The following is a 144179-nucleotide window of genomic DNA, read 5'->3' on the forward strand; positions in this document are numbered from 1 at the left end:
AAAAAAACGGCTCGAATTGCATACCTTTTATAAAAACGGCTCCAATTGGAGCCGTTTTAATTGAAAACGTTTACAATTGGAGCCGTTTTTTTAAAAGGTCTCCAAAAGAAACGGCTCAAAACAGCGTTTTTTTTTTTTTTTTTTTGTAGTGATAAAATAAGCGAATAACTAAATATAAAATAAATGCAAGAACTGTATCAAACAAACATAGATAATAGTTTGGATATTGAAATAGACATAATAGGGTTCATAAAAGTGATTGACTAATAGCAAATTGATCCTGAGTATAATACTAAGCTTTGAGGTTTATGTATATACCTTAAGCTCTAATAAATAAAAAGGCAAAGTGGATAAAAGAATGTATATTACAATATGTGATTATAAGTTAGTTTAATAAGAGTTATTAGATTAATATGTTTTATAAGATTAAGGTCCTATAGCTTAAATTACTTTGATGGTTAATAGTTAATAAAGATTAAGTACTAAGTATAATAGTTAAAATAAGAATGTTGAAAATAAAAAATTGTCCAAATAACCCTAAGACAACAAACACAAAATAATAATATTATAGAAATACATGAATAGGTTCCAAAATCAATTAGTAATGTAATTATATGATTAATGTGTTTATCTATATATAATAAAATACCTATGTGTGTTATGAGGCTATGTTTAGCTTAATAAGCATTGTATGTATATATGTATGTATATACATAAACATACATATGCATGTATATGAGTTAAGTATGTATGGTTAACTTAGTAAATAAGTAACAAGCCATTAAGTGTTAACAATGATAATAAGATATAATAATAATAAATAAACAAGATAAGATACAAACCTATAACCAATGATTAACTTAATAATAGTTTAGGATACTTAGTCTAAGAAGCAAGTGAAGCGACATGTGAGCACGCGGGTTGTTTATGTGTCGTAAAGGTATAAGTTCAATAGAGTAGTCTAACGTTACCAATGTTTGCAGGATCGTGTTTGGATTGGAGACTTTAATTGGTCCTCCAATGTGGAGTTTGAGTAACTAGAATTCAAAGGAATACTCACTGAGAAACTACTATTTTCGTATATTATAGAATTGCAAAATATATGTGTTTTATAAATCTGAACCGACTGTAAGTTGAAATACATGTTTTGGATGATTTGAATAGTTTCAATTATGTTAAAATATTGCAATGATGTTTATGAGAATTGTTGCATGAATGTAAAGTGTGATTTGAATTATGTTTTAAATGTTTAATGCCTGCTGCGGTTGGAGATTTAAGTTATGCAAATTGTTTAAGAAATGACATGTTGAACTGTTTATATTTTATAAAGAAAGCATGTGTTAAAAGCATGATTCATAAAATGAAATGTATTGATTTAAGGCATGAGGCATAAGCATATGAATGCTAAACGTACATCGAAGTGAGGTTCATAGCCCACGGAAAATTATACATGGGTTAGATTTCCATGAGTTGCCTACTTGGGTTAGATTCCCTTGAGGTACTCACTAGGTACTTACTTGGGTTAGATTCCCTTGAGGTACTAGTACTTACTTGGGTTAGATTCCCTTGAAGTACTATACTTGGGTTAAATTCCTAAGGCATAAACAATGAGCATAAGCATATATAGCACTATTTTTATGAGTAATGTTTTTATACTATGAGTAGTTTTACTAAACGTATTAGTATGCATAAGAGTCTCAATGGAAAATAACTTATGTATAGTTCTATCAGATGGTTGCATGATTTAAATGCCATTATTTTCGAAGTCTCACTGAATCAAAAGTAATATAGTAGGTGAGGATGTATGTAGTTGTTTCCAACAATGGAACTTCTACGTATAAACTCAGCTGCGTAGTATGCTTTAAATGTTTTCTATTAGTCAGTGTTTGCTATATAAGTTATGGGGGTTTTCAAACTAAAGTTTATAAAATTGGTGGCTGTTCTAGTGTACCCATGACTAAAAAGAAAAAGTGGGTTCTTTGCGAAAACTCAGTGAATAGTATACCCTATGGTCTTAGTATATTTATTTATGCTAAGATTGTGGGCTCATAATTCCATCTATACGGATGTAGCAAACCCCCACAACCGTACAGATGATGTTCCTTTGGCTGGAGGCACTCCGGTCGTAGTTGATGATGTTGTAGATGTGCACTTGGGATATTATGACTGAAGCTCGCCGTATGGTTGTAATTGCAGGATCAGGGGTGTCCACTGTTTTAAAGATTTTGTTTATGACTTGTGATGCTTATGTCACTTGTTATTGTATAAATCATTCATGTTGTATAATTATTATGTTGATAAGACCTAAAACAAATAAATGTTAAATGACTCTTTATTGTAAATCACTTGTGATAGATGTATAAGTTGTGATTTTCGCAATTCAGGATTATGTTTCCACTGCATAGTTAGATATATGTTATACTCTTATTTACCAAGTACATATTATGGGGAATGTACCACATGTTGGCTTTGCGATACATCGTTGTGCCACTGTGAGGACTCGTTTATGTTTGTATAAAAAAAAAAATTAAAAAAAAAAGGTCGTCACACTGACTGGCAAAACGGTTCACGTGTCGAGTTCGGGTCAATCTGTTTGACCTATCAACCCTGACACAACCCGTTTAACTAAAAGTCTTAGACCTTTTAACCCTAACCCAATCCACTTAAATAACGGGTTGACACGACACGACTCGTTTGACCATTTTATTTAATGGGTCGTGTTGGGTTGACCCAACCCGACCCATTTGACCCATTATATATTAAAGTCTATAAAAATAAAAATAAAAACACAAATATAAACTATATATATATATATATTGTTTGAATAATCATATTATTCCACAGTTAAAAGTATGAAATGTTGAGTTATTTTATTATTTACTTGTTTGGGTTCAACTTGAAGTTCGAAATCTTGAAAAAAAAAAAAAAAAACTCCGGCTAATTTTTTTTAGTCTTTACCTTTTTGGTTTAAGTTGTAACTCAATAAAAGAAAAAGACTTGATTTGTCTTTTGTGAGTTTTTTTTAGTTTAGTCTTTAAAGTGAGAGAAAGAGAGAGATAACATTAGTGAAGTGCAAACCACGTAATGCTTGGTTGAGTTTTCTATTGAAAAGAAATCAAGTCCGAACTTTCCATTAGCAGATTGAATGTAGTCCAAGGTGGTTAGTGATTGGCCTGGTCGGATAATGACAGTCATGGTAGCAACATTGGTGAAGTGCAAACCGAGGCAGAATAAAAACAGCAGGGAAGCAGTAAAAGGGGAAATTCTACGGCTCATATTTGTACCATTTTGCACACACAAGCATGGTGTTCTTGGATCCTGTTCGCACACTTTCACTTTTACTTTCTCTCTTTCTGCAAATTCTTCATAACCATTTTGAAGCAAAACAACAACGAATCACCCCCAAATTAATCCATCAACTTTCTTAATACTAAGATCTTAATCAATCTAAACAAGAATCATCCCCAAAATCAGCCAAAGCCAACTGAAAATGCCCAAAAAGATTTACAACAGAAATTACCCCCCAAAATCATTAACAAAATCACAACCGAAATTTCTCAACCCAAACAACCCTTTGCCATACATACCCAACCGAAAATTATACTTCCAAATAGGTCTTCCAAAACTGAAATCAATTAAATAGAATCACCCACAACCGAAAACCCAAAATAACCTCATCACTGATTCACATCAAAACCCACAAATTTCTTCTTAATCAGCCATCACAACCAAAATCACAAAGAAAAGTAACCCAACATAAATTCTGTAACGCCCCGCCTTTTACAAAAATGCGTAAGTGAAAATTTCAAGTTTCAACATGACATTACAACATCATCAAAGTTAGGATTTGGCAGCGGAATATAATATTTCCAACAAACTTGAAATTAAATAACACATCAGAGCTTCTAACTAAAATACCTCTAGACATCCATTAGAAAATACTTAGAACGAATACATGGAAACAGGTGTCAATAGTGGCATGAGAATACATGGAAATTATTAGCAATCTTGTCAACATAAAATGTTATAAACATAGAAAACTATAAACAAAATACAAACTATGCGTCATTAGCTTTAAAACCTCTTGAGCTCTAATCTTTGTCTATAAACCTGCACCAATATATATATATATTTATATATATAAAAACACAAAACAACCAAAGTGAGTCAGTTGTTTTCAATAATATAATGAATGCTGATTTATTTAATAAATGCACAATAATGCAATATGGCTTTATAATCACATGTATACGCAATATATGATCCATAGTAGCTAATCATAGTAATATATCGAATATAAACGTAACCATAAAGCAATAATATGATAGTTTTAAATGCAGAGTTTTAGGTATTTTCCTTTTTCCGCTCCTCTGTTGGCCTAGGCACGTTTAGTGTCTTATTTGAAGCCTGGGCTTCCTCCCTTTAACTTTTAATTATATTCTTTGAGAACATAGGCTCCTGGAAACTTGGGTCTTCCCTGGTGACCTACGTACACCAGTTTTTATATTTTATTATTCTCTTTTTCGGTACTTCTACATTCACTGCACCTAGGCAACCAGTGAATCGTCATGTACCACTGTGGACCTAGATCCACAACATGTTATTAAACAGTTTATTAAAATAACAAAATATGTAAAGTCACATGCGCAAACAAGTAAATAAAGCAGTAGTATGACGTCCCACATTGCCTGAGAATGGAGATGTGCTTATATGTATAAATGCACCATTTATGACACAACGCGTTTTAAAGCCGTGATGGCCATGAACTTATCAGAACTCCGCAGTTAAGCATGCTTCTGCGAGAGCAGTACCAGGATGGGTGACCTCCTGGGAAGTTTGGTTCGGGGGAGCCAAAAGCGGACAATATTATGTCATTGAGGGTGCGTCGTTACAAATGGTATCAAAGCCATTGCCTAGCCTAGGACGGTGGGAGCTTGCACAAGCCCATGAGGGTTGCTAGCAGGCACTCGCTGTGACGCTAAGAATAGGGTGATCCCATGAGGGTCGCTAGCGGGGACTCTGGGTCCCAAGAGGGGGTGATTGTGACGTCCCACATCGCCTAGGAATGGAGATGTGCTTATATGTATAAATGCACCATTTATGACACAACGCGTTTTAAAGTCGTGATAGCCATGAACCTATCAGAACTCCGCAGTTAAGCGTACTTTTGCGAGAGCAGTACCAAAATGGGTGACCTCCTAGGAAGTCTGGTTCTGGGGAGCTAAAAGCGGACAATATTGTGTCATTGAGGGTGGGTTGTTACAAGTAGATACAATATTATAGGAAAAATCCACCAGGAAGTATAGAGATACTTACAGCCCTTTGTGTAGTTCTCATAATAGTTCATTCTCTGCAATAAATATATATTTACATACAAAGTGTTAACATCATTATTTTTAGATATTAATTATATTCATTTAGGTACACTTATTTGGCAAGCCAATTATATCAATTATCATTATGAGTTTATGGAACTCAAAATGATAGTTATACACCAAACTTAGCATATAATTTCCATCATTGATTAATATCATAAAATTAGCCATTCACTAATTTTAAAATCTCAAGCTCAGCTGATTACCAATTTAGTTAGTAAAATATTAACAAAAGCCATTAATTAATATTTTACAATTTAACTAACAGAAGCATAAAAGTTCTCCCAGCTTACTTAGTTAAACAAACTAAAGCAACTACCCAACTTCAACTAAAAGATCAATCTTCAAAGCCATAAGAATTTGGCCAATCTCATCCGAACAGGGGACACAACAATCGGCTAAAACAGAGGGTACATGCAGCAAAATCAAGGGAAAGATACAATAGAAAATCCATTTCAAAATCAACATCAAATTATAATCCAAAACACCCATCCTAAATCAGTCCTTCCAGAAAATACCCAGCATCAAACTTATATAGAAATCTCCCAAACATGGGCACAGGGGATCACATGGCCGAACACACACACACAAAACACACCCACTGGCTGGAACAGGAACCACAACAAAATACCCATAATTAGTCAAAAACAGGGAATACACAAACAGCCAAGAATCATCAACAACCAACCATAATCATCACATCAAATAAATCAACAACAATCCAAATTAATTATTAGATTTACTTTAGAATTCTTTAGGAATTTACCTAGAAAATCCACCGAGAATGATGGTGAAATCGGTCAGAAATAGTTGCTGAAAATCACTTCTTAAGCCACCAGAAATCGCCAGCGTTGACCACCATTGATCGGGTCGTCTTCGGGTTTGATGGGTCGTTCGGGGTTTTGCACTCACATCGGAAATCGACTTGTCTCTCCGGAAATCGGCCTCTGCTTTGCTGGACGACGCCGTCAGCCCATCGTCGACCCACCAAAAATTGGGCTTCCAGTCAGCCATTGGTGCTGACCCACGGACGTGGGTCTGGGTCCCTCTGGTCTTACCCAGGTTCTCTCTCTCTCTCTCTCTCTCTCTCTCTCTCTCTCTCTCTCTTTCTTAGTGATTATTCCTTTCTGACGGTCTCTCCATCTCTGGCTCTCCACGATCTCTCTCTCCCTCAGTCGGCTTTTCTGTTCTCTTCTGGGAGAAGAACAGGAAGAGCAAGGAGGGGAAAGAAGAATCGTGGAAGAGGGAAAAGAAAGAGAGAAAGGAAAAGGAGAAGAAATAAAGAAGATTGGAAGAACAACTGGGGCTTGTTTGGTAAGTAATTGTGTTGTGAAATATTTGTGTGTTGTATAGTAAGAAGTGATTGATGTGATATAAAATTTAAGAATGTTTTGAAAAAGTTTTGTTTTGTAGTGAGTTTTTTTTATTTGAATAGTAATAAAAAATGATTGATGTGGTATAAAAAGTGTAAAAAAGTTAGAATGTTTTTTATTTGATTTTTTTTTAAAGAAGTGAAAAGAAATAGTGGGAGGGGGAAATTGTTTACCAAACTAACCCTGGGTTTCTCTCCCCTTTTTTACTCTTATTTGGACATAAGGAAAAAGAACAAAATAACAAAGATGAAAGAAAATTGAAGAATATAAGATGAGGTGCGAGAATTACAGAAAGGTTGCTGGTCAATTTATAGACTTGAGCAACTTGAGCTTTAAGTTTCGTTAACTGAAGTTAAATTTTTTAATCTTAGTACATATGACGACCCTTTTTTTCTTTTTTCTTTTTTTATACAAAACATGAAATGAGTCATCGCAGTGGCATGACTACGTGTCGCTCAGCCAACATAGACACATGCCTCATAACATGTACCTGATATACAGAGTTACATCTACAGCGGAATAAATCATAATACCATTGCACATAACGGAAAAGCATAACTATAAATAAACCTGTTATCTATTCAAATGTGAGCCATAAGACAAGTCTATCCGTTTAAAGTTTAACTACACATTACTATTACAAAAGAATGGCTTATACAAAAATATATATGACACACATGTCACAAGCCATATACAAAAGTACCCAAAATGAGGACACCACAGTCCTATCCCACTACGATTGCCGCTACGGGCTTCAATCGTAGTAACCCAAATAGTATGCTACCGGATCATCATCCGCCTCAGGAGTACCTGCAATCACAGGAATATCATCTACACGGTTGTCGTGGTATCCACATCCGCATAGATGAAATGATGAGTTCACTACCTTAGTATAAAACATACTAAGACCTCAATGGTATAGGACTAACTAAGTTTTCACAAAGAACCAACCTTTATTTTTGTTTTTAGTCATGCGAGCACTATATTAGCCACAATTTACCAATAGCTAATGCAGCAAACACTAACTATTCAGAAAACATTTAAAACATACTATATAGCTGTGAAAATATGTAGAAGTTCCAGTCATCCCTCCTTGGAAGTTTCTACATATAGTCCCCTCTATAGTAATACTTTTCGTTGGTCGCTCAAACATATTTGCACACGATCACTCCATCACAGATATCACGTATACACATAAGTCTTAAGCAAGGAACATGGCATCTTAATTTTCCATACTAGGATAACATCCTTCAACAAAACACTCGCAACACCATCTCTAATCGTATTTCATATTCGTACCTTGAACGTCAGTAGATCATGAGAGCACTAGAGTTAAACTCAATCATGCTAACACATCTTTCATGAAGAATAAGAACAGTCAACCTTCCTACTCATAGACATGCCATTACTCGCACCTGGGTAGTCATATATCCATGTACTTTCAAGTTCAATGTATGACATTTTAACACATGCGACTATCCGATAGAAATATACATAAGCTCTTTTCCATTAAAACTCTTATGCATACTAATACATCTAATAAAAGCTACTCATAACATAAAAACATCACTCGTAAAACAATGCTACACATGATATGCATGAATTGGGGCTAATAATGCTGCTAATACTGATATGCTGCTGATACTGATATGTTGCTGATATTGTTATACTGCTGATACTGTTATGCTGCTGATACTGATATACTGATACTGCTATTACTGCTGGTGTATGTATGCTCTATACTACATGCTCTATGCTATGTGCTTGACCAATATATGTTTCACTACTGTATCATGCTATAAAATCATGCAGTTGCAAAATCACGTCCTCTTAAAACTAAACAAATCCAACATTTCACCAAATTCTTTGAAATCATTTCATAACTTAGTTTCTCATAAAACATAAACAATTTCAACATAACATGTTCTCAAACTCAAAACTTAGCTTCATAAAACATAAACAGTTTCAACATAACATGTTCTTTAACAATTAGCATAATTCAAATCCCAACCGTAGATCATACTCAAACACTTTAAATCAATTCAACACATTTCACTCTTGCACCATTTCTTAAACATCATTGATATAGTTTAAACATAATCGAAACTAATCAAATTATCTCAAAGCATATAATTCATCATATGGTCGGTTCAGATTCATAAAACAATATACATTTTATAAATCCATAATACATAAAAATATAATTTTCCTCAGTGAGTAGAATACCCACCTCAAGTCGCTTGTACTTCCAAATATCCAAACGACTCTAAGCTCAACTGTAAAGTGCCGCTAAAATTCAACACATTGCATTAGTTAGCATTCTAACTAATAATCACATAAGGTAGCTTTTGAATCGCACAAAAGCCAGATTGCTAATTTACCCATAAAACTCTAAAATTCCTGAACATTTATCTAAAATTTCTATTCACTTTATTAAACCCAATATTGTTAACCCATAAGCATTGCTTAGGGTTAATCACTATAAAATAGCATTTTAACACATACCCAAAAACTAACGTCTATGCGAAACTTACCAAAAAATTCACCAAGAAAAGACCAAATGCTTGGGATGCTCCTGACAACTCCAACCCACACCAAACCTAGAGAAAACACCAAGTTAAGCTCATTTCTACAAGATTTATTAAAAACCTCCAAAAATTGCGAGTTTAACTAAATACCTCAAAACGTTCGATCAAAACATAGATTGGGCTTCGAGGATTACGTTATCGAAGTCGGATCTAAGATTGGACGGCTGGAGTTCAAGATATAACGGTTTGTAGGTGGAAAAACCGAGAGAAATTGCGAGGGAAACGGAGTTGTTGAGAAGAAAAAGGCGTTCTACCCTCTTTAATTCGAACCCCATCCGGACGGGCATCACAAACCGTCCGAACTCGTACCATTTAAGAAGACCATCTGGACGGGCACTAACCATCATCCGGACGCGCGCCGTTTAAGAAGACATGCGCCACATAGCAGGCCGTCCGGACAGGCACTGACTACCGTCCGGACGCACACCGTTTAAGTAGCCAAGCGCCACACGTTGCAAACCGTCCAGATGCACGTGAAATAAGGCGTCCGCCACGTGATGATAAGGTACCGTCCAGACGAGCCTGTTGAGCCGTCCGGACACGCCATTTCAATTTTATTTATTTAATTCATTTTTCGCATTTTATTCCATTTCTCACATATTTTCTCCTTGTATAATTTATTTATTTGACCCATATAATATTCTATGCGCGTCCTATTATATTTTCCAGTTGTCTAATTAATTTTAGTCATTTATCCCATTGCATTTTTATTCTTAACATAGCAAATAATATTAGGGACATCACAGTACATTTAACTAAAGTTAAGTTTTATCCTAGTTAGATTAACCTTAGTTAATCTATAAAAATATCTAGTTAACCCATAGTTAACTTTTATCTAGTTAAATTAACTAGAGTTACTTTTTAATAAAAACTAATTATTATTAATCATAAGTATTTTTATATCAGGTCTTTCTCATTTAATATCTCACTAGGGTATAATTTTAAATCCGTTTTTAGCCCAATTCGTTTCATAATTAATGTTAATTTTTAAATAACATTATTGCACTGATAATATTATTATATCAAATAATATTAGGCCAAAATAATATTATGTGCAATAAATGTTTCACAATAATATTATATATCAATAATATTATTCCTTAAAATATTCTCATATATTAATATTAGGAATATTATTATCTCATCTAATTTAACAAATATTTGTCTATTATCAAATAGGAACAGGTGACGCATAAATATGCAATTATCAGAATAATGTCGATCGAGCTATTATCAATCGACAGGTCGATCGAGCGATGGTAGAGCAATAAGTCGATCGATCAGCAAAAACGGTCGATTGAGCGATTAAAAGTGTGAATTAATCAATACGGGTCTTAAATTCTATTTAAGGCGCTCTGTCTTAAAATCTGGGGTATTACAAATTCTCAATAGAAAATACAATTAGTAGAACTGAAATCAAAACCCACACATTTTATCAATCACCCATAGCCACCAAACCCCAAAATCAAAGCCTCAATAAGTGGAAAATAGACGGAAAAAAAAAAAAAAAAAAAAAAAAAAAAAAAAAGGTTTGATCTCACTGTTAACCTCTTTGGTAATGATGTTATTTTTTGGGTTAAAAACCTAACACCAGTAAAGTCCAAAGAGTAGAGAAAGAAGATCATTTGTAATAGAATCATCAATACTATTAGCATGTAGATTACTTTTTAGGGTTAATTTAACAATTTTTTTTTTTCACCTACAGTTTCATTTTATATTATAATAATACTTCGTTTATGATTAAAAATTGATATGGAATTGCCTTAAGGCTTCTTAACAAGTTTAACAAAAAAAAATACATAGGCCTTTAGGCAATTCCATCCTATTAGTTTAATAATTTCAAGTTTAAAAATTAACTGGAATTTGTATTTCGCCTTAAAAAGCCTTTTAAGCAATTCCATCCTATTATCATTTATTTTTTCCCAGCTACGGGAAAATCATTTTGTATTTACTGCCTCTTAAGAAAATTTGAGATAGAATTGCCTAAATTAAGGCTTCTTTTCTCGTAGTATTCACCTTTTTTTTTTTTTTTACTGATTGCTAATTTTTAATCCTTTTCGTTAGGCATTCCATTTCTCATTTTAATCCTGTATTTTTGACTGTAAAGTTAAAACTTGAGAATAAAGATAAAACAATATTAGAATCTAAAACAATCAATTGCCATGGATACATGCACTCTAGAGAAGCAATGGAGCATCTTTCTAAGAGAACATTGTATTAGTATGTGTGGAGTCCCATCATAAATGTGTATTAGGTCAAATTGGACTATATAAGTGATTGCAATGAACCCTAATTGTGATTAGTCCTTTTGGATATGAAGTCGTTAGTTTGTCCAATATCACAACGCTTTTTCTACAAACTACTCACAAAAAGTTCTCGAATATCGTTGCAAATGAACTAGAATCACAATACATTTATCAAAACAGAGTTGTTACTCTTAACACAAAATTGACTTGTCACTAGGAACGGAATGAAGATTTGTCATCAAAAGGCCAAATCATAAATGAGGGGTAAAACCTTATTTTGATAGAGTAATACTAAGCTTCAGGCGCCTATTTATTACAACAATTTCATATCGGCTGACATGACGTGTTTTAAGTGACTTTACATGTTAGGCCAAGTTTTCTTGTAGCCCCCCCGTTTCGTCCATGCTTGTCAAGGCGTAAAAGATGTACAATAAACATTTTATGATACATATCAAAAATTATAATTCCAGATTATATGGCAAAAGATCTAAAGATTCAATACACAATTGAATAATGTTATAGACCATAGGCAAAAAGATTGAATGTTTTCTAACAATTTACTCGGGGAATAGGAACACTTATGGCTGGACTTGCAAATGTTACCGGCCTTCCATAATTGAAACTGTTGCACCACTCACAGAATATATTTCTATCATGCTGCTATTAATTGGGTTTGCCTTCAACATACTTCTCATATTTAAGAAAGTAGGTTCCTTGGGATAAGGTAGAACTCCACTTTCATTGTTAAGCATGGCGACAATGTAAGACATGGTAGGTCTATCCTCTGCACTTTCTTGAAGACATAGGAGAGCTATGTTAACATATCTCAATACCATCTGCATAGAAGATATATCATCAAGTAGTGGATCCACCAAGTATGATCCTCTATCACTTGTCCATCATTCCCATGCCTTAAAATCCCCCCCCCCAAAAAAAAGGAAAATTGGAGGATGTTAGAATGATGGATAATGATTAAATACATAACTTTCTATTAGTTTAAGCTTTTGAGACTAGTAGTCATTTTATACTCTACCTAGTGTACTAAAATTTCAAAAATAGAGGACTAATTTTGTTTTAATAACAATGAATACACAGTTGTTCAACTACTCATAGCTATGAATCAAAGTGTTTTCCATTTCTACAACAAAAGATGCAAAAAAGATACTCACATATCCAATAAGATGGAAACAGTCAGTTTGATAAAAACCAGTATTCTTCCTGCCACTCACAATCTCTAACAATAAGACGCCAAAACTAAAGACATCAGATTTGATTGAAAAGAGGCCTTCCAAAGCATATTCAGGAGACATATAACCACTGTGCACATCATCAAGTTTAAAATATTAGTAATTGCATGTTTTATGTTGATTTTTATAATTCAGAAGTTCCCTTCATATTACTTACTAAGTGCCAACAATCCTTTTTGTATTTGCTTGTGACTCATTTCCTCCAAATATTCTTGCCATTCCGAAATCTGATCTCTTGGGATTCATATCGATGTCCAACAAAATATTGCTAGGCTTCAAGTCCCTATGAATAATCTTTTACCTGGAATATTGATGAAGATAAAGAAGCCCTTGAGCAATTCCTTCAATGATTCCAACACGAGTCCTCCAATCTAATACACTGCGCTTCTCTTGATCTGCTTTACATATATGCGTAAAGTGACAATTAGTAAGCCATGCACATGCAAAGGACCATAAAAATCAAACACACATATATATCAAAATTTGAGATATTACAAACCAAAAAGGAAGAAATCCAAGCTTTTATTGGGCATATACTCATAAACTAGTATCTTTTTATCTCGTTCAATGCAGCAACCCAAAAGTCTAACAAGATTCTTGTGTTGGAGCTTCGCTATGAGCATTGCTTCATTTTTTAGCTCCTCCCAACCTTGCCTAGATCTTTTTGAAAGTCTTTTTAAAGCTACCTCGACCCCTTTGAGTAATATTCCCTGAAATTTGTTGTTGTGAAACATACAAGAAAAAAATAAAAAAGTAAGCTACATTAATAAGAAATCCATTACCAATGATAAAGGCTAATCCTTTTAACTCTAAAACAAGCAACCTATTTTAAGAAACAAGAATCAAATGAAAACATTTTTTTTGTTGTAGAACCTCTGGTCCTTAAGCCAAGAGTAGAGACCAACATTACGGATTTAGACATAGAAAAATCAATGCATTGACACTTTAGGAGTATTTAGTGAGATCATAATGTATCATATTGAGACATCACTCAACCTAAAAGCTTAATCATATCTATTTGGACACAACTATACTATATTAACCACTCAAACTTGTGATATCTTTTGAAAGCGGGTCTCAATCTTTTTATACTCACATGTATGTGTATACTCAATGTTAACTATTGACTGATTGACAAACTTATATTAAGTATCCAATTACATATAAGACTAACACATACCAAGCAAAATTTTATCACAGTAAAACTTTATCTGAATTGGTATACAGAGTAGCTTCACAGCATAAACATCAACAAAAGTGGGACATGCCCTTTTGTGCTTGTTAACTTGCATTCTATATCCAAAGCATTGCGTTTAGGGACAATGAACCATACCTTGTAAACAGGTCCAAAACCACCCTCTCCGAGCTTATTTGCATATGAGAAATTATCAGTTGCAGCAGAAACACTTGCAAAATTGAATAAGGGCATTTGGACTTCTCCATGCTCCGAATTATTAGCCTTTAGGGTCATGCCCAAATCTAACAGTAACAAATCCTCCCCTGAATGATGAACAACACATATTTAAGGATATAAGTTTAGATTGCTAAAATAACGTAGTAAACTATGCTTTACTCACCCTTCCTTCTCAGCTTTCTCCTCACATAATAAACACAAAGGCCCAATGTAGCAACCACTGCGATGGATGCAGTCGGAAAGACAATTTTCCATATATCCTTCAAATTCTTAAATCCTGCATCTGTTACAGTTGCATTTGTTGAGTTTGTGTCTGCAAAAGGAAATCAGATAAATAAATAATGTAGACATTGATATACAGATTGGCAATGCCTAGAGGTAACTCTTCAAAAATATTTCAGTCACAGAACTTGTTAATTAGAGGAAGAAAGCAGCAGAACAGCAATAATAATCATCAAAATAACTAATAAAAACCTTGGAGAATCAAGTCCGGACGAGCAAGTTTCAGATGGAAGTCTTGTTTTTATGTATTATCTTCTGAGAATTGTTTCATATTTAACAGAGGACCTTCCCATACCAGGCAGCGATGCTCTTGATCATAAGCATAACCGGTACAATTGCAGTTTTTCAAGCAAACTGATTCGCACTCTGAAGCATTGCCAACGTACGGCAACGGCTGGGGATTACTGGGCAAAAAAACTTTAGGAATGGGAAGAAACCCAGGTTTCTGAACAACATCGCTGCACGGAAAATCTGTTATTCTCTTACATCCTTGAGTAGTATTGGGTTTGAATGCTGGCAAACAGTCGCATGGCTCAGCGGCTGTCTCACTGCATATGCTGAATTCACCGCAAAAAGCATAAGCCCCACACGTTAATAATCTGGACAAATTTAAAGAAGATTGCAAACTGTTTGACGATATTGTCTGCAGTCGAAGCTCCCCGTTTACACTCAACGACACTCTTCTAAATTCAGAAGGATAATTATTACTAGTAGTGTAAGAAATGTTGTCCCCATAAATGTCGAACATATCAGCTAGCTGACCAATGAGTGGAGTAGTCCAGTATGGTTCAGACCCCTTCATTAAGATTAGTTCTTTCCGAGAACCCAGATGCAGAGTGAAAAGACCAGGAGAAGGGTCTTTATTGCTTTTCCAAGATGTTAATGACCATCCTGTCTTATAATCTTTAATCATCATTCCGGGCAAAAGAGTATCAGTAGGATAGTCAAAGCTTTGCCACAAAACACCTAAGGCTGTGTTGTTTAGTATAAGATTACCTGTATCTAATAGCCTGGCATAGGTATTGTTGCCACCTGAAGCGTTAGTCAGAAGGTGCAACAATGTGCCATCGGATATTGCAAGATTCCCATCCGCGTTGAAGGTAAGAACGGCAGAGGAGTTTGGGAATGGCTGCTCCCTGTTTGCAACCCAAACTACGTTGCGGTCAGAAGCATGAGAGAACCGTATTCCCACGTGATACTTTGTCAAGTTTTCTTGATAAAAGAAACAAAGTTTGTACATTCCGTTGGCAGATTGAATGTAGTCCGATGTGGTCAGTGATTGTCCTGGTCGGATAGTATCAGTGACGGTAGCATTGGTGAACTGCAAACCAAGGCAGAACAAAAACAGCAGGGAAATTCTACTGCTCATATTTGTATCAGGCAGCACAGACTACTCAATTTGCTTAAGTATGGTGTTCTTTTTGGGTGTATATATAGAGTTCGACCAGGCTGCAATTTGTCATGAGCTTTCCTATGAAAAATGTGTAGCCTTCCATTTCTCGTTTGATTTTCCACCCGTCAAAGGGAGAAAATTATTAACTTCCACTTTATATAAAGTTAGACCCGTGGTGTCTCCGCTCTCCAATCCAAACTGTTGGAGCGTTCCTAGTCAGCAGATTTACGCTTACATTTCATGCATCGATCTATCCTTGAATCATTGCTGTTAAACTTCTATTTTCCATGTTATCAGATTTACGACTTGAATAATCAAGTCTAATTCAAGTTGTTTTTTTTTTTTTTAGATAGTCTTATTCAAGTCTTGAGTCTTGATTGTTCTTAATAATTAATTCGAATTGGGTTTATGAAGTTGCACCAGAGTTTCACTCATTTTTCAACTTGGAACGGAACGAAGACTGCCGCTCGTTTTCTAGGTAGAGTGACTATTTTATTAAGAACGAATTGACTATTCTCGTTTTCTAGTTAGAATTACTATTTTATCAAGAACGAATTAACTATTCTTATTCTTTGATTTGGTCGTAACGTCAAAATAAAACACTAAATTAATATGTATTATTTTGTTTTGAAGCGGGCTTTGAGCCCTCCAAGGGCTGTGGGTCTACTTCGAGTCTTCAACAGTCGAAGGCGACGAAGACAGTCGAGTTGGGTGGCGGATTGTCTGCTCCAACCAGTGTTGGGTTGTCTGCTCCGACCAGATGAGTTTTCTTTTCTTCCCGAAGACACCGGTCCTTGTTTGATGGTCGTTGATCAACCTGGTTCAGAGGGACATGCAAATCTCTCAGGGCCAGTTTCTTCTGATCTAGCATTTGCCTCTGGGTCTCCAAGTTTGGCGTTGCTAGTGATCTCTTCCCTTTTGTTATGTGCGCCTAGGTTCCTAAGATGGAAAGACGTATCAGAGAGTTGGAAGTGAAGCCGTGTGTTTAACAAGACAAGAGACCTTCGTACCGAGTAATTCTATTAGTACATTAAATGTTCATCAAGTACCCATCAAAAAATAAGGTGACTTTTAAAATCATTATTTGATCAAAATTATCATTTAATCAATCACACGTTCAATGGTGATTTTAAAAACTACTTCACTTTTTTATAGACACATTATGGACAGAATTACTCCTTCATACCATGACTCAAGAAGACTCATGCAATGGAAACCACGTGGCTTCCATTCAATTTTCCAAAAAAGTTCAATCATTAAGGAAGTGTGCACCAGCTTTGAAGGGCTATTAGTAATATTGTTGCAGGTTGTGATTTAGATGTGGTTTATTTGTATTAGATAACAAAATTACTTTTTACTTCTTTTTTAAAAAAATATCTTACAATAAATTCCTTTAGTTTCTCCTCTATAGATTAAATACTCTTTTTTTATTCTTATTTTATTCTTTTTTTTGTTTCCTACTTTTATTTTTTTATTCATTTTTTTCTTCTCTCCTCTCTTGTCTTCTTCGTCCTCTCTCTCTCTCAAAACCCATCACCCAACTGCGCTGATCATTAAAATCACAGTCCAGTCGCTGTCGCCGAAGCCTAATGTCAATAATTCCAATCAAGGCGAAGAAATCTAGGTGGAAAATTCACAGAGTAGTGGCGGATCCATTTTCCACTGGTCTACAAATTCCACGGTTTTCTCTTTAGGATTTATTTATCCTCCGCAAAATAAATGCCCTGTTTATTTCCAGTACCTCAAGAGGGCCCGAATCACTCGCCAAACCAACTCGTTCTTGACCCGGTGACCAGGTTTCTTGTGCTTCCGTCAGAATCAAACTCGCATCCGACCGAGCTTGTCGGAGTCGTCATCGGAGACCAAGATTGATAGGCTGTTGTTGCTGAACATTGATCGTGTATGGTGGTTGCAAGAATTTCAAGGGATCGTAGGAAGAAGATGAACGAAGCTGTGTGGGTGACAAAGAAGAGGCCGCAGAAAGAAGAGAGGAGAGAGGAGTTTATATTAAAATAATAGGTAGGAAGGAGTTACTGTACATTCCCAAGCAAGTTATCTAAATATAGCTAGGCATCTACCGTAGGAAAAAAAATTTTGGTGTTTTTAATTAAATTTTTTCTATTTAAAAAAAAAAAAAAACCCACTTATAAGACATCCGCTCTTAATTGTATTGGAAAATGCTATACTTACACCCAAACTCCTACAACATTTTTTCACAACCTGATGTGGAATTTCCACATCAGATTTTTTTTTTTCTTTTCTAAAATGAAAACTCTCTCTCTCTCTCTCTCTCTCTCTCTCTCTCTCTCTCTCTCTCTCTCTCTCTCTCTCTCTCTCTCTCTCTCTCTCTCTCTCTCTCTCTCGTTCTTCTCTCCTCTTGCTCTTCTCTCTCTCATTCTTCTTCTTTTCTCTTCCGGTCGGCAACTGCAAACGGAGACAGTGACGGAGAGAGCCGGAGCTGGACGGGATCCGGCACTTTCCTAGCCAGAATGGCCAGATCCAAGCCCACTGGCCGGGATCTGGTCGTTCCCCGGCCGTTTTGGCTGGGGATCTAGTCCTTCCCGGCCGGATCCTGGCCGGCTGGCCGGGACTCGGCCCTTTCTCGGCCAGAACGGCCGGATCCTAGCCAACTGGCCGAGATCTGGCCGTTCCCCGGTATTGGACCACAAAGGGTGCAAACCCAAGTGTAGGTTTTCGCAAGTAATAATTCTCGGTAAGTACGAGGTCGATCCACAGGGAATGGTAGATACTAAGTAAAATTCTTATTATTGTACAAAAAAAAATAAATTTAATGAATTTTTCCACTAAAAAGTGGAGCAATGGATAAATGATAAACTAAACTAAATTAATAAAAAAGAAAACGCTAAGGCTTCAAGGATCCACCTAGCAATTTATTACATATTCTTGAGACATAATATAAAATTAGATCAAACATGGGTTGATTAAGAATTTGATTTCATAAACATGACACAAAAAATTAAGCATTCAAAATATTTTCGAATCATAACAAATCAAACAAAGTAAGCATTTGATATAAACAAAAATCATAATGAATCAAAATAAACTTGTATCATTAAATTACTCTCAAATAAAAAATCAACCCCAAATTTAATTAATAATATAAGAGCATCAAGAATACATAATAAAAAAATACTAAGCTTCACCCCTAGCCTTAGCTAGAGATTTAGCCGCTCAAACAATAAAACCAGTTTGGAGCCTCCATAACTGCCCTCTCCTCTGGCTTTTCCCTCCTTCACTTCTTCGCTTCTTCCTCCGGGGCTCTCTTTTCTTAAGACCAAAACATGGTATTTATAGTGCTTCCGAGGTCTTTTTGGGTTTTTCTTGGTGGTCAAGCTAAGGAAAGAATCACATCTTGCATTAATTGCACAGCAGCCCGAGGATGGAAATAAATCAGATCTTGAATCCATGTGTCTTGGTAAAAATTATGGAAAGAAATCATGACATGTCAATCTGATTTGTGCTCCACACGTCCATCACCAGGTATATATGGAAAGAATATGAACTTGTGCATGGAAGGCATTTGCTTTGGAAAGAAATCTGATTGATATGGTCTCCTAGTTGTACAAATCCTTTGAAATTTCAATCCAAGTAGGAAAAAGACTCCAAAATTCGCACACATTAGCGTTCTTTTATTGCGGGGCAATTTGGGCATAGTAAAAGTCCGAAATAGGAAAAACCTATTTCAAACTTATTTGTTGCATTTTTCATTAGCTTTCTAACGCCACCAAATTCAATGCAATCCAATTCTTGAGCCGAAAGTTATGATGAAAATAAAGTGATGTGCTTAATCTGGATTCTTTCCATAAATAAAGGATTTTGCCACTTCATTCAAATCTTGGAATTTGAAGGATTTTCTTCCAAAACCTTTTTGCCAATAACGTGTAGAGTTGCTACCTCAATCTTATTTTCCAGCTTCTTTGTCAATTTCACCAAGTGGTCCAGTCGCTTGAAAGCAACAACAATTCCTACAAAAAGAAATACAATTCATTGCATTTATATCAATTTAAGCTCAAATTTAATAATTAAACATTATTCCACAATTAAGTATTAAATGCAATAATTATGACAAAACATAGTATGATAATGCTTATTTTAATAGAGAAATATAAATATGCACTTTTAAGCACTTATCACCCGGCCAGAACGGCCGAAGATCTGGCCCTTTCCCAGCTGGCTGGCCGGCCGGGATCTAGTCGTCCCCCAGCCAGAACGGCCGGGGATCAAGCCCTTTCCCAGCCAGAACGGCCGAATCGGTTGGAGAAGGGCTAGATCGGGTGGCCGGAGGTGGGAGGTGAGGGAAGATGGAGGGAGGTGGGACAGGAGAGAAGATGGAGGGAGGAGGTGGAGAGGAAAAAAAAAAAAAAAAAAATCTGATGTGGAATGCCACATCAGGTTGTGGAGATTTGGTTGTAGAGATTTGGGTGTAAGTGTAGCAGCCCTCGTATTTCCCTAAAATGATTCCAAACTGTTATGGAATGTGATAGTACGCGGGTTATGGCCAGCAGCTTAGTGGGTCGATAAACATTGTAGTGAGTTGCGTGTCCAGTCGTGTAGTGGTCAGTTAATTAGCAATATAGTGGGTCAATTAATGAGTTAGTGGGTACAACCACTACTGGCAGTTACCCGAGTCAGTTATATATGTTAGTCTTTCATGTATTTAAACACACCAATGAATGAATGAAATTATATTTTGAATTGTTAAACATAAAGCCATGTGCTTATGTGTGTGTGTGGAGGAATAGCTCCTCGAAGTGCTATATTATTATTATCGATTATCTAGGTTCATAACAAGCGATGCCAGGAGGACATAAATCGAAGGAAGAACTCCTCAAATCAAGGCAGAAAGTAATAGTAAAAGAGAATAAGTCTGGCAAGAACCTCTCTACAAATATACTTATAAAAAATAAAAATAAAACAAGTTAATTAATTAATTAGTTAAATGAAAGATGATTTCATGTTGCTCATGTTGAGAAGACACTATTCATCGAGACTGAAACCCAAGTACTCTAATAGTGGAGTGCACGACTCAGCCCATAGTTCTTTTTCTTATTCCTCTCTATCTGTGCCCCTCTTTCCTTCTCTTCGCCTCATTTCTACGCAGTTCATATGATGTTTGTGTTTTGTCGTCCAAAAGTTGGTTGAACTATGGCAATAAGAGTGAAATCCTTTGTTCTTACTATTTCCATTTGCATTTTTAGCCGTTAACACAGAGACACATTCAAGAAACATAAAAGAAATTATATTTATTGTTGGGTTTTTAATTATTGGTAAATTCCGTGTCAAAACTTAATTGGTTTATTCAAGAAAGGTAAAAGCCAAGTAGGGAAGAATATTGCAGAGTATTCCTCAAGAAAATGAAAGAGCTAAGAAAGAAAGAATATTGCAAAATATTCTTCAAGAAAAGGAAAGAGTTGAATAGTAAAAATATTGCAGAATATATTAATTAAGAAATGAAAGATTTGTGATGTGAAAAAAAAAAAAAAAAATAGAGTCAAGATTGTTGGGCCGCGTACAATAAGACTTGATATTATTCAAGCCTTAAAATCTGATAACACATGGAAAATAGAAGTTTAATAGCACCGATTCAAGAAAAGACCGATGCATCCGTGAAAGCGTCCGTTTTTGTTATTTTAAAATGTGTTATCTGAAAAAAAAAATAATTTTTAAAAACGCAGTTAGGGTTTAATAACCCTAAAAAGTAATCTATATACTAATAGTATTGATGATTCTATATCAAATGATCTTCTTTCTCTACTCTTTGGACTTTACTGGTGTTAGGTTTTTAACCCAAAAACTAACTTCGTTACCAAGAGGTTAACAGTGAGATCAAACCTCTTTATATATATATATATATATATATATATATATATATATATATATATATATATATATATATATATATATATATATAATTTATTTATTTATAGATTTATAGTCCGTCTTTCTTGACCCGTTTCGCGAAACGACGAAGTCAATTCCATTTGATTCTTTGGCCCCGGGCCCCACTGGCATGTGCAGGTAAAAAAAAAAAAAAAAATTAATATGTTGCGCAGGGATCCGGTTTCTGTGCTGTTAAAAAAATGAATGGACCAGATTAAAGAGCAGTAACAGATGTCGTAGATGTAAGGAATAACAAGTAGCACTTGACGCCGTTTGTTTTGAAGAGAAAAAAGTTTTGGTTTTGCACCTTCATCATCTTTTATGCCATTGTTTATGAGCCTGCTTTAATCCTACAAGAATTTCACCAATTTGAATACTTGTGTGTTCTTGAACAAGGATTATAAGTCCCTTGGGCTGCTCTATATAAATCTTTTCACCATTTAGAAAAGCAACTTTGACATCCATTTGATGTACAACAAATTTATAAATAGAAGCAATGGCAAATAACATTTTATATATGCAATTATAGTAAACAGATAATAAGTACTAAATAATCACCATTTGGCATTTGCTTATAGCTTTTAGCTATCAAGCTTGCCTTATACTTATCTATCATATCATCCAGTTTAAGCTTCTTCTTAAACATCTAGTTACAACCATGTGATTTGGTTGGAGGTAACTCAATGAATTTCAAATATGGTTAGACATAATTTATTCCAATTCATTATTTATAGCCTCTAACCAAAACAAATGCATCAAATAGATTTAATTGCTTCACAATAACATGTTGGATCATCATCAACAATACAAGCAATATAATTATTACCGAAATTCATTTCTTTTCTAGCTCGCTTGCTTCTTCTCAATTCTTACAAATCATCAACGAATTTATTAGAAGCAACAGATGATTTATGCAATAACTTTTCCTTATTTTTCAAAGGAAATACATGCTCAAGAAAAACAACATTTTTAGATTAAATAATAGTATTGTAATCTAAAACGTCACTTTTGATAATAGGTAATCTATAGCATGAACTACTGCAAGCATAACCAACAAATTCACAATCACAAATTCTAGAATCAAGTTTCCTTATTTTAGGCTCAGTCAACATAACATTTGCCAAACATCCCCACACTTTGAGGTATTCCAAGATAGACTTAATATCTTTCTAAAAAAAATTTATTAATTTTCTTATGAAACACTTTATTATGAATGTAACAAGCTTTTGCGTATAATTTTGATATAAAATAAATGGGTAGAACTAATGTCATATTAGACATTAAAGTTCTTAGAGATAATTATTGCATTATTTTATCTCAGACGTATCATGTTGAAAAGATGCTTAAAAGATTTGAGCACTTTGATTATTTGTCCATGTTTACACCATATGATTCAAAATACAGTTGGTAAATAATCATGGTGATGATGTTATGCAAGAAAAATATACACAATTCATTGATAGCTTGATATTTTGACAAGCTGTACACGCCCTGATATTGCATATGTTGTTGACATGTTGAGTAGGTATACTTATAATCCTACTATTGGGCATTGAGATGCTATCTCTAAATTGTTGAGATATTTAAAGGGAACAATTAATTTTGGTTTGTCATATTATGATTATTCTCCTTTATTGAAAAGATATTGTGATGCTAACTGAATTTATGATTCAGATGAGCTAAAGTCTATATGTGACTTTATGCGTTTACTTTGGTTGTGTGGACTATCTCTTGGAGGTCCTCAAAACAGACTTGCATAGCAAAGTTTACTATGGAGTCAGAGTTAGTTGCCTTGGAGAATGCAGGAACTGAAGATGAATGGCTAAGAAGTTTATTAATCAATTGATTTGTCTTTATATACTAATTCAGTTCCATTTGTATTTTGATTGTGATTGACAGGCTGCCATAGCTCGAGCAATGAGCAAGATCTATAATAAGAAAAGTGCACAATATTGTGAGGCAGCTTATTGAGACCGGTATAAGTTCCATGGAATGTGTGAGGTCAAAAAGAAATTTTACAAATTCTTTGACCAAGTCACTAGCGAGAAGGCTGGTGAGTAGAGCATCGAGGGGGATAGGACTGATACCCAAATTATGACACTGTGATTGATACCCAACCTCTGTGATTGGAGATCCCATGAATGAGGTTTAATGGGAAACGAAGTCACAAGTGATCATGTTGAGGTACTGTCATTCTATGTTTATCCATTATCTTGTTGAGAAGATAGTGATGAGTCCATCCCTATGGTGTACGACAGTACAAGATGCAGAGTGATTAAGGATGAGTTTAAAAACTCTTAATGGATCCATAGTCCCTACATGTTGGGATGGGGTGTTCCCTGCACACACTCTTGATGGATGCCACCTATGTGAGTGTAGAGGTGGTGCCCCCTCCTATGAGACTAGGGTAGGTCTCTAGAGCACTCATGAAACCCAGGGGCGCATGGCCTGTATAAAGCGCCAACCCGCTATAGAACAACCCAAAATTTTTTTTGGAGAAAGTTATGTGGGTGATAAGTTTGGTCAACTTATAAATCTGGTTAAAAGAGTTTAACTCTACCACGATTCATTAAGTTCCTACTTATTTATCCTAGGTGCGGTTAAAACCTTCGGGTACCACATTGATGCATGCTTTCAATCTCCTTATATTATAATGTTTGTAACATGTGGGGGATTGTTGTATTTGTTACAAACATTATTTATTTTTTGAAGTATTTAAAAATATTACCGTTTCTCAAAATGTTTATGAGTTTTTATTAAGAAGAAAAATCAGTTTTAATAATTTGGCCTTAAAGTGTTTTGACCGTTTATTTTTATTTTTTCTTAAAGAATTATGATGGTTAGTTATAAAATCTCAAAATATAACCGTTGGATGTTTACAAATCATTAAATCTTGTTTTAACCGTTTGGTCATTAAGATACATTAACATTTTAAACGGTTTTGACTATTAATATTTGAAACGTTTTTTTTACCGTTGGTGATTAAAACTCTTGTCTTGGTCATTAAAGAGAAAAAAAAAACTGGTGCTCATTTTTTCATATATATATATATATATATTAAGTTCCCAATGAGTATTTTAGAACTTACTTCTTCTTTGGCTTACAACATATTTTCCAGCGTGTAGTTTATTCCAGAGTGAATTTATTTTAAGCCAAGAAGCTATTTGTTATATTAATATTTTTTCTACAAGAAAAAATATTTTGAAGTCTCCCATTCACTTTGATCAAAGGGTTGTTCTATTTGATCTTCGTTATTGGAAGTGTGTCCAAAAAATGAAGATAGACGCTATAGTCTAATCCTAGGAGGTTGCGTGTCAAGAGATCCGTTCACATCGAGTTATACACTCCGGGAGGCACGAATCAACCTTTAAGGACAACACTCTTGCGTGATTCTACAGCATTATGAGATCTTTCCTTACTTTATTTTTTAATCTCATGTATTATATTTATTTCATTATTATTACTTCGGATTAATATGATCTAGTATCAACAATAATATTTTCAACAAATTATTTGTGTAACAATTAATTATTTAATTGTAAATTTTCATATTACTATTATTTTATTTCAACAAGAATTTTGTGCACCATCCAAAATTATTTCCAACAGGTACTCCTGAGGCGGATGATGATTCGGTAGCATACTATTTGGGTTACTACGATTGAAGCCCGTAGCGGCAGTCATAGTGGGATAGGACTGTGATGTCCTCATTTTGAGTACTTTTGTATATGGCTTGTGACGTGTGTGTCACATATATTTTTGTATAAGCCATTTTTTTTACTAATAGTATTGATGATTCTATTTCAATACTATTAGTAAAAGAACAATCACAACTATGTGCTTGCAAGCTTACTGAGAGAAGAACACATTCCTATATATGCTTATTTCCACTACTGATGACACATCTGATATTTTTCCTTTTATTTGCATTTTACAGAGAAAATGGATCCTCAATGGATGGAGCAGGGTGCTCGAACATTGAATCGAATTGTGAGGGTAGTGGAGAACTTAAAAGAAAACAGTCTGAAGTAGTGTCTGAAACACAATACCCTAATAAATCACCAAAAGATGTTCAAAGTAATCAACAATCAGCACCAAATAATAGTAAAGGGTCCTTCAAGAAACCAAAGGGTCAAAAGCTGGACTGGAGTGTTCTTAGACCGTCGAAGAATCAAAACAAAAGGTCGTGAGCATATAAGATGTTCAGATACACAATTGTGTCAATTTCTTTTCTTATTTGCTTCTGTACTAAAATTTGAATTTGTAATCTCCTGTCTTATTTTTTTTTTTTTATATTAGTTTTCTTAACCAGTCATTAATTTTAGGAGGTAGAATTTAGTTCGTTTGCTTTTTTGAATTTTGTGGGTAATGTTTATGGAATTATGTAATACTTCCCACCTAAAGGGTTTAATAGAAGTTATTAAATCCTTAACTGCGTTTTTAAAAATTATTTTTTCAAATAACACATTTTAAAATAACAAAAACGGACGCTTTCACGGATGCATCGGTCTTTTCTTGAATCGGTGTTATTAAACTTCTATTTTCCATGTGTTTTCAGATTTAAGGCTGAAATAATATCTAGTCTTATTGTACGCGGCCCAACAATCTTGACTCTATTTTTTTTTTTTTTTTAGGATAACAATCTTGACTCTTGATTGTTCTTTGAAAGCAGCCGAGTTTTGGAACAAAACGAAGACTACTACTCGTGTTGCAGGTAAAATGATTATTTTATTAAGAACAAAATAGTTATTTTTATTTTTTAGTTTGGTCGTAACGCTGATATAAAACACTAAATTAATAAGTATTCTTGTGTTTCGTGTAATGACATCTCGATTTTTGCATAGACAACGCAAAATATAATGAAAAATATTTTTTTCTGAACTAGCTGCCACTTTAAGACTTTACGAGACCATCAAATAAGATAATATACATTATGAGTACCTGTAGGCTTGAAGATAGGCTAAATCAGCACAAGTTCTATGGATCAAGCTCGTTGTTGCTGGCACCCATCATCAATCGGCTTGCCAATCAATTGGCCCGCTTAATTTCCTAAGTCAACAGAGGAAATATCCCTATTTACAAAATATTAGTAACAACTTTTAACTTCCCAACCAACAAATTGAGGGCAACTTTGTGATTAAAACTCAAAATTACTTGAAACACATGGTTTGGCTCAAAAGGAGAGGATTGCATCATTTTTTATAAATTATTTGGACAAGGAACTCTCCTCACTCTTTTCATGTGGGACAACCAAAGCTTTGGCTTAATAAGATAGGCTTGCATCCCTTTTATAGATTATTTAGGTGGAGACTTCTCCTTGCTTTCTCGATCCATGTATTAGAGAGGCCTATTGATGGGCTTACAGCCAAACATAATTTTATCATTATGATTTCATTGTCTTACGTTAAACCCCTTTTTATTCCAATTATATAAATATAATTACTTAAATTATAATATTAATCCTATCTTAATTAATAAATATAATTTATTAATACTAAACTTTTATTTATTTTTTTGGCGTTAAAGCAAAAGCTATCCTTTTAGAGTATTCCCGGTAGCCTCATCTTAGCTATTTTAGTGAGTTAATTTGATGAAAATACTAAAAAATCACTTACAGCAGCTTCATTATTTTAACAAAAAAAGTTTTAGTAAGTGAAAATACTCATCAATTTTGATGAGCGATATTCACTTACCAATTCTCTCACCAATTTTGTTTCTCCTTCCTCTCTCACATGATCAGCACACTTTTCTCATTTTTTTCTCCCATTTTCTTCTCCCATCTCCCATCTCTCACACACGATGATGTCCTTATTTCATGAACGTAAAGGTTTTTTTGTCCCTGACATAAACTTTGTGTTTCTTTCATTTATTCTTTCTTTTTTTCTTGAATTTGGTTGAGAAACAAATAAAAAATTTTGTGAATTTCTTAGCAATGATCTAATTTCAAAATAAAGGTGTATGGTAACTTCTTGTATAAAAAAATTAAAGAGAAAAAGAATAAATAAATCTGAAAAAATATTATTTAAATGAAATAATGATAGTGAATAGTTAAAATGGTGAGGCTATTGGTAGAATTTAAAAAAATAATGACTTACCAAAATAAAGAAAAGTAATTTTTAATTACTTTGAGAAGTAAAATTTAATAAAACTATTAAAAATAATTTTATAGATAGGCTTTAAGGCACGATCAAACTTGGTTAGGCAGAATTCCAAATTTCTGTTGGCTGCTGAGAGGGGGCTGCTTACTCATTCAAATGCCTTCTGGAGGGCGATGCACGTGGGAGCGTGGAAGAATAGAGATATCGGTATTTTCTTTTATGGTAAATATATAATGCGCACTTTTCAAATAATCCTAATTGCGGAAATCTTTTTGGCTTGAAATTTTATGAGCGTGTAGATGTGGACGAGACGATCTGATCGACGGGTTGAACGAAGTATATATTTCGAGTTCATTTGCACCCCCTGACAATTGATATTGACGAGAGAACAATAACTTTTTCTGAAAGTTCGGTAGCCTCGATCAATGGGCAAACGAACTCTGCGCAACATGTTAATTTTTTTTTTTTTTTTTTTTTTAACCTGCACATGCCAGTGGGGCCCGGGGCCAAAGAATCAAATGGAATTGACTTCGTCGTTTCGTGAAACGGGTCAAGAAAGACGGACTATAAATCTATAAATAAATAAATTATATATTTATATATAAAAAGAAAAAAGAAAAAAAGGAGGAAGGACTATAAGTCCTTCGGAGGCACTCGAGGATACCATAATGATAGAGGCCCACCCATACTAGCTAGTGAAATAGTTTTGTATCTCATAAGTGTACGAAAGATAGAAGAGTAAGAGCACAAGAAGTTTTCTATTCTTTATTATGAGCGATCGAAACAAGAGAGAAAATTGAGGCAGATGCACCAAAAATATAATGAGATTATGATCGATGTATATATTGAGACTTTGAGTTTAGAATGATTTTATCTTTATTATTTTGTATTTTATTTTGATGGTGAATTTCTTTATAATTCGTCTCAAATTATTGTAAATATCTCACATATTGAGAAAATCACTTAAATTTTGATATTATTTTACATGACTATCTTGTTTTATTCACCATAATTGTGGTACTTTGCACCAAAAAAAAAAAAAAAAAAAAAACACTTTCATAAGGTTACACACAAGCCTATTAGCAAAAAATTTCGAGGCAGCTTAGAAATTTAAGTTTCAAGTCTATTAACAAATTCTGCCGTAGTCATGAAAAAGGTTAAACCTGACTGATCATCTAATTCATGATTAGGATGATGCTGCTTCAAAACTTCATCGTATTTTGCATATATAGTTTGATGAAAGGCAGACCTATGTTCACAATGTACATGTCCCGCAAAACCCCATCAGAGTACATAAACTGGGCATGCATGCAGCAAGAAATCTGCCTAATCCCAATTTACCATTAGGCTATTCCGGTACCTTGCTACCATCTAGTAGACATGCATGCATGCATGCTGTCATCTTTTTAATAGTCCGTCGAAGTGCTAACCGGCCCTCCAAATATGGGTCTCATGTAGGCATCATCAAACTTCCTCCAGTAGAAATTTATGGTGTATACAGGCCTTTCTATCAGCAGGGACAAACTATCCTTTGCACGGCTTATGTTGGTTCCCACAGATTCTTCAAGAGAGAGCAAATGAACGTTCAAGTCCTCGTTTGGAGGAACAGATTCTCGATGCGTGATTTTGATAGTTTCATGATGGGGAATCAGATAGCTTATAAGCGGCTTTGTTAGAAAACCAAACACCTGCAAGTATAAAAAGATACTATCAAAGTCCCTGCAAAATGCCTAAACAAGAATCATCCCCATATTCAGCCAAAGCCAACTGAGAATGCCTAAACAGAATCACAACCAGAATTGGCCTCCCAAAATCATCAACAAAATCACAACCGAAATCTCTCAACTCAGACACCCCTTCGCCATACATACCCAACAGAAAATTATACTTCCAAATAGGTCTTCCAAAACTAAAACCAATTAAATAGGATCACCCCCAACCAAAAACCCAAAATAACCTCATCACTGATTCACAACAAAACCCACAAATTTCTTCTTAATTAGCCATCACAACCAAAATTAAATCACAAAGAAGAGTAACCCTACATAAATTCTCAATAGAAAATACAATTAGTAGAACCGAAATCAAAACCCACACATTTTATCAATCACCCATAGCCACCGAACCCCAAAATCAAAGCCCCAATAAGTGGAAAATAGACGGAAAAAAAAAAAAAAAAAAAAAAAAAAAAAAAAAAAAAAGAGGTTTGATCTCACTGTTAACCTCTTGGTAACGAAGTTAGTTTTTGGGTTAAAAGCCTAACACCAGTAAAGTCCAAAGAGTAGAGAAAGAAGATCATTTGAAATAGAATCATCAATACTATTAGTATATAGATTACTTTTTAAGGTTAAATACCTTTTTGTTTCCATATAATTTAACAATTTTATTTTTTTTCACCTACAGTTTCATTTTATATTATAACGATACTTTGTTTATGTCTAAAAATTAATATAGAATTACTGTAGGTGGAAAAAAAGAAAATGCTTATAGGATGGAAATGCTTAAAGGGCTTCTTAAGGAAAAATACAAATTCCACCTAATTTTTAAACTTGAAATTGTTAAACTAATAGGACAGAATTGCCTAAAGGCTTTTTCTGTCACAGTATTTACCCTTTTTTTTTAATCCCATCTATTTGGCATTCCATTTCTCATTTTAATCCTGTATTTTTTGCTATAAAGTTAAAACTTGAGAATGAAGATAAAACAATATCAGAATCTAAAACAATCAATCGCCGTGGATACGTGCACTCTAGAGAAGCATTGGAACATCTTTCTAAGAAAACATTGTATTAGTATGTGTGGAGTCCCATGATAAAATCAGGTCAAATTGACCTATATAAGTGATTGCAATGAACCCTAATTGTGATTAGTCCTTTTGGATATGAAGTCGTTAGTTCGTCTCATATCACAACACTTTTTCTACAAACAACTCACAAAAAGTTCTCGAATATCATTGCAAATGTACTAGAGTAATCACAATACATTTATCAAAACAGAGTAGTTACTCTTAACACAAAATTGACTTGTCACTAGGGACGGAAAGAAGATTTGTCATCAGGAGGCCAAATCATAAATGAGGGGTAAAACCTTATTTTGATAGAGTAATACTAAGCTTCACACGCCTATTTATTACAACAATTTCATATCGGCTGACATAACGTATTTTAAGTGACTTTACATATTAGCCACTAAAAAAAAAAAAAAAAGAAAAAAGAAAAAAAAAAGCCATGTTTTCCTTCAGCCTCCTCGTTTCGTCAATGCTTGTCAAGGCGTAAAAGATGTACAGTAAACATTTTATGATACATATCAAAAACTATAATTCCAGATTATATGGCAAAAGATCCAAAGATTCAATACACAATTGAATAATGTTATAGACCATAGGCAAAAAGATTGAATGTTTTCTAACAATTTACTTGGGGAATAGGAACACTTATGGCTAGACTTGCAAATGTTACCGGCCTTCCATAATTGAAACTGTTGCACCGCTCACAGAATAGATTTCTATCATTCTGCTATTAATTGGGTTTGCCTTCAACATACTTCTCATATTTAAGAAAGCAGGTTCCTTGGGATAAGGTAGAATTCCACTTTCATTGTTAAGCATGGCGACAATGTCAGACATGGTAGGTCTATCATCTGCACTTTCTTGAAGACATAGGAGAGCTATGTTAACATATCTCAATACCATCTGCATGGAGGATATATCATCAAGTAGTGGATCCACCAAGTCTGATCCTCTATCACTTGTCCATAATTCCCATGCCTTAAAATCCCAAAAAAAAAAAAAAAAGGAAAATTGGAGGATGTTAGAATGATGGTTAATGATTAAATACATAATTTTCTATTAGTTTAAGTTTTTCAGACCAGTAGTCGTTTTATACTCTACCTAGTGTACTAAAATTTCAAAAATAGAGGACTAATTTTGTTTTAATAACAATGAATACACATTTGTTCAACTACTCATAGCTATGAATCAAGGTGTTTTCAATTTCTACAACAAAAGATGCAAATAAGATACTCACATATCCAATAAGATGGAAACAGTCAGTTTGATAGAAACCAGTATTCTTCCTGCCACTCACAATCTCTAACAATAAGACGCCAAAACTAAAGACATCGGATTTGATTGAAAAGAGGCCTTCCAAAGCATATTCAGGAGACATATAACCACTGTACACATCATCAAGTTTAAAATATTAGTAATTGCATGTTTTATGTTGATTTTTATAATTTAGAAGTTCCCTTTTTATATTACTTACTAAGTGCCGGCAATCCTATTTGTATTTGCTTGTGACTCATTTCCTCCAAATATTCGTGCCATTCCGAAATCTGATATCTTGGGATTCATATCGATGTCCAACAAGATATTGCTAGGCTTCAAGTCCCTATGAATAATCCTTAGTCTGGAATATTGATGAAGATAAAGAAGTCCTTGAGCAATTCCTTCAATGACTCCAACGCGAGTCCTCCAACCTAATATCTTGCGCTTCTCATCATCTGCTTTACATTTATGATTAGATTGACAATTAGCAAGTTACATGCATAGGACTATAAAAATCAAACATAACAAAGGGAAGAATTCCATATATATATATATATCAAAATGTGAGATATTACAAACCAAAAAGGAAGAGATCCAAGCTCTTATTGGGCATATACTCATAAACTAGTATCTTTTCATCTCGTTCAATGCAATAGCCCAAAAGTCTAACAAGATTCTTGTGTTGGAGCTTGGCTATGAGCATTGCTTCATTTTTTAGCTCCTCCCAACCTTGCCTAGATCTTTTTGAAAGCCTTTTTACAGCTACCCCGTCCCCTTTGAGTAAGATTCCCTGAAATTTTTTGTTGTGAAAAATACAGGAAAAAAATAAAATAGTAAGCTACTTTAATAAGAAATCCATTACCAATGACAAAGGCCAAACCTTTTAACTCTAAAACAAGCAACCTATTTTAGGAAACAAGAATCAAATGAAAACATTTTGTTGTTGTAGAACCTCTGGTACTTGAGCCAAGATTAGAGACCAACATTCTGGATCTAGAAATAGAAAAACCAATGCATTGACACTTTAAGAGTATTTAGTGAGATCATAATGTATCATATTGAGACATCACTCAACCTAAAAGCTTAATCATATCTATTTGGACACAACTATGCTATATTAACCACTCAAACTTGTGATATCTTTTGAAAGCGGGTCTCAATCTTTTTATACTCACACGTATGCGTATACTCAACATTAACTATCGACTGATTGACAAACTTATATTAAGTATCCAATTACATATAAGACTAACACATACCAAGCAAAATTTTATCACAATAAAACTTTATCTGAATTGGTATACTCAGTGGCTTCACAGGATACACATCTACAGACGTGCCCTTTTGTGCGTGTTAACTTGCATTCTATATCCAAAGCATTGCGTTTAGGGACAATGAACCATACCTTGTAAACAGGTCCAAAACCACCCTCTCCGAGCTTATTTGCATATGAGAAATTATCAGTTGCAGCAGAAACACTTGCAAAACTGAATAAGGGAATTTGAACTTCTCCATGCTCCGAATTATTAGCCTTTAGGGTCATGCCCAAATCTAACAGTAACAAATCCTCCCCTGAATGATGAACAACACATGTTTAAATGATGAATAGCACATGCTTAAGGATATGAATTTAGATTGCTAAAATAACGTAGTGAACTATTCTTTACTCACCCTTCCTTCTCAGCTTTCTCCTCAAATAATAAATACAAAGGCCCAATGAAACAGCCACTGCGATGGATACAGTCGGAAAGACAATTTTCCATATATCCTTCAAATTCTTAAATCCTGTATCTGTTACAGTTGCATTCGTTGAGTTTGTGTCTGCAAAAGGAAATCAGATAAATAAATAATATAGACATTGATATACAGATTGGCAATGCCTAGAGGTAACTATTCAAAAATATTTCAGTCACAGAACTCGTTAATTAGAGGATGAAAACAGCAGAACAGCAATAATAGTCATCAAAATAACTAATAAAAACCTTGGAGAATCAAGTCCGGACCAGCAAGTTTCAGATGGAAGTCTTGTTTATATGTATTATCTTCTGAGAATTTTTTCATATTTAACAGAGGACCTTCCCATACCAGGCAGCGATGCTCTTGATCATAAGAATAACCGGTACAATTGCAGTTTTCCAAGCAAACTGATTCGCACTCTGAAGCATTGCCAACGTACGGCAACGGCTGGGGATTACTGGGCAAAAAAACTTTAGAAATGGGAAGAAACCCAGGTTTCTGAACAACATCGCTGCACGGAAAATCTGTTTTTCTCTTACATCCTTGAGTAGTATTGGGTTTGAATGCTGGCAAACAGTCGCATGGCTCAGCGGCTGTCTCACTGCATATGCTGAATTCACCGCAGAAAGCATAAGCCCCACACTTTAATGATCCGGACAAACTCGAAGATTGGAAACTGTTTGACGATATTGTCTGCAGTCGAAGCTCCCCGTTTACACTCAACGACACTCTTTTAAATTCAGAAGGATAATTATTACTAGTAGTGTAAGAAATGTAGTCCCCATAAATGTCGAACATATCAGCTAGCTGACCAATGAGTGGAGTAGTCCAGTATGGTTCAGACCCCTTCATTACGATTAGTTCTTTCCGAGAACCCAGATGCAGAGAGAAAAGACCAGGAGCAGGGTCTTCATTGCTTTTCCATGATGTTAATGACCATCCTCTCTTATCATCTTTAATCATCATTCCGGGCAAAATAGTATCTGTAGGATGGTCAAAGCTTTGCCACAAAACACCTAAGGCCGTGTTGTTTAGTATAAGATTACCTGTATCTAATAGCCTGGCATAGGTATTGTTGCCACCTGAAGCGACGTTAGTGATCAGAAGGTACTGCAACAATCTGCCATCGGATATTGCAAGATTCCCATCCGCGTTGAAGGTAAGAACGGCAGAGGAGTTTGGGAATGGGTGCTCCCTGTTTGCAACCCAAACTACGTTGCGGTCAGAAGCATTAGAGAACCGTATTCCCACGTGATACTTTATCGAGTTTTTTTGAGAAAAGAAACCCAGTTTGTACCTTCCGTTGGCAGATTGAATGTAGTCCGATGTGGTCAGTGATTGTCCTGGTCGGATAGTATCATTGACGGTAGCATTGGTGAACTGCAAGCCAAGGCAGAACAAAAACAGCAGGGAAATTCTACTGCTCATATTTGTATCAGGCAGCACAGACTGCTCAATTGCTTAAATATGGTGTTCTTTTTGGGTGTATATATAGAGTTCGACCAGGCTGCAATTTCTCATGAGCTTTCCTATGAAAAAGGTGTAGCCTTTCACTTTCTCGTTTGATTTTCCACGCGTCAAAGGGAGAAAATTATTAATTTCCACTTTCTAAAAAGTTAGACCCGTGTTGTCTCCGCTCTCCAATATAATCCAAACTGTTAGACTATTCCTGGCAATTAGTGATGTGGCTATAGTCAGCAGATTTACGCTTACATTTCATGCGTCGGTCTATCGACTCTATCCTTGAATCATTACCGTTAAACTTTTATTTTCCATGTTATCAGGTTTACGACTTGAATGCCCCAGTCTTATTCATTTTTTATTTTTTTAAGATAGTCTTATTCAAGTCTTGACTCTTTGATTGTTCTTAAGGGTGGGCAGCGGTTCGGTAGGCGGTTAAGTCGGTTAAGTCGGTTCGGTTAACCGACCGGGTCGGTTAAGTCGGTTAATTCACCGACATCTAACCGACTAAAATTTTTTTCGAAAACTTCGGTTAAGTCGGCATAGGCGGTTAAGTCGGTCGGTAGGCGGTCGAAAGGCGGTTCGGTTAAAGCGGTCGGTTAATTCGGTTAACAGTAACACTCTTCAAATGGATTGCCAGATTGGGCGGGCCAGGGCGACTTGGGCCTTCATAATTTGGGCCTAATTTTTTAAATTGGTAAAATTAAATACTTTCAAAAACAATTGGTCTTATTTTTCAACATTTGCATTTTGCCAACAGGCCCAACACCACCGCAAGTCATTAGCCCATTCAAATCAAATAAATCAATTATAAAGAATAATATTTGATTATTCTCTTTTTTTACATATTTACAATCTTTAATCGAATTTTCATACATTTAAATATTTAATTTTTTAAATGAGATAATTAGATCTCTGTCACAATAGCAAATTTGATGTTAATTTCAATTGATTGTAGCCTGTAGGATACCAATAACAATAAAAAAAATAAAACGACGTTTCAAGTGTGATAAAACGACGCCGTTTTGATTTTTTAATAATAATAAAAAAAGATGTAATGAAATGACGTCGTTTGTTATCAACAAAACGACGTCGTTTCGTTTCAACGGTTCGGTTAAAACGGTCGGTTAATTTTCGGTTAATTTTCGGTTCGGTTCGGTTCGGTAAGTCGGTTAACAGTGCAACCGAACCGCCTACCGAACCGAACCGACTTTCGGTTAAAAAATCTCTACCGACTACCGAACCGAATTTTGTCGGTAGAGTCGGTAGGCGGTTAATGTCGGTTCGGTTGCGGTTCGGTATGCGGTCGGTAGGCGGTAGGCGGATAATTTGCCCACCCCTAATTGTTCTTAATTAATTCGAATTGGGTTTATAAAGTCGCACCGGAGTTTCACTCTTTTTCAAACTTGGAACGGAACAAAGACTGCCGCTCGTTTTCTAGTTAGAATGATTATGTTATAAAGAACGAATTAACTATGAGAAATGATCCCTAAACTCATTTCTCACAACAGCCCCACAACAAGCTGACGTGGCTGGTAATATTTTATTATTTTTTTACAAAAAGAAATGAAAACAAAACAAAAAAATAATAAAATATTACCAGTCACGTCAGCTTGTTGTGGGGTTATTGTAAGAAATGAGTGTAGGGATCATTTCTCATTAACTATTCTTATTCTTATTCTGAAGAGGGCTTTGAGCCCTATGAGGACTGTGGGTCTACTTCAGGTCTTCAACGGCCGAAGGCGACGAAGACCATCGAGTTGGGTGGCTGGTTGTCTGCTCCGACCAGTGTTGGGTTGTCTACTCCAACCAGATGAGTTTTCTTTTCGTCCCGAAGACGCCAGTCCTTGTTTGATGGTCGTTGATCAACCTGGTTCAGAGAGACATGCAAATCTCTTAGGGCTGGTTTCTTCTGATCCGGCGTTTGCCTCTGGGTCTCCAAGTGTGGCGTTGCCAGTGATCTCTTCCCCTTTGTTATGTGCGCCTAGGTTCCTAAGATGAAGAAGACGTATCAGAGAGTTGGAAGTGAAGCCTTGTGTTTGACAAGACAAGAGATCTTGATACCGAGTAATTCTATTAGTACATTCAATGTCCATTAAGTGTCCATAAAAAAATAAAGGTAGCTTTTAAAATCATCGTTTGATCAATCACATGTTCAATGGTGATTTTAAAAATCACCTCATTTTTTTATGGACACATTATGAACACTTAATGTACTAATAGAATTACTCCTTATACCAGGGCTAAAGGACACTCATGCAATGGGAACCACGTGGCTTCCATTCAATTTTCTATTAAAGTTCAATCATTCAGGAAGCGTGCACCAGCTAGCTTTGAAGGGCTATTAGTATTATTATTGCAAGTTGTGGTTTATTTGTATTAGAGTACTAACATCAGTCTCCCAACCATTTTTCTTATATTTAGGGAACAAAATTACTTTTTGCTTCTCTATAAAAAAAATACTTCACAATAAATTCCCTTAATTTTTCCTATATTAATTAAATACTTTTTTTTACTCTTATTTTATTCTTTTTTCTCTTTCCTACTTTTATTTTTTTATTCATTTTTTCCTTCTCTCCTTTGTTGTCTTCTCCGTCCTTTCTCTCTCAAAACCCACCACCCAACTGCACCAAAGAGCCACATAACAACTGCCCCGTGTGTCGTGCACCGATCGTTAAAAGCACAGTCCAGTCACTGTCGCCGAAGCCTAATGTCGATAATTCCAATCAAGGCGAAGAAACCTAGGTGGGAAATTCACAAAGTACTGGCGGATCCGGTTTCCACTGGTCTACAAATTCCACGGTTTCCTCTTTAGGATTTATTTATCCTCTGCAAAAATAAATTCCCTGTTTATTTCCAGTACCTCAAGAGCGCCCAAATCACTCGCCGAACCAACTCGTTCTTGACTCGGTGACCAGGTTTCTTGGGCTTCCATCAAACTCAGACTCGCGTCCGACCGAGCTCGTTGGAGTCATCGTCGGAGACCAAGATTGATAGGCTGTTGTTGCTGAACATTGATCGTGTATGGTGGTTGCAGGAATTTCAGGGGATCGTAGGAAGGCAAGTGACAAGGAAGAGGCCACGGGAAGGAGAGAGGAGAGAGGAGTAACTTTTTTTATATTAAAATAATAGGTAGGGAATGTACAGTAGCCATGTATATTTAGGGAGCTACTATATGTTCCCAACCAAGTTATCTAAGTATAGGATATCTACTATAGGAGGTTTTTTTGGTGTTTTTCATGAAATTTTTTTCCATTTTAAAGAAGAGAATCACTTATAAGAGCACTCTCAATGGCTTATGTATATCTCAATCTAGAATAACTAACTAAAACCCACTTTATCTAGTTTAGCTAATGGGTTTTAAAAGGCACCATACATCCGATAATTTATTTTTAACTTTATATTCTTTTTTATTACTTTTTTCATTATCGTATTTTTTGTCCTTTTTTTTTTTTTTAAATAGTCATATTTGTCAACGGTCATTTTGTTAAAACGGTCATTTTCACCATTTTTCTAACAGTCATATTTTTTAACAGTCGTTTTGTTAAATCTGTCATTTTTCTAACGCAATAATTTTTAAACGATCATACCAATTTAAAGAAAAAGATTATCCTTTTATTATTACTAGTGAGTAAACAAATAAATAATCTTAAAGCAACTTGGAATATTCTCACTAGTACAAGTAAAATATCACAATTAATTGAGATATTTATGGAATCTCATTGGCAGTATGCTTCATGTAGAACGTGGAGTGAAAGAAAAAAAAGAAAAGAACGTGGAGGAAGAAAAAAATAGATATGTGAATAGTGCAAACCTACATGTAGAGTTGCACTATTTAAGGAATTAAGTAAAACCTATTCTAGAATTTGAAAAGATAAGCCAATGGAGTCTCTTTTTAGCACTCTGGTTATCTATTATAGCCTAAAGATAAAAATACATAAGCCATTGGGAATGTTCTAAGATATCTGCTACTAGTGCTCTTAATTGTATTTCCCTAAAATGGTTCCAGACTGTTATGGAACGTGATAGTATGTGGGTTGATGGCCAGTAGCTTAGTGGTTCAATAAACATGGTAGTGAGCTATGTGTCCAATCGTGTAGTGGTCAGTTAATTAGCAATGTAGTGGGTCAGTTAATGAGTTAATGGGTACAACTACTACTGGCAGTTACCCGAGTGAGTTATAAATGTTAGTCTTTCATGTATTTAAACACACCAGTGAATGAATGAAATTATCTTTTGAAATGTTAAACATAGAGCCATGTGCTTATGTGTGTGTGGAGGAATAGCCCCTCGAAGTGCTATATTATTATTATCAATTATCTAGGTTCATAACACCCTTCTTCGGCACTTTCTAGGTCTACTCCGACTAATTCTTCTTCCAAAAAACAACTCCTAGGTCAATCAAGAAGAACACAGGGATATAACAAGCAGCAAGCGGTGCCAGGAGGACATAAATCGAAAGAAGAACTCCTCAAATCAAGGCAGAAAGTAACAGTAAAAGAGAATAAGTCTGCCAAGAACCTCTCTGCAAATATACTTTACTTATAAAAAATAAAAATAACACAAGTTAATTAATTAATTAGTTAAATGAAAGATGATTTCATGTTGCCCATGTCGAGAAGACACTATTCATCGAGACTGAAACCCAAGTACTCCAATAGTGGAGTGCACGACTCAGCCCATAGTTTCTTCGTCTTCTTCTAATTCTTTTTCTTATTCCTCTCTGTCTATGCCCCTCTTTCCTTCTCTTCCCCTCATTTCTACGCAGTTCATATGATGTTTGCGTTTTGTCGTCCAAAAGTTGGTCGAACTATGGCAATAAGAGTGAAATCCTTTGTTCTTACTGTTTCCATTTGCATTTTTAGCCATTAACACAGAGACACATGCAAGAAACAGAGAAGAAATTATACTTATTGTTGGGTTTTTAATTAGTGGTAAATTCGGTGTCAAAACTTAATTGGTTTATTTAAGAAAGGAAAGAGCCAAGTAAAGAAGAATATTGCAGAGTATTCCTCAAGAAAATGAAAGAGCCAAGAAAGAAAGAATATTGCAGAATATTCTTCAAGAAAAGGAAAGAGTTGAATGGTGAAAATATTGCAGAATATATTAATCAAGAAATGAAATATTTGTGATGTGGAAAATATACTGCATAATTAATTGTTCCTAATTGGTTCTTATTCTACTGACAAAAAGATTCCTTATTTGTGCGCTACTTAATCAGGGACACTGTATTTCAAAAGATATTCAGACATTATTGCATAATTAATTCTCCAACATGGAAAGGACTATACAAGGCAAGATCTGCAATATACTGCTCAAGAAATGAAGGTTTTTGGTACAGGGAAGATTCTGAAGACTTTACAGCTCAGAAAATGTGATTTTTCCTAGTGACCATCCGGGCGGCCAAAGGAAGCGTCCAGACGCCCACTAGTGTTCGAAGAACTGTCCGAACACCTCAGCAAACACCAACCACATAGAGCACCTATTCGCACAAATGTCTGGACAGCTCAGCGGACATCAACTCCTGCAACAAACTGAAGGTTGTGAACAGTGAAGACAACACGCAACCATCTAGACGCTAGGGCTACGTCGTTCGGACGCGCTACTGAAGACTTCTGAAGAAAAGTATGTTATTTGAAGTCAATTGCTGCTTAACATCCGGACGTCCACTTATCCTGTCCGAACGCCGCCTAGGGAAATCCGAGTTTGTCTGAAATTAGGTTTTCCATAGCCTATTTAAAGGGGCTCCTAGGTTATTGTTTTGTAAGAATTCGATACTAAATTCATTGTGCTAAGAAAGGGTGTATAGGCAGAGATTGTGAGATCAGTTAGCTCTCTTAGAATTTTATTTGTGTGATTTGATCAACCTATTGAAATCTAGTTTAGGGAGGAGCTCTAAGCTAAATGAGTCCATTGAAGACCCCTTCAGACAGGAGGTCTGGTTGGAAAGCTTTCACATATAAGTATGTGCAGAGTTAGAGGTACAACTACTGTATCAGGTTATGTGAGTATTACTGCCTTGTAACTAGCTTTGTCTTCTGAATAGTGAATTTCCTGGGTTTGGCTGCCCCGGAGTGATTTTTCTCTGGGATAAGAGTTTTCACTTCATCACCAAAATATCTGTCTTATTTACTTTTCCACATTTATATTTTGGTGAAATGTTGATCACACACACACACTTAAATTATGAGTCACTTTATATTTTTCACTTATATTAAAGGAAATTATACGAAATGGAAAAAGGTGGAAAACCCAATTCATTTAAAACCAGACCCACAAAAAATGAGCCAAAATATAGCAGAAATCAAATTGGGTTAATACCTAAAAAGGCTGAGGGGTGTTCTAGGTCAATCTGGTATGAGTCGAAACGACATCTTTCTCTGTCAAAACGGCAGACATGGTGTCCAGAAAAGATGGGTAACCATTGCTCCTCCTTTCTCTTCCTCTCCTAACATAATCATCGTGGATTTTATGCAAATACTTTGAAAATGAGAGGAGTGTGGACTGCCTGAAGCGCATTCCAAGGCATGTCTGGGTGCATTGGACTTGCATGAAGCATTCCTTATAGATTTTTTTTTTTTTAAAGAAATTGGGGGGGGTAGGGAATGGCCCCTACCAGCCCCTCTCCCTCTGTCATTGTATACAAGCACTCTACAACTTTTGGGGAGTACAGCATATATGTACACCTAAGCAAAAAACCATTTAAATCTTCATATGCAAACCAATCATAATGGTATACACATGCTTTGTTCCATTCAAACTCATAAGTATACCGAAACATCAAGCATAATATCTCATATAAAACATAACATATACCATCATCATATAAAACTATGCCATACATGCTATCTTGTACATTAATCTTTCACATTCCTTCTTTCTTATCACTCTGGGACTTGTCCCGATGGCTTCTAGGATATCCTTTTGTATACATACTCATCATCATGTGGGACTAGTTCCTGGGCAGTGAAAGCTTGCAACTCATTCCTTTCAATGACTTGTCCTCCATAACGTCATCATTAAGTTAACAACATCGAGGGCTTGCCCTTAGGGACTTGTCCATGTGTAATGCTGGGGATGCTTTAATTTCTTATGCGCTTTTCTCATTTTTGTTAATGCTCATGCTCATGCTTTATGCTATAAAACTATCATACTTTTGCTTTTATGTTTATGCATCGTTCAACAACATTTCACCTTCATAATTCATAAAACATACAATGAAATCCTTAACTCTTCTCAAAAGTCACAAAACATTTCTCAATTCTCAATTTCATAAAACATACTTTAAAGCTCATAAATTATCATAAAAACAATATCTCATCATATTTCAAAGTATTAAATGCAATCTCAAATCACATAACACAAAAATATTATATCGGCTTGAAGTTAAACATTTATAACATTCTTGCAATCTAATTTAAAACTACAAAACTTAGTATCTTTTCACAGTGAGTTAAATACTCACCTTTAATAGACCGTGTAGGAATCGCGACTCAAGTACTCATCATTGATCTAGTCACCCCATACTATACATTGGAGGACTAGTTTTAACTTCTAATCTCATGTCATGTGCCTGCAATTAATCAAATCGTTAGACTCAACTAAACTATTGAACCCTAAACTCCATTTCACACATAGCTACCCGCGAGTTCTCACATAACATTTCTCACTTTCCTAAAACTAACTAAGCATCGTTGCCCTTCTATATAAGCCTACAATGAAATACTTATTATAGGTACTCGCTTTACTCTAAGACACCTAAGGTTAATATATTCTTACACTTTATTTTAACTTGATTATTAGTTATATACCTAAGGAATTCAATATTGGAACTCCCAACTTATTGCTTCATCAAATTAAGTTAACAAGTAAGCTTGGTCTACTTAAGTTAACAGATATATATATATTCAACGCTTATTAAACTAAGCCTAATTCAATACACACTTATCTACTTTTATTGTACATGAATAAATCTATTCATTCTTTAATTACTTATCCAAATGGGTTCAAAGCCTATTTATGTATTTCTTTAATATTACTAATTTATATTTATTGACTTAAGGTTATTTTAGACTATTTACAATTCTACGACATTCTCATCTTAACCATTACATTTGATACTTTATCTTTATTAATTACTAACCACCCAAGTAGTTCAGACAATAGGACCTAAATGATTTAATGGGCTATGGTCTTAATTGTATTAAACTATAAACCCATGACATTTTCATTTTAAACTATCATATTCAACACTTTATTCTTTTATTATATAAATACTTGAGTAATTAGGCTATAGGGCCTTAATCTTGTTTACAACATTAATTTAATAACTCCTATTATATTATATTATAATTTCATTTTGTAACATATTCATTACTAAAGCTTGAGGCATATACAAAGATTTCTAAGCTATGTATTATACCTAGAATCGATTTGTTTTTAGTTCGTATCTCTTATGAATTCTATCTCAATATTAGTTACGTTTGTATTTCAATATCCAAATCGTTATCTATGTTTATTTGACTCACCCGTGTATCGATTCTTGTATTTCTTTTAGATCTAATTTATTCACTTATTACACTTCTAAGACAAACAAACCTTAACTCTTTTAACTTGAATATTATTAACAACCAAGTAAGCATTGGAATGATAATACCATGGACGTAATTAAAGCTAATCCAATAATTCTTAGTTAGGTTAGACTCTAATTCGATAATAAAACATATTTATTCACTTATTATCCATATTGAACCCCTATACTTATTTATTTACTTAGTGACATATTCTCATGACTTATAACATCAAAGCCAGCCAATTGACTCCCTTTAAATGACCATGAACATATAGCAAAAGAACCGAAAGATTCAATTCCAAAACCACATTCTTCTCACCAAAACATCTCTAATCAACCAACACACAAACAACCATTAACAATCTAACACAAATATCATACAGCCAAGAAAGACACAAAACCCAAATACTCATTCGGTCAAGCTTCCATGGAGACCAAACCAAAACTCCAACAACATACCCATAGAACTAAAATGGAAGCTAGTAAGCATAGACCCACTTGGCCATTCACTCAGGAAATCTTCCACAAACTCTTCAACCAGAACCGAAAATCGTCAAGAATCGATACATATTTCTACCCCTATTACCCATTCAAAATTGCAACTAAAACCCTTAAGGAATTCGGTCATCAATAACCGAAAATCATCTAAGTAGAAAACCCATATAAAAAATCCAAATCCAAGAGCTAAAGGGAAAGATGACTTTTACCTTTCTTGCTACCCATAGCCGAAACCCCCACTCTTATAGCTTAACTATCTTTTTTTTCTTCTTGGTCTGCATCTCTCTCTGTGTCGTGATCTCTTTGCATCTCGGTCTCTCTCTCTCTCGGGCTGGATCTTTCAACATCGTGTGTGTATGTGTGTGTGAGAGATGAAGAGGGGAAAGGGAGATGAGGGAAAGAAATGAGGTGGGCTGCGTTAGGACAGGGGGACGGGGGGCGTTGTGTGAACAGGGGAAGAGAGGAAGGGGAAAGAGAGGGGGAAGGGGCGTGTGTGTGCTAAGTGTGCGTGAGGTAGGAGTGGGCAAAACCCACCCAAACCCACACTACCCAACCTGTCCGCCCCGCCCTGCCCCGCAAAAGCCGGATTTTAGGTTTAAAATTGCAGATTTGGGTACAAAATCAAATTATCCGTGCAGGGCGAGGCAGGTCACAAGTATAAAATTTTTTAAATCCGCGGTACCCGCCCCGCCCCACACGTCTAACACTAAGACCTGAAAAAATCCTAAACTTCCTCTACCTAGTCAGTCGTCCCTGTGCCGCTCACCCCCTCAATATCCAACGATATATCATTTTCGTTCTCCTCTCACGGTCTCACCTTTTAGTGCTTTCACCCTCACGTCTTCATAGCTCTGAAACCTTCACTCTTGTGCATTGCAGTTACAAAATCGATTGAAGCCTTCGCGCTTGAGCTTCGCATCTATAGAGAGGTACGCTATTTCGTGGTTTGGCTTTTCATATAGAAATGGATCTACCTTCTTTGTACTTAGAGGTGCAAGAAGGTGCTAACAAAGAACCCCAAGTTCTAAGATTGATGTCTTGAGATGGGTTTGCAAATTGCAGGTATTTTCAGAGCCTTCACGGGTCTTCAAGTGAGAGAGACCCATGAAGTCTCTCCAAAAATCTGCAGAACCAAATATGAAATGGGTATTCTTCAATTCCTATTTTTTCTAGCTTTTATGCGTGAAACTTCTTCTCTTTTGTTGAAAATTCTTCTTCTATATGCTGTATATGAGTGTTGTGTATATTTGTTCTTACTGTTTTCTCAAGAAAGTTGTGTTTGTGTGAGTTTGTGTTGGTGGTGGTGGTGTAGTTGGGTAAGGGTAATTGCAGCTATAGCCGGTCAGGTAAAGGCTTCGGTGGTTACTGGTTAGTGTATGACAATGTTAATCCAACCATGATCAAAATACCCGCCCCGCCCAACCAGAGACTCGACGGATACTACACATTGTAGCGGGGCCACATATAGGGTTTTTACAACCCGCAGTGTGTGGGTCCGGGTTTCAAAATGGCCAATACCCGGCCCGTGCCCACCCTTAGCATGAGGAGAAGAAAGAAGAGAGAGAGAGAGAGGTGTGACATGGAAAAAAAAAAAAAAAAAACATGTAAACTCTGAAGGAGCATAACTTCACCTTTTTACTTTTTCTTTTACCAAAGCTAAGAGAAAAGATATCACCCTTAAACAACCACAATATAACACGTGGCACTGGATAAGATTCTCATGTTATTTTAAGGCTCCATCTTTTATAATTTACTGCTGTACCCTACTACATAATAATTGTAACATTTGTTAATTGATATTTAACCTCATATTTAATATAACTACATTTTACCCATATAATTAATTATTTATTACACTAAGACTTAATATTAGGATTTTATCATTATAATTTCATCACCTTACCTTAAACCCCTTTTATTCTAATTATATAAATATAATCACTTAAAATATAATATTAGTTTTATCTTAATTGATAAATATTTATTAATGCTAAACTCTTATTTATTTTATTGGGCGTTACAGCGGAGGCTATCCTTTTATGAGTAATGCTACATATCATTCTCTTGTTCACCTTTTGTTCCTTCAAAATTGATGTGACTCTTAAAATTACTATTAAATTTATAATACATTACTATTAAATTTTGATTTAATAAAAAATAAAAGAATGATATGTAACATTATTCTCTTTTTATAATAGGCTTTAAGGCATGATCAAACTTAGTTGGTCAGAATACTATATTTCGGTTGGTTGGTGAGAGGAGGCTGCTAACTCATTCCACTACCTTCTGGAGGGCGATGCACGTGGGTTTTGAAGATTAGGTTAAAAAGAGAAGTTGACGAAATCATCCATAGTCCATATCCTCAACCCATCCACATACACTAACATACATGCACCACTTGTCCACTGGTTTTCAAGGATTGGTCCCCCTAAGATCTGCACTGTTGGATGTTCCTCGAGATTGGCGGAGACTCTTATCTCAAGGCGCTGCATGGGGACCATATCCAGCGTACGTACATCTTATATATATATATATCTCGACCAGGCTGCAATTTCTCATTATCTTTCCTATGAAAAATGTTTAGCCTTTCACTGTCTAGCTTGATTTTCCACACGTCAAAGGGACAAAAAGTAAAGCCCGTGTTGTCTACGCTCTCCGGTCTCCAGACTCCAGATTGTTAGAGCAGCATTCCTAGTCAGCAGATTTACGCTTTTATTTTTCGGATAAAAATTCATACGATCTACACATAAAATTGACATGTGTCTCTTGACATGTAAGAATCACATATTATTTAAATAGCATGTACTTTTTACATACTTTTTTAATAGCATTAATAAAAAAAATATATGTTTGTTACATGTCTAAGAGATACGTAATTTTTTTTATATGTGATTTGTAAAAAGTAGTTTCATACATAGGGTTTTTTCTTGGATCATTACTGTTAAACAACTATTTTTCGTGGTAGTCAAGTGGATGGGCCTGAAAGTAATTTTCAAAGGAAATATCTTAAAGACCACGCTGTCACGCACAGCTTTCCCTCTCTCTCACTCTCTCTCTCCCTCTCTCCCTCTCAATGATCTACACACGCCGCCGCTCCGGCGGAGTGTTGGCCATTTCTCCACTGCCGACGTCCTGCTTTAGGTGTTTCTGCTGTTGTGTTGTGCATTCTTTTGTTTATCCAGTACAGACTGTCTTTGTATTGCTTAAATTTTACTGAAATTTTAATGACTAAATGCTAGATAGGCCCTCTTTTATTTTGAGAGTGTGCGTTATTGTAAAGAGAGGCTCCAATGTAATTCTTGTAAGGTTTGAGTTTTTGCTAAGGCAACTGTTTTTTAAGTCAGATCATTCTGGCTTAGAGTTGTAGGGGTCTTGTACCTCATTTTCATGATGTAAGCCTTTGGGATTTTTCAGCAATATATTGGGTAGCACATGCTACTTTGTTTCAAAAAAAAAAAAAAAAAAAAAAACATAAATTGATTGTTCTCACTTTACACCTTCTAGAACAAATTCTTATATTTTTTTTTTTTTTTTTATACCAAAAAAAAAAAAAAAAAAGATCTTCTAGAACACATGATATTTATCATCCAATCAGAATAAGAAACGTTGTCGCTTGAACCTCAAGTTCCACTGGAATAAAAACTAAACTAATAAATGAATTCACCATTTTTTAATAAAGCAATGTTATTTAGTAAATTTTTAAATGAATGTCATATAACCTAATAATGTGATAGTAAAAATTAGCCTTCAAATAAACACTTGTAAAAAAAAAAAAAAAAAAAAAAAAAAAAAAAAAAAAAAATTAATAGTTGATTTTTACAATTGACACATAATCTCAATTTATTAAATATCATTACTTTTTTTAATAATTCTATATACTACATTTTTATCCCATAACTATCTAATAATGATGATCTGACAATCTCAATCAATCATTGAATTGGTTAAAATTGAGACATAGATAATTGTGAGATAAAAATGTAGTTTGTAATTTTGTAATTTTTTACTCAATCATAACCTAAACAAAAATATTAATAAATAACTCAAACAGAAAATACTCCTAAAACTTGAAATAAATAAAAAAATAAAATACTAACAAAATGAGTTAGACGTGTAAACGAGAATGAATTTTTTATTAGTAATAAAATATATATATATATATATATATATATAAATTACTGCATAACAGTGTCACGTGACACGTACAATTGGCAGATGACATATCAAATGAGAGCTACGCGACCTTACTTGATTGATTTGATGTGACATACTGTTAATTAATTGGACAATAAGTTTACGAAGAGACTTATTTAAAATCAGTGAAAACTTAAAATCCTAGTTGCTGAAATTTAAAACTTATAAATTAAATTGAAATCACATAAAAACCTAAGGATAACCCTCCCCCCCCGGGAAAAACAAAGTTTAAAAAATCAATATAAGGCGAGTTTCTGAAGTTGCAGCTGAGTTTCTGATGGCACACCAATGCCGCATAGCCACATAGGTCTACAAGGCCGCCACAACCTAATCCTAAATATATGACCATTGAAGCTACAGATGTGGAGGAAGAATTAAAGAAGGAATCTATGATCCAAAGAAGTTGCTAAGAAGTTATCATGGCTGCTACAAAAGTCGTAGTCCTAGTCAAAGTCCAAATAATAATTGGATTCAAAGTTTGTCTTTCTATTTTAGTACTGTTGTTGTCAAGTCCTTTTAGGTGTTATATAAGTCTAGGGTCTTCCTATTACGTTTGGTTAGAATTAGCAAACGGCTCATGTTTTGGGTTCAGATCAATCCGTTAAGGGTCAATTCTGTACGACTTGTTTAACTAAAAGTGTTAGACTCTTTAACCTTAACACGACCCACTTAAATAACCGGTTGACACGATACGACCCATTTATTTGATGAGCCGTGTTGTGTTGAGTTGACCCAACCCGACCCATTTGACCCATTATATAATAAAATCTATAAAAATAAAAACACAAATATAAACTAAAGAAAAAAAAAAAAAAAGACATTGTTTGAATAATCATATTACTCCACAACTAAAAGTATGAAATGTTGAGTTGTTTTATTATTTACTTTCTCTTTTTTTTTTTAAAATCATGTTTTATTATTTACTTGTTTGGGTTCAACTTCAAATTCGAAAATTTGAAAATTTGAAAAAAAAAACAAAAAAACTCCGGCTAATTTTTTTTAGTCTTTGCCTTTTCAGTTTATGTTGTAATTCAATAAAAGAAAAAGAATTGATTTGTCTTTTGTAAGATTTTTTTAGTTTAGACTTTAAAGTGAGAGAAAGAAAGATAACATTGGTGAAGTACAAACCACGTAATGCTTGGTTGAGTTTTTTGTTGAAAAGAAACCAAGTCCGAACTTTCCATTAGCAGATTTAATGTAGTCCAAGGTGGTTAGTGATTGGCCTGGTCGGATAGTGTGGTGGTAGCAACATTGGTGAAGTGTAAACCGAGGCAGAATAAAAGCAGCAGGGAAGCAGTAAGAGTGGAAATTCTACGGCTCATATTTGTACCATTTTGCACACACAAGTATGGTGTTCTTGGATCCTATTGGCACACTTTCATGCACTTTTACTTTCTCTCTCTTTCTGCAAATTCTTCATAACCATTTTAAAGCAAAACAACAACGAATCACCCCTAAATTAATCCATCAACTTTCTTAATACTAAGATCTTAATTAATCTAAACAAGAATCATCCCCAAAATCGGCCAAAGCCAACTGAAAATGCCCAAAAAGAATTACAACGGTAATTGCCCGCCACAATCATTAACAAAATCACAACCGAAATTTCTCAACCCAAACACCCCTTTGCCATACATACCCAACCGAAAATTATACTTCCAAATAGGTCTTCCAAAACTGAAATCAATTAAATAGAATCACCCACAACCGAAAACCCAAAATAACCTCATAACTAATTCACATCAAAACCCACAAATTTCTTCTTAATCAGCCATCACAACCAAAATCACAAATAAGAGTAACCCAACATAAATTCTCAACAGAAAATACAATTAGTAGAACCGAAAACAAAACCCACACATTTTATCAATCACCCATAGCCACCAAACCCCAAAATCAAAGCCCCAATAAGTGGAAAATAGATGGAAAAAAAGTTTGATCTCACTGTTAACCACTTTGGTAACGACGTTAGTTTTAGGGTTAAAAACCTAACACCAGTAAAGTCCAAAGAGTAGGGAAAGAAGATCATTTGTAATAGAATCATCAATACTATTAGTATGTAGATTACATTTTAGGGTTAAATACTTTTTTGTCTCCATATAATTTAACAATTTTATTTTTTTTCACCTACAGTTTCATTTTATATTATAATGATACTTCGTTTATGATTAAAAATTGATATGGAATTGCCTAAAGGCTTCTTAACAAGTTTAACAAAAAAATACATAAGCTTTTATGCAATTCCATCCTATTAGTTTAACGATTTCAAGTTTAAAAGTTAGGTGGAATTTGTATTTTTTTCCTTAAGAAGCCTTTTAAGCAATTCCACCTACAGTAAAATCATTTCGTATTTACTGCCTCTTAAGAAAATTTGAGATGGATTGCCTAAATTAAGGCTTCTTCTGTTGTAGTATTTACCTTCTTTTTTTTTTCTTTTTTTTTAACTTGTTGCTAATTTTTAATCCCTTTCGTTTGGCATTCCATTTCTCATTTTAATCCTATATTTTTGGCTGTAAAGTTAAAACTTGAGAATGAAGATAAAACAATACCAGAATCTAAAACAATCAATCGCCATGGATACGTGCACTCTAGAGAAGCAATGGAACATCTTTCTAAGAAAACATTGTATTAGTATGTGTGGAGTCCCATGATAAATGTGTATTAGGTCAAATTGGACTATATAAGTGATTGCAATTAACCCTAATTGTGATTAGTCTTTTTGGATATGAAGTCGTTAGTTTGTCCAATATCACAACACTTTTTCTGCAGACTACTCACAAAAAGTTCTCAAATATCATTGCAAATGTACTAGAATAATCACAATACATTTATCAAAATAAAGTTGTTACTCTTAACACAAAATTGACTTGTCACTAGGGACAGAAAGAAGATTTGTCATCAGGAGGCCAAATCATAAATAAGGGGTAAAAACTTATTTTGATAGAGTAATACTAAGCTTCACACGCCTATTTATTACAACAATTTCATATCGACTGACATGACGTATTTTAAGTGACTTTACATGTTAGCCACTTAAAAAAAAAAAACAAAAAGAAAGTCATGTTTATCTTTAGCCCCCTCGTTTCGTCCATGCTTGTCAACGCATAAAAGATGTACCGTAAACATTTAATGATACATATTAAAAACTATAATTCCACATTATATGGCAAAAGATCCAAATATTCAATACACAATTGAATAATGCTATAGACCATAGGCAAAAAGATTGAATGTTTTCTAACAATTTACTTGGGGAATAGGAACACTTACGGCTAGACTTGCAAATGTTACCGGCCTTCCATAATTGAAATTGTTGCACCGCTCACAGAATAGATTTCTATCATGCTGCTATTAATTGGGTTTGCCTTCAACATACTTCTCATATTTAAGAAAGCAGGTTCCTTGGGATAAGGTAGAACTCCACTTTCATTGTTAAGCATGGCGACAATGTCAGACATGGTAGGTCTATCATCTGCACTTTCTTGAAGACATAGGAGAGCTATGTTAACATATCTCAATACCATCTGCGTAGAGGATATATCATCAAGTAGTGGATCCACCAAGTATGATCCCCTATCACTTGTCCATAATTCCCATGCCTTAAAATCCCAAAAAAAGAAAAAGGAAAATTGGAGGATGTTAGAATGATAGTTAATGATTAAATACATAATTTTCTATTAGTTTAAGCTTTTCAGACCAGTAGTCGTTTTATACTCTACCTAGTGTACTAAAATTTCAAAAATAGAGGATTAATTTTGTTTTAATAACAATCAATACACATTTGTTCAACTACTCATAGCTATGAATCAAAGTGTTTTCAATTTCTACAACAAAAGATGCAAATAAGATACTCACATATCCAATAAGATGGAAACAGTCAGTTTGATAAAAACCAGTATTCTTCCTGCCACTCACAATCTCTAACAATATGACGCCAAAACTAAAAATATCGGATTTGATTGAAAAGAGGCCTTCCAAAGCATATTCAGGGGACATATAACCACTGTGCACATCATCAAGTTTAAAATATTAGTAATTGCATGTTTTATGTTGATTTTTATAATTCAGAAGTTCCCTTTATATTACTTACTAAGTGCCGACAATCCTATTTGTATTTGCTTGTGACTCATTTCCGCCAAATATTCTTGCCATTCCGAAATCTGATATCTTGGGATTCATATTGATGTCCAACAAGATATTGCTAGGCTTTAAGTCCCTATGAATAATCCTTAGTCTGGAATATTGATGAAGATAAAGAAGTCCTTGAGCAATTCCTTCAATGACTCCAACACGAGTCCTCCAACCTAATATCTTGCGCTTCTCATCATCTGCTTTACATTTATGATTAGATTGACAATTAGGACTATAAAAATCAAACATGACAAAGGGAAGAATTCCATATATATATATCAAAATGTGAGATATTACAAACCAAAAAGGAAGAGATCCAAGCTTTTATTGGGCATATACTCATAAACTAGTATCTTTTCATCTCGTTCAATGCAGCAACCCAAAAGTCTAACAAGATTCTTGTGTTGGAGCTTGGCTATGAGCATTGCTTCATTTTTTAGCTCCTCCCAACCTTGCCTAGATCTTTTTGAAAGCCTTTTTACAGCTACCCCGTCCCCTTTGAGTAAGATTCCCTGAAATTTTTTGTTGTGAAAAATACAGGAAAAAAATAAAATAGTAAGCTACATTAATAAGAAATCCATTACCAATGATAAAGGCTAAACCTTTTAACTCTAAAACAAGCAACCTATTTTAAGAAACAAGAATCAAATGAAAACATTTTGTTGTTGTAGAACCTCTGGTCCTTGAGCCAAGATTAGAGACCAACATTCTGGATTTAGACATAGAAAAATCAATGCATTGACACTTTAGGAGTATTTAGTGAGATCATAATGTATCATATTGAGACACTACTCAACCTAAAAGCTTAATCATATCTATTTGGACACGACTATGCTATATTAACCACTCAAACTTGTGATATCTTTTGAAAGCGGGTCTCAATCTTTTTATACTCACACGTATGTGTATACTCAACATTAACTATTGACTGGTTGACAAACTTATATTAAGTATCCAATTACATATAAGACTAGCACATACCAAGCAAAATTTTATCACAATAAAACTTTATCTGAATTGGTATACTGAGTGGCTTCACAGGATACACATCAACAGACGTGCCCTTTTGTGCTTGTTAACTTGCATTCTATATCCAAAGCATTGCGTTTAGGGACAATGAACCATACCTTGTAAACAGGTCCAAAACCACCCTCACCGAGCTTATTTGCATATGAGAAATTATCAGTTGCAGCAGAAACACTTGCGAAACTGAATAAGGGCATTTGGACTTCTCCATGCTCCGAATTATTAGCCTTTAGGGTCATGCCCAAATCTAACAGTAACAAATCCTCCCCTAAATGATGAACAACACATGTTTAAGGATATAAATTTAGATTGCTAAAATAACATAGTGAACTATTCTTTACTCACCCTTCCTTCTCAGCTTTCTCCTCACATAATAAATACAAAGGCCCAATGTAACAACCACTGCGATGGATGCAGTCGGAAAGACAATTTTCCATATATCCTTCAAATTCTTAAATCCTGTATCTGTTACAGTTGCATTCGTTGAGTTTGTGTCTGCAAAAGGAAATCAGATAAATAAATAATATACACATTGATATACAGATTGGCAATGCCTAGAGGTAACTCTTCAAAAATATTTCAGTCACAGAACTTGTTAATTAGAGGAAGAAAACAGCAGAACAGCAATAATAGTCATCAAAATAACTAATAAAAACCTTTGAGAATCAAGTCCGGACGAGCAAGTTTCAGATAGAAGTCTTGTTTATATGTATTATCTTCTGAGAATTGTTTCATATTTAACAGAGGACCTTCCCATACCAGGCAGCGATGCTCTTGATCATAAGCATAACCGGTACAATCGCAGTTTATCAAGCAAGCTGATTCGCACTCTGAAGCGTTGCCAACGTACTGCAACGGCTGGGGATTACTGGGCAAAAAAACTTTAGAAATGGGAAGAAACCCAGGTTTCTGAACAACATCGCTGCACGGAAAATCTGTTTTTCTCTTACATCCTAGAGTAGTATTGGGTTTGAATGCTGGCAAACAGTCGCATGGCTCAGCGGCTGTCTCACTGCATATGCTGAACTCACCGCAGAAAGCATAAGCCCCACACTTTAATGATCCGGACAAACTTGAAGATTGGAAACTGTTTGACGATATTGTCTGCAGTCGAAGCTCCCCTTTTACACTCAACGACACTCTTTTAAAATCAGAAGGATAATTATTACTAGTAGTGTAAGAAATGTAGTCCCCATAAATGTCGAACATATCAGCTAGCTGACCAATGAGTGGAGTAGTCCAGTATGGTTCAGACCCCTTCATTACGATTAGTTCTTTCCGAGAACCCAGATGCAGAGAGAAAAGACCAGGATCAGGGTCTTCATTGCTTTTCCATGATGTTAATGACCATCCTGTCTTATTATCTTTAATCATCATTCCGGGCAAAAGAGTATCTGTAGGATGGTCAAAGCTCTGCCACAAAATACCTAAGGCCGTGTTGTTCAGTATAAGATTACCTGTATCTAATAGCCTGGCATAGGTATTGTTGCCACCTGAAGCGACGTTAGTGATCAGAAGGTACTGCAACAATCTGCCATCGCATATTGCAAGATTCCCATCCGCGTTGAAGGTAAGAACGGCAGAGGAGTTTGGGAATGGCTGCTCCCTGTTTGCAACCCAAACTACGTTGCGGTCAGAAGCATTAGAGAACCGTATTCCCACGTGATACTTTATCGAGTTTTTTTGAGAAAAGAAACCCAGTTTGTACCTTCCGTTGGCAGATTGAATGTAGTCCGATGTGGTCAGTGATTGTCCTGGTCGGATAGTATCAGTGACGGTAGCATTGGTGAACTGCAAACCAAGGCAGAACAAAAACAGCAGGGAAATTCTACTGCTCATATTTGTATCTGGCAGCACAGACTGCTCAATTTGCTTAAGTATGGTGTTCTTTTTGGGTGTATATATAGAGTTCGACCAGGCTGCAATTTCTCATGAGCTTTCCTATGAAAAATGTGTAGCTTTCCACTTTCTCGTTTGATTTTCCACCCGTCAATTGGAGAAAATTATTAATTTCCACTTTCTAAAAAGTTAGACCCGTGTTGTCTCCGCTCTCCATGCCAATCCAAACTGTTAGAGCGTTCCTAGTCAGCAGATTTACGCTTACATTTCATGCATCGGTCTATCCTTGAATCATTACTGTTAAACTTCTATTTCCCATGTGATCAGATTTACGACTTGAATAATCAAGTCTTATTCAAGTTGTTTTTTTTTTTTTAGGTAGTCTTATCGTAACGTCGAAATAAAACACTAAATTAATATGTATTCTTTTGTTCTGAAGCGAGCTTTGAGCCCTCCGAGGGCTATGGGTCTACTTCGGGTCTTCAACAGCCAAAGGCGACGAAGACGGTCGAGTTGGGTGGCGGATTGTCTGCTCTGACCAGATGAGTTTTCTTTTCTTCCCGAAGACGCCGGTCCTTGTTTGATGGTCGTTGATCAACCTGGTTCAGAGGGACATGCAAATCTCTCAGGGCCGGTTTCTTCTGATCTAGCATTTGCCTCTGGGTCTCCAAGTGTGGCATCGCCGGTGATCTCTTCCCTTTTGTTATGTGCGCCTAGATTCCTAAGATGAAGAAGACGAATCAGAGAGTTGGAAGTGAAGCCGTGAGTCTAACAAGACAAGAGACCTTGATACCTAGTAATTCTATTAGTACATTAAATGTCTATATATTAAGTGTCCATTAAAAATTAAGGTGGCTTTTAAAATCACCATTCGATCAAAATCATCATTCGATTAATCACACGTCTAATGGTTATTTTAAAAATCATTTCATTTTTTTATGGACACATTATGAACACTTAATGTACTAATAAAATTACTCCTTGATACCGGGGCTCAAGGAGACTCATGCAATGGAAACTACGTGGCTTCCATTCAATTTTCCAGAAAAGTTCAATCATTAAGGAAGTGTGCACCAGATTTGAAGGGCTATTAGTAATATTATTGCAAGTTGTGGTTTATTTGTATTAGATAACAAAAAAATTTTTTTCTTCTTTATTAAAAAAATACTCAAAATACCCCCACAATAGATTCTCTTAGTTTTTCCTATATAAATTAAATATTTTTTTACTCTTATTTTATTCTTTTTTTTTCTCTTTCCTACTTTTTTTTTTATTCAATTTTTTCTTCTCTCCTCTCTTGTCTTCTCTGTCCTCTCTCTTTCAAAACCCATCACCCAACTGCACCAGAGAGCCACATACCAACTGCCCCATGTGTCGTGCACCGATCGTTAAAATCACAGTCCAGTCGTTGTCGCCGAAGCCTAATGTCGATAATTCCGGTCAAGACGAAGAAACCCAAGTGGGAAATTCACAGAGTTGTGGTGGATCCAGTTTCCACTGGTCTACAAATTCCACGGTTTCCTCTTTAGGATTTATTTAACCTCCGCAAAAATAAATGCCCTGTTTATTTCCAGTACCTCAAGAGCGCCCAAATCACTCGCCGAACCAACTCGCTTTTGACCCGGTGACCAAGTTTCTTGCGCTTCCGTAAGACTCAGACTCTCATCCGACCGAGCTCGTAGGAGTCGTCGTCAGAGACCAAGATTGATAGGTTGTTGTTGCTGAACATTGATCGTGTATGGTGGTTGCAAGAATTTCAGGGGATTGTAGGAAGAAGATGAACGAAGCTGTGTGGGTGACAAGGAAGAGGCCGCAGAAAGAAGAGAGGAGAGAGGAGTAACTTTTTTTATATTAAAATAATAGGTAGGAAATGCACAATAACCATGTATTTTTAGGGAGTTACTTACATTCCCAACCAAGTTATCTAAATATAGCTAGGCATCTACTATAGGAAGTTTTTTTTGTGTTTTTTATTAAATTTTTTCTATTTTAGAAAAAAGAAAAAAAAAAAAAAAAACCACTTATAAGACATCCGCTCTTAATTGTATTTCCCTAAAAATGATTCCAAACTGTTATGGAACGTGATAGTACGCGGGTTATGGCCAGCAGCTTAGTGGGTCAATAAACATGGTAGTGAGTTGCGTGTCCAGTCGTGTAGTGGCCAGTTAATTAGCAATATAGTGGGTTAGTTAATGAGTTAGTGGGTACAGCCACTATTGGCAGTTACCCAAGTCAGTTATATATGTTAGTCTTTCATGTATTTAAACACACCAGTGAATGAATGAAATTATATTTTGAAGTGTTAAACATAGAGCCGTGTGCTTGTGTGTGTGTGTGGAGGAAAAGCCCCTCGAAGTGCTATATTATTATTATCAATTATCTAGGTTCATAACACCCTTCTTCGGCACTTTCTCGGTCCACTGCGATTAATTCTTCTTCCAAAAAACAACTCTTAGGGCAATCAAGAAGAACACAGGGATATAACAAGCAGCAAGCGGTGCCAGGAGGACATAAATCGAAGGAAGAACTCCTCAAATCAAGGCAGAAAGTAACAGTAGAAGAGAAAAAGTCTGCCAAAAACCTCTCTGCAAATATCCTATCCAATCCTCAACCTATGCAATGCTTAAAGTCTATATGGATCTTCTTAACATGCTTGATATGAGCGCGTAATGGGCGTCAACCATTACGACGACCTCGACGTGAAAACACTCTAGTTAAGACGGAATCATAAAGCACCTAGGTTTACATTAATCAACTCCACGTAAAGACTAAACTATAATTGAAAAGACATTTACTCTACCTAAGGTGTGGAGTGACTAATGTTCCCTAGCTTACTACTCTATAACACATCCTAATGAGTATACACAATACATGAAAACCCTAACTAGGCCACAATGACAAAATATCTAGTTTCACACCAAATCATTCCACATAAAGTTAAACTACAATTGAAAGACAATTAGACTACCAAAGGGGTGAAATGATTGGTGTTCCCTAGCATACCCTATAAGGTGACTCTAATGAGAAATCATACATCATGTCAAATAGCACCATTGAAAAAGACATCATTCTTGTTTCCAAGAATGTTGGTTTTACTCAAGACTTCAAGAAAAAACTCATAGACAAGTTAAACTCTTTTTCATGAATAAATTTGATTGGAATCTTGATACCAAAACCTTTTAGCATGGGTTTTGATATCCTCTAGCCCTTAGCAATCATCAAACATCTAAAGAGAACCCTAAAAACCTCAAGAACACTTCATGGTTTTTGGATTGGATTTGGATCAAACCCTAAGACTAAATTAGCTAGACATGAATTTAAACTAATCTAAGCATGGAAATGAATGAAAACAGTAAAGGAACAAAGGAGAAATGAATTGAAATCAACTATATTAAACTTAAAGAAATTCGGATTACAAAAGAGGAAGAAAATGAAGAACAAGCTAAGCTAGAACTTGAAATTAAGGAAAGGAAATTGTTCTATGGAATTAAGCCTAGAAAACGTGCATCAAAGTAAACTAAAACATGAAGAATTAAAGTGATACACCTGAGAAAATCCGAACAAACCCCAAAAGATGCATCCTCTAACCTAAAACCCTAATCTCATATATATAGAGAATTGGATTTACAAAAGAACATCAAGAGCTAATCCTAGCCACACAAACAGAGCTGGTCGGCGTCCATTTCTGTCCACAAAATCCAACTTATGATTTGAATTGCATAAAGAATGCAAAGATCTGAAAATATCTGATTTTCTGGAAGTCGGCGAATTCGATCGATCTAAAATATGTCGATCGATCGAAGAGTCGATCGATCGAAGAGTCGATCGATCGAATTATTGCTGTACAAATAATCGATCGATCGAAATGCCTTGGACGATTCTTCATCTTCTCAGGATCTGCCTCGAGCACTGGAAGTGACCAAAATGCCCTTGATGTATTTCCAGGTCTAATTCAAGAGTTTTGAATTAGATTTCAACTAAGACCTGAAAATAAGATAAAACACAAAAACTACAACAAAACGTTATATATACAATACGAACTAGGTCTAACAAATGCAAATTAAGGGGTCTTGAATCGAATAATTCAAGACTTATCACACCCCCAAACTTACATAATGCTAGTCCCTAGCATTACAACTAGAAATAAAAACAACTAATCTATATCCTCTTTCGTGGGAAACGCGATTGCATTTAGCACATGCAACAAGCCTTTTAAACCCCTAGGCTACCCTAGTGGACGAGTGAAGTCTCGTGAAGGTTTAGCAGAAGATGCTACCTACAAACATTATCTTTACAAAATATACATGTTACCTGATAAAAAGAAGTATCATCACAACAATGGTTCATAATTCATGAACAACTTTAAACTAATAAACTCCATCTTCACACAGTTTAAATAATCAGAGTCTACTCATTTACTGATGGCCGGCTAAGATTTTACATGTTCAAAATGATACAGTTTGATATTAACATATAGTTATGAGGCTTTCAAAGAATATAACCTACATACATGCTCCAGTGTCTCAAAATTCTATATATCTCTCGCTAAATGGAATAACTAAGGCATAGGCATACTTTAATATTATTTACATTATTTATTTTGGTTGTGCAATGCTCAACTCCTTTAAGCTTCTAAATGACCTATGTACCAAGTGTTAGGCCAGTGACTCCCAAACCAGATGGCTTTAGGGCACTAGATGTAAAACATCCCTAAGGGCTTAATAACTCAAGTCAAGAAGAACTACGAAGTCAAACTAACCATTTTTTATTTACTTACATCTTTTGACGCGAACACTCAATGCTTAATGAGGCAAGAGGTCCGGTTACTCAATGAAGTTTTTTTTTTTTTTTTTTTTTAACAATGAATTATGCCCACGTCATCCATCTAACAAGTAATCTTGGTTTTCCGAGACACTAAAGACCGTATGCAAGGTATTAACTTAAGTACATACCCCACAAACAATATGCCAATGTATGTCATGATTTTCAAATTTCTACATATGAATCTCATAGCCAAAAGTAATTAAGCAGACTTAGAATCTCTAATTGTGTGATCATGTGTTCAAAATTTTAAAATTGTCAATGAAAAGCAAATCACAATTATAAATCAACTAATTTCTACATCACAACATAGATATTCACAAAGAATTTTGAAAAATTTGTACAAAATTTAGACTAAGTGTACTTCTATACCCCCAAACTTAAAATAACACATTGTCCCCAATGTGTATAAAATGAAAGCATGGTTTAAGGATAAGGAAAACCTGAGTGGGGAGTATGGCTCAAAGCATGCCCCCAAACTTAGAGGTAGGAACACTTAACCTGAAAAACAAAACTAAACACCAAAGTAATATACAAGATAGAAGAAAAAAATAACAAAAGAAAATTTCACATTCCCATCGGCAATACAAAAATACCAACATGTTCGGTACATCCCAAAGGCATATCAAAGTACATTGTGTAAAACATAAAATATCCAAAAGAAAACACAATGTCTATCAAAAATATATGCCCATAATCAAAATCAGCATAAAGAAAGATATGTGCCCTAATGGCAATCATGGAGCTGCATCCGGAGGTGGTGGAAGGCGTCCTAATATCTCTCTCATCATGTCCTCCATGGCACTCTGCCGAGCAAGGATCTCTCGCACCTCAGTACGCGTGTCGCGCACCTCTCCAGCTAAAACGTCCAACTGACTCTGAAGCAAAGAAAAATCTGTGGGAGTGGACGGAACTGAAGTCTGTCGCGGATCGAAGGGCTCAGTCTCGGGTGCTTCGTCTACAGGAGCACCATCATCTATCTCCATGTCGACCTGTGGCTCGCCCAACTGTGGCATGTGAGAAATGCTCTGAGTCCACTGAGCTAGGCCGAACACTGGAATACTTCTATCTAAGTTGGCCCGCTCCGGAATAGGAATTCCACTAGAAATGATCAGCTTGGTAATGAGGCACGGAAATGGAAGTGGTCTTTGTGCAGCACTGGCTAGCCTCTTCTCGATCATATCTTCCCAGCACTTGTGCAATTGCCTCCATATCAACTCAGGGATGCTAATCCAATACCGCTTTTCAAAAGCATAGAGAGAGGCTAAAACGTCACCTATCCTCTGTGTCTTGTGTCCCAATGGACACACATTCTTCTTTAAGATCGAATTTACGAGTAATAGGTGAGGTGGCAATTGTGCTCTCTTCGCACAAGTGCGTCTAATATCCCCATAAGCCCCTCCAAACATATCACGAATAATGAAATGCAAGTCACAGTGTGGAGGGTACTCACCAAAGCGGCCTCTCGGGTCATCAGTTGGGCAGCCAAGTGCATTGGCAATGTCATCCACGCTCACGTACACTTGTTGCCCTAAGACAACGGAAGACAAGTAGGCCGGGTTGTCCGTGTCATATGTGAGATTTTGGTAGAACACACGGACAAATGGTGGATAAAAGAAATCACCGGCGGGCTTCAAAAGTGGCGACAAGTTTCGCTTCCGGATTTGACGATACGCCCATTTTACTTCTTCCTTTTCTCGAAATGCACCAACAATGTCGAAACGTGTTTCGACATTGAACGTGCGTCTCTGCCATTCCCGTCGTATGGTTTCACCGAGATGCCCGGGACTGTCGGGAGAGAGAGGAGAGGCAGGTTCCATGAAAAAGTTCTTTGAGGACTTTTGTCGAACACTTGGTGGGCCAAAATGAATTTGCCAAGGAAGGCAAATTTTCTACTTTTTAATTGGTGGGAAATGGAAGAAAAGAGAAGGGGAAGAGATTGGAAGAAAAAGAAATGCAAACAAATAATCAAAAGTGAAGAAAATGGGGGAGTTGGGAAGAAGAAACCGAGAGGAAGAAAAGAAAGCTCTCGGTGGGTCTGAGAAAAGAAAGAAAAAATGAGGGAATGGGGAGGGACACGGGTGTTTTAAAACCCTGTCACGTGACTACTGGGCGATGTTGATCGATCGAAACCAAAATTCGATCGATCGAATAGTCGATCGATCGAAACAAATTAGATCGATCGAAAAGTCGATCGATCGGAAAAAAAATGGATCGATCTAAAAGCCTTAAACAAAAATAATCAAAAATCAAGAAAAAGCACACAAATCACATAAAATACATAATCAACAAAATGAATGGGGTGCCTCCCAGGAGCGCTAAGTTTAACGTCTTCAGCCAGACCCTTCAAAACTCACTGCTAATGAATGGATTTGTGTCTGGCAGTGGTTGGGCAAAATTTATCGTTTCGTGCCCATTCGGATCCTTGAGACTTAGAGGGTAAGGCACTTCAGGTTTAAAATGTGCCTCAAGGAATTTTGTGTTGGAGTGTGGTGTTTCGGTAAACACTCATTTACCCTTGGCAAGTTTGGTCTTTTCTAATTGCCCTATTTGTTCAGTCTTTGTCTCTCCCACCTTTGGATCAATGACTACCCCTCCACTCCTAGGCTGTATACTAGATGGACTAGAACACTTCCCTATCTCTCTCTCACTAAAGGACTTAGCTAGTTGTCCAAGTTGGACTTCTAGCTTTGCTATAGACTGAGAATGGGAATTTAGAATCTGAGTCTGAGACTCAAATTTACTAAGACTAGTCAACACCTTTTCCTCAAATGTAGAATTTCTAGGAGGTGGAAGGGTTGATTGCTATTGTGGGTTGGGAGGACGACTATTAGGTGGCGGCTGGTAGAATTGATTGTTGGACTGCTGATATGCTTGGTTTTGCAGTCCATTATATTGTGGAACGTTAGGCCGCCACATACTACTATTGTTTCTCAAGGCCGGGTTATAAGAATTATTAAAATGATCATTAACCGGTCTAGAGTAAACTACGTTCATCTGCTCAATAGGAGGCTCAGAAGACTGTCCAATAATAGGACAATTCCCGGCCTGATGTGATGGATCAGAACAAAATGAACATGCATCATGTGGTGTGTGTATATGAGATACAGTTGCAGGAACAAAACCAGATGCTAACAATTGATCTAACTTTCTAGATAAGGCATCCACTTTGGCACTCAAGTCCAAAGGTTGGGACACCTCATAAAGAGTTTGGCTCTTAGTGTTCGTCCTACGACCAGATGATGAATGGTGTAAAGAATTTTCAGACAAGTTTTCAAAAAGTGTCCATGCATCATCCTCACTCTTCAACATAAAAGTACCCCCACATGAGGCATCTACCATCTGTCTATGTGGCTCAGTCAAGCCATCATAGAAGCACTGTACAAGCTGCCACTTGGGAACAGCATGATGTGGACACTTTCGTAAAAGGTCCTTCATCCTCTCCCAAGTTTCATGAAAAGGTTCTCCCTCTACTTGCGAAAAACCAGTTATGGCTTTTCGTATTTGGTTGGTCTTCCCTATGGTAAAGTACTTCTTAAGGAACTCGTGTTGCATCTGAGCCCAAGAAGTAATGGAATTAGTCTCTAGGGAATTTAACCAATACTTAGCTTTATCCTTAAGGGAGAACAGAAATAAACGCATCCTTAAAGCATCCTCGGTAAAATTCTGCAACCTAATGGTGGAACAGATTTCAATGAAGTCATCTAAATGCTTATAAGGATCCTCAGTACTAAGTCCGTAAAATAAAGGAAGCATTTGAATGAATCCGGACTTAATTTCAAAATGAGCTGCCGTAATGTCCGGCAACTGAAGGCTTGAAGTAGGTGTGTATGTTGAGGGAACATAGTGGTCCCTTAACAACACAGACTTTGGTTCTTCAGCCATTGGTGAGTTAGAATGGGCTTTTAGACGTGAGTTCCGTTTGGATCTACTTCGTCTAGAAATCCGCTCTAAGTTTGGGTCGTATGGAAAAATAGGCAATGACAATGAACGACGACCAAACATGCACCAACAAAATGTAATCTATATATACAAGGTACAGAAAAGAAATAAAAAGAAAAAGGAAGAAAAACTAACCGATTCTGCAGTGAGGCAGTGCAGTGGCAGCTGAAGTGCTACTGCAAGAAAATGTCGCTCGATCGAATATTTGGTCGATCGATCTAAATTTCGATCGATCGATTCAAAAGTGATCGATCGATTCTCTGCAGAAGAGAAAAATGCAGGAAAATACAGAAAATAAAATCTAAAACAAAATTGAAGTCTAAATATGCACAGAACAGTAATAAATTAAGTGGAGGTTCGGTCTAGAGTCAGTAGAAAAACAGTGCTGCTCAAAACAAAATTCGATCGATCTAATGTTATGTCGATCGATCGAAAGGTCGATCGATCGAAATTACAGGTCCAAAAAGTCGATCGATCTATTTTTCTGCAGAAACAGAATTCTGCAGAAAACAGACAGAACCTAAGTAAAACACAAAAAACACTAAAAACAGTTTTATACAGAACCAAAAACAGCTTATGGACAGAATTAACACTATGTACTAAATCAAACTAAATACAATCCTAAATATCCCATAAACAACCGTTAATCTCCCCGGCAACGGCGCCAAAAATTGGTGATAGCTCAGGATCAACCGGCTACACGTGGATTTTAAATTTATAAGTTTACCACTCGCAATAGTACGTATCGATTGTACTATAGTAAGGGTGATCGAACCACAGAGATTATTGGATGTTTTGCGTAATGGAATATCTAAAGAGCGTATCTAACTTAATTTATCAATAAAAATAAAAACAAAAGTTGTAGAATTGAAGCTACAACGATAAAGTGAAGGAAATGAAAACGGAAATGAAATTAACTTAAAAGAAAACTTAGGGTGTTGATCCTATCCAATCCTCAACCTATGCAATGCTTAAAGTCTATATGGATCTTCTTAACATGCTTGATATGAGCGCGTAATGGGCGTCAACCATTACGACGACCTCGACGTGAAAACACTCTAGTTAAGATGGAATCATAAAGCACCTAGGTTTACATTAATCAACTCCACGTAAAGACTAAACTATAATTGAAAAGACATTTACTCTACCTAAGGTGTGGAGTGACTAATGTTCCCTAGCTTACTACTCTATAACACATCCTAATGAGTATACACAATACATGAAAACCCTAACTAGGCCACAATGACAAAATATCTAGTTTCACACCAAATCATTCCACATAAAGTTAAACTACAATTGAAAGACAATTAGACTACCAAAGGGGTGAAATGATTGGTGTTCCCTAGCATACCCTATAAGGTGACTCTAATGAGAAATCATACATCATGTCAAATAGCACCATTGAAAAAGACATCATTCTTGTTTCCAAGAATGTTGGTTTTACTCAAGACTTCAAGAAAAAACTCATAGACAAGTTAAACTCTTTTTCATGAATAAATTTGATTAGAATCTTGATACCAAAACCTTTTAGCATGGGTTTTGATATCCTCTAGCCCTTAGCAATCATCAAACATCTAAAGAGAACCCTAAAAACCTCAAGAACACTTCATAGTTTTTGGATTGGATTTGGATCAAACCCTAAGACTAAATTAGCTAGACATGAATTTAAACTAATCTAAGCATGGAAATGAATGAAAACAGTAAAGGAACAAAGGAGAAATGAATTGAAATCAACTATATTAAACTTAAAGAAATTCGGATTACAAAAGAGGAAGAAAATGAAGAACAAGCTAAGCTAGAACTTGAAATTAAGGAAAGGAAATTGTTCTATGGAATTAAGCCTAGAAAACGTGCATCAAAGTAAACTAAAACATGAAGAATTAAAGTGATACACCTGAGAAAATCCGAACAAACCCTAAAAGATGCATCCTCTAACCTAAAACCCTAATCTCATATATATAGAGAATTGGATTTACAAAAGAACATCAAGAGCTAATCCTAGCCACACAAACAGAGCTGGTCGGCGTCCATTTCTGTCCACAAAATCCAACTTATGATTTGAATTGCATAAAGAATGCAAAGATCTGAAAATATCTGATTTTCTGGAAGTCGGCGAATTCGATCGATCTAAAATATGTCGATCGATCGAAGAGTCGATCGATCGAATTATTGCTGTACAAATAATCGATCGATCGAAATTCCTTGGACGATTCTTCATCTTCTCAGGATCTGCCTCGAGCTCTGGAAGTGACCAAAATGCCCTTGATGTATTTCCAGGTCTAATTCAAGAGTTTTGAATTAGATTTCAACTAAGACCTGAAAATAAGATAAAACACAAAAACTACAACAAAACGTTATATATACAATACGAACTAGGTCTAACAAATGCAAATTAAGGGGTCTTGAATCGAATAATTCAAGACTTATCAGAAGTGTGTACTAAAGCTTATTCCTTCATCATTATCTCTCTTGAGACACATCATGAATCCAAAGCTTCAATTCTTCAATATCTCAAAGAACCCTCGTATGCCAAGATTCTCAAGGATTTATGCAGACAAGCGCATAAATCTAGGAATCATCATCCCAAGAAAATATTTCTAAGCAAGCAAGTTGGCTACTTACGATGGGGAAATATCCTCCCAGAGTGCTATCAAATTTTAAAGAAGAAAGGGTGGAAGGGATTAGTTGGACATCCATATGATCGGGGTAGGTATGGTAATTCGTTTTGTTATTTTATTTTTTTGCATTTACTTTCTGAGTTCTTTTTACTTTTTCATTTAATTTCTTGTTATGTTATTTTTCTGACAGCAATTAACCTTTTGATGTTTGTTTTTATGAGAAAATATTGATGTTAGTTTTGTTGACAGGTGTTTTGGTGTTTAAGTTTGGGGGACGCCTTGACCTTTTTCACACCTTGATCTTTCCTTATTTCTGGTAATGTATTTCTATACTACACATTGAGGGCAATGTGTAATTCAAGTTTGGGGGTATGGAAAAACATTCTGTCTATTTGTTTGTTTGTTTATTTGTCTTTTTGATCTAATTTTTTTTTAGTTGTCTTTTTGTTCTAAAAAAAAATTGGGTTATGTTGTTGTTTAAGTATGATTACATTGCAACTGTGGTTTGTATGTCATTAGTTTGTTTAACATGTTGAACACTGCATATCTTTAGAAATCTGAATCTTTGGAATCATCTGTTGGATTTGAGAGACATCACTTGTTTGAATTGATTATCACAAGCACATTAGCATTGGTTCTATGAGGTATGAGATTTGAATTGAGGAATGTATGTCTTGAGATTTGTAGGATGATTTGTTGATGAAACATTGGCTTAAGTTAAAAAAGAAAAAATAAATAAATAAATAAATAATATCATCAATTTGAGTTCTCATTGAGTAACCGGGCCTCTTGTATCACTAAGCATTGAGTGTTCGTGTAAAAAGATGAGAAAATTCAATTTGGTTGATTGTATGGTTAGTTTGACTTCGTAGCCTTTTTGACTTAGAGTAATTAAGCTCTTAGGGATATTTCTATATCTAGTACCCTAAAACCATCTGGTTTAGGAGTCACTGGCCCAACACTCGTTACATAGGTTAATTAGAAAGCTTAAGGGAGTCAAACATTGCACAGGTTAAAAAAAAAAAAAAAAAAAAAAAAAAAAAAAAAAAAAAAAAAAAGGGAAAAAATGCACATTTGATTTAAGCCTTGGTTGTTTCATCTGATAAGATTCCTATGAATTTTGGGGTACACAAACTTTGAGAAAAATTGAAACCTCATGAATCTATGTTAATCTCACTTTGCACACATTTGAATCTGAGTTGTCTCAATTTTCCAACTATGAGTTGAATGATTTTTTATGTCATAATGATATGAGTGTGATGTTCAGTTTGTTAAACTTACTCATGATGTCTAAACCATGTGTTTGTGTGGAATTCTTGTTTTTCAACAACATAGTGCTTTAAAATGTTTGTGGGTATCATTCCTGGCAAACCCTCACGAGACTTCACTCGTCCACTAGGGAGTCTTAGGGGTTTAAAAGGCTTATTGCATATGCTAAATGCAATCGTCTCTCCCACGAAAGAGGATTTATGTTTCAAACTTTCATTTTATGTTGTGTTTTGTTTTGCTAAGGGACTAGCAAAGTGTAAGTTTGGGGGTATTTGATGAGTGCCAAATATTGCATATGTGGACCCCTTAATTTGCATTTACTAAACCTTTAGTTTTATTATTTTCTAATGTTGTTGGTTAGTTAGTATTTTGCAGGTCATTGAGAGAAAACAATAGCATTATGGTGAAAGAAAGCACACTTTGAGAAGACCTAGATAATGTGGTTATGTTCAACCAAATCAAGAAGAGGACTAAATCGAAATTTCTCTAATTGGAGTCAAAATCGGATTGGACTAAATTTTAAATTCAGCATATGTCACAGTCTTTTGGCCATAACTTTCATTTCAAGTATCCGATTAAGGTGAATCAAGATACGTTGGAAAGCTAACTCAATTTTCTACAAATCATTGTGAAATAGGATTTTCCTAATTCGGAAGTATGCTATGCCAAAAGTATCCCGTAATAAAAGACCGCAAATCTGGACGGATTTGGAGTCCTTTTCCTTATTGGATTGTGTTTTGAGTTTCCTACTCAAACTAGGAGACTAACCTCCGATTTTAATAGAAATTTTAGTGCTTCTAGGATTTGTTTTTTCCTTATAAATAGACCTCTAAGCCTCAAGAAAAATGGAAGAAGCTAGAGACCAAATATATTCTTTTCTTTTTAGTTTAGTTTTTTCTTTAGTTTAAGATTTATTTTTCATAGCCATGTATAGCTAATTTTTCAACTAAGGTTGAGGATGAAGCCTCACCATTGAAGAGCAACAATATTTTCATGTAAGTTTATACTATCCGATTTTATTTGGTTTAATCTTTCTTATGTTTTACTTCTTTTCAATTTGTGGGATGATTCTTGGATATCTTTTGTGATTTAAGGATACATTTGATGATTTGAGATATTTCACATAATTGATTGCTTCGGTTTTTATTTATCAAAACGCTGGATATTCATTGTGTTTCGTTCTACGGATACATTTGATGATTTTGTTTAAACCGGATATCTTTTGTGATTTGTGCAAAGAACATATTCATTGAATGATTTAATGATTTTTTTAAGTATAGTAGAACATACATAAGAGTTGTATGGTGAGAACTTCAGATGTGTATTGATGAACATGAGAATATGTTGCTATGATTTGGTGGGTGTGGATTCCAAAACCTTAGTACATTTTCTTTTCTTTTATTTTACTTTATTTAGTTTATGTTTTTTTATTATTATTTATCAAAAATTAAAATCTCTTAATTTTTGGAACTAGGTTAGGATTTGATTAATTTAGTCATAAATTTGTTTTCAAGAACACAATTCCCTGTGGGATCGACCTCGCACTTGCAAAACCATTTATTGCAAACAATTCGTGCACTTGCGTGTACATTTAAAATTCACATCAGATTGTAACGGTTGTTTATGGGATATTTAGGATTGTATTTAGTTTGATTTAGTACATATTGTATATTCTGTTTATAAGCGGTTTTATTTCTGTTTGTAAACTGTTTTTATTATTTTTAGTGTTTGAATTCGGCTCTGTCTGTTTTCTGCAGAATCCTGTTTCTGCAGAAAAGATAGATCGATCGATTTCCATGAACTAAAAATTTTCGATCGATCGACATAAAATCCGATCGATCGACTTCTATTTTTGAGCAGCACTGCTTTTCTACTGTCTCTGAACCGAATCTACCTTTAATTTCTCACTATTCTATGCATATTTAGACTTTAATTCTGTTTTAGATTTATTTTTCTGCATTTCTGTTGCATTTTTCTTTTCTGCAAAGAATCGATCGAGCAATTATATAATAGATCGATTGAAGTTTCGATCGATCGACCTAAAAGTAGATCGAGGGACTTTTCCTGCAGTAGCACTCCAGCTGCTGCACTGCCTCACTACAAAACCGATTAGTTTTTCTTTCTTTTTCATTTTATTTCTTTTCTGTACCTTGTATATATAGATTAAATTTTGTTTGTGCATGTTTGGCCGTCGTTCATTATCATTGCCTATTTTTCCATACGACCCAAACTTAGAGCGGATTTCTAGACAAAGTAGATCCAAACGGAACTTACGGCTAAGAGCCCATTCTAAATCACCTATGGCTGAAGAACCAAAGCATGTGTTGTTGAGGGACCACTATGTTCCCTCGACATACACACCTACTTCAAGCCTTCAGTTACCAGACATTACGGTAGCTCATTTTGAAATTAAGTCTGGATTCATTCAAATGCTTCCATTATTTTACGGACTTAGTACCGAAGACCCTTATAAGTATTTAGACGAATTCATTGAAATCTGCTCCACCATAAGGTTGCATAATTTTTCAGAAGATGCTTTAAGGATGCGCCTCTTTCCAAGGATGCTTTAAGGATGCGCCTCTTTCCGTTATCTTTAAAAGACAAAGCAAAGTATTGGTTAAATTCCTTAGCGACGAACTCCATTACTTCTTGGGCTCAAATGCAACATGAGTTCCTTAAGAAGTACTTTACCATCGGGAAAACCAATCAAATACGAAAGGCCATAACTGGTTTTTCGCAAATAGAAGGAGAACCATTTCATGAGACTTGGGAGAGGATGAAGGACCTTTTACGAAAGTTTCCACATCATGTTGTTTCCAAGTGGCAGTTAGTACAAAGCTTCTATGATGGCTTGATTGAGCCTCATAGACAGATGGTAGATGCCTCATGTGGGTGTACTTTTATGTTGAAGAGTGAGGATGATGCGTGGACACTTTTTGAAAATTTGTCAAAAAACTCTTTACACCATTCATCATCCGGTCGTAGGACAAACGCTAAGAGCCAAACTCTCTATGAGGTATCCCAACGTTTGGACTTGAATGCCAAAGTGGATGCTTTATCTAGAAAGTTAGATCATTTACTTGCATCTGGTTTTGTTCCTGCGACTGCATCTCACATACATACACCACATGATGCATGTTCATTTTGCTCCGACCCATCACATCAGGCCAGAAATTGTCTTATTGTTGGACAGTTTTCTGAGCCTCATATTGAGTAGATGAACGCAACTTTCTCTAGACCGGGTGGTGATCAGTTTAATAATTCTTATAACCCAGGTTTGAGAAACAATAGTAATATGTGGCGGCCTAACATTCCACAATACAATGGACTGCAAAACCAAGCTTATCAACAGTCCAACAATCAATTTTACCAGCCGCCACCTAATAGTCGTCCTCCCAACCCACAATAGCAATTAGACCTTCCACCTCCTAGTAATTCTACATTTGAGGAAAAAGTGTTGACCAGTCTCAGTAAATTTGAGTCGCAGACTCAGATTCTGAATTCCCATTCTTAGTCCATAGCAAAGCTAGAAGTCCAACTTGGACAACTAGCTAAGTCATTTAACGAGAGAGAACAAGAGAAGTGTTCTAGTCAACCTATCATTAATCCTAGGAGTGGAGGGGTAGTCATTAAACCACAGGTGGGAGAGATGAAGACTGAACCAATAGGGCAATTAGAAAAGACAAAACTTGTCAAGGATAAGGGAGTGTTTACTGAAGTACCACACTCCACAACACAATTCCTTGAGGTACATTTTAAACCTGAAGTGTCATATCTCCTAAGTCTCAAGGATCCGAATTGGAATGGGCACGAAACGATAAATTTTGCCAAACCACTGCCAGACACAGATCCATTCATTAGTAGTGAGTTTTGAAGGGTCTGGCTGAAGACGTTAAACTTTGCGCTCCTGGGAGGCACCCCAAGTAACTCTGTTCCATTGTTTATATTTCATTCTGTTGTTATTTTTAATCTTTCACTTTCTTTTTAGTTTTCTTTTTCAGGTTAAGTGTTCTTACCTCTAAGTTAGGGGGTATGCTTTGAGTCATACCTCCCCAACCAGGTTCTCTTTATCCCTTAACCATGCTTTCATTTTGTACACATTGGGGACAATGTGTTATTTTAAGTTTGGGGGTATAGAAGTACACAATTACACTTAGTCTAAATTTTGTACAAAAAATTTTCAAAATTTTTCAAATTTCGTTGTGAATATCTATGTTGTTTTGTAGAAATTAGTTGATTTATAATTGTGATTTGTTTTTCATTGATAATTTTAAAATTTTGAATACATGATCACACAATTAGAGAGTCTAAGACTGCTTAATTACTTTTGGCTATGAAATTCACATGTAAAAATTTGAAAAATCATGACATACATTGGCATATTGTTGTGGGGTATGTACTTGAGTTAATACCTTGCATGTTTGTTTTTAGTGTCTCGGAAAACCGAGATTACTTGTTAGATGGATGACGTGGGCATAGGTTAAAAAAAAAAAAAAAAAAAAAAAAAAAAAAAAAAAAACTTCATTGAGTAACCGGACCTCTTGCCTCATTAAGCATTGAGTGTTCGCGTCAAAAGATATAAGTAGTAAATAATAAATGGTTAGTTTGACTTCATAGTTCTTCTTGACTTGAGTTATTAAGCTCTTAGGGATGTTCTACATCTAGTGCCCTAAAGTCATCTGGTTCAGGAGTCACTGGCCTAACACTTGGTACATAGGTCATTTAGAAGCTTAAAGGAGTTAAGCATTGCACAACCATAATAAATAATGTAAATAAATTCTGTCTATGCCTTAGTGATTCCATCTGATGAAAGATACAAAATTCACACTGGAGCATGTATGTAAGTTATATTCTTTGAAAGCTCCATAATTGTATGTTAATATCAAACTGCATCATTTCTAACATGTGAGATCTTAGCCAACCTTTTGTAAATGAGTAGATTATGATTTTTTGAATTGTGTGAAGATGGAGTTTATTAGTTTAAAGTTGTTCATGAATTTTGAACCATTGTTATGATGATACTTCTTTTTATTAAGTAACATGTATATTTTGTAAAGATAATGTTTGTAGGTAGCATTTATGCTAAACCGTCACGAGACTTCACTCGTCCACTAGGGTAGCCTAGGGGTTTAAAATGTTTATTGCATGTGCCAAATGCAATCGTGTTTCCCACGAAAGAGGATGTAGATTAGTTGTTTGTATTTTAATTTCTAGTTGTAATGCTAGGGACTAGCATTATGTAAGTTTGGGGGGCTGTGAATAGTGAAGACAGCATGCAACCATCCAGACACTAGGGCTAAGTCGTTCGGACGCGCTACTGAAGACTTATGAAGAAAAGTGTGTTATTTGAAGTCAGTTGCTATTTGACATTCAGATGTCCACTTATCCTGTTCGGATGCCGCCTAGGGAAATCCGAGTTTGTGTGAAATTAGGTTTTGCAGAGCCTATTTAAAGGGGCTCCTAGGCTATTGCTTTGTAAGAATTCGTTATTGAATTCATTGTGCTAAGAGAGGGTATATAGGCAGAAATTGTGAGATCAGCTAGCTCTCTTATAATTTTATTTGTATGATTTGATCAACCTATTGAAGTCTAGTTTAGGGAAGAGCCATAAGCAAAAGGAGTCCATTGAAGACCCCTTCAGACAGAAGGTCTGGTTGGAAAGCGTTCACATATAAGTACGTGCAGAGTTAGAGGTACGACTACTACATCAGGTTATGTGAGTATTACTGCCTTATAACTAGCTTTGTCTTCTGAATAGTAGATATCCTGGGTTTGGCTGCCCCAGAGTGATTTTTCTCTGAGATAAGAATTTCCACTTTGTCACCAAAATATTTGTCTTATTTACTTTTCCGCATTTATATTTTAATAAATTGTTGATCACACACACACACACTTAAATTAAGAGTCACTTTATATTTTCCACTTATATTAAAGAAAGTTATATGAATTGGCAAAAGGAGGAAAACCCAATTCATTTAAAACCAGACCCACAAAAACTGAGCCAAAATATAGCAGAAATCAAATTGGGTTAATACCTGCAAAGGCTGAGGTGTGTTCTGGGTCAATCCGGTATAACTCGAAATGACATCTTTCTCTGTCGAAACGACAGACATGGTGGCCAAAAAAGATGGGTAACCACTACTCCCCCTTTCTCTTCCTCTCCTGACATAATCATCGTGGATTTTACTCAAATACTTTGAAAAAGAGAGGAGTGTGGATTGCCTGAAGCAAATTCCGAGGCATGTCCAAGTGCATTAGACCTCCATGAAGCATTCCTTATAGATTTTTTTTTTTCACGAAATTGGGGGGGGGGGAATGGCCTCTACAGGCCCCCCTCCCTCTGTCACTATATACATGCACTCCACAACTTTTGGGGAGCACAAGCATACATGTACACCTAAGCAAAAAACCATTTAAATCTTCATATGCAAACTAGTCATAACTGTATACACATGCTTTGTTCCATTCAAACTTATAAGTATACCGATACATCTAGCATGATATCTCATATAAAACATAACATATACCATCATCATTTAAAACTATGTCAAGCATGCTATCTTGTACATTAATCTTTCACATTCCTTCTTTCTTATCACTCTGGGACTTGTCCCGATGGTTTCTAGGATATCGTTTCGTATACATACTTATCATCATGTGGGAGTAGTCCCTAGGCAGTGAAAGCTTGCAACTTACTCCTTTCAAAGACTTGTCCTCCATAACGACATCATTAAGTTAACAGCATCGAGGGCTTGCTCCTAGGGACTTGTCCCTGTGTAATGCTAGGGATGCTTTAATTTCTTAAGCGCTTTTCTCATTCTTGTTAATGCTCATGCTTCATACTATAAAACTATCATACTTTTGCTTTCATGTTTATGCATCGTTCAACAACATTTCACCTTCATAATTCATAAAACATACAATGAAATCCTTAACTCTTCTCAAAAGTCACAAAACATTTCTCAATTCCCATTTCATAAAACATACTTTAAAGCTCATAAATTATCATAAATACAATATCTCATCATATTTCAAAATATCAAAAGCAATCTCAAATCACATAACACAAAAATATTATATCGGCTCGAAGTTAAACACTTATAACATTCTTACCATCTAATTTAAAACCACAAAACTTAGTATCTTTTCACAATGAGTTAAATACTCACATTTAATAGACCGCATAGGACTCGCGACTCAAGTACTCATCATTGATCTAGTCACCTCGTACTATACATTGGAGGACTAGTTTTAACTTCTAATCTCGTGTCACATGCTTGCAATTAATCGAATGGTTAGACTCGGCTAAACTATCGAACCCTAAACTCCATTTCACACATAGCTAACCACGAGTTCTCACATAACAATTTTCACTTTCCTAAAACTAACTAAGCATCGTTGCCCTTCTATATAAGCCTACGATGAAATACTTATTCTAGGTACTCGCTTTACCCTAAGACACCTAAGGTTAATATATTCTCACACTTTATTTTAACTTGATTATTAGTTATATATCTAAGGAATTCAATATTGGAACTTCCAACTTATTGCTTCATCAAATTAAGTTAACAAGTAAGCTTGATCTACTTAAGTTAACAAAGTATGTTTGGTTATATATATATATATATATTCAACGCTTATTAAACTAAGCCTAATTCAATATACACTTAACTACTTTTATTGTACATGAATAAATGCATTCATTCTTTAATTACTTCTCAAAATGGATTCAAAGCCTATTTATGTATTTCTATAATATTACTAATTTATATTTATCGACTTAAGGTTATTTTAGACTATTTACAATTCTACGACATTCTCATCTTAACCATTACATTTGATACTTTATCTTTATTAATTACTAACCACCCAAGTAGTTCAAACGATAGGACCTAAATGATTTAATGGGCTATGGTCTTAATTGGATTAAACTACAAACCCCATGACATTTTCATTTTAAACTATCATATTCAACACTTTGTTCTTTTATTATATAAATACTTGAGTAATTAGGCTATAGGGCCTTAATCTTATTTACAACATTAATTTAATAACTACTATTATATTAGATTATAATTCTATTTTGTAACATATTCATCACTAAAGCTTGAGGCATATACATAGATTTCTAAGATATGTATTATACTTAGAATCAATTTGTTTTTAGTTCGTATCTCTTATGAATTCTATCTCAATATTAGTTACGTTTGTATTTCAATATCCAAATCATTATATATGTTTATTTGACTCACTCGTTTATCGATTCTTGTATTTCTTTTATATCTAATTTATTCACTTATTACGCTTCTAAGACAAACTGACCTTAACTCTTTTAACTTGAATATTATTAACAACCAAGTAAGCATTGGAATAATAATACCATGGACGTATTAAAGCTAATCCAATAATTCTTAGTTAGGTTAGACTCTAATTCGATAATAAAACATATTTATTCACTTATTATCTTTATTGAACCCCTATACTTGTTTATTTACTTAGTGACTTATTTTCATGACTTATAACATCAAAACCAGCCAATTGACTCCCTTTAAATGAACATGAACATATAGCAAAAGAACCGAAAGATTCAATTCGAAAACCACATTATTCTCACCAAAGCATCTCTAATCAACCAATACACAAACAACCATTAACAATCTAACACAAATATCATACGGCCAAGAAAGACTTAAAACCCAAATACCCATTCGATCAAGTTTCCATGGAGACCAAACCAAAACTCCAACAACATACCCATAGAACTAAAATGGAAGCTAGTAAGCATAGACCCACTCGGCCATTCACTCAGGAAATCTTCCACAAACTCTTCAACCAGAACCCAAAATCGTCAAGAACCAATACATATTTCTACCCCTATTACCCATTCAAAATTGCAACTAAAACCCTTAAGCAATTCAGTTATCAATAACCGAAAATCATCTAAGTAGAAAACCATATAAAAAATCCCAATCCAAGAGCTAAAGGGAAAGATGACTTCTACCTTTCTTGCTGCCCATAGCCGAAACTCCCACTCTTTTAGCTTAACTATCTTCTTTTTTTTCTTGGTCTGCATCTCTGTCTGTGTCATGATCTCTCTGCATCTCGATCTCTTTCTCGGGCTTGATCTCTCAGCATCGTGTGTGTGTGTGTGAGACAAAAAGGGGAAAGGGAGATGAGGGAAAGAAATGAGGTGGGCTGCGTTAGGACAAGGGGGCGGGGGGGTGTTGTGTGAACATGGGAAGAGAGGGGGAAGGGGCGTGTGTTTGCTAAGTGTGCATGAGGCAGGAGCGGGCAAAACCCACCCAAACCCACACTGCCCGACCTGTCCGTCCCGCCCTACCCCACAAAAGCCGAATTTCAGGTTTAAAATTGCGGATCCGGGTACACAATCAAATTATCCATGCGGGGCAGGTCACGAGTATAAAATTTTTAAAATCCTGGGTACCCACCCCGCCCCACACGTCTAACACTAAGACCTAAAAAAACCCTAAACTACCAACTCCTAAAAAAAACCCTAAACTTCCTCCACCTTGTCAGTCGTCCCTGCGCCGCTCACCCCCTCAATACCCAGACGATATATCATTTTTCTTTCACCTCTCACGGTCTCACGTTTTAGTGCTTTCACCTTCACATCTTCAGAGTTCTGAAACCTTCACTCTTGTGCATTGCAGTTGCAAAATCAATTGAAGCCATAGCGCTTGAGCTTCGCATCTATAGAGAGGTAAGCTATTTCGCGGTTTGGTTTTTCGTATATAAATGGATCTACCTTCTTTGTACTTAGAGGTGCAAGAATGTGCTAACAAAGAACCCCAAGTTCTAAGATTGATGTCTTGAGATGGGTTTGCAAATCGCAATTATTTTCAGAGCCTTCACAGGTCTTCGAGTGAGAGAGACCCGTGAAGGCTCTCTAAAAATCTGCAAAACCAAATATGAAATGGGTATTCTTCAATTCCTTTTTTTATTTTTGGCTTTTGTGCGTGAAACTTCTTTTCTTTTGTCAAAAATTCTTCTTCTATGTGTGATATATGAGTGTTGTGTATATTTGTTCTTACTGTTTTCTCAAGAGAGTTGTGTTTGTGTGAGTTTGTGTTGGTGGTGGTGGTGGTGTAGTTGGGTAAGGGTAATTGCAGCTATAGCCAGTCAGGTAAAGACTTGGGTGGTTACTGGTTAATGTATGATAGTATTAATCCAACCATGAACAAAATACCCGCCCCACCCAACCAGAGACTAGGTGGATACTGCACATTGCAGCCGGGCCCCAGATAGGAATTTTACAACCCGCAGTGTGTGGGTCCAGGTTTCAAAACGGCCAATACCCGGTACGTCCTGACTCGTGCCCACCCTTAGTGTGAGGAGAAGAGAGAGAGAGAGAGAGAGAGAGAGAGAGAGAGAGAGATGTGACATGGAAAAAAAAAACATATAAACTCTAAAAGAGCTTAGCCCCACCTTTTTACTTTTTCTTTTACCAAAACTAAGAGATAAGATATCACCCTTAAACAACCACAATACAACACGTGGCACTGGATAAGATTCTCATGTTATTTTAAGGCCCCATCTTTTATAATTTACTGCAGTACCCTACTACATATTAATTGTAACATTTGTTAACTGATATCTAACCCTATATTTAATATAACTACATTTTACTCATATAATTAATTATTTATTACACTAAGATTTAATATTAGTATTTTATCATTATGATTCAATCACATTATCTTAAACCCCTTTTATTCCAATTATATAAATATAATCACTTAAAATATAATGTTAGTTTTATCTTAATTTATAAATATAATTTATTAATGCATAACTCTTATTTATTTTATTGGCGTTACAGCGGGAGGCTATCCTTTTATAATAGGCTTTAAGGCACGATCAAACTTAGTTGGTCAGAATTCCATGTTTTGGTTGGTTGGTGAGAGGAGGCTGCTAACTCATTCCACTGCCTTCTGGAGGGCGATGCGATGCGCGTGGGTTTTGAAGATTAGGTTAAAAAAAGAAGTTGACGAAATCATCCAAAGTCCATATCCTCAACCCATCCACGTACACTAATTACTAATATATATGCACCACTTGTCCACTTTCTTTACCTACAAACCCAGATAATTTAGGCTATATTAGGTTTTCAAGGATTGGTCCCCCTAAGATCTGCACCGTTGGATGTTCCTCCAGATTGGCGAAGACTCTTATCTCAAGGCGCTGCATGGGGACCATACCCAGCCTACGTACATCTTATATAGGAATATACAAACCTTATCACACTTATATAATTCTACTTATTTTTCGAGTATATATATGCAAATCTTTATATGTAGCACTCCGAACGTGCAACTTTCTTTGTAGTTATTTCATATTATGTGAGAGAGAGAAACACAAGAGACATAATTTTGATGATTGAGGTTCACTAAACATCATTACATGACAAGGCCATTTGCATCCGAGGCCCATTTCCTCTATTTTATTCTAGAACGTACATGTGATTCTTCTTCTTCTTCTTTTTTGATAGGAAAAGAAAATTTTGATTCTTACATGTACTATTAAATTACCACTTACTTCAAAAGTTTAAGGTTATAAGAATAGATAAATTTAATCAATACTTTAACACATCTCCTCACGTGTGGGCTCAAACTATCTTTTAATATGTGAAACCCAACATGTAGAATATTTTAATTGAAACGGAAGGTGAGTGATGGAGATAGGGTTTGAACTCAAAACCTCAGCTTTTATACCATGTTATATCACTAGTTATTACAAAAGTTTAAGCTGATAGGAATTGATAAATTTAATCATTTAGTTTGCATTTGACATTGCAATTTCGTAAACAACAAGTGTGATTTTTGAAAATGCAGAATTTTAAAGGATAGCCTGCAATTTTAAATGTTAAATTACGATTTTGTCAAATGCTTAACTGTTTTTTTAAAAATCATTTTTTCAGATCGCACATTTTAAAATAACAAAAACAGACGCTTCCATGCAGGCTAGGCATCGGTCTTTTCTTGAATCGGTACTATTAAACTTCTATTTTCCATGTGTTATCAGATTTATTTAAGGCTTGAATAATATCAAGTCTTATTGTACGCGGCCCCACAGTCTTGACTCTTGATTGTTCTTTGAATTGGGTTTCTGAAGTTGCAGCCGAGTTTTGGAACAAAACGAAGACCGCCACTCGTGTTGCAAGTAGAATGATTATTTTATTAAGAACAAAATAGTTATTTTTAATTTTTAGTTTGGTCGTAACGCTGAAATAAAACACTAAATTAATGAGTATTCTTGTGTTTCGTGCAATGACATCTCTACAATAGCATGATTTTTGCATAGACAATGCAAAATATAATGAAAAATATTTTGTTTCAAAAGTAGCTGCCCCTTCATGACTTTACAAGACCATCAAATAAGATAATATGTAATTAATATACATTATGAGAACCTGTAGGTTTGAAGATAGGCTAAATTAGCACAAATTCTACCGATCGATCAAGCTTGTTGTTACTGGCACCCATCATCAGTCGGCTTGCCAATCAATTGACTGGCTTTCCTAGGTCAACAGAGGAAATATCCCTATTCCATAACATTAGTTAAACTTTTCGACCAACAAATTGAGGGCAATTTTGTAATAAAAAATTAATATTATTTTTGTTGGCATGCTTGATGAGACACATGGCTTCACATGGCTTGGTTCAAAAGAGAAGATTGTATTATTTTTTATAAATTACTTGGGCAAGGAACTCTCCTTACTCTTTCTATGTGGGACAACTAAAGTTTTGGCTCAATAAGAAATGCTTGCATTATTTTTTATAAATTACTCTGGCAAGGAACTCTCCTTACTCTTTCCATGTGCGACAACCAATTTCTATGTGGGACAACTAAAGTTTTGGCTCGATAAGAGATGCTTGCATTATTTTTTATAAATTATTCAGGCAAGGAACTCTCCTTACTCTTTCCATGTGCGGCAACCAAAACTTTGGCTCAATAAGAGAAGCTTGCATCCCTTTTATAGATTACTTAGGTGAGAAATTTTCTTTACTTTTTCCATGTATTACAGAGGCCTCTTGAGGGGCTTATAGTCCAAACATAATTTTATCATTATGATATCATCGCCTTAACTTAAATCTTTTTTATTCCAATTATATAAATATAATCACTTAAAATATAACATTAATTTTATCTTAATTAATAAATATAATTTATTAACACTAAACTTTTTTTTTTTTTTTTTTTTTTTTTTAGACGTTAAAACGGAAGCTATCATTTTATAGATAGGCTTTAAGGCACGATCAAACTTAGTTAGCTAGGCAGAATTCCATATTTCTGTTGGTTGGTGAGAGGGGGCTAGCTGCTAACTCATTCCAATGCCTTCTGGAGGGCGATACACGTGGGAGCGTGGAAGAATACTAGAATAGAGATATCGGTATTTTCTTTTATGGTAAATATATAATATAATGCGCAACATGTTAGTTTTTTTTTTTAACCTGCACATGCCAGTGGGGCCCGGGGCCAAAGAATCAATGGAATTGACTTCGTCGTTTCGCGAAACGAGTCAAGAAGGACGGACTATAAATCTATATAAAAATTAAATAAAAAAAAGGGAAGGACTATAAGCCCCTTAGAGGCACTCTACTGACTCGATCGAGGATTCCATTATGATAGGCCCATCCATACTAGATATACTAGAGATTTAGTTCTGTACGTATCTCATAAGTGTACGAAAGATAGAAGAGTAAAAGCACAAGAAGTTTTCTTCTTTATTATGAGTGATCGAAACAAGAGTGAAAATTGAGGAAGATGCACCAAAAATATAGTGAGATTATGATGTAGTGAGACTTTGTGTTTAAAATGATTTTATCTTTATTATTTTGTACTCCATTTTGATAGTGAATTTCTTTGTAATTCGTCTCAATCCACTGTAAATGTCTCACACATCGAGAAAATCACATAAATTTTGGTAATTTTGATATTATTTTACGTGACTTTCTTGACTTATTCACGTACTTTGCACCAGGGAAGGAGCCAGAAGTTCTTATAGGCAGGAGCCGGTGGTAAAAAAAAATTATTGGTAGGGGCCAATAGGCTAAATTTTTAGTTTTTTAGCTTATATATATATATATATATATATATTTTTTGAGATTTTTTTTTTTTAACCTAAGAAATTTTTTTTTTCAAGGAAATTGGGGGGGCCATGGCCCCTGCCAGTCCCCCCCCCCCCCCCCCCCTCCCTTCGTCTCTGCTTTGCACAAGCAGCACAAAAAAAAAAAAAAAAAAAAAAAAAAAAAAAAAAAAACTTGACAAGGTTACACACATAAGTACGTCTATCAGCAAAAAATTTCGAGGCGGCGTAGAAATTTAAGTCTCAAGCCTATTAACAAATTTTGTCATAGTCATGAAGAAGAAACCTGACTGATCATCTAATTGATTAGGATGATGCTGCTTCAAAACTCCATCGTATTTTGCATAGTTTGATGAAAGGTAGACCTATGTTCACAATGTACATGTCCCACAAAATCCCATCAGAGTACATTAATTGCGCATGCATGCAGCAAGAAATCTGCCTAATCCCAATTTACCGTGAGGCTAGCTATTCCGGTACCTTGCTGCCATCTAGTAGACATGCATGCATGCATGCTGTCGTCTTTTTAACAGTCCTTCGGAGTGCTAACCGGCCCTCCAAATTAATATGGGTCTCACGTAGGTATCATCAAACTTCCTCCAGTAGAAATGTATGGTGCATACAGGCCTTTCTATCAGCAGGGACAAACTATCCTTTGCACAGCTTATGTTGGTTCCCACAGATTCTTCAAGGGAGAGCAAAGGAACGTTCAAGTCCTCGTTTGGAGGAACAAATTCTCGATGCGTGATTTTGATAGTCTCATGGTGGGGAATTAGATAGCTTATAAGCGGCTTTGTTAGAAAACCAAACACCTGCAAGTATAAAAGGATACTATCAAAGTCCCTGCAAAATGTATCAACTCTTGCCAACAATTACATCGTATCATTAAAACATTTTTATCTCACAATTATCACTTGGAGACAAAGACCAACATACCAGCGTACTGAAGAGGACTGCGACAATGGTGTTGGTAATCATTGTAGCATTGATTGGATCCAAAGTAACACCAGAATACGTGGACTTCAGAAGCCAAGAGAGAAATAATTCAGGCAGAATTTCTACAAAATTGAAGAATTAATTGTCTCTACAATTATATTGCATATCATCTCTAACAGACTGTTTTGAATTATGATGAACAGAAAATGCATACCTGTTTAAAAGCCAATGCAACTGAGACTACCCCTCTCATAAGCCCGGCCCACCAAATCATTACCTAGACAAATAGAAATTTCAAAATCCATAGGCCATGAAAGTGTGTAACTACATACCTTCCCTCGCAGTATGCAAAAAAGTTATCATTGGCAATACTAATTAACGCCGGAACAAAAGAATATCTTCAAATTAATGGGAAATACTTGGTGGCAAAGAATTACCATATTAAGGAAAATATAATAACTATAATATTCCTTGACGACAACGTAAATATAAATATGAAAATTCTTTAAAAGATAAATCAAGAGATTTGTCGATAGTCTCTTCTTTCCTTTTTGGTCTTTCTCTTGATGGATGTTGACAACTTGGTAGAAAATATCTTCTAAATCACAATTGCCAAATGTCTCTTCTTTCCTTCTCGAGTAATTAACCTTTTCCTTTCTTGCCTAAGCTAAATGAATCTCATCGCCGCATCATAGACCAATTAATTCTATAGTTGTATCTGATTTCCTCCTGCATCAGTCTCACCGGGTTGGAAAGAATTCGTCCTCGAATTCGAATCTTCTTTACCTCGATCTTTTGGATAGCCGATCAATTCATTCCATCCCGTATTTTCAATACCAAAGTAACTTGAAACCAGAAGATAAATAAGTTGCAACCCATCACAACGACTAGCCTCACACTAAATTGAAATAATTCAATCTTCTCACATCTTTTATTTATTTTCTCCAATTCACGCTCCATAAAAGTCTTCAAAAAATTATCAATTCTTTCTCGACCGCAAAAATTAAAATTGTCATCTTTCTCGCCAAAACCAACATTCAAATTATTACTAGAAGAACTTGATAGAAAATTTTCAATCCCTAGAAAATCATCATAACTAATTTCCTCATTACTCAACTGAAATCCCTCGTTATGTGGACTTTCATCAAACACATGGTAGTCATTATTTTTTTCAATAAATTTTATTGCATCACCCACAAAACTTACCTCTTTCTAAATTTTCTTCTTCATGATAGACATCATAAATTGGGGGAGAATTCCAATCCACAAATCCTTGTGAAGGATTTTCAACATCTTCATGTTCAACATCATCATGAACATCTTCATGTATGAACTCGTCTTCTTGGAACTCTTCATCAACAATTTCTTCATCCCGACCACGTTGTTCCCAGTATGGAGCAGGATTGTGATACGGGTTGTCGAAGGTGGAATCGGAATCGGAGTTCATCTCACGATTGCCAAATTCCTGCGCCGCTAGGCGCTGGGCTAACTCTGCAACTTGCCTCTGCAAATCCTCAATCATCATATCCTGAACGTTACGATCATGGTGCGGAGCTTCCTCATTCAGAACCTGCTCACGACGACCACCACGACTACGACCACCAACCATCGAAACTGATGAAGAACGATCATGGTGCGGAGCTTCCTCATTCGGAACCTACTCACGACGACCACCATGACTACGACCACCAACCATCGAAATTGATGAATAACTCGTCTCAGGAAAGTGCTGAAGCTCTGATACCAATTGACGCCGGGCAGAATAGCGATTATTCTGTAGGCTAATCAACAAGCAATTTGCAAGGAAGAAAACAGGAAAATTACCCTAAAGAAAACAGAGACAAACTCTGAATTTGATAAAATTATCAATAATTTCCTCCTGCATCATTAACCTGGTGTTTAAATGTGATCCCTGATCGATGTTCTCTCGGCCTTTCTATTCATGTAATTGGAATGAGCAGAGAGTGGGAATACAAATGCAGCACGTCCAAGCAATATTAATATGATCAAGGTACCATAGATGCCCATTGAAGTCCCAAAGCTGCAATGAACAAACATCTGTTATGTCAGAGACTCAAATTCATACCCCTAAGCGTTGTAAGTTAATTTAAACATGCCAAAGCTGACATTATACTTCTTAATTACTTGACTAATATTTTTAACCAAATTTTCTTAAAACAAAAGTTGAAGATTCGAATCGAATGTGAGAGATATCAGAGGAAGACAGAACATTCTATCATGCCATGATAAGAGTTTACAAGTAAGTAAGTAACAGCCAGAAGATATGAGCCTCAGACTGGCCAATCCTAACCATTTTCATTACCACCAAACGTCTCTTTGTCTGTCATATATATGCTCATGAAAAAGCATTTGTCTGATTTAAATGCTGAGAAAAAGGTCTCAATTTTCCTGATTGCATTCTATTGAATCAAAAGATTTAGAAAGTTTTCTGAAGCACAGATGGTGTGTACATGAAGGTAGACAGTTTAACATACAAGGTACCATTACATCCATCTCAATATACAGCAACTTAAAACTAAATTGGATGATCTGAACTTTTATCAATAACTTACTGTAATATGACTGAGTTGGACTGTAGTAGGAGAGAAATAGCACCTTAATTTGGTCACTCTCCACATTTCAATGTCAAGAGCATCCATTCCCACATGGAGAAATATGAATGTTTCTGCAATAAATGACATTGTCGCAAAGACATGCCTGCAGACAGGAGGCAGTAAACCAAGTAGAGTGCATAATTAGTTATAAATTTTAATGTCACTAAAATCCAAAACAATTCCTTCACGCATACCTGGTCGTGATTTTTGACCTCTCACTAACATTATGCCATGCATAGTGTGACATCAGAATCCCACAAAAGAAAACAGTAAGAATTCCACTGAGTTGTAGCAACTGCACAAACAAATGGTAGCATACACATTATTGTATCTTTCCTCAAGAAGCCTTTAAGCAATTCCATCCTATTAGCATGTATTTTTTCACACCTACAGTAAAATCATTTTGTATTTACTGCCTCTTAAGAAAATTTGAGATGGAATTGCCTAAAGGCTTCTTAATTCTGTCGCAGTATTTAACTTTTTTTTTTTTTAACCTGTTGCTAATTTTTAATCCCTTTCGTTTGGCATTCCATTTCTCATTTTAATCCTGTATTTTTGGTTGTAAATTAAAGTTAAAACTTGAGAATGAAGATAAAACAATATCAGAATCTAAAACAATCAATCGCCATGGATACGTGCACTCTAGAGAAGCAATGGAACATCTTTCTAAGAAAACATTGTATTAGTATGTGTTGAGTCCCATGATAAATGTGTATTAGGTCAAATTGGACTATATAAGTGATTGCAATGAAACCTATTTATGATTAGTCCTTTTGGATATGAAGTCGTTAGTTTGTTCCATATCACGACACTTTTTCTACAAACTACTCACAAAATTTTCTCGAATATCATTGCAAATGTACTAGAATAATCACAATACATTTATCAAAACAGAGTTGTTACTCTTAACACAAAATTGACTTGTCACTAGGGACGGAATGAAGATTTGTCGTCACGAGGCCAAATCATAAATGAGGGGTAAAACCATATTTTGATAGAGTAATGCTAAGCTCCACACACCTATTTATTACAGCAATTTCACATCGGCTGACATGACGTATTTTAAGTGACTTTACATGTTAGCCACTTAAAAAAAAAAAAAAAAAAAAAAAAAAGCCATGTTTTCCTTTAGCCCCCTCGTTTCGTCCATGCTTGTCAAGGCATAAAAGATGTACAATAAACATTTTATGATACATATCAAAAACTATAATTCCAGATTATATGGCAAAAGATCCAAAGATTCAATACACAATTGAATAATGTTATAGACCATAGGCAAAAAGATTGAATGTTTTCTAACAATTTACTCGGGAAATAGGAACACTTGCTATGTGTTATACTTAGAATCAATTTGTTTTTAGTTCGTATCTCTTATGAATTCTATCTCGATATTAGTTACGTTTGTATTTCAATATCCAAATCGTTATCTATGTTTATTTGACTCACTTATTTATCGATTCTTGTATTTCTTTTATATCTAATTTATTCACTTATTACACTTCTAAGACAAATTGACCTTAACTCTTTTAACTTGAATATTATTAACAACCAAGTAAGCATTGGAATGATAATACCATGGACATAATTAAAGCTAATCCAATAATTCTTAGTTAGGTTAGACTCTAATTCGATAATAAAACATATTTATTCACTTATTATCTTTATTGAACCCCTATACTCGTTTATTTACTTAGTGACTTATTCTCATGACTTATAACATCAAAACCAGCCAATTGACTCCCATTAAATGACCATGAACATATAGCAAAAGAACCGAAAGATTCAATTCCAAAACCACATTCTTCTCACCAAAACATCTCTAATCAACCAACACACAAACAACCATTAACAATCTAACACAAATATCATACAGCCAAGAAAGACCCAAAACCCAAATACTCATTCAGTCAAGCTTCCATGGAGACCAAACCAAAACTCCAACAACATACCCATATAACTAAAATAGAAGCTAGTAAGCATAGAACCACTTGGCCATTCACTCAGGAAATCTTCCACAAACTCTTCAACCAGAACCCAAAATCGTCAAGAACCAATACATATTTCTACCCCTATTATCCATTCAAAATTGCAACTAAAACCCTTAAGGAATTCGGTCATCAATAACCGAAAATCATCTAAGTAGAAAACCCATATAAAAAATCCAAATCCAAGAGCTAAAGGGAAAGATGACTTTTACCTTTCTTGCTACCCATAGTCGAAACCCCCACTCTTTTAGCTTAACTATCTTCTTTTTCTGCTTGGTCTGCATCTCTCTCTGTGTCGTGATCTCTTTGCATCTTGGTCTCTCTCTCTCTCTCTCTCTCTCTCTCTCTCTCTCTCTCTCTCTCTCTCTCTCTCTCTCTCTCTCTCTCTCTCTCTCTCTCTCTCTCTCTCTCTCTCTCTCTCTCTCTCTCTCTCTCTCTCTCTCTCTCACATCTAGGTCTCTCTCTTAGGCTGGATCTCTCAACATCGTGTGTGTGTGTGTGTGTGCGCGCGCGCGCGCGCGTGTGAGACGAAGAGGGGAAAGGGAGATGAGGGGAAGAAAGGAGGTGGGCTGTGTTAGGACAGGGGGATGGGGGGAGTTGTGTGAACAGGGGAAGAGAGGAAGGGGAAAGAGATGGGGAAGGGGCGTGTGTGTGCTAAGTGTAAAGACCAAGAAAATAAATAGGGAGTTTAGCAATTAATAAATTGTATTTATTAAATGGATGGGGCTAATAATTAAATTCTAGGCGACGATATTTATATTATGAAAATAAAATAAGTCTAAGATAAATAATGGAAACTAGAATAATAAAATACTACTAATGGGCATTTAGGAAATAATAAATAATTAATTGTATTGATGAAATATGGCTACATTAAATGTAGGGTCAAACATTAATTGTCAAAAGATATGATCTTTAAATTAGTGGGGTCCTGCAATGATTTATAAAAGTTGGGGACTTTAAAAATAAAAGGAGATTTCCCTTACCATGTGTCAGCACACGGTTGGTTAGGTGGGGATAACATTATCTCTACCCAACCACCCACAATTAGACACATGTCCCATTATCTCCCTCTTTCTTTCTTTCTTTCTTTCTTTATTTCTTTCTTTTCTTTTCTTTTCTTTTTCTTTCCTCTCTCCCTCAATCTCAAGCAGCCCACTCCCCCTCACCCTTTTTCTCTTCTTTCTCTCTTCTCCCATGTTGGTCACGCGTGACCCAACCCCTTCCCTTCTCCTTTTTTTTTTTTTTTTGATGAATAAGTAGAAATTGATATTAACAAAAAGAATAGTATTGTACAAACACCGACAAAACCAATTAAACTACAAACAAAACAGAGGAAACCTCTGTAAACTCATCTACCAACTAACAACCTGATTAAACCAAAACATTAACATCAATGTTCCAGTTCAAACACAAACTAATATTTTCCAGATTCTTCTTAAAACTTCTCTTCCCCGAAACTCTATACCGGACTTCCCAGATGATAGATTTCAATATCTGTTCTTCAGTTTTGATCTGTCCTCCATGCCGAATAGCATTACGAGCCTTCCAAATTTCATAAACGGTGGCACTTAGCACCAACCGACAAAGAACCCCTCTCATGGCCTTCGTCTTCCAACTTCGACACTCTTCCTCAAGAATATCCTCCCAATCATTTGGAGGATTTGGTATATTACACCGTTCCATACAAGTTCGCCATAAGCGAGAACAAAACCCACAACCAAAAAATAGGTGATTTCTACTCTCTGTACCATTCCGACAAAATACACAAGCAGTGTCGCCCTTATACCCCCATGCAAGCATTCGATCTCCAGTTGTAAGTCTATTCTTAAACACCAACCAAAGAATAAAAGCCTGCTTATGGATGGAGTAAGAGTGTCAAACCAAAGGCCACCAGTTGACACAGCTTCTCTTAATTCGGAAGTGGTTTCATGTATCTGCACTAACATATAACATCAGAACGGGAGATGGTCCAAACAGGAGAATCAACAATACCCTTCTCCTTTTCTACTTCGTCTCATCACACAAACACACCCAGTCCGTGCATGTGAGCCATCAAATGGAGGGAACTAGAGATGTAGACCAACCGATAGAGAGAGAGCTCAAGTTGTAGAGTCACGGAGAAGAAGAACAATAAGGAGAAGATGGGTTTCGGCTATTGAAGGAAAATAAGGTAAAATACCTAGCTTTCCTTTGTATTCTTTTTACCCATCCATTAAGCACAAAAAAAATCATATGAATAATTTGGGATATGTTTATATTCGGATTTTAAGCTAAAATGGTAGTAGGTTTCAGATTTAAAGAGATTATTTTTGATATTCCATCATACCCATTAGATTTATAGCTTGGAATCATATTAATTCATGGAATTTCTAATTGAGTCCGAATCTAGGATTTTGTTTGGAAATTTTGGGGATTTTGCTATGTTGTTGAGTTGATGTTTGATTTGTGTTGTTTTTATGAGTATTTGGGTTTGTTTGGATTGGTTGGATTCTTGAGTATTGGTAATTTTGATGGGTTGATTTGGAGTAAGTTTGATGGGCTTAACAGTGGCATCTTAGGGCTGTTTTGAGGTTAAGTTTTATGAGTGTTTGATTTTAGATCTCTCTTGGCCGTATGAAACATGTGGAAGGCTATTGATGATGTATTTACTCATAGGAGAATGTTAAGGGATTTTATTTGGGTATGTAGATCTAGTCATGGCCACATGTGTGTATTACTATTAGAAAGGTTATGGATTGGTTTACTTGGTAGGGCGTGGTTTGTTGAAATTGTGAATTCGTTATGGATGTGAGTTGAGGCTTTGATGAGTGTATCTTTGTTGTTGGGTTTCATGGTAATGAGTTTAATGTTTATGGGTTGCCTATTGTTGGAATTATTCCCTATGGTGTTGTGGGTGTGGGTGGAATGATGTTTGTAGAGAAGTTCATGGTTATTGAATTCTCTTTTGGAAAGGATTAAATCTATGCATGAAAAATTGATGAGTATGTGTTAGGCTTATGATTATTGGAATTTTAGTGGTTTGATGTGAAGGAAAATCTTGCCATATTTGATGTTGTGCTTTAAGACTTGACTTGGTAATTTATGGTTCGAGTTTTGAAAAGGGTATGGGCTAGTTTTGATGAGTGTTTTAATGGATTCAAATCTGGATTTTTGGATTGGTAATTTGATGATGTTAGTTTATGATTAATTGTTAAGGATTAAGGTTAATGCTTGTGATGGAGTTATGGATGTAGTTTTATGTGGAGTCTATTGTTTGTGGTTGATCCTTGGTAGCCCTTAATGGCTATGGCCTATCGTATGTAAAGGACGAGTTTTGATTGATCTTGATGTAATGCTATGGATATTGAGGGTTTGGTGGTAGGAGAATCTTGGCTTGTTGTTTGAATAGAGATTGTAATGATGGTGATTGGTATTTTATGGATTCTCAGGGGCGGTTTTGGTAAGCTAATTGGTTAGGAATAAGGTTTGATTAATCTCTATTATAGTTGTTAGTATTAAAATGCAAGAATGGACGATGTTGGGCTTGGGTATTCACTTGGAGCTTGGTGGTAAGATAAGTTAATCATGAGTTAGACCTAGAGTTTAAGTGTAATGCTTAGCCTTGAGATACATGCATAAGTTCTAGTAAATGAATTCATATTATAGAATATGGTTGTAATCTAATCTAAGGAGTTGTTAGATTAGTAAATTAAATAAGGATAATGTCTTATAGCCTAAATTACTTAAGATGATTAGTAACTAGTAAGAACTAAGTATTAAATGTATTGATTAAATGGGAATGCTTTAAAATAGTAAATTATCCAAATAACCCTAAGTGGATATGTATAAGTTAGTAAACTTATAGAAACATATAGATGTAATATGAATCTATTATGTGACAACTTACTAGTTAATTCACATATTCATGTATACATGGTATTTTAGTATATCATCGGATTAGGCTTAAGTGTATATGTATATATGTATACATATGCATATACATGTATATGTCTTATATATATATTTTGCTAACTTGGTAAATAAACAAGAAGCTATAAAAAGAATTAACGATGATGATGTGACTTAATAACAATAAGTAGACTAATAAAATAGTAAGTGTAACTCAGATTATAAGATAAATAAAATATGACCTAAACCTAAATGATAACCTTATAATAGATTAGGATACTTAACTAGACTTAGACACGGGTAATGCGACGTGTGAGCACGCAGGAAGTCTATGTGTCATAGAGTATAGAGTTCGATAGTGTAGTCTAACAATATCAATGTTTGCAGGATAGTGTCCGGATTGGAGACTTCACTGGTTCTCCAATGTAGAGTTCGAGTCATGAGTCCAATACAGCCCAGGTGAGTATTATACTCACTGAGAAGTATTATTTTCATATATGATGAATTGCAAAATATATATTGTTTTACAAACCTGAACCAACTGTATGTTAATTATGATCTGTTTTGGATGATTTGAGTACTTTTTTAGTATATTGAAATTATGATGATGTTTTGAAGTATGAATATGTATGTGATTTGAGAGTGAGTATAAGTTGGATATTTAAGTTATGCAAATTGTCTAAGAAATGATATGTTGGACTGTTTATGTTTTATAAAGAAAGCATGTGTTAAAGGCATGATCATGAAGTTAAATGTATAGTATTTAAGCATAAGCATTGAGCATGAAACATGAACGGATAAACGAACTATTGGGCGACTTACGCCCCAGGGAGACCTACGCCCCATATGTACGTACACATGAACTAGTATTGGGGGACCTATACATGCTTACATGAGCATATATAGCATTGTTTTTATGAGTGATGTTTTTATATTATGAGTAGTTTTGCTAGACGTATTAGTATGCATAAGAGTCTCAATGGGAAAGAACTTATGAATATTTCTATCGAATGGTTGCATGATTTAAATGACATTGTTTTCTAAGTCTCACTGAAACAAAAGTAATAATATAGTAAGTGATAATGTATGTAGTTGTTTCCAACAATGAAACTTCTACGTATAAGCTCAGCTGCGTAGTATGCTTTAAATGTTCTCTATTAGTCGTTGTCCGCTATATCAGCTATGGGGGTTTTTCAAACAAAAATTTATAAAATTGGTGAATGTTATAGTGTACACATGACTAAAAATGAAAAGTTGGTTCTTTGCAAAAACTCAGTGAATAATATACCTATGAGGTCTTAATGCATGTATTTATTTATGCTAAGACGGTGGGCTCATAATTCCACCTATACGGATGTGGCAAACCCCTACAACCGTATAGATGATGTTTCTTTAGCTGCAGGTACTCCAGTCGTAGTTGAGGACATAGTAGAAGTGTACTTAGGATATTATGACCGAAGCTCGCCGTGACAGTCGTAAATTGTGGGACTATGGGCGTCCTCTGTTTTATGGGTTTTGTTTATGGCATGTGACGCATGTGTCACTTGTTAATGTATAAAGTCATTTATGTTATGTATTTAATTTGAGGAAAGACTTAAATAGATAGATGTAATATTGGCTTTTGATTATGATTAATTTATGATAGATGTTTAAGATGTGATTTCCGCTATTAAGTTTATGTTTTCCGTTGCATAGTAGATAGATGTTATACTCTGATTTACCAAGTACATATTATGGGGTATGTACCATATGTTGGCTTTGCAACATATCGTCGTGCCACTGTGAAGATCCGTTTATATTTTAAGAGATTAATGTTTATGCAAATGTTTTGTGTGTATATATATATATATATATATATATAATTAAAAAAAAAAAAAAAAAAAACCAGTTGTCACAGCAAATGGTATTAGAGCAGTTAAATTTATGGTTTATTAGGAAAAGCAGAAGTCTAGGTTTGTATTAGAGTCTAGGGACAACAAAAAGAGCCTTAGGATTTTAAAAGCTTCAACAAAAATAAGAAGATTTGAACAAAATTCATTGTGTGCATTGCATGATTCTTGTAATATTGCTTCTGTAAGAATTTGTATTGTTTACGTAGCATAGTTCTGTGTAGACAGGCTATGCCACCTAGACAATCACCTCTTCCTTTGTTCGGAAGTGTTGCATACGGAGCCTATCATTTTATGAGTAATGCTACATATCACTCCCTTGTTTCTCTTTTGTCCCTTCAAAATTGATGTGCCTCTTAAAATTACTATTAAATTTATGATAAATCACTATTAAATTTAACAAAAAGGTGATATGTAGCATTACTTTTTTTTTATAATAGGCTTTAAAGCACTATCAAACTTAGTTGGTCAGAATTTCATATTTCGGTTGGTTGGTGAGAGGAGGCTGCTAACTCATTCCACTGCCTTCTGGAGGGCGATGCACGTGGGTTTTGAAGATTAGGTTGAAAAGAGAAGTTGACGAAATCATCCAAAGTCCATATCCTCGACCCATCCACGTACACTAATATATATTCACCACTTGTCCACTTTCTTTACCTACAAACCCAGATAATTATTCCCCAAAAGAAAAATACAAACCCAGATAATTAAGGCTATATTAGGTTTTCAAGGATTGGTCCCCCTAAGATCTGCACTGTTGGATGTTCCTCGAGATTGGCGAAGACTCTTATCTCAAGGCGCTGCATGGGGACCATATCCAGCGTACGTACATCTTATATAGGAGTATACAAACCTTATCACACTTATATACTTCAACTTATTTTTCGAGTATATATATGCAAATCTTTATAGCACTCCGAACGTGCAACTTTCTTTGTATTTATTTCATATTATGTGAGAGAGAGAAACACAGGAGACGTAATTTTGATGATTGAGGTTTACTAAACATCATTACATGACAAGGCCATTTGCATCCAAGGGCCCATTTCCTCTATTTTCTTCTTATTGCACATGTGTCCCTCCCGGACTCAGTTCCAACTCTATATTGATTAGAATAAATAAAATCCCCTAAGAAGAATACTTTCAACTATTCCAACATAAAGGGGCAATTCAAATGCTCCATAGATAACCCCATCTATCTCGTTCCCGTCCAACTCACCGGGATGTCGAAGAGCAGTTTGCGCTTTGCGCCCCCAAACCCCCTTAACTAATAGATGCTTAGATACCTGCAACTGAATCTGTAAGTTGATAAATGATTTAATATGGTACAAATTATACCAATGAACTCAAACGACGTAGAAAAACAAATAAAAAGCTCATATTACCTAATGCTATGCATTAATCTCATAGCAAAAGATAGTTTTAACATAAAATATTAGAAAGAGTAAGCAATGGTTATATATTTAGGTAGGTTATAAGTAACGGAAACCAGAATGTACAATTTTTGATTGAAATCAAAAGTATTACATGACATTATTTACACTGTTAAATAAAATAATATTAAATTTAATTTTTTATTTTACTTGAAATTGAGAAAATGGTATTCTTGTAATCATAGATGGTAAGTCGTCGGTTATTTGACTTGGCATTTACTTTCTTTGTGCTAACAATTTTTTTTTTTTCTATTATTTACACAATTGGAAGAAATAATATAATTTTGGTACTTTCAAAATAGTTACGAGGGCAGTTTGAGTAACTTGGGTAACAAGAATATGGAGGGTGACCGGTTCAACTGGCCATGGATAGGTTTTACTGGTCAACGAGGAAAAGATCTTTGTGAGAGAGATTGATGGGTAAAATTAGCTCAGGAATAACACATGGGTAATTAATATTTAGTAAATTTATAGTTTAGATTAAGATGATAAGTGAGAAAGAACCGGACATTCTGTTTAGATTAATGTTCCATTTGTTTCGGCGTAAAATGTTTTTTGAAAAATGATTTCAGTATTTTTCGGTATTTGGTAGGGGTAAAAATAATGATCAACCGAAAAATGATTTCAGTTTGGCCAAAAATGCTTAGCAAATTTCAAAAAATTATTTACACCTTTTAAAAGCGTAAATTATTTTCGGGAAAAATATATTTTAGCCCCCCAAACTGCCACCCTTTCTCTGGATGGCCCCCCAAACTACCAATGCTTAGATTTTGGCCCCCGAAACTACCACTTTCTGATTTTTTGGCCACATCCGTCTATTTATGCCGTTAATTCTAAACAGAATTCCGAAAATACCCCTCTTATACTTTGAAATTCTCACGGTTAAGGGAAGGGTATTTTCGAGTTTTTAGCCAATTTCTGTTAGAATTAACGGCATAAATAGACGGATGGGGCCAAAAAATTATAAAATGGTAGTTTGGGGGGCCAGAATCTAAGCATTGGTAGTTTGGGGGGCCATCCGGAGAATAGGTGGTAGTTTGGGGGGCTAATATATATTTTTCCATCATTTTCCGTAGATGGCAAACGCAGTCAACTCTCTTTTAAACGACATAGTCGACCTTTACGTTCAAGCAGTTGACTATCGCCGAATTCCGACAAGCCAGATTTCAACACCGGTCGATGCCGGAATCTGAAAAATTATGTCGAAATTTGGTGACATCCAGCTATTGTTGCTGGATTTCGGCGATACTATGCTAGATTTTGGCCATCCAACCTGGATTTTGGACGAATCTGGCCAGGACGGACGGCTTCCAGTCAACTGGCCGGGATCCGGTCGTTATGTGCCGGATTCCGGCCATGCGCGAAATATAAAAATTATTTTTATATTATTTTATATTAATATTTTTTATGTTGTAAATTTAATTTAATTTTTTAAAATTAATATGATTGAATAAAAATATAAAAAAATATTTGTAATTTTTAGTACTCGCCAAACACCAGAAAATGATTTCGACGGAAAATATTTTTCTGAAAAATAACTTCCCTGAAAATATTTTACCACGAAAACCATTTTACACCAAAACAAACGGAGCATAAGATGATTTGATGAGTCTTACTGTCAAGGGCTTTTGATACCACTTTTCCTTTTTTTTTCTTTTCTTTGTGTTTCTATGTTTATTTTTGTTTTTTTAAAAAAATAAAAAAAATAAACAACAACAACAACAAGAAGGAGTTATTAGTTTATCATTTTCCTTTTAATTGGTTTGTTAATGTGTTTTTTAGGGTTTTTTTTTGTTTTGAAAAATATGTTTTTTTATATGACTTAAAGTTGAAAATTGCCTTTATATTTTAATGAGTGGTTTGTATTTTAGTTTGTTTTTTAATGTTTTTTTTTTTTTTTTGAGAAGATACAACAAAAGATAGAAAATAAAAATTTTAACAAATCGAGGTTTTTCTCCAAATTAGGTTAGAAGAATTTCCTTAGAGCATATGATTCTCACATATGTAATTTTATTATGATTAAAAGAACATATGATTCTTTTTTTTTATAGGAAAAGAATATATGATTCTTACATGTACTATTAAATTACCACTTATTTCAAAAGTTTAAGTTTATAAGAATAGGTTAATTTAATCAATACTTTAACACATCTCTTCACGTGTGGGCTCAAACTACCCTTTAATATGTTAGCCCCAACATGTGAAATATTTTAATTGAAACGAGAGGTGAATGATAGAAACAAAGTTTGAACTCAAAACCTCTATTTTTATACCATATTAAATCACATTTTATTACAAAAGCTTAAACTTATAGAAATTGATAAATTTAATCATTTAGTTTGAGTTTGACATTGCAATTTCGTAGACAACAAGTATGATTTTTTAAAACGCAGAATTTTAAAGGTTAACCTGTAATTTTAAAGACTAAATAATGATTTTGCCACACGCTTAACTGCGTTTTCAAAAATCATTTTCTCATATCGCACATTTTAAAATAACAAAAACGAATGCTTTCATGCATGCATGATGCATCAGTCTTTTCTTGAATCAGTACTATTAAACTTATATTTTCCATGTGTTATCAGATTTAAGGCTTGCATAATATTAAGTCTTGTTGTGCGCAGCCCAAGTTGGCGGAGCCAGGGGGGTCGAGAGGGGGCACATGCCCCCCCTCAACCTCCAAAAAAATTTCTTACCCATGGTAGAAAATCCTCTTGATGCCTTGTTTGCCCACTCTCAACTGCAAATCAGGGACAATTGAAATCCAATCACCAAACTTTAGGGGCAAATGATTCAAGCATCGGGGATGTCTGAAAAATTTTCTGCCACAGTTTCAGCATTTCAGGATTTTAGGTTTAGGTTTGTCGTTGAACTGTTTGTGAAAATGGGGAAGAAGAAGATGAACAGAACGGTGACCTTTAAACACACCGTTTAAATAAATGTGTATCGTCGGACTGTTTGTGGAGTGGGCTTCTTTCAAGCACCACCGTTTAGCATCTTTCCTTTGATGTGTTAGTGGATTTAGGAAAAAACAAAACATCAGTGAGCCCGTGGGTTTGGCTGAGAGACCAAACTTCAAAAACTTTTCAAAAGTCCAAGCCTTTAAACTCCTTTTAACAACTTAAAAAATTCTTTTTTATTCTAAATATCAAAACGTCAGTAAATAAACTTACAAAAAAAAAAAAAAAAAAAAACTTACAAAAACAACAATTGATTGTTTTAAACAATAATTGATTTTTTTTAGTTATATTTTTTAATATTTGTAATCAATTTTTGTTTAAATTTAGTTTTTTTTCATAAAAATATATAAAAATAAAAAATAAAAATCTTGACCCCTCTAAACCTAAATCATGGCTCCGCCACTTAGCCCAACAGTCTCGACTCTTGATTGTTCTTCGAATTTGGTTTCCGAAATTGCAGCCGAGTTTTGGAACAAAACAAAGACTGCTGCTCGTGTTGCAGAGAATGATTATTTTATTAATAACAAAATAATTATTTTTATTCTTTAGTTTGGTTATAACGCTGAAATAAAACAATAAATTAATAAGTATTCTTTTGTTTCATGCAATGACATCTCTACAATCTCGACCAGGCTGCAATTTCTCATTATCTTTCCTATGAAAAATGTTAGCCTTTCACTATCTAGCTTGATTTTCCACACGTCAAAGGGACAAAAAGTAAAGCGCGTGTGGTCTACACTCTCCGGTCTCCAGACTATTAGAGGAGCGTTCCTATTTAGTAGATTTACGCATTCATTTTCGGATAGAAATTTTTTACAAAGTAATACGTAGAAAATTTCATACAATCTATATATAAAATTGACATATATCTCTCGACATGTGAGAAGCATATATTATTTAAATAGTATGTACTTCTTAGATGTTTTTTTAATAACATTAATAAAAAAAATATTTGTTTTGTCACATGTTTAAAAGATAAATATCTTTTTTATGTGTGATTTGTAAAAAGTTTGTAAGAAATTTATTTCCTTATTTTCATGCATGGGTCTTTTTCTTGGATCATTACTGTTAAACTACTATTTTTCGTGGTAATCAAGTGGATGGGTCTGAAAGTAATTTCCAAAAGAAATATCTTAAAGACCACGCTGTCACGCACAGCTTTCCCTCTCTCACTCTCAGTCTCTCTCTCTCTCCCCCTCAATGATCTATTAAATTAAATAATAATGATTCAATGTCACCTAAATATACAATTTTTTACCACCTTATCTGTGTGACAAGGTGGTCCCCCACTATTTTTTTAGTTTTTTTATTTTTTAAAAATAAATTAAGGTGAGGGACCACCTTGCCACATAGACAAGGTGGTAAAAAGTTATATATTTAGGTAGTAGTGAATCATTACTCTAAATTAAATACATAAATTGATTGTTCTAAGTTTACACCTTCTAGAACAAATTCTTAGATTTTTTTTATTATTATTATTTTTATACCAAAAATAAATCTTCTAGAACAGATGATATTTATCATCGAATCAGAATAAGAAACGTTGTCGCTTGAACCTCAAGTTGAATAAAAACTAAACTAATAAATGAATTCACCATTTTTTAATAAAGCAATGTTATTTAGTAAATTTGTAAATGACTGTCATATAATTTGATAATGTGATAATAACAATTAGCCTTCAGATAAACACTTGTAAACAAAAAATTAATAGTTGAATTTTACAGCTGACACATAATCTCAATTTATTAAATATCATTACTTTTTTTAATAATTCTATATACTACATTTTTATTTCATAACTATCTAATAATGGTGATATGACAATCTCAATCAATCATTAAATTGGTTAAAATTGAGACATAGATAATTGTGAGATAAAAATGTAGTTTGTAATTTTGTAATTTTTTACTCAATCATAACCTAAACAAAAATATTAATAAATAACTCAAACAGAAAATACTCCTAAAACTTGAAATAAATAAAAAAATAAAATACTAACAAAATGAGTTAGACGTGTAAACGAGAATGAATTTTTTATTAGTAATAAAAAAAAATATTTAAAAATTACTGCATAACAGTATCACGTGACACGTACAATTGGCAAAAGACATATCAAATGAGAGCTACACGACTTTACTTAATTGATTTGATGTGACATACTGTTAATTAATTGGACAATAAGTTTACGAAGAGACTTATTTAAAATCAGAAAAAACTTAAAATCCTAATTGCTGAAATTTAAAACTTATAAATTAAATTGAAATCACATAAAAACCTAAGGATAACCCCCCCCCCCCCCCCTGGAAAAACAAAAATCCAGTTTAAAAAATCAATATAAGGCGAGTTTCTGAAGTTGCAGCTGAGTTTCTGATGGCACACCAATGCCGCATAGCCACATAGGTCTACAAGGCCACCACAACCCAATCCTAAATATATGACCATTGAAGCTACAGATGTGGAGGAAGAATTAAAGAAGGAATCTATGATCCAAAGAAGTTGCTAAGAAGTTATCATGGCTGCTACAAAAGTCGTAGTCCTAGTCAAAGTCCAAATAATAATTGGAGTCAAAGTTTGTCTTTCTATTTTAGTACTGTTGTTGTCAAGTCCTTTTAGGTGTTATATAAGTCTAAGGGTCTTCCTATTACGTTTTGGTTAGATCAGCAAAACGGTTCAAGCGTCGAGATCGGGTCAATCTATTTGACTTGTCAATCCTGACACGATTTGTTTAGCTAAAAGTGTTAGATCATTTAACCTTAATACGATCCACTTAAATAACGGGTTAACACAACACGACCCGTTTGATCCATTATATAATAAAGTTTATAAAAATAAAAATAAAAACACAAATATAAACTTTAAAAAAAAAACATATTGTTTGAATAATCATATTACTCCACAGTTAGAAGTATGAAATGTTGAGTTATTTTATTATTTACTTGTTTGGCTTCAACTTCGAGTTCAAAAACTTGAAGAAAAAAAAAAAAAACACTCCGGCTAATTTTTTTTAGTCTTTGTCTTTTTGGTTTAAGTTCTAACTCAATAAAAGAAAAAAGACTTATTTTGTCTTTTGTGAGATTTTTTTAGTTGAATCTTTAAAGTGAGAGAAGTAACATGATTGTTTAAGTTTACTTTTTAATGTTGAAAAAAAAATGTTTAAATATACGGATCAAACAGGTCGACCCGCGGGTCAAATAAGTTGACACATTAATGACCTGTTTATTAAACAGGTCTAAGGGGTCAACCATTTTATGACCCGAACCCTTTTAAGCTTAATCATAACCCTTTAACTTCGTGTTAAGTTCGTGGGTCACGTCAAAAATTGATAGCCCTACGTTTGTTAGTAGTAAACCAAGTATTATAAATAGGTGCAATGTGTAAGGAACGTATCATTGAATAATTATTAAGTATTTGTGGTTTCTTTTCAGCCATAATTGGAATATTGTGGTATCTCCTACTCGAAATGAGCTATTGTTTCTAAAATATATAATTTTATTTCTTGTCGTGGGTTTCCATCAATTTCACTCCTTTTCCAACTTGGAACAGAACAAAGACTGCCGCTCGTTTTGTAAGTACGTAGAATGACTATTTTATTAAAAACGAAATAGCTATTTTTATTCTTTGATTTGGTCGTAACGCTGAAATAAAACACTTAATTAATATGTATTCTTTTGTCATCGGGCAATGCCAATAGGCAGGGGCGGAGCCACACTTTGGCTTCCCCCCCCCCCCCCCCCCCCCAAGCCAAAGGTCTCCCCCAAAAAAAAAAAAAATTAATTTTTACCCCTATTTTTCAAAAAATTTATAGTTTTGGCCTTCCAAATTATTTTTTTTTTAATTTGGCCCTCCCAAAACCTAAAAGCTAGCTCCGCTCCTGCCAATAGGTGTTGACATCTTTACCAGTAGCATGGTCTTTTGCATAGACAGTGCAAAATACAATGGAAAATATTTGTTTTTAAAAGTAGCTGCCCTTTTATGGATAGGCTTTAAGGCACGATCAAACTTAGTTAGGCAGAATTCCATATTTCGGTTGGTGAGAGGTCAGAGGAGGCTGCTAACTCATTCCAATGCCTTCTGAGTTCTGGCCGAAGGGCGGTGCACGTGGGGGCGAGGAAGAATAGAGATATCGTTCTTTTATTTTATGGTAAATATATATATAATGCGCAACATGTTAAAATTTCACCAGCACATGCGAGCAAAACGAGTCAAGAATGAAGGACTATAAGCCCCTTAGGGGCACTCGAGGATACCATTCTGATAGGGGCCATCCATACTAGTGAGTTAGTTATGTATTGAAGTGTACGAAGGATAAGAAGAGTAAAGGCACAATAACTTTATTCTTTGTTATGAGTGATCGAAACAAGAGAGAAAATTAAGGGAGCAGCACCAGCCGCCACTTATTTCCAGCAAAAAATAGAAGAGAATAATCTTTGTTCTACTCCTTGTTTGATAGTGAATTTTTATGTGCTCAACTCCGCATGTGAACGTCTCACACATTGAAAAAACCACGTAAATCTTGATGTTATTTTATGTGACTATCTTGTCTTATTCACTGTAATTGCAGTACTTTGCACAACAACAAAAAACTTGACAAGGTTACATACACAAGTCTATCAGCAAAAAATTTCGAGGTGGCGTAGAAATTTAAGTCTCAAATCTATTAACAAATTTTGCCGTAGTCTTGAAGAAGCTTAAACCTAACTGATCATCTAATTGATTAGGATCGATGATGCTGCTTCAAAACTTCATCGTATTTTGCATAGTTTGAAGAAAGGTAGACCTCTGTTCACCCAATACATGTACCGCAAAATCCCATCAGAGTACATTAATTAACTATGAATGCAGCAAGAAATCTGCCTAATCCCAATTTACCGTTAGGCTATTCCGGTACCTTGCTTCCATCTAATAGACACGCATGCATGCTGTCGTTTTTTTAACAGTCCGTCGGAGTGCTAACCAGCCCTCCAAATATGGGTCTCATGTAGGCATCATCAAACTTCCTCCAATAGAAATGTATGGTGTATACAGGCCTTTCTATCATCAGGGACAAACTATCCTTTGCACGACTTATGTTGGTTCCCACAGATTCTTCAAGAGAGAGCAAAGGAACGTTCAAGTCCTCGTTTGGAGGAACAGATTCTCGATGCGTGATTTTGATAGTTTCATGGTGGGGAATTAGATAGCTTATAAGTGGCTTTGTTAGAAAACCAAACACCTGCAAGTATAAAAAGATTATATCAAAGTCCCTACAAAATGTATCAACTCTTGCCAACTATTAAATCAGTATCATTAAAACAGAAGAACATTTTTATCTCACAATTATTACATGACATAATGGTTGTAACAAGATTCGAAATCGTGTGCCTTCATTATAAAAGGAAACCCTGTAACGACTAAGGAAAAGCGCTAGCCACATCTACGTGATCACCCCAAAAAAGACAAGTCAATTTGGAGCTTTCCTAGAATTCATTATAAAGCTCAGTCTCACCTAATAACCTAGCAATGTGGGACTTAACACTTATGACTATCTTTATAAACTACTAACTCTATGTGAACTATTCATCTCTTTCCAATATGGGACCGAGGTGTTACAAACCCACTCGGAGACAGAGCCAACATACCAATGTACTGAAGAGGACTACAACAATGGTGTTGGTAATCATTGTAGCATTGATTGGATCCGAAGTAACACCAGAATACGTGAACTTCAGAAGCCAAGAGAGAAATAATTCAGGCAGAATTTCTACAAAATTGAAAAATATTGTCTCTACAATTATATTGAATATCATCTCTAACAGACTGTTTTGAATTTTGATGAACAGAAAATGCATACCTGTTTAAAAGCCAATGCAACTGAGACTGCCCCTCTCATAAGCCCGGCCCACCAAATCATTACCTAGAAAAATAGAAATTTCAAAATCCATAGGCCATGAAAGTGTGTAACTACCTTCCCTCGCAGTATGCCAAAAAGTTATCATGGCAATACTAATTAATTAACCTGGTGTTTAAATGTGATCACTGATGTTCTCTCGGCCTTTCTATTCATGTAATTGGAAAGAGCAGAGAGTGGGAATACAAATGCAGCACGTCCAAGCAATATTAGTAAGATCAAGGTACCATATATGCCCATTGAAGTCCCAAAGCTGCAATGAACAAACATCTGTTATGTCAGAGACTCAAATTCATACTCCTAAGCGTTATAACTTAATTTAAACATGCCAAAGGTGACATTATACTTCTTACTTGACAAATATTTTTGAGATCCCTAAAAGCAAAGCACAAAGTTAACCAAATTTTCTTAAAACAAAAGTTGAAGATTCAAATCGAATATGAGAGAGAGATGAAGAGAGAACATTCTATCATGCGATGATAAGAATTTACAAGCAACAGACAGAAGATATGAGCCTCAGACTGGCCAATCCTAACCATTTTATTACCACCAAACGTCTCTTTGTCTGTCATATATATGCTCATGAAAAAGCATTTGTCTGATTTAAATGCTGAGAAAAAGGTCTCAGGAAGTTACAATTTTCCTGATTGCATTCTATTGAATCAAAAGATTTAGAAAGTTTTCTGAAGCACATATTGCGTGTACATGAAGGTAGACCATACAAACAGCAGTTTAACATACAAGGTACCATTACATCCATCTCAATATATAGCAACTTAAAACTAAATTGGATGATCTGAACTTTTATCAATAACTTACTGTAATATGACTGAGTTGGACTGTAGTAGGAGAGAAATAGCACCTTAATTTGGTCACTCTCCACATTTCAATGTCAAGAGCATCCATTCCCACATAGAGAAATATGAATGTTTCTGCAATAAATGACATTGTCGCAAAGACATGCCTGCAGAGAGGAGGCAATAAACCAAGTAGAGTGCATAATTAGTTATGACTTTTTAATGTCACTAAAATCCAAAACAATTCCTTCACGCATACCTGGTCGTGATTTTTGAACTCTCACTAACATTATGCCATGCATAGTGTGACATCAGAATCCCACAAAAGAAAACAGTAAGAATTCCACTGAGTTGTAGCCACTGCACAAACAAATGGTAGTATACACATTATTGTTTCACAATATGATGATGCCAAAATTGTAGTTAAAACAAGTCAGTGTTGTACATATTAAGGATATATAAGTTCAAGATCATCGCTTGCATGATGCGGATTTTGGTTTCCTTCTTCTCAGATCTTTTTCTCTATTTCCCTCGGTCAGATAAAAATCCCCATAATAAGTCAACTTTCTATGTAGATGGTACTTGAAAAAAAATTACTTGTTCATAATGTTAGACTGAGACAGCAACTCAGTGATATGGTCCAAATAAATATTTAGCTCCCTATTCAAATGGAATTGAGACTCAACAATCTAGCACTTCTGCGTCAGTGTAATTATAACATCATACAAAGTGAATGGACCTCTTGAGTACATGCCATTACCTCTGCCAACATGTAGGAGAGATATGCCATTAAAACCATCAAAGAAATTTCCCGAACGCTTGAATGTCTGTAAGCAGATAAAAAGGCAGATTCGTAAAGGTGGCAACCCAAGCTCCAATTTTCTCCCCTCCAGATATAAAGAAGTAATGAACTCTGACATTCACATTACCACCACGACAGAAAGTACTTGAGATCTTTTATGAAACAAATACTTACCTTCCAAAGTATAAGGTTTTAAGAACATATGCCGTCACAAGCCCAGCCTGCAATGAAGTTTTAAGACATGATTTTTCTCACCAAAATAGCCATAATTAGTTATTGGCATTCATTAATGCGAAGATATAAGAAATAGCATTGCTTATTTTTCAAGTATTATGCATAAACTAATAGGTATGGATTGCTAAATTGCTTAAGTTTTAAAGGCCACCATCTCTTTATTGTTAAATTGAATTTTTCTTTCACTCAACCGCTAACTCTAATTCTAGTTAGTAATCCAAATGATCATGAGCATGTAGCATTATTTATTTTCAGCTTATTTGCCCTGCTTATTATAGTTGCTCATTCTTGGAGCAGAATCTGTGGGTCTGGCTTATAAGCCCTATAATGTCGCCTTCGCTTAAAAATATTTTATTATTTCTTTTCTTTAACCATTACTCTTAACTCTAGGAACTAACCCACATGAAGGACGCCTTATTTGACAGTTAACTGAAATGATATATTGACTTTGTGCAGAAAGCACAATCTATTTTCAGCTCAAAACAAGATGGCCATACTTGCTGCTAGCTCCAAGCACCTCAATCTTGGAAGAGTTAATCAATGATAAAAAGACATTCTGAGCAGTTCTAAAAAATGATCAAATCAAGAAATTTGAGGGGTGAGAAACTTAGATAGCCACAGCTCAATGAACAATTAACCTTAATATCAGAGAATTGAAACTCATAAAATAAAACATAAGATAAATGAGAGAGGGGAAAGCAGAGAAAGAGAAAATGATTTGATGTGGTTCAGCCTTAGAGACCTACATCTATCATTGGTAATGCCCAATAGGGCTACATGCCACATGCCACACGAGGAAGAGTGATAAATGTATTATTTAAATGACAAAATTCATCATTTTCTATAAATTTAAGTTTTTGGGATAAGTAGTGTCACACAAATTCAACCAAAAGGAACTCGCTTTATTCATTGGACGGCAAGATTGTTAAGTCACAGGTAGACACATAGAGGTATATTAATGTCATGTATTAGGTCAAGTAATCAATTGAAAAGATCATGCTTCATGCTTGTATACCCATTTTAACCATCGTGACTTACAACGACTCCAAGAGCAGTGCTTGCCAAGAAAAGATAAAAGAAATCCCCAACAACAGGGAGTATTGTCCTGCTATCTATTCTTGAAACATCAAGCTTCTGTATTGTATTGAAGAGAACAACTGTTGTTGCATCATTCACAACTCCTTCCCCAAAAACTAGGCTGTATAGCAGAGGAGTTTCATCTTGATGAAGAACCTACATGTAGATATAGTATCATAGAACATCCAACACTCAAAGCAGCTGGCCGCCAATTAAAACAAAGAGAATAATTACAAATCCAACCAACCTGCAGTGTACACACTGTATCAGTTGATGAAAATATTATTCCTACAGCTGAATCAGAACAACAAAAATTTATTTGCAAATAATGATTGTTAATACAAAAACAGTAAATCCAGAAATTAAAGTTCTTCCATGTAACATGTATATAAGGGTGACAAAGACAAGAATCTTACCAAGATAGTCTCGTGCGGTCAGACCAACAAAGCCTAGCTTAGGAAACAGCCACCAGCTGCCTGGGCCAACAACAACATGCAGAGGTTCAGAAGTGAATTCATGAAAAAAATAACCACAGAAAACAGTAACAAAGAATTGACTAGAAATGAAACGATAGATTTAAATGTTACCGGCTGTAATAATTATTAATGAAATAAAAGCACCAATCACCCCAAACAACATGATAGTTAGGAAATTCTGGAAGAACTGCTTTTTCTTCACCTGAAATCTGCATCAGAAATATAGCATATGCAAGTAAGTTAAAGTCTAAGTTATTAAATATGGAGTCATCCGAACCAATTCAAGAATCTGCTTAATTATAAGAAAGATGCCCTTACCCAGCATTGAATATTATCGGTGGAAGGAGATAAATGAAGAACAATTCTTCGTTAAATGCAAGGATATGAGAACTCTTCCCTTTGCTCAGAAACAAGATGATAGCTCCAGCTACGCATCCCTATTGAAACAGATAGAGCATTTAGAGGCAATACGTACAGGATTGAAGTACACAAGATTAACCCACCTTTCATATTGCTATTAAAATTAACACAAAAATACCTGAGCTAATTTCTTCTTTAACTTTCAAACAACAATTTTTTTTTTTTTTTCGCACTACGTCCAGATAAAGGATATCAAAAGAATCAAATGGGCACTAGCTAACACATACAAATTACAAACACACACATAGAAAGAGAAATAGAGTGAGACGGAGAGATTACGGTCAAAATGGCAGTGATGGACTCGTTAAACCAGCGGCTTTCTTGGAGCAAGTGACCGATGACTAAGCAGAGAGAAAGAACCGCCACGAATACCGTTACAGGAACCACCTGTGCATGGTCGTTCCCAAGGTTGCTAACATATTCAGACACTACCATCGTTGCCCCTTTCGTTAGCTCTGCAACTCTAATTAATCCCACACAAACACAGAGAGAGCCGAGAGGTGAGAGACAGAGAGAGAGAAGATTTTCCCAGGAAAGGAAACGTTCGAGTGTTTGTATTGGGGACAGACACGTAGGGAAAGCTGCATGGGAGGATAACACGTGGTGATCAATCTGGTACAACCCTAGGGACTGCTATTTATGTGAAGAGAATGTTGTCGTTTTGCCTCCGCAAAATTTCGTACTGTTTCCCAAGGCATTGTAGCTGTCACACATTTCAAGTTCTTACAAGCGACAACGTTGGATCGAAGGTAAAAAAGATTTTTAGCAATGTTTCTTGATCAATGCTTGGAATACTTAACTAGTGCTGGTGCAGAGGGTAGTTCAAGCCCGTAAATTTTTTATGGACTCACTTACCAGTCTTCTTTAAATAAATATTTAGATAGTCCAAAATTTATTAGGACAAATAAAATTAGTAAAAAGTTCTCTCACATTGTTATTGCTTGGTAATTAATTAAAGATCGAATGTGCTATTGGGGTTTTGGAGGAAAAAGTTTGCGCCAATTTTGTTATAGCAGCCAGGAATCTATAGACCACCTTTTCCTCCACTGTAATTTCTGTTGTAGAATTTGGTGTAATATGATGGCTTCGTGTTTGGTTTCAGTTCCATGTGTTGTTTGTAGCTCAAATACTCGTCAAAAGAGGCTATTGTCGCTCAAATTAATGCTCCGTTTGTTTCGGCATAAAATGATTTTTAGAAAATAATTTCAGTATTTTTCGGTGTTTGGTAGAGGCGAAAATAATGATCAACCAGAAAATTATTTCTGTTTGACCAAAAATACTTAATAAATTTCGAAAAATGATTTACACTTTTTAAAAGCGTAAATTATTTTCCGTAGATGGTAGACGCAGTCGATTCTCTTTTAAACAATGCAGTCAACCTTTACGTTCAAGCAGTTGACTATTACCGGATTCCGACGAGCCAGATTCCGACACCGGTTGGTGTCGGAATCTGACAAATTATGCCGGAATCCGGCGACTTCCGGCAACCGTCGCCGGATTCAGGCCGTACCATGCCAGGTTCCGGCCAGACTGGCCGGAATCTTGCCGGAGCGGCCGGATCCCCAGCCGTCTGGTCGGGATATGATAGGATTCTCATTTCTCAAACCTTCCCCTTTGTTGAGTCCCTATGTTTGTTTAGTCCCTATGCCTTGAACCTTTCCCTTTAGTGAGCCCCTATGCTTTGATTGTTTAATTTCTGCAAGATACAATATCTTTCATTAATTGTTTTCTACAAATTACAATGTTTCATTAAACTCAATTTAGCCTGTTTTTTCCTTATATAAAGATGTAGATGCCATATGGCAAGGGCATGAAAAGAAAACTATCTTTGCTTGAAGTAAACATTGGAGGCCCAGTCCCCTCGAAGTGATCTCTCCTTTCTCTTTTTCTCCTATTTCTTTAATTTCTTTTAATAAGAATCCTTTGGATCCCATCATTTGGTATCAGAGCGTTCGTTCTTGGGCTATTTATTAGCTGAATTTTTTTTTCTCTTGTCGTGGTGGTTCTCTTCCTTGTTGCCGCTCTTGCACCGCCGCTGTGTTGGTTGTGAAGCCATGACGTAGAAGTTCGTCGATTGTGGAGCTTTGGCCGTGAGTTGCTGGTCTGTGTGATGAAGTCATTGCTGAATTTTTAATTGAAGAAGACAACTGCTGTTTGAGTTACAGGATTAACCAATACTAGTGTGCTTCCTTTCCTGCCTGTTCCAATGTAAGGATACACTTATTCCTGTTTTTGGCTTATGTTATTCCGGTTTTATTCTTGGACCCGAACCTGTTTGGCCGTGGGTTTAAGACAATCTTAGCTCAGATTTTATTATTCTAAGAATAGCCTATTCCGGATAAGGGCAAGCAAAAAAAAAAAAAGAAAAAAAAAAAAGGAAAGAAGAAGAAGAAAGTTTTATGCCCTACACACGCAACCAGAAGCGCGTACTAGAAATTTCTGATTTAACAACTTATTCAATGGGCTCCACTAGCAATTCGACACGCAAGGAGGACACTCCACTAGAGTGATAGTTCGACTCCGGATTTTTAAAGCAGTTAAAGGAGCTTATTACACAAGTCATCCAGGAATAACGTAGCACGGGGCAACTCCACCTCAAACCCCACCTGCAACACGACATCGCAATCATGACTACAACCTTCCACGCATGAAGATGGACTTTCCTCGATGGGATGAAGATGATCCATCCGGTTGGGTATCAAGGGCGGAACAATTTTTTCGTTATCATTGAACGCCAGAAGCCTCTAAGGTTGACATTGCATCCATCGATCTTGAAGGTGAAGCCATTCAATGGTATGATTGGTTTGAAGCAAGCCATGGGTTGCTCACCTGGACGGCATTTGTGGAAGGACTTTTAGTACGATTTGGCCCCTCTGCATTTAAGGACGTCGATGGTGAACTAGCGAAGATTCGACAAACCTCAACAGTCAGCGAATATCAAAGCCGATTTGAGTGCTTGGCGAACCGTACCCGCAATTGGTCATAGAGACAACTAATCAGTACATTCGTCGAGGGACTTCGACCTGATATCAGTAGAGAAGTCAAGACTTACAGACCACGGACCATAGTAGCTACATTTTCATTTGCAAGAGTTCAAGAAGAAAAAATTAGTGACGAGGCACACAGACCAACTAGGGTGTCAAGTAGATCAGTCACTGGGGGGAATGCCTCCTCCTTCGCACCAACACAGAAAACTACTCGCTTAGCCCAAGAAGAACTTAAAGAAAAAACTGCCAAGGGCTTTGTTGGCATTGCGACGAGAATTGGCATAGAGGGCACGTGTGCAAACAAAGGAAACTTTTGATGATTGAACCAATGGCGTCAGAAATACACAGTGATGAGTTTGAGCACAAAGACAATACACTTGACACTAACGAAGACGAGGTGACTTACACTGTAAATGCATTGGCCGGCTATTCCAACCCGCAAACAATGAAGGTTAGTGGTTTCCTCAAACACTAGCCAGTTGCAGTGTTAATTGACACAGGTAGCACCAATAATTTCCTTGATGAAGGTATTGCTAAAAAACTCAGTTCTTGTAGAACCTTGTGAGCAATTTGAAGTCAAATTAGCAGATGGGGGTACTTTGACATGTAAGAGTAAGTGCTCAAATGTCAAGTTGGTCGTGCAAGATCAAGAGCTTCGAACTGATTTATACTTACTGCCACTTGGCGATTATGAGGTGGTTTTAGGTATTGAATGGCTAAAGACGCTGGGTGATGTGCTATGGAATTTCTCCAAGCTCACCATGAAGTTTACATTGAATGGGACCAAAGTAACATTCTGTGGGAAACGTGGTAACAACATCACCATTGCCAGTAGCCACATGATGGAACGGATTTTGAAGAAGCCCTGCAAGGGGTACTTGTTACAATTAAGAAGTGAAACTGCAACTCTGTCAGAAAACTCGAGCTTAGCATTAGCTCCATTGCTATCTGAATTTTCTGATATTTTTGCTAAACCTACCGGGCTACCGCCCCAAAGGTCACATGATCACCGAATTCCTCTATTGCCAGGGAGTGCACCCACCAATGTACGGCCGTGTCGCTACCCTCACTTTTAAAAAACAGAGATTGAACGAATCGTCCAAGAAATGCGTGACGCTGGCATCATCCGCCCAAGTGTCAGCCCTTATTCTTCTCCGGTGTTACTAATACGCAAAAAAGATGGATCTTGGCAAATGTGCGTCGACTACCGAGCTTTAAACGGCATTACTGTTAAAGACAAGTATCCTATTCCTGTCATAGATGAGTTACTTGATGAATTGGGCGGGGCAAAACAATTCTCTAAACTGGATCTTTGCTCAGGATACCATCAAATCCGCGTCCATAGTGACGATGTGCCGAAGACCGCATTTCGAACTCATGATGGTCACTATGAATTCTTGGTAATGCCCTTTGGGTTGACCAACGCTCCCTCAACCTTTCAAAGTCTTATGAATGACATCTTTCGGCCATATTTATGTAAATTTGTTCTAATTTTTTTTTCGATGATATACTTATCTATAGTTCAACTCTTGAAGATCATTTATGTCATCTACGAACTGTATTTTCTTTACTTCAAAAACATTCCCTCTTTGTGAAGAAGTCCAAGTGCAGCTTTGCAAGCTCCACAGTAGAATATCTTGGCCACATTTTATCCAAAGACGGGGTAGCAGCAGACCCCTCTAAGATTCAAGCCATGGTCGAATGGCCTATTCCGAAGACAATTAAGGCTTTGCGTGGGTTCTTGGGTTTGACAGGCTATTACCGTAAGTTTGTACGAGATTATGCAAGATCAGTGCTCCATTAACAACTTTGCTAAAAAAAGAGGCCTTCCGATGGACTGAGGCTGCAGAAGAAGCCTTTGCCAAACTCAAGCATGCCATGACAACCACACTAGTGCTTGCCTTGCCGGATTTCACTAAACTTTTCGTCATTGAGAGTGATGCTTCTGGGGTAGGCATTGGAGCAGTCCTTATGCAGGAGGGTCGACCATTAGCTTTTACCAGCAAGGCATTGTCACCATTACACCATAGTACGTCAGTCTATGACAAGGAGATGCTCGCTGTCGTACATGCTGTTACCAAATGGCGGCCTTACTTAATTGGTCGACGGTTCCAAATACGCACTGACCACCGTAGCCTCAAATATTTGTTAGAACAACGGATTTCTTCCATGGAACAACAAAAATGGGTAACCAAATTGCTCGAGTATGACTATGAAATTGTCTACAAGAAAGGGGCTGAGAATTTGGCGGCCGATGCACTCTCACGCATCCCTGAATATGCAGAGCTCCATAATATCTCAACGCCCACCTGGCTCACTTTTGAGCTCATTAAGGAAGAACAACACCGTGACCCTAAACTCCAACAGATTGTTCAAAGGCTAACCCACAACCTTTCCTCCATTCCACGCCACTCATTGGTTAGGGATCACCTTCGCTACAAAGGCCGAATCATCTTGGGTGCCAACTCCACTCACAAAGTTACTATTTTGCATGAATTACATGCAGCCCCAAGTGCCGGGCATTCCGTGTTCCTTCAGACCTACAAATGCATATCACGATTATTCTATTGGAAAGGAATGAAGCAGGATATCAAACAATTTGTGGCCGAATGCGAAGTTTGTCAACGACAGAATGGTGAAACAGTAGCAAGCCCTGGATACCTACAACCGTTGGCAATCCCTACTGAAACTTGGCTAGATATTTCAATGGACTTCATTGAGGGTTTACCATCCTCCCAGGGTAAAACCACTATCCTTGTTGTGGTGGATCGCCTCACGAAGTATGCTCACTTCTGTTCAGTTGCCCATCCCTACACGGCCTCCACTATTGCACAGCTCTTCGTGGACAACATTGTCAAATTACATGGAGTTCCTCAGTCAATAATAAGTGATCGAGATAAGATTTTCACCTCTCACTTTTGGAAAAAGCTTTTCCGTTTGTAGGGCACTCAGTTGAAAATGAGCACATCCTATCATCCCTAGACCGATGGGCAGACAGAGGTGGTAAATCGGTGTTTGGAGAACTACTTACGATGTTTCATGAGAGACAAGCCCAAGGAGTGGGTCAAGTGGCTCCCATGGGCCGAATGGTGGTATAACACCATTTATCCCTCGGCTACCAAAATGACTCCTTTTGAAGCAGTTTATAGTCGGCCTCCCCCGATCCTACCCCCCTACACTACTGGCTCGTTGATGGTAGATCAGGTAGATCGTGTTCTTCGCGATCGCACTCAAATCCTACGTCTTCTCAAAGAAAATCTTACCGTTGCACAATCCCGCATGAAGCATCAAGCTGATAAACATCGAAGTGAACGCGAATTTAAAATTGGTGATTGGGTTTTTCTCCGCCTACAGCCTTATTGCCAACTCTATATTCAGGTGCGATCTTCCATGAAGCTCTCGCCACGTTTTTATGGGCCGTATAAAGTATTGCAGCGCATTGGTCCTGTCGCCTACCGCCTCGACCTTCCATCTCACTCCAAGATCCATCCAGTTTTCCATGTTTCATGTCTGAAAAAGAAATTGGGCGAGCAAGTCCTTCCCCAACAGCATTTGCCAGACATTACCTCTACAGGCAAAGTACGTATTCAACCCACTGCCATTCTGGATCGCCGGCTTGTGAAACGCCATAATCAAGCTGCCATCGAAGTTCTCATTCAATGGGCCCACATGCCCCCCGAAGATGCCACATGGGAACCCTACGAAACAACCAAGGAACGGTTTCTTGACTTCCTTGATACTCAACCTTGAGGACAAGGTTGGCTTTAAGGGTGGGGGAATGATAGGATTCTCATTTCTCGAACCTTCCCCTTTGTTGAGTCCCTATGTTTGTTTAGTCGTTATGCCTTGAACCTTTCCCTTTAGTGAGTCCCTATGCTTTGATTGTTTAATTTCTACAAGATACAATGTCTTTCATTAATTGTTTTCTACAAATTACAATATTTCATTAAACTCAATTCACTCTATTTTTTCCCTATATAAAGATGTAGATGCCGCATGGCAAGGGCATGAAAAGAAAACTATCTTTGCTTGAAGCAAACATTGGAGGCCCGATCCCGTCGAAATGATCTCTCCTTTCTATTTTTCTCCTATTTCTTTAATTTCTTTTTGATAAGAATCCTTTGGATCCCATCAGGATACTGGCTGGATCCTCGACCGTTTTGGCCGAATCTCCGACCATCTGGCCGGGATACCGACCGGATCCGGCTTGGATCTGGCTAGAACGGCCAGATCCCCTGCCGTCTAGCTTGGATCTTGGACGGATTTGGCCGAATCTCCAGCCAATCCAGCCGGGATCCTCCCAGAACGGCAGGATTCTGGCCGGAATCTGGCTAGGACGGTCGGCTTCCGGTCAACTGGCCGGGATCCGGCCGTTTTGTGCCGAATTCCGGCAAAGATTGCCAGAATTTGTATGTCTCAAATATAAAAAAAATATTTTTATATTAACATTTTTTATTTTGTGAATAAAATTTAATTTTTTTAAATTAATATGATTAAATTAAAATATAAAAAATATTTGTAATTTTCTGTATGAGCTAAACACCGAAAAATGATTTCGACGGAAAATATTTTTTTGAAAAATGACTTCCCTGAAAATATTTACGATGGAAACCATTTTACACCGAAACAAACGGAGCATGAATGGGAAGTCAAGGCAAGGATTATATATAGAAGGAAGTTCAAAAATACTCTTATATCTGTTAGACTTGTTAATCTTTGGAAGTTGTAGGAGTTGTGTGTTTTCCTAGTGATGTTTGAGTTGTAGTCTCCCTGTATTTGGGAGTGTGTTTTGGCTGGAGAGTTGTTGGTTCCCTGTTGTTTGGGCCAAACCATTCCTCAAGTAGTTAAGTTACCGTTGTGTTATAATTTGGGCTGGAATGAGTTTAGTGAGAGACCTTTTACTTGTGCCTTGGACAAATATGGGCTGTGGGGGTAGGATATGGCTTGGGCCGGGTCGTTGGGCTGTACAGCAATATCTTCTACGCGTGAACTTGGTTGCTACTCAAAATTCATTTTGTAGACTCTAAATATTGGCATTTGGCAACACTTTGTAGTTTGTAGAGCTATAAATTAATTATAAATTAGTATCTAAAAAAGGAACTTTTAGTGAAATTTGACGCAATCAGCATATGCCCTTGCCAGGGACATAACTAGGAGTGTACAAACGGTTATAACCGGCGGTTATTGGCTAAAACTGCTAACCGGTAACCGCCTAGACGGTTATTGCATTTTATCAACCACAACCGCTAACCGCCTAGGCGGAGGCGGTTATTTTTATAACCACCGGTTAGCGGTTATTGAGTAAATAACCGGCGGTTATATAACCGCTTTATAATTTGAGTTTTAAGTTGATTTTGGGCCGGTTTTGAACCGATTTTAAATTGGTTTTGGGCCTGTTTTGGCCACTTTTAGGCCAAGAATGGTATGCTTTGTTGAGTGCATCCGTTTTTCTTTTATAGCCAGTGTTCACTTCCGGCTTCTCTTATTCTTTTGATGTGGGACTAAAAGCTTATGGGTTTTTCTTTTATAGCCAGTGTTCACTTCCAGCTTCCCTTATTTTTTCGATGTGGGACTAAAATCTTTTGGGCATCGATTTGAAAGACCAACATGTGTATGCCTTGCCAAGGTAATGGAGGATTCGCTCGACAACGAGAAAGATGAGGATGATAACACTGCAGACAACAGAGACAACCCAAGTGGGGGTATACTCCAAACTCTGTTCCTCTTTTCCCCCCGCCATCTTTAATTCTCAGTCCTTTGTTTCTAATTCCTTTCTTGATCAATATCATGATAGACCCCATACACGCGAAAAGAAAAAGGTAGGAGATCGAATGGAATAAATCACAGGAGATAAATCGACGCTGTGTAAAGTCGTTAAGATTGAGAGCTACACTATATATTAATAGTAGTGTAGAACAGAGAAGTCTGAATGCAACGAAAGGAGGGTGTGAAAACAAAGAAGAGTTGACCAAACCATAAACTTTTAGAGGGGCCTCTAAAATATTACTATATCATTATTATCATTAATCTTGGAGCAGTTCATGCGAAAATACGAATGAATGTTATAAATGGAGATGATCCTAAATTCCTAATCATTTTCCTTTAGAGGTTTAAATTGAGGTTTATATATATATATATATATATATATATATATATATATATGTGGGTAGGCGGTTAGCGGTTATTAACCGCTTTTCCCAAACACTATAACCGCTAACCACCTTCGCCTAGGCGGTTAGTGGTTATTTATAACCGCTTCTGAAAGCGGTTATGCGGTTAACAGTTAGCAGTTTTAAAGCGGTTAACGGTTTTAAAGCGGTTATAACCGCTCCGTTTGTACACTCCTGGACATCACTACACTTTGGTGCATGCCAAAGATTTCCTGGGAAAATGCATTCCAAAATTGGTTTTCACCAACCTTCTTCTTTTTTTTCTTCTTCTTTTTTTTTTTTTTTTTAACGGTCGATTGGTTTAAATTTTTAAAAATACAGTTAAGTATTTGATAAAAATACGATTTAGTCATTAAAATCGTATGTTTTTAAAAAAGCAATCATTTTCCAACTATTTGAAAACATATGCAATTTTTTTTAAAAAAAAAAAAAAAAAAAAAAATACACACTTTTAAATCATTTGCTAATGAGCTAATCGTTTTCCTTCCTATGTAGTAGGAGTAGGTTTATTTCTTAATTTCAACATGATCTGGCTTTAGTGTTGTAGTTTAAAACTACAACACATCTGCTGTAAATTTAATAAACAGTTGAGATTACTTTAAATTCCTTTTAACTACAACGTCATCGTTTTTAACTCAAAGAATTCTTAGGAAAAGGCGTTCGAGGGGCCTCCAGGGTTGGTTGATACTTAGATTTAAAACGTGTGATTACAGATAGCGATTTTCGAAATATGAGATTTAAAAAATATAATTTTTAAAAATACAGTTAAACGTTTGATAAAATTGTGATTTAAATTTTAAAATCATGCATTTTTAAAACCGCACCCATTTTCCTACTATTTAAAAACAGATGCAAATTTTTTTTTTTTTTTTTGAAAACACACTTTCCAACGATTTGCTAATCGTTTTCCTTCCCATGTAGGTTTATTTCATGATTTCAACAAGATTGGCACATTGGTTGCAAAATGTGGCAGGCACGTCTTGGATTAGCATCATAATTATCTAACCATTTCTCAACCTCAGTGGTTGACTAGGTTCTAAAATTCTAGATATTGGTTTTTATTTTTATATATTTTTTTTTTGGTCCTTCTTCTTTGGTTGTAACTAAAAACACACATTAATATTATTAGAAACACAAATCTCATAGATGACTTATAAAAAAAAAAAAAAAAAAAAAAAAAAAAAAAAAAAAAAAAAACTAAATTAAGGGAAATATTTAAGTCACGCTCTCAATTGTTGACATTTTTAGTTGGATACTTGTGTAAAAAAAGTATCCCAAGTGATAACATCATTACACTTTCCAATTTCCAATTCAGCCTTCTCTGTTGGTCACTAAACACTAAATGGCCACACCGTTCAATCAATGTGAAAGTTTGAATGATTGAGGTTGACAAAGTAGAATAAAATCAATGTAATTATGTTAATAATTTTTTTTTTTTTTTTTTAAAAACAAAACAAAACAATGACGGTGGTGCTTTTAAGATGGAATGCCATTCAATATGAGGGTATTTTACCCAATTAGAAAGCATTATTCTCTATTTTATTTACTTATTTTTTAATACAAATTCTAATAATATTGGAGCACTGCTAATATGATAGTGTTTATTAGCCCTTATTATAAAAATAAAAAAAAATAAAAAAGTTAAAGATCAAGAAACACTGTCGCTTCGGCTTAATGAAACGAGAGTGTAATATATAATATTTATCTTTCAATTAACAGTGGCATACCCTAACTAGTATGAATGTATGATTATATAGAGTTAAATTATATAGAGTTAACGAAACATATTTTTCAAATTTGACCTCGTTATTAACACATTTGTCAAAACAAATTACTAAACTCTACTCAAAACAATAAGTTTTTTTTTTTTTTAATTAAAAAAAAAAACAAAACAAAACAAAAGCTACATAAATTTGTTGGAAGCTGCTACAGCCTACCATGGTGTTGTCTCCGCCAGCCACCATGTGGCTACCTCACAGTGGCCGGAGGCGACATTTTGGTTACACTTTTTTTAAAAGAAAAACATTCTATTATTTTTTTTATTAAATATTTACCAATTTTCTACCGAAACCATTCTCGATTCTTAAAATTTATTCTCAAAAAAAATTCTGAGATCGTTCCAATATCTAAACCCGGGAAGTCGAAAACGTGGAAAACGTTGAATAGTGCAATTGCCCTTTCTGGATCCAACTAAGCTTCTCAATGTAATTATTTAGACCACAAATTAGGAAAGAAAAAGTGCTTAAAGCTCTTGCTTTTAATTCCTTTTCCACTTTAGCTTTCTTAATTTATCCAAATGTGATAGTGGGAAAGTAGAAAATATCAATGGGTTTTTATTATTATCATTATTTTTATTTTTTTTATTATTATTATGTTTAATATGAACATACCCAACCACGAATCCGGCTTCAGTGCTGTAAATAAAATAACAGTATATATATATATATATATATATATATATATATATATATATATATATATATATATATATATATATATATATATGCTATTAAAAAATAGTCGGTCCAGATTTGATGGCAGAAATTTGAAAAGGACCATGTCGTCTTTTAAAAATCATCTAACGTCTAACACTAACGTCTAATTTTAAAACTAACGTTTTTTTGGTCACACGTCTCCATGATTTGAGCTTGGTAAGCTCATCCTCCACCCTAACTCGGAGCCACCCACCATAACGTACGTAGGTTATCGGCCTCAGGTTAGCCCATGCCCCCAGCCGCCAGGCACTCCAAAAAATCTCCTACTCATCCACCATTTGTGCCCTTATCATCGGCCTACTCCAACAAATCTCCTACTCCAAAAAAAAAAAAAAAAAAAAAAAAGTGTCGCTCTCATTTTATGTTATTTTTCTCAATTTTATTTTCTCTTATGTTTTAGTTGTTGAGAAGACTTGGGGATATAAACAAAAATGTCAAGAGGAATCCTAAGAATTAAGATGTTGTGGTTGTTTTAGTTTCTTAGAGTACTTTTCGATGGTTGACTCATTCAAAGGCAGATTAGTTTTATCACAAAACACCTTGGACAACAAACACAAAGAATGCACTCTTACCGAGTTACCACCTGGGCTTGGATACCTCCATAAAAGTCATGAGCTGCATACGGTTTGAACGTTTTAGGCTCAATCCGTATGCAAACTCACCAAAATATGTGGGAAATTGATGCGGGGATAAAGGCTCTGTTTTAGAACATGGAAACAGAGATGAACAGAGGGAAAAATAGACTGGGATGCATGAGCCCAAAACAATGGGTGATGTGGTCAAAACAGTGGAAACCCACCAAAATTGCAAGCCTCATATGTTGGTGGACACGGCAATGAATGTGACTGCGAGGCATTATCTTGATGATGTCCTGGTTCTTCTTTCATTGGAATCACCGTGACCTTATACCCATATCGCGATAAACTTGTTTTTCTTTTTTTCTTTTCACTTTGATTGTTGAGAAAACGATGGAAAATGCAAAGAAAATCACAACTTTACAAAAACCCCAACTCAAAAAAAGAATCTGATAAAACAAAGCCGGATCCACTGGACCACAATTAAGATGCCCTCCAAATCAGGACACAGATGGAAACATCTTCGAAGCTCAATGACACGTTCTGCAATCGACTTTTCTTTCGTCTTCTATTGTTAATATTTTATTCTGTTTTTCAACATCTCAAAATGGGGAAAAATCAAATTTGGATTTTAGATTTTCATGCTATTTTAATATAGTCATTATATTTTCCAATTCGTTAATTTGGTCTTTAAGCTTTTTTTATGATTTCAAATGGGTCGTTTTGGACACATCATATGCTATGTGTACGTGATGACATGGTTATTATAAAATACTTATATATTTTAAAAGTTTTATTTAAGTTATATTTGTAATTTGAAATAGCAGTGTCACGTGGCACGTACAATTAACATATGACATATTAAATGAGAGTTACACGATCTTATTTAATTGATCTGATGTGACATACTGTTAATTAATTGGACAATAAGTTTATGAAGATACCTATTTAAAATCATAGAAAACTTAAAAACCTAATTGCTGAAATTTAAAACTTATAGATTAAATTAAAATCACGTGAAAATCTAAGGATAAATTCCCCCCTCCCCCCTCCAAAATAAAAAATCCAGTTTAAAAAATCAATATAATTTATTTTGAAAAGTCTATATATTGTTATTTATTTATTTTTTATTTTTTAATGAATAAAAGACTTTATAAAGCTCAACCTCAACAATCCAAACAATCTAGTGAAGTCTGAAAACAACTCCTGCATAGGGACAAAACCCCCTAGCTAGGAAACCAACAAATACATCACAACAACAATGAAACAGAACAACAAAGAACAGGAACAAATAAAGGCTACTGCACAACAGAGAGCCTCAACCTTATAACAACTGCACTGCTACAAGCAAACTAGAAAACAACGGAGCAGAAAAAGCAAAATAAACCCGCAGAAACCACAAAGAACAGAAGTCAATAACTTCTACGAGAGCACTTCAAAGGAAACTAGACAAACAATCTAGTCTTCACTTCCTATCTAATCCTTGAAATAATTCTCCACATTGTTATTTTTTTTTATTTGAGTTTAAATCAGGAAGGATAATTTTGAAAGCTTATGTCTTTTTGGTTTAAAATACAATGCATTGAATGACGTTTCCTTAAAAATTATAATTTTCTAAAATGTCAAATAATATGAGAACGGGGGAGCATAATCATTAGAAGAGCATCCAATCCGCACCTCTTCCTTTAATGGACCAATAGGTTATAGTATTTTTTTTTTTCTTTAATCAATTTTAAACTTTAAAAAATGTCAATTTAGGGCATTTATATTTCAATTTTTTTCAATTTAGACCATCATTTATAATTTTTTGTTAAATCCTATCAAAATTCTCAAAATATCTTTCTTTTTTATTTTAGAAAAGAAGGAAAATAAAATTGCTAAGATTTAGGTATTGATCAGAATTTAACGGAATTCACAAAAATACCCATGTCTAAATCTTTGAAAAAAATTTATAATTTTTTTTTTTAAAAAAATAAATATAAGGGTATCTTCATAAAAATGTATCAAATTATACGCCGTTTTGAAATAATAGCATTGAACTAACAAACATTTCACACTGGAATATCCAAGTTTCCAAACATTCCACTTAAGGGTACTCTGTTAGGATTTACTGTTAAATCCTAACGGAGTACCCAAAATACCCCTAATTTTTTTAGGAAAAATGAAATGATAAAATATAGGTGTTGGTCAGAATTTAACAGAATGTACAAAAATATTTATGCTTGAATCTTTGAAAATTTTTATAATTTTTTTTTTTAAAAAATAAACACATGGGTATTTTGAGAATTTTTGCATTATATAACAGCAAATCCTAACGGAGTACCCTTAAGTGAAACGTTTGGAAACTTGGATATCCCAATTTGAGACGTTTCATAGTTCAACACATTTATCTTAAAATGACGTATAATTAGGGGAGTAAATCCGGACCGGATATAACCAGTCGGGAAACCGGGAAACTGAAAAACCAAGTTGGTACCCAAGTACCCGAAGCCGGGTATTTATTTCAAAAAACCCCGGATATACCCGGCTTCGAGTAGGTTAATTAATTTTTTTTTTTTTTAAAAAAGAATTGCCCTCTACCCTTTTATCATAATACTACACGGCTTAGGAAGGGGGAGGAGCATTTTGTCATTTTCTTAAAAACTTTGTTGCCCTATTAGGTATCAAAACTCAAAAGAGTCAAAGACCCTTCAATTTTGCTCACTGCCGCCGCTCAAGTTTAGCTTCAGTCTTCAAACAAAAATCCATTCAAAAATCAAAACTTTGCTGCCGCTCAACTTCTCTGAATCATCTCCTTCTCCATTTAACTCTCCATCACCGACTCACCGCATCACGTTGAAACTGAAAAAGTCCACCCTTCGCTTGTTCAGCCGCTCGCCACTCGTCATCGACTCCTCGCCGCTCGTCGCCAACTCCTCCCCAACTCGCGGCCTTCTAGGTAACTAGCCGGTCCAGCCTTCTTCTTCTTCTTAGTCCTTCTGACTCGTCGCTCACTCTTCACGTTCACTCTATTTCTCTACATATTTGGTATTTTTGATGCAGAACGAGCAAATATTTGAAGCATATTTGTCTATTTGAAGGAGATTTTCAGATCATGATTAGTTGATATTTCATTTGTGTTGGTAATTGTCTCTCCCTAAGTGGCACAGATATCACTCATAAAGAGTCGAAGAGTGGCTCCTAAATCTCTCTTCTGAACCACGGTGCATCAGATTTATGGCTGTGAAATACTTATTCTAAAGCTACATATTTTAGTTATTTCACTAACAAAAACATGTAACTTATAGTTATTTCATTAACAAAAACCAAAAACATTTAACTTCTTTTTTTATTCTTTTCTTCTGTTTCTCTAGTGTTGCTTCCGATTCTAAGCATTACTGGTATAAAAAGGTTTAAATTAAGTTGAAAAAATTAGGTCCAATACTAAAATAAGTCCAAAATAATATATATATATATTTTTTATTTTTAAAATACCACCCGGACTGGATAACTGGGGTACCTAGGCCCGGGGTCGGGTGTTAAAAACAAAAAAATCGGGGATTCAGAGTCGGTTCCTAGTTTTTACCCAATACCCGGGAACCCGCTCCAGGGTTACACCCCTACGTATGATTCGATACATTTTTGTGAAGTTATCTCAAATTTTAATAAGATTTAATAGAAAATTTTAACATATAATTAAAATTGTAAAAAAATAGAAAAATTAATACTTTAAATTGACAATTTTAAATTTTAAATATTTTTTTTAAAAGTATAAAAAAATCAGAAGATATAAGTTTTTTTTTTTTTTTTTTTAGAAATTGGACACGATGAGGTTGCCATCAGTGTACAGGAAGTCCCAGTCTTCTCCGCGCGATGGAACGTCCCTATCCTTTGAACAATTCTTTCGTGGCCCTACGCGGTTTTGAGTGCGTTGCACCTATGATCATGCATCAGCCATTCAACCCCACCTCCAACGTGACCTCCTGCAAGGCTGCAACTTTTTTTTTTTGTTTCTTTTTTAATTTATGACGCACCAACTTCTGCATATTATATTATAAAATAAGATCTAATCGAGATTTTACGTAAAATTCATCCAAAAAAAGAAGAAGATAATCCAACGATTTAGCTGACGTTGACCAATCGGAGCCCTCCGCCCATTTCAATCATGGCCCTCCCCCATGTGCTGCCATCTGGAATTTTGGGCTTATATTTTTCTAGAGAAACTTCCTGCCCGATATTATATTATTATTATTCAGTGGTCTGAGGTTGTTTGAATGAGTAATACAGAAATAGACGCTCTTGGTATTTGTCTCGACAATTTGACTACGACGTTTAATTTATAATAATGATTAGGTACGTCGTACGAGTTTAATTACACTTTATTTTATTAAACAATAACACTTGTCTCATTGTTATTGGTGCTGCTCTGACGTATAATGACAAAAAAAATTATTTATTTATGTTTACAACGAAAAATGTGAAGTCATTTTCTAAACGCCAATTATACAAATTTATTTCTTATAAATCTACAGACTTCTAAAAATTGTAGAGCGGATGTGTGTCATGTAAATTAAATAAAAGTTTTAAAAAATGAGATGCGTAGAATATATATTTATATCATTTTATTTTTTAAAAAAATTTATAAGGTTTTATTACAATTGAATGGGATCATATGAACTGATTTTTATTTTATTTTTCTTTTGTAATGATAATTAACAACAATAGTTATAGTAAATCCAACCAAATTCATGTAGATCCCAGTTTCGATTTAGCTAATTAAATTATAACCATTTACTTCATGTTCTTGTTAAATACTAGGGAAAAGTACTAAAACACCTCTCTAACTAGTATGCAATTTTGCAATGTTTTTCTAAATTTTTAATTGAAGCAATGTATCCCTCAGATTAGAAGAAATTGCATTATACCCATTTTGTCTTAAAAGACAAAAAAAAAAAAAAAAAAAAAAAAACCCAATAAAAATTCCCAATCTGCTAATCATTAAGAGCTTTTGGACTCGGAAATTAGTTTCAAGAATAAATGTGAATGATTCATTGATTCACATAGCTTTCTTCAACTTTAGGCTAAAGGATTTGTACCCTACAGCTTTTTCCACATCAAAAGTGATTTTTTTTTTTTTAATTTTTTTTAGGGACCATCAAAAGTGATTTAATATAAAGAAAAGATTAAAGTTTTGGAAAGAGGGTATCCTACTTTCCCTTTCTTTTAATTTACAGATTAAATTCATAAAAAAAGACCAAGGACCTCAAACTTATGGTTCGTATAGAGAGAGAGTATCCTACTTTCCTTTTTATTCACAGAAAAGGCATATCCTTTCCCCGGCCCTTGGACCCTCCTCCTTCCCCCAACTTGCGCTGCAGAAGCCAAAAGTTATTTTTCTGTCCTTCCTCGCTGCTTCGGTAACTGAAATGGATGCTTTTATTTTTTTCTTTTTCGAGGTAACTTTGTAAAAGGTGTCGAATTATCGTGATTTTGAGATAAGGGTACTGAACTAGCAAATCTTTCAAACTGAAATATCCACGCTTTCAAACGTCTCACTTAAGATTACTCCGTTCGGATTTACTCCGAAATCATTCTAAAATTCTCAAAATACTTATATGTTTTTTTTTTTTTTTTTAAAAAAAAAAAATACTATAATTTTTTTTCGAAGATTCAGGTATAGGTATTTTTGCGAATTTCGTTAAATTCTGACAAACACTTAAATCTTAGCATTTTTCTTTCTTCATAAAAAAATATGGGTATTTTGATTACTCTATTAGGATTTAACAGCAAATCATAACAGAGTATCCTTAGGTAAGACGTTTGGAAACATGGATACCTCAGTTTGAGATGTTTGCTAATTCAGTACCCATATCTCAAAACAGATATAATTCGATACCCTTTTGTAAAGTTATCTCCCTTTTTTTTTTCTTTTTTTTTTTTTCAGTAAGAAAAATAAAACAATTTAGTCTGTTTAGAATTTTAGATTCCATTTTCTTCTACCTCGTTTGAAAAAGAAGATTCGCTCACATAAATGGAAGTTTGTTGGTAATATTGGATATGTGTTAAATTATTACTTATATTAAAAACTTAAATTAATTAAAAAAATGATAAATTTAATTATTTAATTAATATTATAACATTTTAAGTTGACTATTTTAATTAAAATAAGAATAATAATAAAGCCAAGATTTAAACTAAAAGCATGACTCTAATATTGTGTTACATTGACATCATGCACACCAATTGATGCAAAAACTTTAAATTTCGGACAAGAAATGGAAAGTATCCTATTTCGCTCTGGATATGTGTGAATCAATATTTGTCCTAAAACCTTAAACTAATAAGAAGGAGTACATTTAATCATTCAATACTTGCTAAAGTTTAAAATATAGATAATTGCTTGATGCTTGGTTATTACAGAATTCCTCTCCCTAGTAAATGAGAGGTACACATTCCTATCCGATTACAATTTGTTCTGTAGTTTTCTCTCTTCTTCTTCTTCATTTTTTAAAATAGATGTTTTATTTTTTATTTTTAAAGAAAAACTATAATATTTTATTCAGTTAGCTTGCATGGTAGCTCTACCAAAGTATTTTTTTTAGTCTTGTCATCCAAACCTAAAATTTTAATTTTGCCCGAAACGAAACCAAGGGGCTGGAAGGCCATCGCCCTTTCCCAGTTTGGAATTGATTTATTTTATACAAGAAAAAAAAAATTTTGACTTGTCTCTTAAAAAATTAGAATTCAAATTCCACTCAAATTTTATTTTAAATTTTATAAATCATTCAAACATAATTTCTAAAAATTAATTAATTCAATATTCACAATTTTTCAATACATCACACAACCAAACGAGCAATTCTAAGCTAACCCGTTTACAAATTTGTCGTGGCCGATCTTTCATAGACAATGCCCTCAAAATTAAATGGTTTATGTGGCGGTGGGGTTCCAACGGTCCAACCACGAACGTAATCGTTTTGCGCGTTTTCATGACAGCATATGTTGGTAGCCAAATCATGGGACGCCACGTCGGCTTCTGCCAGATTGTTGATGCCCATGTTGTGGGGCCCTCTCTAGCTGTCATCCAATCAGAGGTTCACCAAATCGATGAGCCCCTCCACAGGCCAGCTTGGATTGCAGGCTCGAGCCAGGACGCACACATTGACTTCAGACTTCAGTCATCGGCTGATCCCCGTGTGGTTGGGTGAACGCCAAGACGTTGACACCTGTCAACTTCTGCAATCAGGCTTTATTTGTTATTTTCTTTTTTTTAACAAACAATTTAAAATACAAAACCACTAAAATTATTTTTACCTTTATATCATATATCAAAATATTTTGTGTTTTGAATATTCAAAGAACTCATTGAATGTTCAAAGAACTCCATCGTAAACACATGGAGGCTATGGAGCCTCCCTCTCCGTATGGTTAATTTTCGGACGGACTAGCCTACTAGCCTGGCCCTAAGAAAGTCTCACATCAGATACCGCTCGGCTCCTCAGGCCGGCTCGAGCCGCCTCTTTCAAAAATCCAAATAAATACGTTTTTTGTTTTTTTTTTTTTTTTCTTTATTTAAGTTCTGTCCGAGTCAAGCATTTTACATTTAAGTTCTGTCCGAGTCAAACGTTTTACATTTAAGCTCTGTCCGAGTCAAACATTATACGTACGCGTAATTATAAGAGCGCTTCACACTAATTAAAACATATTTGTAAATTAAATCACAAAACAAACACAAAACAAATAGATAATTAGACAAATAAAATAATAATGCAAAAATAGGGTTTATATATTATATAAACAAATGTAAATCAAGGGAGTCCAGCCCAAAAAGCTTCAGAGCTCAAAAGCTCCTCTCTCTCTCTCTCTCTCTCTCTCTCTCTCTGGGAAGTGAATCTCACACATTTTCCGATAAAACCGCATCGCCGGAGGTTACTGAGCTTCGAAGAGTTGCCGGCGAGCTTTTCCGACAATGTGTAACTCACGCGGTGGCGCGCTTTTTCATCTTCTACTTCACTCAGTAGTAGTGGCTCTGGTCTCTGCGCAGGGATCTAACAAGACCAGTGTCTGGCTTACACTTAGTGGTTTGTGTTTCGCTCAAACTCTCTTTCTCTTTCTCTGTACTTTTTCTTTTTGATTTTTATACATTGTTTTTTATTTTAATTTCTGCTCGCGTATTTTCGGTCTGGTTTCCGAGAAAGTGAAGCAAATTGAAAATTCTGTATCCTTCAAGTTTTTAGTTATTGAGCTTCATTTTGATACTCAAAAAAAATTCGTCTAGTTCTCTTTTTTATCTATTTATTTTTTTTACATTCTTCTCAACAGCCAAATGGAGGATTTTCTCTCTCTTATTGAGAGAACCGTGGAGAATAAAAAGGAAAAAAGAAAAGAGAAACGTTTTTGAATATTCATGCTTCGCGAAGCTTTTTTTTTTTTTTTTTCCTGTCCTTCTGTGCAGTGAAAATTGAAAACTCAGTTAAAATCAGCTGAGGAAAGCGAAGAATTTCCTAATACGGGAAAAAAAAATCTTGATTTTGAAATTTTTTGATGCTGAATAGCTAGATCCATCTTTTGCAAAATAAAAATAAAAATAAAAATCGAGTATTTAACTTGCTGTAAATTTTCATTCATAATCTCACCGTTTAAGCAATAGTTTTGTTGGCTGGCTCTTGTTAACTTTTAACTGTGGTTCTGTTAGGTCCTCTATGGAAGTAGAAGAAATTGACCAACTTTCTAATTTCAGAAACAGAAAAGAGTGAAAATGATGCTGAGAGTGCATTTAAAATTGTTTTCTAAAAGATTTCCTGAATTTAGACCCCTTTGATCGGGAAATGTTAGAAAGTCCTTTTGTGATTGTATTTGGCCACATGTTCTGTGAGCTAACCGATATAATTATGTTTAATCTGTAGGTAAACCGCCTTTGGTCATTGCACGTGGTGGGTTTTCGGGGCTATTTCCTGATTCTAGTTCATATGCCTATATTTTGGCACAGCAGGTTAGTGTGCCCTCTGTGATCTTTTGGTGTGATGTGCAATTGACGAAGGATGGTGCCGGGATTTGTGTGCCAGATGTGAAGCTCGAAAACTCTACCGACATTTCACTTATTTTCAAAGGCAGGGATAAGGTTTACCTTGTTAATGGAGTCCCCACCGGAGGCTTCTTTTCTGTGGATTTCACTCTCAAGGAGCTAGCAAATGTTGTCTGTAAGTCCGAGTTGTCTTAGTCCCTTTTTCCTTCACATTTGGGAATGGCTACTTGAATGTCTTGTGAACCAAATATCACATTTTTCTTTACAGATGGTTGGATATCATAATTGTTTAAAGCTATTCTTATGGAAGTAAGGAAATATGAAACTGAAAATGGGTTATCAAGATTAAAATATTTGCGGCTATGCCCCCCCCTCACAAACACATGTACCCAACACTGTTATAGTGGTTATCAGGCTGTTTTGTTGGTTATTCAGTATAATATGCTGCATTAACAATTAATGCAAATTTCTCTGTTTCTAACCAGTAACTCAAGGTGTCTATTCTCGAACTAATAAGTTTGATGGCAATGGCTTCCCAATTCTCACTGTTCAAGATGTGGCTACAACATTTAAACCACAAGGCTTATGGTTGAACATTCAGGTAAATGAAAGATGATAAACTGTGTCCGACATTAAACTAGTATCTGCTCTTGTTGTAAGATGTTTCTCTAAGCACACAGGATCTGGCTTCTCAGCTTTCATTTTGACCAAGCCTTTTTGTTCTAATACTTTTGCAGCATGACCAATTCTTCACACAACACAATTTGACTATGAGAAGCTATGTACTTTCTGTGTCAAGACGTGTAATTGTTAGTTATATTTCATCACCAGAGTTGGAATTCCTAAGAAGTATTACGACACGATTGAATCCAATAACAACAAAGCTAGTCTTTCGGTTTCTAGGACAAGATGAGATTGAGCCTTCAACCAACCAGACTTATGGTACTCTCCTAAAGAATCTTACATTTATCAAGACATTTGCCTCCGGAATTCTTGTTCCCAAGATTTACATATGGCCAATGGATGATACTCTTTATTTACAACCTCATACATCTGTTGTCGCGGATGCTCATAAAGAAGGGCTTGAAGTTTTTGCGTCAGATTTTATGAATGATGTTCCATTTAGCTTCAATTACAGTTATGATCCAGTAACTGAGTCCTTGTCTTTCATTGACAATGATGACTTCTCTGTTGATGGTCTGCTGACAGACTTCCCAATTACTCAATCAGAGGCTATATGTAAGTTTTTTTTCTTCAGCTTGGCAGAAATAGAGTTCGCCTAAATATCATACATATGTACAAATTTTAAAGTGTTTGGTTCATTATCTAGTTTTTCTAACTGTTTTGATTTGTGTACCTCCTGAATGAAACATGATTTGGCTGCCCGAACCCTTTGACAGATCTATTGGATTTGTAATGATCAAATCAACAAAGCTTCTAATTCCAACTTTGTTGGATTTGGCTACCAGGAACCTTTTATAGATTTTTCCTTGGCCTTTGTCTTGACCTTGTAGCGCTACAATGTGAAACTATCGATTCTTCATTGTTGCAATCATTTGATATCAGTGTGCATTTCTAGATCACCTTGAATGAATTTCTCTGAGTTAATTTGTTCTAAATTGGTGCTATTTCTAGCTTCCTACAGATGCATTCACTACTTATCCTAAATTTTCATGAGAAATTTAAATTTAATCAATTAAAAAAACATTTTACTCTGATTTTAGAAACTTTTCAATTTCATTCTCAGACCTAGGACTTTCTTTGAGACAAAGCTTCGTAATCAGGTTATTATAGAAGTCGAATGGATATTTTTCTCTTAGTATTTGCACGTGATTTCTTAAGCCACATGCCACAATTGCATTTTTTAAGGATAGAAGCATTGAAATACCTTTGCTTATGATTGCATGTCATTTTGTATTGTCAATTCACAGTAATGGCTTGATGACTCTAACATAATTAGTTGGTTTTATCATTAAATTATTGGCTGCTTGTTTCAGTAAATATTTTCTTCAAGATGCTCATCCCTCTTCTCATACTGCAGATTGCTTTGCTCACCAAGGCAAGAATGCTTCAGCACAAGGTATATCACACTATTGCATAATAAAAGCTTTGATTCTTTGTTGCTCATAACTGATTGATAATGTTGTCTTACTGTCTGTTTCTTTGGAAATTTTATTTTCAGAATATCATTGTTAACCTTTTTCTTTCACCTTGCTCATTATCCAGCGAAGCCTTTGGTTATCTCTAAATATGGAGCAAGTGGAGATTACACTGGTTGTACGGACTTGGCATATAAGAAAGCTATTGATGATGGTGTAGATGTACTTGACTGTCCTGTTCAATTGGCGAAGGATGGGACACCATTTTGCTTAAGCTCAATAAATCTGATAGATAGCACAACAGTTGCTCAATCAAGTTTTAGCAATCTTACGACAACTATTCCAGAGATTAAGGCTGGCAATGGAATCTTTACCTTTAACCTGACATGGAGCCAGATTCAAACATTGACACGTAAGTAGAATTTGGTTCTCATTTACTCACTCTATGAAACCTAGAAAAAATTTAAAAATTTATTGAAACTTTTCATGCTTTTGAAAATGTTAGTACTTCACAACAGCTTTTGTTGCCGAGACATGAACATCCTTCCTTTTTTCTAACCAAAATTGTAACCGCTGGAAATGGTACTAACTTCTAATACACTAATATTTTATGGGGTATTTACATGTAACTGGTGAAAATCTTGTAACTTTATTTTCATCAGTATTCTCTGCATTAAATGGAGGATTACGGTTGTATAGAATTTTTTTAGTGAATCACACAGACCATGCAACTATGTGGTCACTGGTGAGGTATAATTAGCCAACACACACAAATTGGCCTTAAACTAATTGGTAACTACTGATGCATACAAAATGTATATAGAAAATATGGGAGTTTTCAAGAAGAGTCGGAAAGTACACATTTCTACTGCTTTTACTGGTTTGAGGATATAAATCTGTTTCATAACCTTTTTTGGGGTGCTGTGTAAAATTTTGGGAAACACCTTCTTCTTAACTTTAGAGAAGGAACACAAAGAATGACCTGAGTTGAGACACCCTAAATCCTTATGCGTTGAGACATTCCCTTTTCATGATTCATCTGCTTTCCCTGTTTCAATATGTGCTGCTGCATTTGGTTATCTTATTTTGACTCGGGTTCTCTTGTGTTTTTATGAATAGTAATGACTAGCAAGTCAGTCCGGATTGCATAATTAAATCCCAGTATTTATTTATTTTCTGTAAATTCCTGCAGCTTCAATAGCAAACCCCTTCTCAAAATTCACCTTGTTCCGGAATCCAAGGTTCAAAAATAATGGAAAGTTTCTAACATTGTCCGAATTTTTGGCCTTGTCAAAGGGGACGAGCTCTCTTACCGGTGTCTTGATCAGCATAGAGGTGAGTATTTGCCATGCCTATATTCTTTTAGTTGGTAAGAACAATTAGTTAAGGGGAGATTTTAAACCAAAAATCCATTATTAGTTATTTATTGGGGAGAGAGAGTGTGCCATGCCTATTGCAGCATCCGAGCACCTTACTAATACCCAGGCATGTGTAATCTCCCCGTTCTACACAAATCAGATAATTACCGGCTGGGATGGCCCCAAAGAGTTGGCTGGATGCCAGCTCAGAGGGTTAAACTAGGGACCATGATGAGAAATCATGAGTTCAAGGAAACCCCTTGGAATTTTCTACTTTTGTTTTGGTGGAACTTGTGTTCTCTTTGTTCTGTACTTCTGTTGAATTGTTGGCAGTATTTTCCTGGGGGGAGGGAGTGGTATGTAGCAATGGTTTTCAGTTGTTTTCTTTCCAATTTTCCTAAATCAATATGTTTGTGGATGTCTATATAAAGTTGCAAAATGAGTGTGAATTGTCATGCCTGACATCTGCTTTTGGTCCATATTACCTGCCGTATGGATTCCTTTTTCAAAATCTTGCTGACCATTCCCCTGCAATCGAAATTTGTATCTTTAGATGTAGTGCTTCAACAATTTGTCCCTTCCCCTCAACTTGTACATGGGCTCAGGGTGCTTCTTTGGTTGGATGGGAGATCAAAAAAAAATTACCTTATGGTTGCAAATATGACTCGGCAGCTTAAAAACATATCATGTGGACACATTGTTGATGCCTTATCTGCTGTGTACCTACATCCTCATTTGTTTCAAACAAATAGAAAACTATGCTGCAATAATGCGGAAATTATCGTGTTTCATAAAATTTGTTACTTATAAAAAAATAAAAATAAAATAAAAAATTTATCGTGTTTCATAATGGTGAAGAATGTTTGAATGTTCATTATGTGCAGCATCAATTGAGAAATGAAGATTCTCCTCATCCTGACTCGACTATTTCTATTTATGACGCCATTTTTTTCTGTTCTGTTTCTTTCAGCATGCGTCTTACCTTGCTGAGAAGCTGGGATTAAGTGTAACCGATGCAGTAATTGATGCCTTGAGCAAAGCTGGCTATAATAATCTGACATCCCCAAAAGTTATGATTCAGTCCAGTAATAGCTCTGTTCTAATGAAATTCAAGGACAAACATAACTATGACCGTGTATACAAGGTTGACGAGAATATTCGTGATGCTCTCAACTCAGCTGTTGAGGACATAAAGACGTTTGCCACTGCTGTGGTTGTCGGCAAGGAGTCTGTCATTCCTGAAAATCAAGTTTTCCTCACTGCTCTAACTGATACTGTAGCAAAGCTACAAAAGTTTAAGCTGCCTGTTTATGTGGAAATCTTCAGCAATGAGTTTGTGTCTCAAGCATGGGACTACTTCTCAGATGCAACCGTGGAGATCAACTCATTTGTCAAAGGAGCCAACATTGATGGTGTCATCACAGACTTCCCTAAGACAGCTGCCAGATACAAAAGTAAGTTGATGCTTATCAATTGACGCTTTTTAATTAAATGATGCACAAATATGTATAGGGTATGTTGGTCCTTGAAATGGCTATTTCAGTAGGAAAAAAAAAATAGTTGTTATTAGGAACGTAAGAGCATCTCCAGCAGTATAGGCAAATAAGTGATAATAACTAAATTTGATTACTATGGGTGGTTTTTCGTCTCCAAAAATATAGCCAAACTAACTCTTTTTTCTTGTAGTGGGTATAGTAAATAGGCTCTTCTGTCTATTTACAGTTTCTCACTACAATTTCTTTTCTTTTTTTTTTAATTGTTTTTTTCTCTCTCTAGTCGCTCGTCACCCATTTGTGAACCAAACACAGCTAAATGGCGCCATAGCATCTGATAATCCCTAGCACCAGAAATCCCAGTTAAAGTATTCCACACCAATGCCTTCCAGTCGGTCTTCTCGTCAGTAGTATTCCTCACTAGTGCCTCCCAGTCGATCTTCCCGTCCACACAATGCGCCACCTCCTGAAGCAACGCCAACACCGTCGTCCGTCATTGCGGCATACTTGCCCAAAATTACACAACCTCACATCAAACCCACAATCCAACACCCACCAAAAAATACCATCTAAAAAAATATGACAGGAAAAAGATGGGACCTTTGTAGGAGAGTGGAGGTGTCTTGCTGGTGGAGACCTTATGCTTCTTGGTTTTCTCAAACATTGTTTCTCAGCCTTTGAGCCATAAAAAAGAAATCCATGCAAGAACTCTAGCATTGCTTCGACGTCCGAGACGGCCATGGACGTGAAAATTCGAAAGTGGAGTGCAGGCTGTGGGAGGGACTAGGGAGAGACACGGGGCATGGGGATAAAGAGAGTTGAGAAGGGTAGAAGGTGTAGATGACGACGGAGAGAGACTAGAGATGAAGATTTTTGTGGTGTTAAAAGAAAATAAAAATGAAAATGTAATATTTAAAGAAAGTAGAGAGTGAAATAGATAATTTGCTGGAGTTTGTATTGAAAAGCTAATAGCTAAAATAACAAATAATAATAATAAAAAAAAAATTGTATTTTGAGTAACTAAAATAGCTACCACTGCTGGAGATGCTCTAAGAAGATGGAATATAATAGTTTTAGTGTTAGAGTATATGAGAGCATATGATAAGGAATAGTAATTCCTATGGTTCATGAAAAAATAACTATTTCAAGGTTATTTCATTCCGCTTTCTTCAATTCTCAATAAAAGCTATTAATTTTCTTAATGAAATAGCCATTCTACATACCAAATGTACCCCTAGTGTTTTGTGAATAACCTAGGTTAAGAATTGCATTGTCATTACTCCTAGGTTTCTAGACAATTTTGACACGCATCTATGAATCAATTCAGCTGTCTTTTTTTTTTTTCTTGTTCTTTTTTTCTTGGCTTGGTCCAATAGAGCGCTATTCAAGTTTGCATGTAGTTATTGATGCAACGGTGCTTCAATGTAATGCAGGAAATAGATGTTTAGGTCTGAGCGTCAATGACACACCTGTTTACATGAGCCCCGTTCTGCCTGGTGATCTCCTGAAACTCATCACTGCTGATTACTTGCCACCAGCTGAGGCGCCATACCCTCTCCTGACAGAATCGGATGTGGTGGAGCCACCTTTGCCCAATGGTTTAGCAAAAGCCCCAACTTCAAGCACAGGTGCTGTACCAAATGCACTTTCTCCAACTCAGCGAAACGGGCAGCCTAAGATCGTTTCATGCTTCTTCCTGCCATATCTGGCAATGCTCCTTGCTGCTCTTTTTCTAATTTGAAGAATGTAACATGCTCGCTCACTCACACTCATCATTATTTTGTGATCTTGTATTTCCCATCCATTTGCGTGGATTTCAAGTAGCTTGGAGCTTCTTTGTTTCATGGCAACGAGGCTAGTCCAAATTTTTCCAAACGAGCAGTGAAATTCTTTTTGCCTTGTAACACTTTAGGTATGTTCATTCTTCCCCCTTGTAATTTGATAATACATTTATTCGGGTCTGCAATTTGTGTTTCTGATTTGATGTAAAAATATACACGATTATTTTTTGGTTTGCATTATGTGCAAGTAGTGGAGGCAATGTGTAGGCATTGTATTCTCTACTGTCCCAGCAATTTGTTGCATATATTGTTAGCAATACGGATAGCAAATGTGAGAGAGCTTTTACTGGGCCTACCTACCCACCTAAGTAAATACTCGTATTTGTTGCATGAATTGCTAAAATTTTGGACAATAAAATTGTTAGGAATTTCTATTTTGTGTTGCAAAATTTAGCCCTTTAGGTCAAAACAAAGGTGGGTGGAAGTCCAAGAACTCAATTAATGACTGAATGAATGCATTTCTTGGATAGATGGCTTGAATCAACAAACTCAAACAGTGAGTCGTTTACATGAAATGCATGGTGGTAATAGGACAAGTAAATAATTAGATCAGTCGTTTTACATTTTTCGAAACGATGAGCCGTTTACTGTTTACATATATGATCACTTTACCTTGTACCACGCAATTCTTGATGGATGTAAACGGGCTCAAACAATTGATTGGCGCTGGCAGGCATGTCCATAATTCATAGGTGCTTGACATAGAGCTGATTGGTGAGGCCATCATTTGTCAAACTCCAAACCAAAGTCCATGCATAACTAAGGCATGTTTTGGTTTGCGGGTTAGGTATTTAATTGAAAAGGAGAATAATTATTATTGAGAATAAAAGAAAGTGAAATAAAATAGATATTTCTATTTCTTAATTGGAATCGAATTAAAATTATTAAAAAAACTTAACATTATTTCTTTTATTTTTTTTTAAAAAAAAACGTGAAATTGTCGGTGGTTGCGACCACTCTGCTCTTCTGTGGTTGGCCAAGTCACCCATTCAATTTTGTTGTAGGTTTTTTTAAAAATAAAAATTAATATGTTTTTAAGAGAGAAAATAGAAAATAATATAAATGATTTATTTTTTTGAAAAATGTAGTCTATTCTTTTTCGTAAGAGAATAGTTATTTCAATAACAATAACTATTTTAAGGAATAGCCAATTTCCATTACCAAATAAAATGGTCTATTTCACGAACCAGACAAGGTTTTTTTTTTTTTGTTGTTTAATTTTTTTTTTTTTTTGTCAAAAAAATAAAAAAAAGAAGAAGAAGAAAAGAAAAGAAAGTGTTTTAACTTTTAAGGAGAAACTTTTCCTCAAACAGCCGTGACTTTTGTAATGTCTCCAATGTCCAAATTTTTTAATGTGGGCATTTGATATATTAGCCATTTTCAATCACTCTTTTCTGTTAGGATTTTTGATTAAATTTTAACGGAATAAGCAAAAATGACCAAAATACTCCCGTTTATAAAATATTTTTGATATATCAGCCTTTTTCAATCACTCTATTTCGTTAGGATTTTGGATTAATTCTTAATAGAATTAGCAAAAATGACCAAAATACTCCCCCTTTTATATATATAAGGATATATTTTTATTTTAATAATTTGTATAGGGGATATAAGGAAAATTTTACTTGTTAGTTGTTTGAATTAACAAAACCATATCGGTATAAGGGTGATTGAAAGGGGCTAATACATTGAACACATACATTGCATGCAAGAGCCAATGGCACTTCGGATGGTTAAGTGAAGTTTTTCAAGTTTTAAAAATGGGTAAAACACTATGAAGAAGGATTATAAAGTTTGGTAGTTCTAGTCTTGACCCAGGTCTTTTTTGTTTTTCATTTTTTTTTTTTAAACTAGGTTGGAGGAAATTTGTCCAAGTTAATTTGTCCTCCAATTTCTTTCAAATCAGTTTATTAAACATGCAAGTTAGATCGAAAGAAACGTTGGTTTAATAGATTGAGTTGGAGAAAACTTGGTTCAACTAATCTTGCTAAACGTTTTTTTTTTTTCCCTATGTAAATGAGTAAATGTGTCACTTTATCAATAAGAAATGGAAACTTCTCATTTAATAAATGCAAAAATAAATCTCTAAGTAATTTGATATAATGTCTGATATAATAATATGGAAAGTAGTATCAGGTCAAAGCCCCAAAATGCATTAGGTTTAGAACTTGCTTATATGAGGTCAATATCCCGAATATTCTTCCATAGAGGATCATATCCATGTATATAATCCATGTATGGGATCCCATCTTATGGTAAGTGTTTTAAACTAGGACAAATGCCTTGAGCATTGCCTCATAATCAACCTATGTCCACGCTCGTTATGATAATTCCATAATCCATAAAAATCCCGAGATTTTCATTCGCTCTCCCGCTATTTCACTTTGACAGTGTCAATCTGCCTTTAGATTTTTTTATTTTTTATTTTTAGATAAAAAAAAGAAAAAGAAAAGAAGCAATGGTTAATTAGCACTGGGACATCACCAATGTGAGATAATGGTGGATTAAAAGTATAGTTTCTACCATTACTTGATAAAGTTCGAAATATCTCGCTCGAGTTATTGAAAGCTTGAAAAATGATAATTACGACACTATTTTTTATTTTTCATTTTTTTTTGTTACAAATAAAATATTATAGGACCACCTAATTAATCAAGTCATTTATGGCTGTTTAGGCTCAAATTTAGGATAGTGTTCTTCACATTGGCTGTTACCTAAATCAATTCATGCATTAAAGTCAAAAGGGATTTCAGTTTTAGAAGAAAATTGATTTTCATCTATTTCCGGCAAAGCAAATGTATCAAATCATATATAACCATATAAACATAGGATTTGTATTTTCTTCCATTTATATCCATGCAAGCTCCCTATAAGAACTCAGAAACCATATCCAATTCAGCAAGACATTCCAAGTAGTAGCGGCTGCAGAGGAAAAAAAATTAAACATGGGTTCAATTTCAGTTTTTCGTTTTGTTTGCTTGATGTTCTTGGTAGCATGGATTACTGAAGTTGAAGCGGGAAATGGTGTTTTCGATGTGGCAAACTATGGCGCGGTTGCTGATGCTAAAACTGATAACAGCAAGGTAATTTTAGCAGTTTCAAAATATGCAATTCGACCTGCGTTTCTTAAAATAATAAATCTTTTCACGTATTCGAACCGTACTCTTTTGCCGGTTGCGCGGAAATATGATTTTTTTTTTTTTAAAAAAATGTAATTACATGGATAGTTTTGTATTGGGTTTTTGCAGGTTTTTGAAGATGTATTCAACAAAGCTTGTCAATCAGAAGGATCCAATGTTGTGTTAATCCCAAACGGAACATATATGCTGGGCCCAGTAATGTTTTCAGGCCCATGTAAGGGCCCAATAACATTTTTCATCACAGGTGCCCTAATAGCTCATACTGATGTTGCATCTTACGTTGACAGCTACAGTTGGATCACCTTCTATCGCATAGACCGGTTGGTAGTCCGCGGATGTGGGTCGTTGGATGGCCAAGGCCCCTCTGCTTGGGGCCACAATACTTGCAGTAAAAGTAAAAACTGCAATCCTCTTCCTTCTGTAAGTGTTCTTGATTCAACAAGTCAATCTTAAATTGCTCTGCCAAATGCTCTAGCCTATAATTATGGTCTTCTGTTCTATAATTGGATCTGGATTCCAATAATTTGCCCTACCCCAGGAACAGGATCCTCTCCATTTTGCTTATAAAAGAGAGGTATATTTGTCTTTTCACATTTTTATAGAATGTAAAAGGATAATTATGTCCCTACTTTATAACTAAATGGAGAGGATCCAAATTCACTCCCATTAGTGGGCGTCAATCCGTTGTGCCCGAGACCTCTTTGGACAAGTGAACCTTAAAAAAGTTCTATCATATTTGTTATTCGAATTGCTAGTAATTCGGATAATAAAATCTAACCATTAGAGTAGTAAAATTGTTGCTCCTCAATTTGCATGCAGTGACGGTGATTTCTTCAAATTCTCTGTTCGAATTCTCTCATATTCGAGTAAGTGATTGTGAGAGAGCACTTAATGGAACCACCTGATAAAATAAAAATTGGGCTGCCTCAACTACTCATCTGGTCAAGTGGGTGCGGTAAGTGCTCTCTCATAATCACCTGTCTGAATTCTCTCAAATTCAATCCATTCGGTTAGGTGATTGTGAGAGAGCATTTATAAGACCCACCTGACCAAATAAAAATTGAGCTGTCCAACTACTTATCCGGTCAGGTGGGTTTCATAAGTACTTTCTCACAATCACCTGTCTGAATTTTCTAAAATTCGATCCATTTTGTTAGGTGACTATGAGAGAGTACTTATAGGACCTACTTGACCAAATAAAAATTGGGTTGTCTAATTACTTATCCGGTCAGGTGGATCCCATAAGTACTCTCTCATAATCACCTGCTTGAAATCTCATAAATTCGATCCATTCGGACAAACAATTATACGGAATCCGTGTCCATAATAATAAGTTTTTTGCATTTTCTATTTCTGTAATTGGGCCTGTTCTTTTTCTTGAGGCTTTGCTTATAAAAATAGTGTTTCCTTAATGCTTTTATGACAGTCGATGGGATTCGATTACGTGACCAATTCACGGGTTACTCACCTAAAATCAATCAACAGCATGGGTGTCCATATGAACGTTTTTGAATGCACCGGCTTGAAGTTTGATCGCATTCATCTAATAGCGCCTGAAGATAGCCCCAACACCGATGGAATTCACATTGGGGAATCGACTCATGTACACATATCGGATTCGGTAATAGCCACCGGAGACGACTGCATTTCCATGGGCCCTGGTTCTTCAAGCATAAACATTTCAAATGTTCAGTGTGGCCCCGGCCACGGCATCAGTGTCGGAAGCCTTGGTCGGTCGGCTAATGAAGATGATGTAAGTGGACTGACTGTGAAGAACTGCACCTTCAATGGCACTCAGAATGGCTTGAGGGTCAAGACATGGGCTAGCTCTTTTGCAAGCAATGTCTTCGATCTTACCTTTCAAGACATTAATATGGACAATGTCAACAACCCCATCATCATTGACCAACAATATTGCCCATCCGGCAATTGTCAACAGGTACTACGTACTTCTTGTCTAATAAGAGAGTTGGTTGAGGATCCATATCCTCGCCTGCACGGGATCGGACAAGTGGGTCTCATAACCTCTCTCTTTTAAGGTTGTCCGAATTTATGTGAAATTCAAGTAATGCTATAAAACTTAATTGACCATGATGGTGACACTTTTTGCCTACAGGGTAACTCCCAAGTTCAGATTCGGGATGCTCGTTTTAGAAACATTAAGGGCACTTCGAGCTCAAAGATTGCAGTTACTTTTGAATGCAGCCCAAGTAAACCTTGCCAGAACATTGAACTCAGTGACATCGATCTCGTTTACGTCGGTGACGGAGGACCGGCGACTTCCTCGTGTGCTTATGCCAGTGGTGTTGCTTATGGTCCAGTACATCCCCCCTCTTGCATATAGCAATCTGCTTGGTATTTGCAGACTTGCTTGAATTCTTACCAAAGCAAGTTTGATAATTTTAGAAACAAGGTAGATTTGACACAGCTTAGTTCATTGACCCCTGATGTACAACCGGTCATTCTCTAAGGAGGAGCCAATAATTCAGTGATCCTAATAGCCAGAATATTTTACAGGCTATTGACTCATATATTGGGGTCCAAAAATCCCTTTCAATTAATCAAGTTTATATGGCTTCTGCTTCATATGTATTTCTCTTCAGAAAGGAGCCCTAGTAATACTTTGCACCCCCTCATGTAGCATTAAGTGTAGCGAGGATGCTCATGTTTTATCCTTGAAAAAAAAAGTCTTAATCACATAGCAATCTTTCCCTATTCTCCGTTGAAGTTAAAAAGGAAAACAGATTAATATTAGACTTGTCAGCCACTAAAAAATTCTAAACACTTTCTAATTACATGTAGACAGGGTCAATAAATTGTTAAAGAATCATAGATCTAAATTTTTTCAAAAAAATAATACTTTTGGTTTTCAACACCGATACCCTAAATAATAAATAGTCATTTTTAGGGATTCGAAGAGTAGTTTTTTGCTGGTTTGGCTTTTGATTATTTTGCACCAAAAGGTAAGGACCTTCCTTAATAGAGGGCACTACTGCTGACCGCTATTTCGAAGCAAAGTGCCCTTTGCTTTATTTAAAATTATTTCATGAAAATTTAAGTTTTCCTGCTATTTGAATGTTTCAATTTTTCCTCTATGTTTTGCTATGAGTTTTTTGTGTGCTTTATAAGCATTTATCTTGCTATTATATTAGATAGGATTTTGAGTACACATGTGTTAGTTTTTGTGTCACTGATCATTGCACGTGTACACACAAAAAATTCTTAACTTTTTAATGTAGGACAAAGAGTAATTAAAAAAATAAAAGGAAAGTAGAAATTTCAAATCGGAGAAAAACTTAAATTTTCATGATATAATTTTCAACATGCATCATAAGAGTGAAAATTGTGCCAAGTAAAATGATGTGCCATGTTGAATTCCCTCAGCTCGGGGCAGTTCCGGTGATGGTTTGAGGCTGTTCTCCGCCCGTATGGGGGTGTACGGTCGTAATTGGGGAGCAGTGGTGCACTTAAAATGTCACTTGTAACATACCCTCTGAAATGACAAATTCAAATGGGGGGCAAACATTTTCCATTTTCTTCATGAAAAGGCAATAGGGAAAAAGGTGCAAGCATCATCATTCGTAATCCCTGAATCATCATGGAAGGAAGATTCATATACAGAAGACTTAAATGGTTTGGAAAAGTCTACACGTTATTGCAGTACAGTTAAAAGATCATCCAGTTCAAAACAAAAGTTTATTGCTCTTCGATTTGACTCTCTTTGTTTATTATCCAACGGTCGTCTTCACGTCATGCTTTTCTATCAATGATGTCATTCATGGAAGATGCCCCTACGAGCCGGCCAAAGGGTCTAAAGTAAAGCCGCAAAGCCTCGTGTTAATCGAACCCGTGGGTTAATTACTCTAATTATGTAGTTGGTTGATGGCAACAGATAAGCTTAAGCTGTACACCAGCGGAAATATATGTGCCTTTGAAGATCATCATCTTCTAGGTAATCAATGGCTATTTTGATTTTTTTCATAATTCTTCGGTGTATTCATTCTTCAAATTCTTTGCTTAGTGTTAGTCGCCTTGGTTTGCTCTGGTGAGGTTAGGTCAGATCATGATTCAATAAGGTATGAGTGAGCGCTTGTGATTTCTCACCGTCTAAGCCAGTCCTGTCATTGATTTTTAACAAAAAAGTACTATTATGATCATGCTGGTCATAGTTGGTCGCCTCCTGTTACTCTTTTTGCCTAAACATTGCTGATAATGGTTGATGTGATTAGATATTTGTGCCGATGAACTTACTATTATTACATCAAGGTGTTTATAGTAATTATTATTATATTTTTTTTGAAATGAGCGTGATAAATGGGTGACAATAAACTTAAATTGAAATTGCATTTTTTTCTTCCTTTCTTTCTTTTGGCTGAGATAAATTGTTACTTTGTCATTACAAAATTTCAAGGAACATGCTTTGGGTATAATCCAAACAAAACAAACATCACTCTCCTATGTTTGAAATGAAATTTGAAACATTGAATTTTATTTAAATAAATAATACCCAACCTCAATATTCGTGAAATGATGCCGGACCCGGACCCGGAAATCCACGGATTAGGATTTGAAACGTGGCACCAAGCACAGCGTACATCATCACAACGCGATGATGACGTTATGCACTGGAATAAACAAGTCCTTGGAGCAGAAGCAAGTTACCATGTCGTGTGGGTCTCATTTTGCCGCCGAAGATATCCCTTTTGACCTTCCTAAACAAATCTGAAATCTCTCTCTCTCCACCCCTATAAATAGCTTCAAATATCATGCTCTGTTTCTTATATTTCGAGCACTCTGTATCTGAAGTTGACGCTTTTATACAAAGAAAAAAAATGCCTGGAAGTGATCAAAATTGCGATGTTCTCAAAGAACCACGTCTTGTGGAGAGGAAGTTCTTGGCCAGGCCACAGCATGAAGGAGCTGGCGCCATTGTTAGGAGGAGCATAGGACGGTAAGAGAGTGATCACTGATCATACTGACGTACGTGAGTGAAGCTTTGAGCAATTTGAGCTAATGGGATATATATATATATATACTTCTGGTTTTTGCAGGTTTGAGCTGAGATACTTTGATCCTTTTCTTGCCCTGGATGAATTCTCAGGTGGGTTGTCTCTGTTTTCCCCTGTTTCTTCATGAAATGTAATGGGTCGCCTGTCTATATGCATATATATAGTTTCGTTTTGACAAGATTTTGTTATTTTGAATGTTGCAGTTACTGCTCCTGCTGGATTTCCTGATCATCCACACAGAGGTTTGATTATTGGCCTTTTTGTTTTTTTTTTTCTCTCACTTTTGTGAATTAACTCTGCCTGTTGAAATTAAAATAGGACGATTCTCATCATTGATTCTTCTTTTTCCTCTGAGCAGGGTTTGAGACAGTGACATACATGTTGCAGGTATCTCCCTTTTTTATAATTGTGCGCATGCGATCACCACTA

The 144179-nt window shown here is 35.4% G+C and overlaps 6 protein-coding genes, 1 non-coding gene and 1 pseudogene across 9 annotated transcripts in view; 4 read left to right on the forward strand and 4 right to left on the reverse strand.

The window, feature by feature from the left end:
• Nucleotides 1-12053: 12053 nt before the first annotated feature.
• LOC133876336 (G-type lectin S-receptor-like serine/threonine-protein kinase B120) lies at nucleotides 12054-16006 on the reverse strand (annotated as a pseudogene).
• A 15215-nt stretch (nucleotides 16007-31221) lies between these two features.
• Nucleotides 31222-35152, reverse strand: LOC133875878 (G-type lectin S-receptor-like serine/threonine-protein kinase SD1-13). 2 transcript variants are annotated; one of them, XM_062314138.1, is made up of 7 exons: nucleotides 33945-35152; nucleotides 33634-33753; nucleotides 33368-33534; nucleotides 32542-32752; nucleotides 32180-32417; nucleotides 31943-32090; nucleotides 31222-31683 (listed from the first exon to the last, which is right to left on the reverse strand). In XM_062314138.1, exons 1-7 carry the CDS (start codon nucleotides 35125-35127, stop codon nucleotides 31372-31374), a joined length of 2379 nt encoding a protein of 792 aa, XP_062170122.1. In that variant the 5' UTR covers nucleotides 35128-35152; the 3' UTR covers nucleotides 31222-31371. The 2 variants fall into 2 exon arrangements, with proteins under 2 accessions (XP_062170122.1, XP_062170121.1); XM_062314137.1 differs by having other exon boundaries at nucleotides 33634-33783.
• Nucleotides 35153-51561: 16409 nt separating this feature from the next.
• On the reverse strand, nucleotides 51562-55604 carry LOC133875783 (G-type lectin S-receptor-like serine/threonine-protein kinase SD1-13). 2 transcript variants are annotated; one of them, XM_062314019.1, is made up of 7 exons: nucleotides 54238-55602; nucleotides 53927-54076; nucleotides 53683-53849; nucleotides 52857-53067; nucleotides 52515-52752; nucleotides 52280-52427; nucleotides 51562-52023 (listed from the first exon to the last, which is right to left on the reverse strand). In XM_062314019.1, exons 1-7 carry the CDS (start codon nucleotides 55418-55420, stop codon nucleotides 51712-51714), a joined length of 2409 nt encoding a protein of 802 aa, XP_062170003.1. In that variant the 5' UTR covers nucleotides 55421-55602; the 3' UTR covers nucleotides 51562-51711. The 2 variants fall into 2 exon arrangements, with proteins under 2 accessions (XP_062170003.1, XP_062170005.1); XM_062314021.1 differs by lacking the exon at nucleotides 52280-52427 and having other exon boundaries at nucleotides 51882-52023; nucleotides 54238-55604.
• Nucleotides 55605-63641: 8037 nt separating this feature from the next.
• LOC133876587 (small nucleolar RNA R71) lies at nucleotides 63642-63747 on the forward strand. The gene has a single exon (XR_009901580.1). It is a non-coding gene; the product is annotated as a small nucleolar RNA R71 (small nucleolar RNA).
• Nucleotides 63748-102816: 39069 nt separating this feature from the next.
• LOC133875836 (sodium/hydrogen exchanger 4) lies at nucleotides 102817-108014 on the reverse strand. The gene is made up of 14 exons (XM_062314079.1): nucleotides 107859-108014; nucleotides 107478-107596; nucleotides 107271-107368; nucleotides 107100-107159; nucleotides 106931-106977; nucleotides 106645-106839; nucleotides 105547-105593; nucleotides 105331-105397; nucleotides 104830-104930; nucleotides 104636-104737; nucleotides 103882-104026; nucleotides 103717-103779; nucleotides 103505-103588; nucleotides 102817-103098 (listed from the first exon to the last, which is right to left on the reverse strand). The coding sequence occupies exons 1-14, from the start codon at nucleotides 108012-108014 to the stop codon at nucleotides 102817-102819; spliced, it is 1566 nt and encodes a 521-aa protein (XP_062170063.1).
• Nucleotides 108015-127618: 19604 nt separating this feature from the next.
• On the forward strand, nucleotides 127619-135846 carry LOC133874755 (glycerophosphodiester phosphodiesterase GDPDL3). The gene is made up of 9 exons (XM_062312632.1): nucleotides 127619-127866; nucleotides 128692-128985; nucleotides 129296-129411; nucleotides 129548-130049; nucleotides 130852-130890; nucleotides 131037-131321; nucleotides 132102-132244; nucleotides 133238-133721; nucleotides 135194-135846. Exons 1-9 carry the CDS (start codon nucleotides 127755-127757, stop codon nucleotides 135499-135501), a joined length of 2283 nt encoding a protein of 760 aa, XP_062168616.1. The 5' UTR covers nucleotides 127619-127754; the 3' UTR covers nucleotides 135502-135846.
• Nucleotides 135847-138546: 2700 nt separating this feature from the next.
• Nucleotides 138547-141085, forward strand: LOC133876337 (exopolygalacturonase-like). Its single transcript, XM_062314606.1, has 4 exons — nucleotides 138547-138684; nucleotides 138850-139161; nucleotides 140168-140680; nucleotides 140858-141085. The coding sequence occupies exons 1-4, from the start codon at nucleotides 138547-138549 to the stop codon at nucleotides 141083-141085; spliced, it is 1191 nt and encodes a 396-aa protein (XP_062170590.1).
• A 2428-nt stretch (nucleotides 141086-143513) lies between these two features.
• Nucleotides 143514-144179, forward strand: part of LOC133875706 (pirin-like protein) — a 3015-nt gene continuing 2349 nt past the window's right edge. Inside the window, exons 1-4 of the mRNA XM_062313912.1 lie at nucleotides 143514-143692; nucleotides 143793-143842; nucleotides 143954-143992; nucleotides 144109-144137. Coding sequence (XP_062169896.1) covers nucleotides 143574-143692; nucleotides 143793-143842; nucleotides 143954-143992; nucleotides 144109-144137 — 237 coding nt within the window. The 5' untranslated portion in view covers nucleotides 143514-143573. The remainder of the gene's footprint in view (nucleotides 143693-143792; nucleotides 143843-143953; nucleotides 143993-144108; nucleotides 144138-144179) is intronic.

The sequence above is a fragment of the Alnus glutinosa genome, chromosome 8 (genome assembly GCF_958979055.1).
Source record: "Alnus glutinosa chromosome 8, dhAlnGlut1.1, whole genome shotgun sequence".
NCBI lineage: Eukaryota > Viridiplantae > Streptophyta > Magnoliopsida > Fagales > Betulaceae > Alnus > Alnus glutinosa.

Coding starts and splice junctions, on each gene's coding strand:
- LOC133875878 (XM_062314137.1), bottom strand. CDS start 35,127: ATGAGCAGTAGAATTTCCCTGCTGTTTTTGTTCTGCCTTGGCTTGCAG. Junction 33,784..33,944: donor TCCGGACTTGATTCTCCAAG/GTTTTTATTAGT, acceptor TTCCTTTTGCAG/ACACAAACTCAACGAATGCA. Junction 32,418..32,541: donor CTTGGATCTCTTCCTTTTTG/GTTTGTAATATC, acceptor AATGTAAAGCAG/ATGATGAGAAGCGCAAGATA.
- LOC133875783 (XM_062314019.1), bottom strand. CDS start 55,420: ATGAGCAGTAGAATTTCCCTGCTGTTTTTGTTCTGCCTTGGTTTGCAG. Junction 53,068..53,682: donor GTTTTGGACCTGTTTACAAG/GTATGGTTCATT, acceptor AAAAAATTTCAG/GGAATCTTACTCAAAGGGGA. Junction 52,753..52,856: donor CTTGGATCTCTTCCTTTTTG/GTTTGTAATATC, acceptor AATGTAAAGCAG/ATGATGAGAAGCGCAAGATA.
- LOC133875836 (XM_062314079.1), bottom strand. CDS start 108,014: ATGGTAGTGTCTGAATATGTTAGCAACCTTGGGAACGACCATGCACAG. Junction 107,160..107,270: donor ATTAATAATTATTACAGCCG/GTAACATTTAAA, acceptor TTGTTGGCCCAG/GCAGCTGGTGGCTGTTTCCT. Junction 106,978..107,099: donor GACCGCACGAGACTATCTTG/GTAAGATTCTTG, acceptor GTTCTGATTCAG/CTGTAGGAATAATATTTTCA.
- LOC133874755 (XM_062312632.1), top strand. CDS start 127,755: ATGTGTAACTCACGCGGTGGCGCGCTTTTTCATCTTCTACTTCACTCA. Junction 128,986..129,295: donor GGAGCTAGCAAATGTTGTCT/GTAAGTCCGAGT, acceptor GTTTCTAACCAG/TAACTCAAGGTGTCTATTCT. Junction 131,322..132,101: donor CCAGATTCAAACATTGACAC/GTAAGTAGAATT, acceptor AAATTCCTGCAG/CTTCAATAGCAAACCCCTTC.
- LOC133876337 (XM_062314606.1), top strand. CDS start 138,547: ATGGGTTCAATTTCAGTTTTTCGTTTTGTTTGCTTGATGTTCTTGGTA. Junction 138,685..138,849: donor CTAAAACTGATAACAGCAAG/GTAATTTTAGCA, acceptor GGGTTTTTGCAG/GTTTTTGAAGATGTATTCAA. Junction 139,162..140,167: donor ACTGCAATCCTCTTCCTTCT/GTAAGTGTTCTT, acceptor CTTTTATGACAG/TCGATGGGATTCGATTACGT.